The sequence below is a fragment of the Globicephala melas genome, chromosome 16 (assembly GCF_963455315.2).
Source record: "Globicephala melas chromosome 16, mGloMel1.2, whole genome shotgun sequence".
NCBI classification, from domain to species: Eukaryota; Metazoa; Chordata; class Mammalia; order Artiodactyla; family Delphinidae; genus Globicephala; species Globicephala melas.
This window is the reverse complement of record NC_083329.1, coordinates 12,023,490-12,138,295: the sequence shown is the minus strand read 5'-3', so window position 1 is coordinate 12,138,295 and position 114,806 is coordinate 12,023,490. Positions and strand designations below refer to the sequence as shown.

Sequence of the window (114,806 nt, the reverse complement as noted above, 5' to 3'; positions counted from 1 at the left end):
CACTTAAGGGATATCCTGGGCCTTTTTCCCTTAAATCAAACCCACAAAATTAAACATAGTTGGAGAGGTCCCTGCGATATTTCTTATGCAAGTCTCCTCATTACCAAAAAACAGAAAACACACAGGACACAAGGCAATAAGGTGTTTTCCTAGAAACTGTCCTGTCATAAATCAAATGCTCAAGCAGTTGACAATCCTGGGAAAATATTAGGACTTGAGACTTTCTTGCTTTCATTTCTTCGTTTTATTTTTTTCAGTTCTCTTTACTGATCTGTCAGACATGGGCTTAAATATTTTAGAGGCTTTTGCTGCTCAAAGTATGGTCCATGGACCAGCAGTAGCAGCATCACTTGGGATTTGTTAGAATTAGAATCTCAGGCCCCGCCCCAGACCTCCCGAATCAGACCTGCTTTTTTTTTTTTTTTTTTTTTTTTTTTTTTGCGGTACGCAGGCCTCTCACTGTTGTGGCCTCTCCCGTTGCGGAGCACAGGCTCCGGACGCGCAGGCTCAGCGGCCATGGCTGACGGGCCCAGCTGCTCTGTGGCATGTGGGATCTTCCCGGACCGGGGCACGAACCCGTGTCCCCTGCATCGGCAGGCGGACTCAACCACTGCGCCACCAGGGAAGCCCCAGAATTGCATTTTAACAAGATCCCAGGTGATCGGTGTGCACGTTTCAGTTTAAGAAGCACTGTGCTAGTAGCTTCTCCATCTTGCCTTCAGTTGGGTTCTCAGAATCACATCCCTCATTCTGCATCTGCGCAGATACACCAGTACCATTTAGGAAAACCCCTCTATATAGCTCAGGTCAATAATCAGGCCCTGAAGAGACCTGAACTGTTTAGAGTTTCCCCTGGCTTTGTCCTGGTCTTTTGGTCTCACCCCGCTGCAGATCCCACGCAGCATTTTGTGTCTCACTGCTGAGGGCACCATGTCCCTGGGTCACCGGCTCCACTCAACCAAGCTCTGGTACCGCAAAATCCATCCAGGGTACCCAGGTGCTTCCCAAGGAGCCCAGGAAAAATGACAAACATGGAACTCAGGGTAAAAGGGGTTTTTACAGGTGAGGAGACTGAGGCCAAGCTGAAGGACAGGCCAAGGTCACCCAGCCACTCAGTAGCACAGCGAGGCCATGCCCCAGCTCTCTGGAACTCACACTCAGTGCTTTTTCCTCTGGGTGGAGGGTGTTCTCATGACACTAATGACCACCTGAAAGAGGAACCAATTCATCTGGTTTTCCAGAACTTTCTGATCTGTCTCTTCTATTCATTCAAAATTGAAAACCACGCTGGCTGTGCAGACACAATAATAAAAATAGAGAAAACGAGCTGTGCTCAGAGGCCAAGTTTGTTCACTCCCAACGCATTGCCTTTGCCTGGGCTGTGCCCTGCTCCCCCCCTACCCCACCCCATAAGTAAGGGCATCCTCAACCATGTTTATCTTTTAAAATCCTGTTTATTTTATAAAACCAAGAAAAAATGGACCACTTCTCCCCATTTCAAGCCCACCCCGGCCTCTTCCTCTCCCCAACTCCTCCAGCTCTGGCCGCCCCTCCAGTTCTGGCTGCCCCTCCAGTTCTGGCTCCCGATCTCACTTGAACGCTCTGCTTTCTCCTTCCCCTGGGTTTCATTTGTTGGGCTGATTGCCCCTGTGAGACCAGCCAGGGATGATGATTCATCCTTCTGCTCCCCACAGCATTTGGTAGGTTCTGGTTAAGTTACATCCAGATGAAGGAGACTGACAACTTCCCAAATCACTTGAAGCAGGAGCAGACCGTTAAGACACGATGTTAGTTCCAGCCAGTGGGGATGAGACAAGAAAAAAGTTTTCCCTGCAGATAGAGTGAGACAGGATCTTGTCGGCTTTATAAATTTAACCTTTGCCTTTTTCCTTCGATTCCTCGAAGGCAGAGCATTTATCTTACAGGAGAAAGAATTGATTTGTACAATGTCTGTTCACCTTCCTTTTTTTTTTTTTTCACTGAAAATGGCCTTTGAGCTGAAACAGACACTACTGGGGAAGAGTCCGACCTAGAGTAGAGAGCAGGTGGGCTTTGCTTTCCCTGAGACATTTAAAAAGAAACTAGAGAAAGCCTGCCTGCAGCAACGAAGACCCAATGCAGCCAAAAATAAATAAAGTTAATTAATTAATTTTTTACAAAAAGTCCCTCATTTAATTCCTTCATAAATTGAAAGGATAACTGCTCTCATTCTGTACAGTTTGGGGTTAAAAGTGTAGATTATGGAGCCAGACTGCTGAGGTCAAATAGAGGCTCCACTACAGACCAGATATGTGACTATGGGCTGTTACTTAATTTCTAGGTGGCCTCAGTTTTCCTGTCTCTAAAATGGACACAGTAATTTTTGTACCCATCTCAGAAGATTGAATGACTAAAGTGCTTAGAATAGCACCTGGCACAGAGTAAGCACTCAGTAAATATTAGCTCCGACTATCCACAGTTTACAGATGAAGAGTGCGAGAGGGGCAGAAACTCAAAGCTTGGTTTCTAAAATTCTCCCCATCTTCCCTTAAGAGCCCAGCCCATCTGCTCAAGGCCAGATCCACCCAGCTGGAGCATCTCAGTGCCAGTGTCAGCCACCTGCCCAAACAGTCAGCCACCTCCGTCTAATTCAATCCACGCATAACTCCTTCTACTATCATGGGATTCTTTTAAAAATATTAACTAGATGTATTTTTATTTCCTGAAGCCTTGGTGCTTTTTAGCACACAATCAAGAAATAAAGCCTCAGGGGTGAAGAGCAATGTAATTATGACAAAGAGTAAACCGGTATTTAAAGGCTAATTTTGACGTGTACCTTGAGCAACAAAAATCAGAATAATGTAAGCAGGTTGAGAGCGTGGATGAAAGCACACTGATTCTAGACCACAGTGGGAAATACGCTCAAGTTCAGGTGAAAACACTGCCTGGAAACATAATATGCTTTTCTTTTCTGTGGTTAAATAAAAATCTAATTAAGTCATAGAACGTGCCCTGGAGAGCTCCAACGATGCCATGATGTGACTTAATAAAGAGGAAGATGTGTAAGTATGGTGGGCACACACAGATTCAAGCCATCAAGACATGGCGTTGCTGGGATGAACATAAAACTGGTATCGAGCACACTCTACACATTTTAAGACTATTGCCAAACTGTGTAAAAAGACCAATGCTTCTGGGACTTCTCTGGTGGTGTAGTGGTTAGGAATCTGCCTGCCAATGCAGGGGACACTTGTTCAAGCCCTGGTCCGGGAAGATCCCACATGCCGCGGAGCAACTAAGCACGCACACCGCAGCTGGCCACAACTAGAAAAAGCCCGCGCACAGCAACGAAGACCCAATGCAGCCAAGAAACAATTTTAAAAATTAAAAAAAAACCAATGCTTCCTAAACAATTTAAAATACCAGAAGCACAAACACTCATTTTCAAATGAGGTCAGATCTCAGTTTTGTTTCTTCCCACTCAAAGATAAGGGAACACAAATGTGGAGTGGCATATTAGTTTCCAAGGGCCCCAGTTCTAGGGTAGAGAATCTTTTCCTCAGGCTGGTGGCAATTTCAGAGAAAAAGGTGGGAGGGGGGTTTTCTGGCTGCAAGCCCAGCCTGACTCACTGTGAGGGGTAGTTACCAAGAAAATGAACACCTGTTAGACAACATTAATAATAATTATGAGCACGATGATGACGATTAGTGGAAGAATGGGGTGTGAGTTAAAGGAGATGGTTGTCCCATGATCTCACTTATTTACTTAACACTCAGTCTGACCAGGAAGAAACACAGTGGGAAAAGTAGTGTTTATATGATAAAAAGAAGGCACATCTAGGAGGAAAAGTTCATGGCACTGAGGTCCTTTAGGTTAAAGAAACAAAGTAGCAATCAACAAGGCTTCGGGGAGAGGCTGAGGGTGTTCCGGAGTCCGAGCTCACTCTGCTTGCCACACGACAGGCCAATGTGCCAATAAATCGGAGATGAGGTGTTGAGACAAGGAATATGACTTTATCTGGAAAACCGGCAGACCCAGAAGATGGCAGACTAATGTCTCAGAATAACCATCTTCTGGGGTTTGGATGCCAGTTTCTTTTACAGCACAGAGAGGGGGAGGAGATGAGGAAGTAAAGTAAAAAGGCCATAAGTTTTGCAAATATCCCCTGGAATGGCCAGCCTTGGAGAGGGGATGTGTTCATTTCTTTTTTCTTATAGTCATCCCCAGGTGGAACAGGGTCCGGATGTTTCCCTGAACAGAGGCGCTTTGGTTTAACATTCAGGCAGAGGGGCAGGGTTCCCTGAGGCAGCCCATTATGTATAGACAGTATCCTTTTCGTGAACAAAGCAGCAGAAGGCAAAGGTTAAAGTAAAAGAAACAGATCCAACACCTCCGATTTGCCTCTTCCCTGTTACAAGGGGTCCAAGTAAATACATTAATAAGATTATCTTGGATATGAAGTTTCCTACAAATACACTTGTCATTGACATATATTTATTCATAAGAATATAGCAAGCAGAATTCTTTTATTCAAGACTATTCCTTTTGCATATATTTTCCTTGAATATATTTTTGAATGAGTTAATTTTATTCAATGAATAGATCATCTTAAGGCAATAGTCTTAGGAATATGTTCTTATAAATATATTCATGATTCCTCATGTTTTCGTCTTTTCCTCTGGGGTCTCCAGCTTTCTTCCCTCATCATTAGTCTCTGTTCTTCAGGCTCTGGCTTTGCTAACAGGGAGTGAAGCAAAAACAAACTGAATATTCCTTAAAATACTTCCGTGAAGACAGAAAGAAAATCAGTAAATTAAAACTACCATGTTTTATCTTTTTATTTTAATTTTTCAGTCAGTGTGGTGGATTGACAGGGGCCATTCAGCAAATCGGTTGTCTGTGAATTAACCTGATGGCAGGTCATGTGGAAAAGATACAAAGATGCGAGAAGTTTCAGTCAAGTCCCAATGAACTCACTGTGTTAGTTGGTATCAAGGTCATTAGAAATAAGTTAGTGGTCGACTAATTAAAAAGCTACATAGATTTAGATGACATTATGAATAATAATAATAACCCTTCCCACTGACCATGGTTGACTGAGTCGGAGGTGGCCTGCTGACCCAAGCAAGGCCAATTGGAATTCTTTCCTAAGACTTTTCAAATTGAAATTGAGAAAGGGAAGGAGCCCTCTTAAGATTGAGCCCTTAAGAAGTAAGACAGGGGCTTCCCTGGTGGTGCAGTGGTTGAGAGTCCGCCTGCCGATGCGGGGGACACGGGTTCATGCCGCGGAGCGGCTGGGCCCGTGAGCCATGGCCGCTGAGCCTGCGTGTCGGGAGCCTGTGCTCCGCAGCGGGGAGGCCGCGGCGGTGAGGGGCCCAGAAGAAAGACAGGTGTAGGGGAAGAAAAAATTTGCCTCAACCCTCTTAGGGTCCCTGGCTGGGTCTAAAAATTAAACTGACAAAGATCAACAGGACAAAAACGTACACATTTTACTGAATTTTTACACGTACGTGGGAGACTTCACAAGAGAATGAAGACCCAAAGAAGTGTCCAGAGCAAGAAGCTTTTATACCTTTTAGACAAAGAAACAATAAATTTGTGAACAACTGACAAGAAAAAAGGCTTGGGTTAGGGCTGATGAGCCATGACGACATAGCTAGGAAGATAAGGGGTGGTTTAACAAGGTTTGTTTGTACAGATTTCTCAGCCCCAAATTCCTGTGTCTGGCGATAAGAATGTCTCCTTACTCGTGGTGCAGGGAGGGTACCTTCCACTTGGGAGATTTGTTTGTTTCAGGGAAGAAGAATGAAGGTGGAAGGGGTCAGAGTGAGCTTCCTGCTTCTGTCTTTTTTTTTTTTAAATTCCTTCAGCTTAAGATATTCAATATGTCAAAGAGGCATATCTTGGGGTAGTGTGTCCTGAATGAACACCATCACAGGGAATCCTGGGCAAGCCTGTTTCCCACGAAGTGAAATAAGACCCCAACTGAATGGAGCTGAGTGGCAGAGAGTAGCTAAGAACTTGGAGCAAGAGAGAGTCTGACAGTGTCCAAGCACCTGGATCCCACTCTTCCTGAAGCTCAGATGCACCCTGGCCCTGCCCACAGGAGGAAGTGGCTAGTTCCAACCTGAGGGGATGGGTCAGGACATGCTTGGAATGAGACTTGGAAGATGAGAAAGACTGAGAGAGAAAGAAACACAAAGACCTGGAAGATCAGAGTCACCCAACCCAGAAGTGCCAGTGGTGCAGGTGGCTGAGCAGAGTTTGGGCGAAGAGGGTCAGATGTACAGAAAAGGCAGGCTGGGGAGGCAGGGCCAGATCTGGAAGGAACCTGCAAGCCAGGCTAAGGGGTTGGAGCTTTATTCTCTAGGCACTGGGACCCAATGACAGGCCTTAAGTAGGGGCGTGAAGCTCGTTCCAGAGAATGGAGTTCGGAGGGAAAATTGAAGGGGGATAGGTAGGACCTGGGGTGCCCACTGGGAGCCTGCTGCAGAGGTACAGGTGAGAGGGGAGGAGAACCCAAGCAGGGCGGGAGAGCCACTAACTCCCACAACCAGCCCTTCAGTCCTTCCCACAACCTAGCGTGGCTGGGGCTGAGGGGGGAGGCGCATCAAAGGGGCGGGGACTATGTAGCAACCTTCCGGATTGTTCCACATGTTACCCCGGGGCACCTAGAGCACACATGCCCACGCTTTGCCCATCTTGGGTTCCTCAAATGCTAGGTTTCCTCCAAATACACACAAGGTAGCAGGTGGAGCTCCATGACCTGATGTTTATTCCATGGCCTCTATCGGGGTCCACAGGGGAAACAGCAGCGCCCAGGAGGGTGTTCCCTCTCTCTCCTGGACATACGAGGTGCTAAGTTATTAATCGCCTCATGATTCTTTTTTTTTTTTGGCTGTACACGGGCCTCTCACTGTTGTGGCCTCTCCCGTCGCGGAGCACAGGCTCCGGACGCGCAGGCTCAGCAGCCATGGCTCACGGGCCCAGCCACTCCGCAGCATGTGGGATCTTCCCGGACCGGGGCACGAACCCGTGTCCCCTGCATCGGCGGGTGGACTCTCAACCACTGCGCCACCAGGGAAGCCCTGCAATGGTTTTTAAGTGCTGTGTTGCTCATTGTAAAGGTAAGCTTCTTTCAGGACAAAAAGGCAAATTCCCTTTTTGACACAGCAATTCAGGGCCTTCTGTGATGTCAAGAGGTATATCCTTAAAAGCCCCTGTCGCTCAGGACAGGAAGAGACACAGCCGATCGTAGGGACACTGACTCGGTGTCAGCTCCTCTACAAAGAACTCTTCTCCATCCCTGAAGTCTTTCCACTGGGCCCCTTCAGGATCCCCCCAGCCGGAGTGTCGGTGGTTGTGGCGCAAAAGAACCATGGCAAACTGACCTTCGGAACAAGGGGCTTCCGTGCAGCATGGAGGAGACTTGACTGTCTGCCCTCCCAAAGGATTTGAGCTCTCTCTCCAGAGGATGCTGTTTCAGCTCCCCATCGAAAAGCAAGATGGGCTTCCAGTTCTCCAACAGGAACTCGAGACACAGCTCTCCTTACAGCACGCTCAGAGCTGGGCAGGACCCAGCCCCACAGATGCTTCTGGTCCAGCTCCGTAAGAACAGTCCCAGAGGATTAGTGGGGACCCTGCAGCACCGTCAGCCTCAGGGCTGGCCACCAGCTCTGTGCAACAGGCTCACAGCAAGCGCCAGACAGGTTACTCAATGACCCTCCTCCTTTTCATGTGTCCTTCTACATTTGTACCACCCTGTTAAAAATAATCCACCTTCCCCATAAGTACTGTGTTTCTTTGTTTTTGTTTTAATTAATTTATTTATTTTTGGCTGCATGGGGTCTTCATTGCTGCGTGCAGGCTTTCTCTAGTTGCGGTGAGCGGGGGCTACTCTTCATTGCGGTGCACGGGCTTCTCATTGTGGTGTCTTCTCTTGTTGCGGAGCATGGGCTCTAGGCGCTTGGGCTCCAGTAGTTGTGGCTCGTGGGCTCAGCAGTTGTGGCGCACGGGCTTAGTTGCTCTGCGGCATGTGGGATCTTCGCCAACCAGGGCTCGAACCCGTGTCCCCTGCACTGGCAGGAGTCGTCTTAACCACAGCGCCACCAGGGAAGCCCCGCATAAGTACTGTTAATCTCCTCACTAAACAAACAGAATTTGTGCTTAAATAACTGTTTCCTGCAGGGTTTGCAAATTTCTGTTTTGACTCTTGGCTCAGCTTCCTGGAATTGACTGCAAAGTGTGTAGCTGTGGGCCTGCCCTGCCCTAGGGCATCACTTGAGATCCAACTAAGAATCTGAATAGAGAAACTCAAGCCTCTCCCCAGGGAAACACCAAACAGCCGTAAGGTACAGAGCACCCAGTGTCATTTTTTTAAATGTTTTCATACACTTAAAAAAATGATAAAAATGAAAGGGAGAGAACAACAGAAAATATTAGCTCCTGAGGGTTGTTTTTAAATCCTCCTCTAATTTTCTCCACTGGAGTTTCATATATGAATTTGGTTTTGTATAGGAAGAAAATTCTGTTTCTCCTTTACTCTCACATGCTGCTTATGCCATGCTCACACTTCCGTGACCAGACGCACGTGGGTATTTTCCCACTCCATGCAATTCTGTGAAGCCAGCTACGCGTCCTACAATTTAACTCCATTCTGACACTGTCTACCTGAAGTTAGCCTCAGATCCCACAGGTTAAAGGCTCAGCCCCACAAGACCGTCCCCACGCTTCAGACGCCAATCATAAGTCCATGTTATCACCTGTGCTTCGGACTGACTGGCTATAAGTCAGAGGTTCCCACCATCCCCACCTTGGGTTTGATCATTTGCTAGAGCAGCTCACAGAACTCAGGGAAACAGTTTACTTACTAGATTACAGGTCTGTTATGAAAGGAACATTATACAGGTCTATTGTAACTCAGGAACAGCCAGACGGGAGACATGAATATGGCAAGGCATGGGGGGAAAGGCTTCGAGCTTCCATGCCCTCTCCAGGCACACCGCCAGCCCACCCCCAGCACCTCCACATATCCCCCAACCGGGGATTTTTACGGAGACTTCATTATGAACACATGGTAGTTGATTAAATCATTGACTACTGGTGATTAAGTTGATCTCCAGCCCCTTTCCCCTCCCAGGAGGTGGGGCTGAAAGTTTCAGCCCTCTAATCACATAGTTGATTCCCCTGGCAACCAGCCCTCATCTTTAGGGCTTTTCCAAAAGTCATCTCATTAATATGAACTCAAGTGTGATTGAAAGAGAATTGTTATGAATAATAAAAGACACCCATTTTACCTTCATTGCTCTGGAGCTATTTCAGGAAGTGGGAACAAAAGTGAAACACTGTAACAAAAGATGTCCCTATAGCTCTTATCAGTTAGGAAATTACAAGGGTTTTAGGGGTTATGTACCAGGAACCCTGGAGGAAGACCAAAATAAATATACTATGTGCTGGCCAATGGAATGCGGGAAGAATTGTTGAACACCACTTCCAGGTCTGAGCTCTAAAATTCCTCCTTCATGAGGTTTCCTTTCCTTTCTGCCAGCTGAATGTAAAGAGGACAAGACCTGAGAAGATTTAAGACCCACATCATGGAAGAAACCTGGGTCCCTAAATAACAGAACAGACCAGACTAAGCCCAGCCGCCCACTTCCCAATAACCAGTACGAGACCTCATTGGACTGTGACACGAGCAAGAAGTGAAATTTTACTGTATTAAGCCATTGAGATTGAGGGGGTTTGGGTATCAGTCTACCCCATTTGCCTAGTAAAATAATTTTAAAACTTCCACCCAGAAAGTTTACAAAACAGCCTCCATATCTGATGTGCCTTCCACCATATTGACTTATACTGTGCAAATCAAGAATCAACCCCAAAAAGGCAAAGAAACAATTGGATTATTATGTTTCAGTTTCAAGGCCATAGTGACCTTACATTTAGATATTTCCCAGTATCATTACAAATAATGATCATATTTTTTCTCCCATCCCCAGGAGTTTGGGGAGCCATATTAAAAAATAAAATAAAACAAAATTCAACAAGTCACAACCACAGGAAGTTTTGGTGCAAATACCTAAATTTTAGCATGAATTAATACACGTTATGCGCATACTCATAATGTACCTCCATTCAGAGTCCTCCTTATTGGCAGGGGAGGGCTTTCAGCCGGCGCATTCTCTCCATCCAGCTCCCCTGGGTCCTTTTGTTCAAGGCTGCTCAGTGGTAAGACGTCTCCCTCAACCCCCAGTCTGCACTCACCCAGCACCTTTCTGGCTTGTGCTGTCATCACAGTTAGTGAATGAACGTTGATTGGTACTTTCAGTTTGGTTCATTTTCCTAATTGACCATCTTGACACCTGGCAGCTGAGCAGTTTGTTCTTAACTGCAGGACTTTGTCTCAGTTCCCACCCAAACATTCCCAGAAACTCAAATGCATATTGGGGCTGAGGCCCAGCCTGCTTTTTTCTTGCCGACTCCACCCTCCCCACCCCACCGCCCAACACACACCCTTTCTCTTTTCTTTCTCCTCCGAATCCTACTCTCCTCAAGATCTGGCTGGACCACGGAGTTTCTCCTGAATTTATCAATTGAGCTCCTATTTCTACTAGGTAATGTTGATGCCTTTCGATCATGCTATAGAATGGGTATCTTCCTGATCAACAGTTATGTCACAATATCACAATCGTGTACTAGATATGTACCCAATACACATCACATGCATGACATGTACTCAATCCCATTGCGAAAAAAGATGATGGCCGAGGGGAGGGGAAGGACAGCAGGCAGATTCCAGGGGATCTGGCTTGTGTGATGGAAAGAGAAGTGCACTTAGGGGAAGATGATTGTTTCACTTTGGGACATGCTGTGTTTGAGGTGGTGTCACCCAACCAGGTGAAGATTCGCGTGGGTTTATGAACAGGTTTGCTGGGCACTCTCCTGTGCAGATGGAAGATAAAGGCATGGGTGTGGACCCTCTGCCAGCCATGCTGTTATAGGGGCTTCTGTACCCTGGGAGCAACTGGAGCATCTGAGTCGTGGGGATCAGCCAGTTCTGGGCAAAAAAGGAAATGAAGAAGCATTTTGCCATCCAGCAAAGCATGAGGGCGGTCAGCATGTTCTTACCAGGGAAACAAGCTCTGCATCTCACCCTGCTACTCTTTCAGGGAGGAAATACAAGCAGAAAATCGCGGGCCCCAGCTCCCCGTTGGGTCAGAGTGGCCTCACTCAGGCTCTTTTTTCCCCTCCACAGTAAGGATGGAAACATAATTGCCTTCACTCGGCCAGCATGGAAACTCTGTGACAAGCCTCCGATGGGAGGAAACAGGGAGGTCACAACAGAGCCAGCTGCAGGTCAGTGGGGTCTGTGCCTTCTGCCCTCCCTATAGCGAGAAGGAAGCTCTGAGCAATAGGGCCATTGCTCAGAGGGGAGCAGGGGGTTCAGAGCTGGCTTACAAATCAGCCGCACTGAATCAGGGAGCAGAAAAGAATCTCCTGTGGTGACAGCAACTCCCAGGACCAATGCACTCCCTCTCACTCCTGAGCACCCCCAGGCTTTGGCTGGGTGTGGTAGAGATGGCGGCCCAAAGAGACAGTCATCTCTGAACATGCAGCAGGAGATCAGAAAGGGATGGGGCCCACACAAAGGCTTTGGGAACCTGCACAGCCCCCTCAGCCCTCTGCTTTCTGATGCTCCCCAAAGCTAGGAGACCCTCCAAGATAGTGTAGAAAGATTGCCTGCACTAAAGAAACTGGGGAGCTGATACCACGTCTACTTCTGACTTGCTGTGTGACCGTGGGAAATCACTGCCCTTCTCTGGGACCTACTTTCCTCGCAAGACACGTACAAGGCAATTAGCACAGTGAGAGGCTCGTAGCAAATGCTCCATGAATATTAGCTATTTTGATGATGACGATGATAATGATAACGTCAAATAGGGCATTTGGACGAATGACCCATCTCTAAGGCCCCTTCCTGGCTCATAGCCGAACAAGCAAAACATCTGTATTTAGGAAGCTGATATAATAGTAATCATAGACACTGTTTACTAAACTCCTGTGTGCTGGGCGCTGGAGTCACATTATTTCATTTACTTCTCAAAAACACCTTGCAAAGTACGTAATACTAGCCACTATTTGGAAGATGACAAAATTGAGGGCCAGTGAGGTGAAGTAATTTGCCCAAGGTTACACAGTTAATAAATGGGAGAGCTTGGATTGGAAACCAAATCTTTTCATTATACCAGTGAAGCCACCTCTGTAAAAAGAGAGAAGACTTATCAAAACGGTGTGGTACTGGCAAAAGACACATAGACTAATGGAACAGAATAGAAAGCTCAGAAATAAATCCAGGCACCAGTAGTCAACAAATCTTCAACAAGGGCGCCAAGAATACACAATGGGGAAAAGATTATCTCTTCAATAAATGGTGTTGGGAAAACTGGATGTCCACGTGCAAAAGAATGAAATTGGACCCTTATCTCACACCGTATGCAAAAACCAACTCAAAATGGATTAAAGCCTTAAACATAAGACCTGAAATTATAAAATTACTAAAAGGAAGCATAGCGGAAAAGCTTCTTGATACTGGTCTGGGCAATGATTTTTTTGGATATGACACCAAAAGAAGAGGTAACAAAAGCAAAAGTAGACTAATGGGATTGTGTCAAGCCAAAAAGTTTCTGCACAGCAAAGAAAATATTCAATAGAGTACCAGGCATCCTGTGGAATGGGAGGAGATACTTGCAAAGCATATATCTAATAAGAGGTTAATATCCAAAATATATACGGAATCCATACAACTCCACAGCAAAACATTAAAAAAAAAATCCAAATAAAAAATAGGCAAAAAGTATGAATAGTCATTTCTCCAAAGAAGTCATACAAACGGCCAACAGGTATATGAAAAGGTGCTCAGCATAACTAATCATCAAGGAAATGCAAATCAAAATCAGTGAGATATGGACTTCCCTTGTGGTCCAGTGGTAAAGAATCCACCTTACAATGCAGGGCAGGCTGGTTCGATCCCGGGTCAGGGAACTAAGATCCCACATGCAGTGGGTCAGCTAAGCCCACACACCACGACTACTGAGCTTTCGCGCCTCAACTAGCGAGGCTGCATGCGGCAAACTACAGAGCCCACGCACTCTGGAGCCTGCATGCCACAACTAGAGAGAAGCCCGTGCCGCAAGGAAGAGCCTGCGCGCCGCAACAAAAGGTCCCGCACGCCTCAACGAAGATCCTGCGTGCCGCAACTAAGACCCAAAATATAAAATTTATGTTTTATATAAATTTAAGGCCAAGGGGCTTCCCTGGTGGCGCAGTGGTTGGGAGTCCGCCTGCCGATGCAGGGGACACGGGTTCGTGCCCCGGTCCGGGAAGATCCCTCACGCTGCGGAGCGGCTGGGCCCGTGAGCCATGGTTGCTGAGCCTGCGCGTCCGGAGCCTGTTGCTCCACAACGGGAGAGGCCACAACAGTGAGAGGTGCATGTACCGCACAAAAAAAAAAAAAAATTTAAGGCCAAAAATAAAATTTAAAAATAAATACATAATAAATAAATCTTTAAAAAATATCACAGTGAGATATCACTCTATACCTGTCAGAATGCCTGTTCTCAAAAAGGCAAAAAAGTGTTGGTGAGGATGAGGAGGAAAGGGAAGCCTTGTGCACCGTTGGCAGGAATTAAATTGGTGCAGCCATTATGAAAAACAGTAAAGAGGTTCCTCGAAAAATTGAAAATAGAGCTACCTTATGATCTAGCAATCCCACTTCTGGGTAAATAGCCAGAAGAAATGAAATCAGGATCTCAAAGAGGTTCTGCACCACCATATTCACTGCAGCATCATTCATGATAGCCAAGATACGGAAATAATCTCAATATTCACCAGCAGATGAATGGATGAAGAAAATGGGAGAGAGATATATAGATAAGAGAGAGAGGAGTATGGAATATTATATATTATATGGACTATTATTTAGCCTAAAAAAAAGAAGGAAATCTTGCCATTTGTGACAACATGGATAAACCTGGAAGACATTATGCTAATTGAAATAAGCCAGATGCAGAAATGCAAACGCTGCGTGCTTTCACTTATATGTAGAATATAAAAGAGTCAGAGTCGTAGAAGCTGAGAGTAGAATGATGGTTGCCAAGGGTTGGGGGTGGGAGTAGAAGAAACGGGGAGATGTTGGTCAAAGAATACCAGCTTTCAGTTATAAGATGAATAAGTCTGGCTATCTAATGTACAGCAATGTGACTATAGGTAGCAATACTGTACTGTATACCTAAAATTTGCTGAGAGAGAAATCTTGAGTTCTCACCACCCCACCAAAAGAGGTAACTATGTAAGGGGATGGGTATGTTAATTAGCTTGATCGTGGTAATTATTTCACACTGTATACATTTTCAAAGCATCAATTCATACACCTTAAATACATAGAATTTTTATTTGTCAATTATACCTCAATAATGCTGAGAAAAAAAGACAGAAAGAGAAAAGCCCTGTATCTGAGGTGACACATAACCTATAGTCTGAACCCAAACATTTCAGTGGATGACCACCTGTCTTGGTTTGCCTGGGACTAGGAGTTTCTCAGGACACAGGAAAGTTGGTCATTCTACTTTTGAAAATGAAAAGGAATGTGACCATTCATTCAATTTGTGATACTTTCTGGGTTTCCTTATGATTTCTTCTTTGATCAATGGATTTTTAAAAGATGTGTTGCTTCATTTCCCAATATTTGGAGATTTTCTAGATACCTTGTTTTTTTATTTCAAGTGTCCTTTCATTTTGGTTAGGTAGCATTCTTTATATGGTTTTAACCTTTTAAAATGTATTGAGACATGTTTTGTAGTCCAGTATAGGATCTAACTTGGTGAATGTTCCATTTGCAGGAGAAAAGAATGTATGTTCTGCTTGTTGGGTAGGGTGTTCTACAAATTGGTTGATAGGTTTGTTCAGATCTTCTGTATCCTTTGTCTATTTGCTCTATCAGTTACTGAGAAGGGGGTAATAAAATTTCCAACTAGAATAGTAGATTCATTTGTTTCTCCTTTTAGTTCTGTCAGGTTTGCTTCTTATATTTTGAAGCTCTGTTATTGGGTACATTTAGGACTATGTCTTCTCAGAATTGATCTTGGCATCATTATGAAGGGCTCCTCTTTATCTCTGGCAATATTCTTTACCTTGAAGTCTAGGTTAAATAATTCATAAGCTCCCTTCCCACTCAGAAAAGGAAAAAGACAAGAAAGCGTGTATGACTCTGCAGCAGCCCTGACTTATTTAAAGTCAAAGATAGTCTGTGTTTTTTCCACTCCCTCTCTTGGAGCCTGACAGATCTCAACATTTAGAGCATCCATTTATACAAAAAGAAATGGTCTGTTTGATTTAAACCTTCCCAGATGTAATTCCAATTCAGTTGCAGGGGAAGCAGCTGTTTATGTCAGATGGGCTGATAAGGCCCTTTGTCTTGGGGAAAAAGCAGCAATTTATCATCTCTCTCGGACTTAAATCCCTGGGCTTTGTGGGGGGAGGGAGCGGATGCTAATTCTGCTCTTTGAAAACCTCAAGAACATAGGTGACCTTCTCAGCTAACAACCTCCTTCTCGGTGGCTTGTCTATCATTTCATCTGCACAGGGATATGCCTGGATGGGGTAGGGCCTCGGGTCATGTGGAATAAAATCAACAGTTTAAGGAAGGGCACCACAAAGCCAGATCTTACAGAGGGACTACAGGCATATGAGGGGAGTAAAAAGAGAAGTCACAGCTATATGCATAGTTTCTAGTTTAAAAGACAGGGGAATGGGGTTCCCAAAGACTGGAACAGGTGCTGGTCGGTCCTGTACTATTTCAGTTTTGTGTCTTCCATGTTCAGCACCGTGATAAGTACCTAGCAGATGCTTCATACATCTTTTTGGGTGATTCAATAAATAAATGAATGAAACTGAAGTCAGAATGTGCTCTCAGGGAAAGTATAGGATAAGTCAGGGGTCAAAGCCCCGCTTCTCTAGGGTTCTGTTAGTCAGGGTTCAGTTGCAGATAACAGTAAGCATTATAGCTAGCTGAAGCGGCAATGAATTTAATGCCAGGAATCGAGTGCTGACAGAGTCATCGGAACGGATGAAAGAATAATTGATCTCTAGTCTGAGAAGAGATTCCCCAGAATGCACAGAACTGGTCCACCAAGGGAAGGGAACTGCTGCTTCTACTACAGTCAGGAAGCTGCAGCTGCAAGAAGGGGTTGCTGGCTGGAGGTCCACACCACCAGTGGTCGGGGGCCAGAAGCGGCCCCCCGCAGCTGCTGGCTGCAGAGCTACACCGTGCCTGCTGGAATCCGCTGCGGCAAACAGATGCTTAATGCAGTTCTGAATCCAAGCGTCAGCAAGTGCATCTGATAGTCAATCGGAATCGCTTCTGGAGCCACACCCGCAGGGAGTTTGGGAAATTCAGACCTTAGCTTTCCAGTCTCTGCCATGGAGGAAGTTAGCCTAGATGGAGGTTGGAACAGAAGTCTGGGGGTTCAGGTTCTAAACTTTTCAAGAAAATCATGCTGGCCAGACAAGACACATCTCAGCCACACCTGCCTCGCTCTGCAAGCATGAGAGTCCTGGCAGAAACAGAGATTGGAGAGGCTGGGCAGAGCCTGGGACAGGGAGAAGGGGCAAGAGAAGCCAGCAAAGGAAGCAGGAAAGGCAGGAGTGGGCGTGAGGGGGAGAGAAGCCAGGAAGGTGGGCGTGGCCGGGGATCATCAGAGAAGGGGAGGCTGCTCAGTGGCCCTTGGATTTGACCCCAAGAAGCTCCTGTGAGATTGGAGGAGGGAGCAGCAGGGGAGAGCTGGGAGGGAGGGAATAAAACAGGATCTCATAAAGCTGGAGAAGCACACCCTGAACCCTTCTGGGGGAAACTCACACACATGCTCAGAGAGACAAGAACAGGCACAGGGACACAGAATCTGGGGAAATTACAGCATGAGGGCTGCACAAAGCACTCTATCTGTACAGTGAATACCTCGGAAATGAAAAGGAAGCATGTGTGTTACCTGTCACACACACCAGTACAGATTTCAAAAACAAAATGTTGGGTGAGAGAACCAAGAAGACAAACGGCATGGACAGAACAATACCACGCATTTCAATTCTTAAAATGCACACACAAAAAACACTGACCCTGCTTATGGACACACAAGTGTATGCCTACTACAGTGCAGAAGGGTCCACAGCAATCTCGCTCGACATAACCGAGGCGTGGAAGAGTGAAAAATGGGAGAGATGGGACCCAACAAGACGGCGTCATTGCTAACGTTCACTATTTTTTAAAAAAGCATGGAAGAAAATAGGATAAGATGTTGGCAGCTATTAAGGTGGTGACAATATGTTCGTTGGCATATTCTTTTTGTACTTACTTTCCTGTGCAATTTAAATTTCTCACAAGATAGATTTTTTTTTAAGAAAAGGTGGTGGGTGATGCTGAAGTGGTTTTGCACATTTAATGCAACTCAGTGAACATTTGTTTCTCGCTGACAATGTCTGGATCCGGTGATTGCTGTCCAGGGGGACCCAGCAAATCCTGCTTCTCCGAGGTTTAGGCAAATTGATGGGGCTTCAGGCAACTCATCTCCTCATATGAAGATGCAGTTTAAAATCATCACAGCTTCTGCTCCTGGCGGTACCTTTCTCCCCACCCCGCGAAGGCTCAGCAGCCTGGGGGGAGGCGGATGGGAACCCCAGCCCCTGGAGCCCACTGCCCCCTCCAGAGCAGGGGGGAGGGACACCTCAGGATCCGTGGTCCCTCTTCAAACCCTCCCCTGAGCTTTCCCCTCACCCTAAGGAGTCAGAGGGAGTCAGAAAAGGATCTAAGGAAAGCAGCAGAATCAGGCAGGGAAACAGCCTCGCAGCAGACGGAGCCTCACCCGTGGGGTGCTCCTCACGTCTCAGGCTGTCTCCTCCACTTGCAGAAACTCTGCTCTCCTGGGCAGAGACTGAGTGTCCCCTGGCCGAGTACCCACCAACGCCAGTCTCTGAGGCCGGCTCTCTCATCTCCCAGCAAGCCTGCGGGTGACAGCGTTCTCTGGTTACAAGCAAGAGAAATTAACCCTGAAGAATGAAAGCACAAAGGAGTCTATTGGAAGGAGATTGGTTAGCTCATGGAAGTGACAAGAAGGCTGGGCACATGGGATCAAAAGAGGACCTGGAACCCAGGCAGATCCAGGGGTCTAGGAAGCAGCTCTCGCAGTGGTCTCGTCAGGGTTTGGGTCACCCTGAGGGTGTCCCCACCTGGAGTCATTTCGGCCCGGTTTGGTCACGTGTTCACTATGGCCAGGGGAGTGCAGGACACCTTGACTTGTGTCCCTCGGAGATTTCACATGGTGGGGAGGTAATTCCCCAAAAGTAAATCAAGGAGCTGTTACCAAAGAAGGGAAAAGAGATGTTGAGCAGGCAATAAACAGCTCATTTTTAGGACCTGTTACAACAACATGCATTTCACAGGTGAGTAGACCGGGGCCCAGAGAGTTTAAATCATTTTCCCAGGGGCACGCACTTAGTGCGGAACTATGATTCCAGCTCCATTCTGTGGGCTCCAAAGGCCATGGCTCCCCACACTGTTCCCATGACTCCAGAGACCACAGCAAGTCGAAGGGAACAAGCCTCGCCCCCAAAGTCAAGGCCCTGCCTGAGTTTCACCGCCATACACCAGTCATCTGAAAGCTACCGCTTCTCAGAATGTCCGTGCATTCTCAGCCCAGAAGGGAATTAAGGCCATGACCAAGCTCAGGACTTATTGCTGTGATGCAGCACGCTTCTGGAATAATTGTCTTATTATATAGCAGGTCCAGGGATGTAATTTCTCAAACCATCTGGCTGGAGTACGTGACTGGGAAGGACAAATTAAGATGCCCTTGGAGAGACTAATCAAATAATAAATGGCAGACACGCTCCAAGAGCTCAGGTTCATGGAGAAGTAGCCCTGGAAGCTGTTAGGGACTCAGAGCCCAAGACAGCTGAGCCAGCCGGGCCTGTGTGCCTGCGCTTCTGCCCGCCCCTCTCTCAAAGAGGAGGCACCACCTTCCTGGTGGGGAGCGGGGAGGGGGAAGGACATTGGGTTCCGAATGGGAAGCGTTAGGCATAAATGAAATGAGCTTGTTTCTCTCTTGAAGAGCCCAGGTGATCATACCTGGGGTAAAACATTTCAGATACAATCTTGTCAACATGATAATAACCAGTATTTAGGCTGTGCTCTTCCTCCAGAGACACTGGGAAAAAGCAGGGATGGCTACACTTATACAAACATCTTCCATCAGAGAACTGCCTTCTGAACACGGAGCGGGCAGCTTGGAACTGGCCTGAATGTGTTTCAGATGAAGAGGTGGCATCAGGCTAAATGTTAAGGGACAGTCCTCTTCTGCCTGGCTCCCTAACTCGTGCGTGCATGCCTGCGTGCATGCGTGCGTGCGTGCGTGTGTGTGTATGTCCTACAACGCACAGGACAGCCCCGAACAAGAATCATGTAGCACAATACACAACAGGGTTTCTCCACCTTGGCACTATGACATTTGGGACTGGTTAATTCTTTGCTGTGCGTGGCCAGGGGCTGTTCTGTGCGTTGGAGGATGTCTGGCTACATCTTGGGCCTCTACCCACTGGATACAAGTAGCTCCCCACGCCTGCCTCCCTCCAGCTCCCTTATCCTTCCCAAGCCCAGTCCCACCAGCAACTCGGATAACCTAGGTCAGAAATTGCTGAATTGTGGGCCAAACTGGGCCTGTTTTGTTCAGTTTGCTAGTGTTTAATGCTTTTAATCAGCTACCTACTGGCAGAACAAGTCAAATTTCCATCTCATCCTGAGAATTCAAAAAGCGAGAAAAAAGCCGGCTAGAGCAGGTGGGGAGTAGGGGCTCCAGGTGCCTTGTCACCATGGCAACCCTCCCTCCTGCCCACACTCACTTCCACTCCCCTGAGTGACGGCACCAGTTCAACCTACACGCATTTGTGGACGTGCTCCTGGTCGGTGCAGATGCTGCAGCTGAGACCTGGAGCTCTGGGCATCTCTGGGAAACACCTCCTCCCGACCTGAGGTGGGCCTTAGGGGTTCCCTAACACCACTCCCAGCTCTCCTTACCTCCCATTCCAAGGCACCTCACCATTCCCAAGGCTCTCTCACAGTCTCGAGGTCATCTTCTTCATCTTTGTAACAGTCCCAGAAAGTGAGAGGCAAAGGCACAATCTCCCTCAGAGTACAGGAGGGGAAACTGAGGACCTCGAAGAGTTCACGTCACTACACCCAAGTGGCCCCACATGCAAACAGAGGAGCTGGTTGGAGCCCAGGGTTTGCTCCTTGTTATGAGCTAGATGTTTGGGTCCCCCCACCCGCCAAGTTCCCATGCTGCAACCCTAGCCCCCAGTGTGGCTGTGTTTGGAGGTGAAGCCTCTAAAGCCCTAATTAAGGTTAAATGAGGTCATGGAGGGGAGTCTGCTCTGACAGGATTAGTGTCCTTATAGGAAGAGACACCAGAGAGGACCGTCTCTCTCTCTCTCCCTCTCCCCCCAGCCCCAAACGTGCATGACCGTGTGAGGATCATGTGACAAGACAGCCATCTGCAAGCCAGGAAGAGAGTCTTCAAAGCAACCAACTCTGCCAGCACCTTGACCTTGGACTTCTAGCCTCCAGAACTGTGAGAACATAACAATCTGTTGTATAAGCCACCCAGCCTGTGGTTCCTGAGCAGACTAAGATATACCACACACCATTTTATAACTGCTTTTTTCACTTAATGTGTAGTGAAAAAAGTGTAGAGTGGACATCTGGTGGGGTCCTTCCCCGTAAGGGCTACCTTGTCACTTTTAATGCCTACGTTCAGCTTCTACTAAGCGTTTCTGAAATCGAGGCTATTGATGTGTCAAAGCAACGCCTTCTTTCTGTCTTGGGGCGGGGGTTCCCTGAGGTCAGGATCCTGAGCCTGGCTGAAGTGAGACCCAGGAAGGGCCAGGACCAGCCTCGGGCAGAGAAGGGAAGGCACCACCTGGATGAGACCCCCGTCACAGCGCCTCCTTCCGGCGGCCAGGGAGGGGCTCCCTTCTCCCCTCCCTCAACACGCCCATCACTCTGAAGCTGCTGCCTTGGGAACTCGCCAGGCAGAGGCTGGTGCCTTCTCAGCGTGATGGGGATAATGGTGCATTCGAGTCACACGAGAAGTCTGACTCTTTTTCAGCTCAATTTTTCAAATTAGGGCTGGGAGAGCGTTCTCGCCACCACCCAGGCTGCCTGCTTGCAGCACCCACCCCTCCCCTCCTCCTCGAGGCACAAGTCCCCCTTCCAGTTACAGGGCATGAGAGGCCCAGCTCCAACCACTAGCGCTCTTGACGAGAATCTGCCCGATGCTGAGGCAGGTCCGCTGAGCTCCCAGGCCACCTGCTCTCAAAGCCCTGGTGCCTATGCCTGGCCCAGCTGGGAACAGGGACCCTGCGGCCTCCAGAGGGTATGCCCGGGGGTGGGGGGGGGAAAGGTGGAAGAGCAGGCCAGGAAACAGGGGATGCAGGCCTCCCTCCTCTAGCTGAGTCCCTCAGTCCTTGCGATGTAGCTGAGCCGGCAGCCCTCCTCCCTTCCCTCCCCGGGGCTGCCTCGAAGATCTCCGCTTCCTGTAGCGCGAGGACAAAAGAGCCACTCCCAGCTGCTGTGCCTAGGCACCATCTGTGCCTAGGCACCATCCTGAGCCTTCCTCACTTAATGCTCAGCTTATCTCTGTGTGGCAGGTCCTAACGCTGTCCTCCCCCACAATGAGGGAAAGGAGACCTAGAGAGCTTGGGGAGATTGCCCTGCGAGGACGAGGTGGCAGTGGGCTTTCAGCCCAGCGCACCCACTCTAAAGCATGGTGCAGTAGAGCCTGGCCGGGCGGGTGCGGTGGAGGAGGTCCTGAGGGTGGGCGAGGGCATCTCCCTGGGGTGGCAATGAGCAGCCACTGTCGCCACGCCCCGACGCTCCTCTGACACTCTGACACACAGGTCGCGGTGGCCTGACGGGGGTCCCCACGCTCCTCGTCAGCTCTCGGAGGGCACAGGGCATCGGGCAGACTTGCCTGGTGTGGGTCTTCATACACCCCTTTGAGTTCTCGTGCCCAGATGGAGCATCTGCTGGAGAGGCCCCCAGCCTCCCACAGCTGGGCTGGGAACATGCCTGGCCCTGCCGCCTCCCCAGGAGGCCGGGGGCCCTCAGCTGAAGCCCATCCCCGGAGCCTCCCCACCCTATCGGTCTGAGCTCAGCCACGGGAGGTACAGGCCCAGCCCCGCACGCCAGAGGCTGCTCCATCCCCAAAAGCCCGGCAGAAGGTTCCTGATCATTTCCACTCCAGTTTCCTGGCTTCCTTTAGTCCTTGACACCTGCTCATCCAGCCTGTTCCTCACTCTGCTATCCACTGGCAACCAGGGAGGGGGAAGGGATGACAAGATGTGAAAGACACCAGTCCAGCCCCAGCCCTCCACCCCCGAATCAGAGGGCAGGAGACCAGGTTTCGGTCTGTCTCCCTCCAATGCTGATCAGCTCTGGGGTTCAGCTGCCTCATCTATGCGATGGACATGAAAGTTACTGACCCACCCGGAGGCAGAGGCCTGGACCACAGGAACTCCCGAAGGTATGTCCTGCTCCCCAGCTGTCTGATGGGCTGATCCTGGGGCCTGGTACCCTCCCTCCCAGGTCACAAGTAGCACTGGGGATCTTCAGGTGCACAGAGAAGGCTGCAGGATCTAATCCTTCTCCTGATTTCCAGGACGGGGCTTGTCTGGCCAGTTTGTGGCGCTGGCCCTGGGGTGGAGTTTCAGCAGCCCCTCCCCAGCTAAGGAGGCTCCCTCATGATGAGGTGGGGCAGCCCAGCCCCACAGGAGGGAGTTGCCGCCTTCAGTCCAGCACATGGTCCTTCATCACTGCAGGAGGATCTTCTCCTTTAGGGAACAGGCAGCAGAGAAGCAGCAGACGCAGGCCTCTGTTCTCTGACCTCCAAAGGCCATAATGTGTTCAAGTTTAAGAAAAAGCCTTTGATCTCCCTTTCTGGCCACTACTGTGGAGGGAGATGGAGAAGGAAAGCCTCAGAGGCAGACAGTCAATGCCACTAGGGGAGTAGGGGGAGTGAGGGTGCTGTGTCCAAACTCCTCCCAGGCCCCACCCTTGGTCTGGGCAGTCTGCCTGCTTAGCCACGGGCCAGGCTTTGCCCCTGAGTTGATAATGTAGGGCCTGCAGCACCTCTCTGGTCTGATGGCCTGGCTGTGCAACCTTGGGCAAGTTGCTTAACTTCTCTGAGCCTCATGCTTCTCAACTGTCAAATGCAGCATTTAGATTAAAAAGGTTCTGTTTTCAAACACTTTTAGCAGCAGAGCCCTCCAACGTATAAGAAGTGAAGGCAGAGGCTGATAAATCTGGGGGTTTTAGAACAACCGGGGGCTCAGCCGAAGATCTATTTTTGTGGTTCCTCTCCCCAAGGCTGGCTGAGAGACTCTTCCATGGACACCAAAGGCAGCCCATTCACCGAGAATCATTTTGCCAAATACCAAATCATCCGAAGGAACCGAAAATATCTTACATGAAAAATGAGCATGAATGCTAAAAATCTCAAATGCAATGCCGGTGATAGTCTTTCTGCTGATGAAATATCTTAAGCAAAAGCAAACTCTCCTGTAATAAGCTACTAAATATTGCCTTTACCAAATCAAACAGGAAATCTGATGATGTAGACAAATTGGTCATTTGGCAAATTGATTGGTGAATTTTCTTAGAATTCAGATTCTTGGGCCCCACTCCAGACTCACTGAATCAGGGTCTGCATTTTTAAACAAGGTCTCTGGGATAGTCAGACTTGTCTTCAAGTTTGAGGAATGCTCATTTAGAGCAATGATTTTCAGCCTTGGTTACACATTAGAATCATGAAATCATGATCTTGAAGAGATATCTGCACCCCCATGTTCACTGCAGCATTAATCACAATAGCCAAGACATGGAAACAACCTAAGTATCCGTCACTGACGGATGAATGGATAAAGAAAATGTGAGCCATAAAAAAAGCAGGACATTCTGCCATTTGCCATAACATTGACGGGCCTTGAGGGCATTATGCTAAGTGAAGCAAGTCAGATAAGTCAGACAGAGAATGAAAAATACTGTATGATACTTACATGTGGAATCTAAAAAAACTGAGCTCGTAGAAACTGAGTATAGATTGGTGGATGCCAGGGGCCGAGAGATGGGGGAAAGGAGATGTCGGTCAAAGGGTACAAACTTCCAGTTATAAGATGGATACGTTCTGGGAATCTAGTGTACAGCATGGTGACTATAGTTAACAATACTGTAGTGTACACTTGAAAGTTGCTGAGAGAGTACGTCTTAAGTGTTCTTGCCACCACCACAACAAATAGTATGTGAAGTGATGGACTTGTTAACTACCCTTATTGTGGTACTCACTTTGTAATATGTACATGCATCAGACCATCACACTGTACACCTTAAACTTACACAATGTTGTATGTCAATTATATCTAGATAAAGCTAAGGGGGAAAAAAAAAAGAATCATCTGAGGAGCTTTTAAAAACCGTCAGTGCCCAGGTGCCAGCCCCAGAGGGTGTGGTTTCATTGGCTGGGGGTGAGGTCTGGGTTCCCTGTTTTCCAGCTCCACAGCTGTCTGGGGCCTATATTTCTCCATCTTCTCCCTCCCCTCTTCTCCTCCTGGGGACCTGGGAGCTCCAAGCCGTGGTAGATGCTCTCACTGGGACCTGATTTCTATCATCTGAAGCTGACAGTCAGTCACAACAAGCCATCAGCCAGGGAAATGTGCCCCTTTCAAAACAACCCACGAGTTGCATCCCTGTCCACACCGCTTTTCATGAGACTAATTACTGGCAGGATAACAGTCCAAGAAGCAACACCTGCAGATTGCAGATCAATGAGACCCAACCAGGAGCTGCGCCAGCAGCAGTGCGGACAGAGGCAGGGCCAGCACTCACTGACCACTTACTTCCTGGCCTGCTCTCAGGCCCATGAGTAGGTCTGGAAAAGACATAGATCAGGGAGCAGCCAGGGCCAGAGGGAGGCTGCTGGGCTGGGAGAGGGAGTCATGTGGGGTCAGGGGAGAGAGCCAGAGCTGCGCGAGCTCCGGCTGAGTTCGAAGGCAGGATTTTGAAGGCCCCTTGAGCGAATACTTTTTTCAAGCTCTAGTACCCCAGCCTCACCTGGAGGGCTTCTTAAAATGCCAATTGCTGGCCACGCCCCCAGAGTTTCTGATTCTGTTGTTCTAGGGTAAAGCCCAAGAGGCTGATGCTGCTAGTCTGGGGAGCATGCTTTGAGAACCACCGCCCCTGAGAATATACTTTGAAGCAGCCCCTCAATCACAGACTGCTTGGCATAACGGTTAGTGGAGCAGTCTCAGGGGTCAACCAAACCTGGGCTGGAAGCCCAGCTGCACCACTTCCCAGCTGTGTGACCTAGGACAAGTTACTTAACCTCTCTGTGCCTATTTTTCTTTGTGCCTATCTGCCAAGTGGATCCAAAGATAGTAGCTATGCCTTAGGGCTATGGGGAGGAGTAAGAGAAGGAATGCCTGCAAGGTACCTGGAGCACTGAGTGTCCTCTTAGCACTCCTTGCCTGAGCTGTGGCCAGGACGACTCTGGAGAAGTACGTCTATACCTCCTGTGAGCCTGGCCCCTTCCAGTGTTCAAGTGTACTTTTCCAAATTATTTCTTTTAATCTTCAAAACAACACTTAGGAACAGATGCTAGTAATACCCGCCCCCACCCCCATCCTCAATTTACAGATGAGGAAATCTGCTCAGAGAGGCCAAGTAATAAGTCCAAGTTCACACAGGTAAGAAGTAGTGGGGCCTGTGTTTGAACCCTGGCTACCAACTCCCTTGCCCTCCTACCATCTGTTCAAAGGCACTGAACTGATGTGACCTCAGCCTGTGAAGCCTTACTGGGTACAAACAAGTTGTGTCCAACAGGGTCTTAAAATACTGAGCATGGCTCAGAATCTCCTAGAACATGGGGCCCTCCAGTTATCAGTACTCTCCTTGCTTCTAGAGCCGTGCTGCACAATACGGTAGTCACCAGCCACATCTGGTTACTGACATTTGACTTTCAATTCACTAAAATTAAATAAAATTAAAAATTCAGTTCTTCATTTGCAGTAACCACATTTCGAAGGCTCAAAAGCTACACATGACCAGTGGCTACCATATTGGATAGTGCAAATCTAGAATCTTCCCACCTTCACATAAAGTTCTATTGGGCAGCACTGCTCTAGAACCTTGATCTAATTACTCTGTACTTTCCTTTATATTTTTTTCTAAATAAAAAGAAAAAAAGGAGGGGTGGGAGGGAGGAAGGGACAGAGGGAGGGAGGGGCACGAGTTGTGCAGTCTGCTCTGGGGGTCGTCTGTCTCCTGACACAGATCAGGCATTGCTGTGTGTCTTCCTGAGGTAGGCGAGTGGGAGGCTGTTCTGGGGGGGGTTAAGCAAGAGTCAGGCTAAGCCAACGAGAGTCCTTAACAGCCCCACAAGCAAGAGCCCACATACTGCCTGGGGGAGACTTAGAATCTCCACCAGAACAGATGAGAAGCCCATCCACCGGCCTCTGCAGGGACCAGACCTGCCTCTGCTCGTTTTCCACCTGTCTGGCAGCCTGGCTCAGAGGGCAGCTGGGGGTGGCAATGAGGTCTTCCCTAGCAATTTTCCCGTCTGAGCCTGACAGGAGGCCTTTGAAGACCATTCATCTGCCGTGTTCCATAAACCGCGGCAGGGCCATTTACCTCTCTGTGCGCATGAGTGATGCCAGCAGAGGGACACTGCCAACCTCTCTAGGGAATGGGATGAAAAGGGTGGGACTGACGCTAGAGTCCCAGACATACGCTCAGAGGCTCTGGGACTCCCGTGGGTTTCGAGGACAGTACCTGGCAAAAAATAAGACACTCACCAAAGAACTGCTGAATGAACAACTACCTTGATGGGTGCAGATTCTGCAGCCAGACCACCTGAGATTGTACCATGCTTGCTGGCTGTGCCACCTTGGACCAGTGCCCAACCTCTCTGAGCCTCACAGAGCTACGGCCAGGATGAGCCAAAGACACGCAGACAAAGAGACAGCGTATGTAACGTGGTGCTCAAGAAATGGCGGCAGCTGTGATAAGGGTGAAAGTCCACCTGCCCCTGGAAGATTGGTTTCCACCTGATGGGTCTTTGACTTCGGCCTGGTCTTATCATCCATGCTGGGTCAGCAGTGTGTCTACAGAGAGAATTCTAGCAGCTGGTATGGCAGCCTGACACCCACCTGGGCTCTGCTTGCCAAAGGTCCCCTTCCCAGCGCTCCCAGGGTCCTGCCTGGCTTGTCCGGAGATGCCGTCCACACTCCCCAGCTCCTGCTCTACGTGCCTCTCAAGAGCCTCACCACAGGGAGCCCCAAGGGTGGGGCAGCACAGAGGGAGACTCTGCTCAGGCATCCTGACTCCCGGCCAGGGCCCTCCCCTCTGCCAGGTGGCCTCAAATCCTCTCAGGGTCAGTGCTCCAGAGACAATCCCCCTGTTGTCTTCAAATGTCAGAACTGCTGCTGGTATTCAAGGGCCCTAGCCCACTAGCCCAGAACTCGGAGGTCATAGAGTCCACACCAGACCTGTCTTATTTCCCCTCATACCAAGAGGCCAATGGACCCCCTTGAATAACAACCCGCCTCTCGCCATCCCAGAATATATTCACCAAGGCCGCGTGAGTAACATCCAGGGATGAGAGTTTAAACATCTCTTGGTTAACGGCTTTGGGTCTGCCATATCCAAGAGGTTAAGTTCTTTGCCTCCGGCGCGGAAGGAAGCAGTCTCCTTGCTGTCGCAGGCATTGCGTAGAGAACGCATTGACCTTAACAAATTTAGTGGTTGCAAGATTCTGTATTACCTCGTCCAGGCTGGACTGAATGCTCTGCCCACCCCAGACCCACAGATTGCAAAATACAAGGGCAAGAACAGAGATCCTACCAAGCTCACTCCTTCCCCTGGATAATGAATGCAGCCAGGCCTGGTTGCCAGAGCAACCGTTCAAAATCCATTTATTTGAGGAAATCAAGAATCCTGTTTATGCCCACTAATCTACATTAATAAAGCCTTTGACGGCACAGGGCTCTGGAGGCGGGGGTCCAAACCAAAGCTTCCTCCCATCCTGTCCCATCCGTCCCCAGCTAGCTGGGGGAATCACTCCACCCTAACTGGGCCAGCAGACAACGGGCCCCCCGGGGCTAAGCAGCAGCAGAGCTCACAGGGCTTGCTGGAGAGGGGGACCCCAATCCGGGGAGGCTGAGAACGCTCAGGGAGAAAACCATCACGAATTCCAGAAAACGTACCCTGCATGCTGGGCCCTCACTGAAATGCTCAGCTCCTCCCAGCTGCCACCAAGGGCTCTGTGTGTAAACCTACAACACAAGGTGCCCATCAGCCCCCCACCCCAGGTCCTGGCACCAGCGTGGGTGCCCAGGGCACAGTGACAGAACTGAATAAAAAGATCAACTAAATCTGGGATTCTAATTTTAGCCCTAGGTGAGAAAAGTTGAAAGATGACTTAAGAATTAGTCTTCAGTTAGAAGACTTCATAGAAGTCAGAACCTTAGACTTAGTCTAGCCTGTGTCGCCGCGTGCGCTGGGCCCCACGCGCATCCGAGTCACCTGGAGCGTGAGGCTGAAATGCAGGTTTCTGGGCCCTGCTCCAGACCTACAGAATCAGAATCTCCGGGGTGGCGGGTAGCGGGTAACAATCCCCCTGGGCGATAGCTCTGCTCACCGAAGTTCAGGAACGCCCTCTTCTCACCCGTGAGAAGAAGAGGGGCAGCCAGCTGGCCAGGGGCCCCCAGTAAAGTAATGTCAGGAGGAGGCCTGGGGAACAGCTCTGAGAAACGCTGCCACTGCTGAGCGGGGCGAGGGGTGGTGGCCAGGCCTTGATTCTTCGGGAGGCAGTAGATGGAAGGTTCTGGACCTAAGGGGACTCGGGCTCTGGCAGCTCTTTCAGCCTGGCAGGTGGAGTCTCAGCCCGGGGGGTCTTCGGGAAGGGGCACATCCACTGGGCTGGGTTCCGCTGCCATGAGGCAGCCACCGAGCAGCAGAGCTGACAGTGCAGGGAATGGCTCAGGTGGGGCCCTGCCACCCGACAGCTGTGTGCCCCTGGGTACTTCTCTGCGTCTCAGCTCCTCAACCAAAAATTGGGACTAGCCGGGGTTCCTGCTCCCCGGGGAAGCTGAGGGCGGGGGCGGGGAGGGGCGAGAGATGATGCAGCTGTTCAGTTGCGTTTGCTCTCAGGTACTTGCTGGTTCCCCGATGCCCACCCTCATCTCCCTGTTTCTGAGCAGACAAAGGGGAGGAGGGGCAGACGGGAGCTCCAGCTCTGCTCCCAGCCCTAAGCCTCCCAAACCTCCCGCGTGGGGGCCGAGCCCCATCACTTCCTTCCCGGTTCCTGGCCCCCACCAGACTCCTTGCTTGGGAAGAGGCCGCCCACCCTGCAGTTAAGTGCTCACTCCTGCGCTGTTTTATTAATCACGTCTTTAGCTGCCCATCAGGATCAGTTAGACCACAGTGAGACTGCCAAGATGGCCACTGCAGTTAATAGCATCCCAGATGACAAATGAGCCAATCTGGGCAGCATTTTGGGGGTAAATGATTGGTTTCTGGTGAGGGTCCTAAAATGCTGAGGAGGCTCTGAGCCTCCTTCCCAAACTGGGGTCTGCAGTGTGGCCCAGGACTGAGAGCTCAGCCTTTGGGGACAGACCCAGGTTGGACCATAGCTCTGTCCCCTAGCAGCTGAGGGACTTTGAATAAGTTACTGAATTTCTCTGAACCCCATTTACCCCATCTGTAGAATGGGGCTGAAAATGTTCGTAGGTCCCTCCTGGACCGCTTTGGGGATTAAATGCCACAGTGTATGTAACGTGCTTCACCCACGGCCTGACGACAATCAAGCTCAATGAGTGCAAGCTACTGTTTCTACCCAAGGCCTTCCTTCCCGCTCCTGAAGCCCTGGACGCCTAGGTGTGGAGGTACTAAGATGGAGGAGGCGCTTCAGGTTACCATGGAGATCGTCTGATCTAATCTGTAGAGGCTGCTCAGTGGCTGTTTATTGAGTTAAAAGAAAACAGGAATCTAATTTTAGCCCAAAGAAGAGAAAGTTAAATGGCAACTTGAGTAATGGGCTCTGGCCAGACAGCATGATAGTAACTGCGGCCATTTCCAGCACTTACTATGTAATAACTGCTTTCCCTTAAAGAAAAAAAGTCACTTACATTCACTCTCATCGTAGCTACTTTCATTTTCCCCAGGACAATTACTAGCCCCATTTCTAGTACAAGCCCAGTGTACCTACAGGTGGGGGAACGCAGAGCGGAGTCACAGCTCTAAGTGGCAGAGCTGAAATGTATCTGCTTTCCTGGAACCATGCTCCTCCCTAACAAGCACTGTGCGCTGAACGTCGGGAGGAAAACCCAAGGGCAGCCGGCACAGCACCAGTTCTCACACCTCTGTGTTTCCCCTGGGGAAGGGGACAGAGGGATGCAGCCCAAAGCAGCCCTCCAACATCACTTGCTACGTGAGCGGACACCATGATACCGCCACAGCAGGCGCCGGCAGTGTCCAGGTGCGTGGATGGGGCAGCGTCGGAAGGTGATGGCCCTGTGGGGAAGTGGGGGCACTTGGATTTATCGCCAGCTGTCTCCCCAGGGCCACCACATGATGGAAGCCACTGCGGAGCCAGACAGCCCCGGTCGGGACGCAGGTCTGAGCCTCATGTGGACAACAGGGGTAGTAATGGTAGCAGAGTGCGGACACGTGACACAAAGTGTGCAAAGTGCCTGGCACAGTGCTTGGCACAAAGCAAGGGCTCACTAAAGGGGGCTTTATTCCTCAATCGGCCTCATTTCGAGAACAGACACCAAGGCCTTCAATTCAGCGTCCTGCTCAGGACACACAGCAGAAGGGGAATGGAGGCCGAGCAAACCCAAGCGACGGTGGGCCACCATGAGCCAATTTCTTTGTTTTACAGATGAGCCTGGAGGTCAGAGTGGTTCAGTGACTTGCCTGGTGTGAATGAATGGCGGAGCCAAAATTCCCAGCTGGATCCACTGAGGCCCGGGGCCAGTGGGGTCTCCTTCCTGATCTCGCCTGGCAGAGAATGAGAGCACCAATAGAGCCCGCTGTGTATGGGGACAACGGTCAACAAACGGTGCCTGTCACCCGCCCTCTCCATCCCCCGCCGTCCTGGCTCCCACTCTCCCAGAACATCACCTGTACTCTGAAGCCCAGGGGACCCAGCGCCCGGGACCCAGCCCAGGATGTCAGGTTGTCCCTGTGAGCTCAGAAATGCTGTGATAGAAATATACACACTAATATGTATAAAATAGATAACTAATAAGAACCTGCTATATACAAAAAAATAAATTAAATAAAATTCAGAAAAAAAAAGAAAAGAAAAAGAGATACACCTGCCGCTGCCTGGAGATTGAAAATGGGCTTTTCACTCTGTCAGGCACCAGGGCAAAAGCAATTTACAAACGGTCAGCCGGAGGAGAGCGCGGCTGGAAGTGTTTTGCAGTTTATTAAACAGTGCTGACCAGGGCTATGACACATGCAGTGAGTGTCTGGGGTGAGCCTACACCGGGGTTTCTCTGCGGGTGGGTGACCAAGGATGGGGGCTCTTAGGGACTGTGTGCCTGGTTACTCCACCCTGGGAACCTTGGATTTGGAATCAACTGAGACATCTCCCATTTCCCTCCAGAGAGGAAATGCAGAGGAGGAAGAAATCGTCTCCATCTTTTTTTGTTTTTTTTTTTGCGGTACGCGGGCCTCTCACTGTTGTTGCCTCTCCCGTTGCGGAGCACAGGCTCCGGACGCGCAGGCTCCGCGGCCATGGCTCACGGGCCCAGCCGCTCCGCGGCATGTGGGATCCTCCCGGACCGGGGCACGAACCCGCGTCCCCTGCATCGGCAGGCGGACTCTCAACCACTGCGCCACCACGGAAGCCTCGTCTCCATCTTTTAAATGTACTAATTTATTTGTTCGCCACTTTGTTTCAGAAAAGCTCCAAAGTGGGTAACAAAGACCCCATTTACAGTAGGGAAGTGATCACACAGAAAGCAAGAGCGCCGAGAGATCTTCTGGAGGCCTTAGGACACTTGGGCTGCAAGCAGCAAACACTGACCTTCACCCCTTACGGTGAACGAAGGGTGATCACCCAGTGGAAGGCAGGGCCAGCCTTCGGGAGGACAAGAGCCCAGCAGCTCTAGGAACTCGCCAGCCTGGTCCCTGGGGTCTCCACCCTTGGGGAGGGCCAGCTCCTGCCCCTTCAGGCTTCAAATGGTTCTATTCACAATTCCATCTTCAGGGGAGAAAGCTGATTGGCTCAGGCAACATGCCCATCCAAAGGCCGAGGAAGGCGGGACACCTTCACGTGCCCTGTCCAAACACTGCTGAATGGGGAGGAGCAATTCTCCGAATGACAGCAGGAGAATGGAGGCCGAGCAAACCCAAGCGACGGTGGGCCACCATGAGCCAATTTCTTTGTTTTACAGATGAGCCTGGAGGTCAGAGTGGTTCAGTGACTTGCCTGGTGAATGAATGGTGGAGCCAAAATTCCCAGCTGGATCCAGATTCTGGGAAGAGGTTTCCCTACAGCAGGGTTCAGCCTCCCTGAGTACCTTTGACCTTGGCCTACATCTCTCTCCCTCCAAACAGCAATGATTAGCCACTCAATTGTGGCAGGATAGTCGTTTTAGCTTGGGGAGTGTCTCTGGCCCTGCTGAGAGCGCCCACTCTTGACAGACCTGTCGGGCACCTTTCTCTCCGTGTGCCCCAAATGTCCCCTCTTCCCGAATGCTGGGGCACTAGGCCGGAGCTCTGTCCGCAGGCCCAGAGGCCACTGGGAGCTTAGGGGCAGAGAATGCTGCTGACACGGAGACGGCCTGCAGGCTGAGGGCTCAGCACCCATGACGACGACGCTGTCCAGTCTCGAGGTGGCTGGGGTCACACCCCTTGGACACCCCTGCCATCTAGGCAGCTCCCACAGGAGGAAAGGAGCACCTGCTGGGCGCCCACTCTGTACCGGGCCCTGTGTTAGGGTTACGTCTTGAAGCCTTTACATCAACTCCTGCCCGTGTGATCATTAAGGACCAGCTGCTTTGTGACAGCTGGCTGGCCTTGGACAGGTCACTTCACACCTGTGAGGTCCAGCTTTCTCACTGGAAAACAGAGCTGTCACGGGTGTCAATTGACACAGCGGAATAGAGTGCTTCCCACAGTGCCAGGCATGCAGTGAAGACTGGGTCAATGTACCAGTGGAAGCAGTAACAGTAGTGGAAGTTGTTATTCTGAGACCTGAGGATGAGAAACATCGAAGCCATGGAAAAAGGGAAGGTGAGAGCACTTTGGTTTTACAGTAGAGGAAACTGAGGCTCAGAGAGCTGAAGTGACCTGCATGGGGACACACAACATGAAGGACGGGGAGCTACTGACCCTAAACGCACCTGAGTCCAGAGCTTACGTCGTCTCTACTGCACCACACGGCCTCTCAGGAGTCCTGGTCCATGTCTACACTTGCCCTCTAGTCAGTCTGTGTCTCCGGGTCTCCCATGTCTCTTGCCCACGAGAGCTCACCCTGGTCCCGGGCCCGAGATGGCCTAATGCGACTGGCAGTCTTGGGCCCTAAAAATGCTTTTACATCAACCCTCCCCAGAGCACCTGCCTTGCACCTGAATTTTCCCATTTCTCTTTCCAAGGCCCCCTCGTACCTCCGGTAAGATGGCACCCCACAGCGGGAAGCCCTTTCAATGCCTGCTTTCTTCTCTTTGATCTCCTTTCCTATATTAGCAGACGGGTCTGGTGCCTTTAATCTTCTTGCTGTACTTGTAGTTCTGAAGTAATTCCCCACTTCACACTTGATTTAGCATGATTTTCGGTAGACTCGAGAACTCCAGGTCTGCGGGAACTTGGGAGGGTCTGACTCTAACCAGGTTTTCCTTGGAAAGCCTGAGAGCAGACAGTGTGAGGAACTCAGAAGAGAGGGGGCCCCTTCAGTGCCCGGGGACGACCTCCAACTCGGAGACCGGGCGTCCAGGATGTCAACTGCCCCTCCATCAAAACTTCCTCTGATGGGTTGCAATGACATTTTCTCCAAAGTCGAGCCAGTGATACCAATGTCAACCCAATTCTCTAACCCTGACTGGAAGCCAACATGTACCATCAAGGACAGCAAGAGGATGCTATGAACAAAACACAAGTGATTCACACGACAGCTTGTGGAGCTCAGACCTTTCAATTTGAAGATGAACACTTTGACTCATCTCAAAACAGACTTTTGATGACAGAGCTTAGAAATGAGCCACCAGCCCCAATAGCCACGTGCCCATTGGAATTACTGTGGCTCCCTGTACGGCTTCTAAAAGAGGAATTAGAAGCTCAGATTCCTGCAAGAACTATTATTTCATGCCCCCTTATAATTCTCTGAGAAACCCATGGGATTAAAAAAAAAAAACCAACTCTCTTGGGGAAAGTTTTAGATTTACATATGCAAGAGTTGCAAAGACAGTACAGCGTTTCTATAAATCCTTCCCCCAGCTTCCCCTAGGGTTAAAACCTCACATAACCAAGGTACACTTATCAAAACTGAGAAATCATCATCGGTGCAACGCCATTAACCAAGCCACAGATTTTATCTGAATTTCTCCAGTTTCTCCACTCACATCTTTTTTTTTTTCCCAGTACGCGGGCCTCTCACTGTTGTGGCCTCTCCCGCTGCGGAGCACAGGCTCCAGATGCGCAGGCTCAGCAGCCATGGCTCACGGGTCCCAGCCGCTCTGCGGCATGTGGGATCTTCCCGGACCGGGGCACGAACCCGTGTCCCCTGCATCGGCAGGCGGACTGTCAACCACTGCGCCATCAGGGAAGCCCTCACATCCTTTTTTGATCCCAGGATCCCACATGGTGTTTAGTCACTACGACTCTAGTTACCTTCACCTGTGACAGCTTTTTGGTCTCCCCTGGTTTTTCATGACCTTGACACCTTTGAAGAGGAGCAGTCAGGTGTCCTGGAGAAAGTCCCCCATTTGGATTTGTCTGACTTTTCTCATGTGTAGACTGAGGTTACGGATTTGGGAGAAAATACCACAGAGGTGAAGTGTCCTGCTCAGGGCATCGTATCAGGGGGTAGGATACCAACATGACTCACCGCTGGGATGTGAACCGTGACCACTTGGTCATGGGGCTGCCCCCAGGTGTCTCTGTGATGAAGGTAGTATTTCCTCTTTTCCATACTCAGAAGCCAGTCACTGAGTCCAGCCCACACCCAGGGGAAGGGTAATTAAGCTCCATCTCCTGAAGGCAGGAATATCAAAGAATTTGTATACATGTGTTAAAATGTAACTAACAAACATTTGGGGGGTGGGGTAACTTTGAACATATGCTACTATCCTATTTCTCCTTAAACTAACGTCCATCCACTAACTTAGCATCCATCAGCAGATCTTGTCTATAGCAATTATTACTGCCATTTTCTAAAGGATTTTCTATTTCCCCCATTCTATTCTATTCCCCCATTTCCCCATGGTTGGTTTAAAAAAAAAGCAAGGTATCCTGAAAGGAGTGGTGGGACTCCACAATGCGGAGGACTGACAATGACGTCATTCTCTTCCAGAAAATTGTAGCCTGTGTGCTCGCTCCCACAAGGCAACCGGACTTAGATTTTATTATCTCACATAAGAGTGTCTTTACAACATTTTATGAGATGGAGAAATTTAAATCCCAAAAGAGGTTTGTTGGTTATAGCAACATTTAAAAGAGTATTGTCAATATTGTTATATTTTTTTTGATAAAAACACAAACATCTGCAATTTGCCAACCTTTCTTGAGGTGACAAGTCCCTGTCAGTAATATGCAATCAAGAAGGTATTTAAAAAACGAACAAAAGGGCTTCCCTGGTGGCGCAGTGGTTAAGAATCCGCCTGCCAACGCAGGGGACACAGGTTCCATTCCTGGTCTGGGAAGATCCCACATGCCGTGGAGCAACTAAGCCCATGTGCACCACAACTACTGGGCCTGTGCTCTAGAGCCCGCACGCCTAGAGCCCGTGCTCTGCAACGAGAAGCCACCGCTCCGCAACTAGAGAAGGCCTGTGAGCAACAACGAAGACCCAACACGGCCAAAAATAAATAAATAAAATAAACTTACGAAAAATAACACCCAGACTTTAAAAAACAAACAAACAAAAAAACAGACTTTATCTGACCCTTCAAGGTAAAGATGATATACTAACTATGAGTAAGAAAGCTGCTATTTTTCCTAAAGAAATTCATGTTAAGAGCACCTTGAAAATGGCTAGACATGTCTCCAGCTTTATGAAAATGTGTTACCAAAAACTGTCACCTATAAAAACTCTCATAAGTGCACACATGAACTTGGGAACTAAAATTCAAAAGTGAGTTTCAGTAGGTTTTGAACCCATTTGTTAACAATAAAAATACCACACTTGTAATTACTGAGCCAGAACAAGTTAGTGACAGTGAGAAAGACGGAAATTTATTATAAAGATTTCAACAAACACTTTTTTTAAGACTAGTAGATGGAACTGAAAACTGAGTACTGCTTTTCACAAAGCAGAGGCATCTGGACCCACAGATCTTAATGAGGTGGCCTTTTCAGCTACAATAGCCATTAAAAACTAGCATTAAAATAAACTTACCTTAGAATCAGACATTAAGTGGTTTTTATCATTAAGGGTTAAAACTAGGAGTTTCAAAAATAATGAAGCATTTTTAATCATATGGCTCTCACTAAACTTTTCAAAAAAAGTAAAAGGTTGTTTTTTATTACCACAATACACACAAAAAAATATTTTAAAACATTTTCACCTCATCTTTTTTCTTTTCTATTTTTTGTCTTACATGTATTAGTATAGTGCACAGACATTAATTTAAAAATATATATGTATATACAAATACTGGGGGTGGTGCTCTACAGAGTACAGTCAGGTGAGTGGTCTACACAGGGTTCTGTTTTCAGACCATTGCTTACATTCTTAGAACAAACTTCTCCCACCTCAAGAAAATATAAACTGCATCATCGTCTAGTTTTTATAACTTATGTTTCCATTTTTAGTCCACCTGCAATTTCTTTTTGGCAAATGGTGTGAATTTTCTCCAGTTATATCAGCACCTTTTACGGAATAATCCATCATGATCAGAATCATTTCAAAAAGCCACCGTTAACGTACTAAAAATTCTTAAAAGCATCTGAGTCTTTCTATTTTAAACCATCTTCTATTAATTTGTCTATTTTTATACCAGTGTAAAAATTGTAATTTAAAAAATGTTTTCTTGGTACAGCAAGTTCCTCTTCTTCCCCCCCTTTCGATGAACTTTATTTTCTCATCAGCTTATACTTCCAAATGAATTTTTAATTTGTATTTAAAATACTTTTGGCATTTGGATTGGCTTTGTGCTGAATTTAGATATTAACTCAAAAACTGACATGTTTACAATGGTCAAAATGTCCCTATTCTCAAATGCTTATAAGCCCATGTTCCTCTCCATTCTCACTCCCCTCTACCCCACCCCCAAGGAAACCATGATCTTGAATGTTAATAATTCTTTCTTTTCTCTACAGTTTTACTACTTACGAATCCTTAAACAATATAGGCTGACTGGACTCTTCCGACTTGCTTCTTTTTAACTCAACATGATTTCTGAGACTCACCCACTGCTGATGCACAAAGCTCTGCGCTGCACTTAGGGTTCCACAGAATCCCACTGCACACATATACTTCATCTATTCATTTCACTGTAGAGGGACAGCTGGCTCTCTCTTTCCCTCCTTTTTGGTTATTGCAAATAATGCTGTTGTGACCATTCCTGGGCATGTTTCCTGGGTATATACACCTGACATGAGTTTCTCTAAGAGCAGAAATCCTGAGCTATAAGATACACCTGTTCAACTTCACTAGCTAATGCTGTTTTCCAAAGTGGTAGTACTGACTTACACCAAGAGTAGCAGATGAAAGTTCCTGTTGTCATAATCTCTCCATTTTTTGGTATTTTCTGACTTTTCCCCCCGTTTATTTTTTTATTGTACTTGATTTTCAGTGTTGCATTACTTCTGATGTATAGCAAAGTGATTCAGATATATATATATATATATATATATATATATATACACACACTTGTTCATGTTCTTTTCCATTATGGTTTATTATAGGATAATGAATATAGTTCCCTGTGCCACACAGTAGGACCTTGTTGTTTATCTATTTTATATATAGTAGTTTGTATCTGCTAATCCCAAACTCCTAGTTTATCCCTCCCCACTTTTCTGACTTAACTGTTGCCAATTTGGTGACTAGGAAATGGTATTACATTTATGGTTTCAATGTGCGTTTCCTGTTTACTAATAAGGTTGGACATCTTTTCATGTTTATGGGCCATTTCTGTTTCTTCTTCTGTGATATGCCTACTTGTGTTTTTTCTGCCTGCTTCTCTCCTGAGTTCTTGCTCTGTTACTGATTTGCATGCTGGTGCTTTTTAATAGTTATGTATACATTGTGATTATCTGTATCTTATTCCAGTTTGGGCTTATTTTTTCACTATGTGGCATGTTTGGTAAACAAAAGTACTTACTATCAATGCAGCTAAATTATTTATCTTTTAACTCATGGTTTGCACTTTCTATCCTCCCTTCCCCAAAGTCATAAAAATATTCTTCTGTATCATCTTCTAAGTTTTATAGTTTTAACTTTAATCCAGTAAATCTTTAATCCACTTGGGGACTGACTTTTGTGCCTGGTGCAAGGCTGAAGTCCAATTCATTTTTTTCCTTTGTGAAGAATTACTGAAGCCCCATTTATTAAATAATCCATCCTCCTCCCCACTGCTCTGCAATGACTACCTTTAAAAAAATTAGGTTCTTGCACGTGAGTGGGTCAGTTCCCGAGCTCTTTATTCCTGTCCATTCATCTACTTACAACCTCTGTGCCAACTCCACAGTGTTTTAATCACTCACAGTATTTTACAGTAAATTTTATACTCTGGTAGTGCTAGCTCCCCTCACACTTCACCTTTTTTAGGAATATCTTGGATATCCTTGGTCCTTTACTCTTCCATTTATATGTTAGGATCAGTTTGTCAAGTACCATTGGGATTTTTTGCTGGAATTACTTTAATCTATTAAAAAATTTGGAGAAAGAGTTGAGACCTAGATGATCTTCTTACCCATCACAGTCTCCCCATTTATTTAGGTCAACAAAGGTGCTTTTTAAAAATTATCATTTTCTCATTAAAAGGCTTATATACATTTTATTAAGATTTTTAGGTACTTTATGACTTTTTCGTTCCTACTGTAAATTCTATTTAATAACATTTAAAGTATGTAAAGCCATTGCTACTTGTGGCTGCTGCATGAAAATGTAATTAACATTTGGATATTGATTTTGTTCCAGCAACCTTGATAAACTCATAAGTCTTCTAATTTGCCTTGTAGATATTTTGGATTTTCATAGATAATCTGATCATACAACATTAATCTGTTAATAGATGAGTCATATTAATTGATTTCCTAACATTAACAAATCTGCATTCCTGAGATAAATCCAATTTGGTCATCATTGATCATCATCATCACCACACACACACACACACACACACACACAGAGTTTTTTTTATCACTGGTACAGAGGTGAAGATGGACACTCATCCTGAGGGCTAAATGACCGTGGTAGAATACTGAGTGTCATTATCGTTTATGAGGCATCATGAATGTACTGTAAGCAAAACCATATATTCTATATTAAAACAAAGTTCTAATAAACCAGGTAGCAACATAACAAGGCCAAGGACATCTGTACAAGATTTATTTCATTAACCACAATGTTTTAGAGTGATGGTATGCACCCTAATACAGAAGGAGTGATCCAAAATCCATCAAGAGTTAAAGGTCAGAGCCAAAGTCAGTGGCTTTGAATCCCCGGTCAGTAGGAGTTTCATCCACCACTTTGTTTTTCTTGGATTAATAATAGAGTTGACGTACAGAACACCCTGTTCTAAGCTCCACTATGCTTTCCGACAAACAAGGACCACCAGAGACTAGACTTCATTGCTTCATCCTTGCTCTGGCTATGCTGGTGGGTGGCAAAAGCCTCTTGTCTGCATTTGGCCTCCCGTTTATTCTTAAGCATTCCTGTCTCCGGCCACAGCTCCCCACATCACGTCTGAATTGCACAGCTGTAATATTGACAAACAGGACTAATGAGAGCAATTCAATTGCCATCTGTTTAACAAAACATACCCTTCTAAGAAAATATCCAGTCTTACTGCATTTAGTACATGGTCATAACATTGAAATGACATGTGAGAATCAATACAAAATATATATTTTTTTCAAACCACAGAATTCACCCCAGAGCCACACCATAAATTTTCCAGAATTGTAAGCCATTAACATTGCATTTCTAAACAATGCAATCCAACCAGAAATGAAGATAATTTCCAATCAGCAGGGGTACAATATATACTAGGGTCCTAGAAGAATGCACCTCTGACTAGCATTTTCTTTAATTCTCCCACAGCCACTCCACCAACATAAGTAGAAACAGTATATGTACTTGTGCCACTTAGCTCTGGAAAGAGGTTCAAAATAGGGTCTTGGCCAGTGGAGGTGGCAAAGTGTCAATGACTTGGTTAATAAACAGTGGGGACAGAAGAGCAATCCTTTCCTTTGGAAAGAACAAGGGTCCTTTCATATATCCTGGTGGCCAGAAACGGGCAAATTTCAACAAGGTAATGAAAATAACAGGAAAGCCATTTCTCCACAAACTCCTATGACCTCTATTTTAACTTCTGATAAACATGAACTTCAACTTATGCAATCTTATTGAAAACAGCAATCACAACCAAAAAGGTCCTTATAAACCTCTTCTAGGTGTCAGTCAAGGGATTCATACTCCGATCTTAAATTTTCAAGTCTCCTTAAGAGGCCTAAACCTGGGTTAAAGTAAACATAATACTCTGAAGCTCAAAGAGACACCATAAAAAAAAAAAAAAAAAAAGAAAGAAAAACCCAAAACATCGAAACAATGACTGGATAGCTCATGTAGAGGTTCTGTTTTGCTTTTTAATTGTAAAGTTTTTTTAATATCTCAGATTAGTGTATATTCATAAAACAATGTTATCTAATAATAGCTGCTTTATTTAGACAATTGAATTTTCGCTCAAGGGCAATGCCTCTTGCATAATAATCATGGAAATAATAAACTGCAATAAAACAGAAGAAACATAAAAGAAAACAGAGCTAGTCTCAAAGAGAAGATGACAAAATCTGGAAGGGCTACCCTGGGAGATTAAACAGGCTTATTTAAATACTATGATACAAGCGCTCCTGTTCACTTTCTAACCAATCTGGTTCAACCTTCTGGTTCACTCCAGAAACCAATCGTGTTTGTCAGATCACCATTACCTTTGCTAGTTACATGTGCACAGACCACCACTCTGAAGTTCTCCTTTTGTGCTGAAAAACTTTCAAATCCCTTGTTCGGTCAGTACAGAATATTGTGAGGTGATGCATGTGCAAACTCTTCCTGAGGAATTCTTTATGTGTGCAAATTTGCAGCCTGACAGAAAGCATGGCATGTAGCACGGGGAGTGACAGCTTTATGGGGCTGTAGTGCTGGAGATGCACGTGCGGTGTTAACAACCACGGGGCATCCAGTCTTCCGCAATCTCACTTACTCACAAATTGGCTTTCATCCCATGCCCCAAAGAAAGGGAGGGGAACCTCCTCAAACTTGCAAAAGGGACAGGAAAAAAAAGTAACTTTTCCACAAAATTTAATAATGCACAACTCATGCACCCAGGTTTTTGTTTCTTCTCACTAACTCTACCTAAGAACTAGTAGATTAAGAATCACAACACCAGGTTTCGCTCTCTGCCCCACAGAAAACAAAGCAGTTGGGTTAGGGTGCAGCTGTGACAACAGAGGATATGAGATGACACTGTTACTGAAGCTTAACGCCAACCTTTAAAATAAGCACCGTCTCTCAAAACGACGATCATGTACTGATGTTACGTGTCATCATTCCAAGGTGAGTGAATTGGCTTTCTTTGGAGCGTCTGGTTTCAGGCTGCACACACACACACTAGTCAGTATGGCCAAACCAACTGCATGTGTTGACTCATGAGACAATCAACCTGCTTTACAATTTTCTGCCTTCGATGATTTGGACCCCACAAAAAGCCAGTGTTTAACTGGAGTGCAGAAACTATATACTGTACTGGCAAGAAGAATACAAGTAAACACAAGAAGAAAATACTTTTAGGCAAACAGTGCTTAGTCAATACAAAATGGAGGCAAATCTCATTCCCCTCATGTTGCAAACTAAGACTTTCGTTAAGAATCCCAATTACATAAGCAAGGTCAACAATGACTTAAAGGAATAGTTTCTTCATACTGCAATGTACCTCAAGGGGCCAAAATGAGTAAGAAGCAGGTCGAATGCACTGGGAGAATGTGTATATTCTTTCTACAGTGCCTTCCAATCACAGCTTTGTGCCACTAAGCCCTCACCCACAGCAAGCTGCAGCCACTGTGCAAAAATGTACAGAGAAACTAACTTCTGCAAACTTTACTCTGCCCACTTTGTTAACACATATGTAATAATAAAAAGACAATATAAAATATTTCTCCATTAACTTAATAATGCAAAAAGCATCCAAAGATTTTAATGCCTATCCACATCCTAATACAATGCTTTTAGAGGGAAAGTTCCGTTGTTGGCCAAAGAATACTCCCTTCCCGGAAAAAGCATTTGGGTATATTACTAGGATACTGAAAAATTCATCCACATTTAAAGAAACATTCCAATTTCACTCCTTTCAAAAATATTATTAAAACCGCTCAAGAGTTCAGTTGCAGGTGTTATTTATAAGCCTGCAGCAAGCATTCCATTGAGTAAAGTAAAATTTGAACTTCTTGATAAAACTGAATTCTTCCTTGATATCAGAATGTTACTGGTGTAGCAAGTCAAACTGTACAGGGCACAGTGAGAGCCTGTATATATTCTTATAGTAATTCAGTGTTTCTCAATATAACCCAAGATGCTCACAGAGTGAAATGAGCCCAATTCAAAGCCCTCCTCAAAATCCACCAACCCTGGTTGATAAGTACTTAAAAAAATAAATCTGATGACCTTACTTTTACTTCTCTGAATACTCATGTTACAAACAGAGGACTTCTTCTATTAGATGACTGAATTGCTCCTAACACTTCAAACTCGCCCCCCAGCCTGCTCCCCCAAAAAAGGACCAAGTGAATTGGCAGAGACAACTCTACGAACAACCCGAAAATCAGAAGCGTGATGGTCGGTACCCCTGATGTGCCTTTTTTTGCCCCTAGTCCTCTGAAGACGTAAATATTAGTCTAACATAGCTGACACAGCCAAAGAGAGTCAAGCACATGCTCAATTTAGATTTAAGCAAAACTGTTTTTCCCTTGCCGCATCTTTCTATTTTACTTTGCCTTTCAAAAACAACTTGGAATAAGCTTCAGAGTCTTTTACAAGGAACTAAGTAGCACTGTGGGTGTATGGAAACAGAAAATATAGCTTGGCCACAGCCGGAAGGGGGCCTTGAAACAGCAGTGCTACTTTTTCTCTATTATACTCGAATATGATGTTTTAAAAGATGCAGACTGCAAACTTTTTAATGCTTTTTTTTTTTTTTTTTTTTTTTTTGCGGTACGCGGGCCTCTCACTGTTGTGGCCTCTCCCGTTGCGGAGCACACGCTCTGGACGCGCAGGCTCAGTGGCCATGGCTCACGGGCCCAGCCGCTCTGCAGCATGTGGGATCCTCCCAGACCGGGGCCTGAACCCGTGTCCCCTGCATCGGCAGGCGGACTCTCAACCACTGTGCCACCAGGGAAGCCCCTGCAAACTTTTTTTAAGTATTTATCTCACCCATAAAAATGAAATCGATCAGGAATCCCACACCACTGACTGTGTGTGAATTTAATTACTGTATCTGCTTCGTAGAGCATCACAGGAATCAGCTTTTACCACTGGGTAATTCTCAACAATATTAAAAAGGGAGCTTTAGTGCTAAAGTACCAGCCAGCCCTAAACTAGCGTAATGCCAACACTCCAGCAGTCGGTGAGAGCATGTTAAGTGACGGAGGGAATGGAAATGGTCTACGAGAGTTGGTCCCCAACATTAACATGAACAAGCCACGGTGAGGCAGGAGGAAATCTGACCAACGTGCAACATGTTTCTATTTTCCCACTTATTTAGCATCCTGCTATGAAGTCACACCTGACATCTCGGCAAGTTAGTCTGTGATACCATCAACTTTTTCAGGAAGCATTTGTGAGTTTGACAACATGGTCACAGAGCTGCAAAGTGCACAAAGCTGAAGGCACAGAGTAGAAAAGTTGTGAACTGATGGTGCGGGCGGGGGTGGGGGGGAGAAGTTATATTGGAAGCAGAGTTAGCATCTTCCTGTAAGAAGACTTTCTAATGCTAAACAAAGGCCAACTCTTTTAAAGGGGTTTGTTTTGGTTAGGGGTGAAAAATACTGTATTGTAATGATCTGCTTGATTTTAAAGCAAAAGGTATCTTTCTGTATGAAACCAATATGCCGAAGTGCCAAGTCCGCAAATGAACAGAACAAGTGCTTTAAAAAAAAATAAAAAAGATTCTTCTGCTCTTATATTTTTGGAGGAAGCTGCTGACTTTGGCTGCTGGATCTCACTTAGCAATGGTCACTCTTCATGACGCTTGTTCCTCACGGAATCTGTAGATAAAGTCATTAGAAGATTGTCCCATTTCAAAATCATCCCCAAGTCTAGCAGCAACTGTTTTGTTTTTTGTTAGTTTTTTGTTTTTTAAAATTACAAACCAAAGTAAGAACTCCAACATCCTTTTCCAAGAACAGCTTGGTGACAGAGCTCCTGAGTGTCTGCAGGACCCCGCTGCGCTCTGAATACAGTCTCTGCAGCTCCAGTGTGTCCTCTTTTCAGGAAGGAAAGTACATTCAATACATTCACTATCTGTACCCTCTGGAACTTGCACATGCTGATGAGCTGTCTGAAAAAAACATCAGAAGAGTTAAAGTATCAACAGCCGACAGCATGTGATAATGGTAGGAATCTGTTCATTTGCCACGTATTTCTCACCCCTCTCCCAATCCCCCAAAAGGAGACCAGAGAAAACCTCAAAACCATGTGGTTTTGAATGAAGTGAAAGGGGACCAAATCATCAGGAGCTGAGTCTGGGCCCTTTATCTCATTCTAGTGGAGACTAAAGAACTGGCAGCCTCCTGACAACTGCCTGAAAACTGCCACCAGCGACTGGGCTTCAGAGCTGCCACAGCTTACAGAACAGTCTGACCCTGACTGCACACAGTGCCCTTGGAGACCACCATCAAGAACACTGGATATCATTATAACCAGTGGCTGCCTTACATCACAAAACCATCAAGGATGGTAAGGAACATCATTACTTACTATAAGCCAACTCATCCCCAGCTCTCTTCCGGGACTGGTCACCTCTGGGGATTAAAAAAAAGAAGAGGGAGTCAACAGAACTGACTGATAGCTTCACACAACAAAGCAGGAGAAATGAATTGGCATAATTGACAATGGAAGTAGAGCAGGTATTTCAATGCTAACAACCTATTTTAAAACAGACATTAAACTTACAACAGTAGCTGAGTCATTTATAACCTGAATATTCTTAGCTAAAAGGTGCTATCTTTTAAATATAGAAAGCTATTAAATAAAGGAAGGACTATCTATAAAGATGGTTTACCCTGGGTCCTAGAAATCAATTGACTAAAACATCTTTGAAGACAAACCTGGGCTCTACGATCGACATCCCTGGTGACCTGCATATAACAGGGCAAATTTCAAATATGGAATAGAAAAATTCAAAATCTTCCGCTAAAAGCCGTATTACGGACCAGAAACTGCTTAAAGCTTCTGAAAAATCTCAGAATCTTAATGGACATGAATATCCTTCTTGCAGACAGAAGAACGTGAACCTTTACAGAGAATAACCAGCTCATCTTAAACACCCACAGAATTTCTAGTTCCACTTTAGAGATAATAAAATAGAGGTCTGATTAAGTCCTATGCTATCTGTAAATCCTATTTTTGTTTCTCAGACAAATGACTAAAATGCTTAAGTAATGAGTAATAATAACCAATCCACTAGCTTTTTCTTTCCCGGTCTCTTAGCAACATCTACACAGTTGACCTCTTCCTTCCTGAAACACTCCGAGCTCTGCCCGACACTCCGTCCTTGGCCACTTTTTCTTCACCATGTAAAATTCTCCTTCGTCTAGGACAGCAGTCACACCAGTCCTGTGACTTGAAATACGATCCATATGCCAATGGCTCCCAGATTTCTATCACCAGTTCTGATTTCCTCCTGACACTTTGGCTTGTAGGTCCAACTGTCTCACAGCCACTGTCACTTGGACGACTTCCATCTACTGCAAATTTACCACGGCCAGAATGCACTCCATCCCCACTCTTTCCTCAGACTTCTTCAATAAATCACACCACCACCCGTCCAATTACTCAGGCCAAAATCCTAGCTCATCCTTGATTCCTCTCTTTCCCTCACTCTGGAGCATTCTGTCCCAGCACATAATCCAAAACCAACCACTCCTCAGCCCCATGGCTACAATCCCAATCCAAACCACTATCATCTCTCCCCTACACCACTGCAAGAGTCTTAGTATTAGTCCAGACAAGAGCCAGAGCAATCTTATGTAAAAGCATACATAAGATTATTTCATGCCCCTGATTAAAGCCCTTCAGTGGCTTTCCATCACAGTTAAAGAAAATCAATTCAAATGCATTTTCCCAGGGCTTCCCTGGTGGCGCAGTGGTTAAGAATCCGCCTGCCAATGCAAGGGACACGGGTTCGAGCCCTGGTCCGGGAAGATCCCCCATGCCGCGGAGCAGCTAAGCCCGTGCGCCACAACTACTGAGCCTGCGCTCTAGAGCCTGTGAGACACAACTACTGAAGCCCGCGTACCTAGAGCCCGTGTTCCGCAACAAGAGAAGCCACTGCAAGGAGAAGCCCACGCACCTCAACGAAGAGTAGCCCCCGCTCGCCGCAACTAGAGAAAGCCCACACGCAGTAACGAAGACCCAATGCAGGCAGAAATAAATAAATAAATAAAATAAATTTATATATATAAAAAATCATTTTCCCAGTCCTGTGAGATATGGCTCCTGCCTACCTCTTCAAGCTCATTTTCTACCCCTGTTCATTATACTTCAGCCACTCTGGCTCTCTTTCTGTCCCTTGGACATGTTAGCACTTCTGCACTTACTACTTTCTCTGCCTGCAACACTCTTCCCCTGAGTTAGCCACATGGCTATCTCCTTACGTTTAGCTGGAATTCTCCTCCTTAGGGGCATTACATCACCAAGTTAGCTGGAACAGCCCCTCATGCATGCCTTGGTCACTCACTCTCTATCCCATAATCTGTTTCATTTTCTGCCTAGCACTTATTATTACTTGAAATAATCTGTTTACACGTTTGTTACTTAACTCCCAACAGCAGAGCATAAGCTCCATAAAAACAGGAACTCTGCCTGTCTTGCTCACCCAGTACCTAGAGCAGCATCTAGCACATAATAGAAAATACAAAATATCTGCTGAATTAATAAGTGAATAATTCATAAACAGCCTCTACAGATGGATTAAAATGCAGCCCAGGTAATTATTTCATGCTTTTGTGTAATCCTCCAGATTACCAAAGTTTCCCACTTTCTTTCTCTGGTTACACTCAAGACCAGGACAGAAACCTCTTGCTGAGCTGGGTGAGGAGTCTTAAGGACCGGCAGGAAGAGAACACACCAAAGGGTCTCTGCAGGGTTCTTCTCTAGGCTGAGCATTTGGAGGAAAACTTAGCACAAACTAGCTTTAGACAGCCTAAAGAGCCCTAAACAGATCCGCCTTAATACTGCTTTTAAACACCTCTATTGTTAACACAGTATCTGGCCAAAGCCTGCTGAGAGTCTTACACTAGCATCATCACAGTAGCATTCACCAAATATTCTGAAACAAGTAAGTTAATGCTGAGCAAAAAGGAAGATACAGGATGGACCTTGTATCTGGAACCTCAACTTCTACAGACAGCCTTCATTCCCACCCCCCAAAATTTTTTTAAAAATGGAACATGCAAAAATAACAGGAGAAAAATGCAGATGTGAAAACAACAGAAGGCACAAAGAATGTAAGTGTGGTGTATGCATGCGAGAGGCTGCCAGAGACATTACCTAATAATGTTACAAGTCTAGAAAGCTATAAGCTGCCCTCAAAACCAGACCCCTGCTACTAAATGAAAAAGCCCCAATCCTCTCAGCTAGGAGTGACCCTCTCAGCTAAAAGACCAATAATACTCCTAACAAGGTTCTATTTTGTTCCAGAAATCCAGGTAACAATCACTCAGCAAGAACATTTTACTTGCCTTTAAAAGCTATCTGGTAGACCCTCTGAAGAGGCCCATAGGCTGGTCTGAATGAGGATGCTCCATCTGAGAGACTGCATGCTAGACGTTCCCAAACGAGCTTATCTTCCATAATGTAATCTTTGACAACAAACACCAACCTGCCCTTCCCCCAATAAGCAATTCAATTATGCAGGTAATACATAAAAAGAAAATATTGCTCTTAGCTTGTACGTTACTTCTAGCTTTGAAATAACTCCACACTATATTTCCATGAACCTAAAGATGTTTCACATAAACTCCAGCCCAAACGAGAATCTGTCCATTAACTGCAAAAGAGGATATATTTGATAATATTCACATATTATTTCAAAACATTTCAAAGACTTTCTCTGTGCCATCCACATTAAAGCTGTGCGCTGCTTACTCCCTGTATCACATAAATGGAACACAGCCTTAAATAAAAAAATAGTTTGCAAAGCTGAACAGGAACCATGTGATTGGCTAGATACAAACCATAAAATGACTGCTCATATCAGGATAGCCAGTAACAGAATTTTTGTTAGATAGCTTAGACTATATTTTTGCATCAGTGGACATCATTTCTTCCAAAACAATCCTAGCCAAATAATGGTCAAAGGCAGCATCAAGTTTGGCAGGGCAGAATATGGAAGGTCCATACACAAGTGCTGGAAGCACAGGCAAACTGTCTTCAGTTGCTAAGTATATGGTGCAGGCACACCCTTTCTGACCAGTCTGAGCCAGTCCAGCATGAGTCCAGAATGTCAGGTAAAGCAGGGCCTACTCTGTGCAAAGCACCCATCAGAATAAGTCACGAGGCAGCCTTTAATCCTCATAGTAAATGTATAATAATTTGTTAGCTTAATTCTAGAAATGGCTCAATTCAGTTTGTAAAATAAAACATTTTAATTTTATCAAGTTTTGGAATACTAGCATTTAAATTTCATATGAAAGAATTCCACTAAGAGAAACAAAAGTTCATATTTACACCAAAAGTCCAAGGCGTTTCCCTGAATATGACCAACTTGGCCTTGTCAGAACAGTGCTAGGCTAGTCCTTCAAAGGCAATGTTAAATGAGACTATTTATGGAGTCAGTCATCCCAAGCAGCTACACACCAAACAGTCCTGCACCCTGTTCTCTTATTCCAGTTCCAAAATTAGGATTACAAAAATATCTCTGGGGCTTCCCTGGTGGTGCAGTGGTTGAGAGTCCGCCTGCCGATGCAGGGGACACGAGTTCGTGCCCCAGTCTGGGAAGATCCCACATGCCACGGAGCGGCTGGGCCCGTGAGCCATGGCCACTGAGCCTGCGCATCCGGAAGCCTGTGCTCTGCAACGGGAGAGGCCACAACAAGTGATAGGCCCACGTATCGCAAAAAAAAAAAAAAAAAAAAAAAAACTCTCTGGATATGTTTAAATAGTTCCACACATTCTTCTGGAAGGTGAATTCAAGATGTTCAGAGAAATCTACAAGAGCTATCTTCCTACACTGCTTCACAGAAATACAAGTTTTCAGAAGGCTGTTTATTTGTTAAAGGCATCAGTAAGCTCATCTCTAAAATTAAAAGCAAACATTCAAATAAAACATGAGAAAAAGCATAAAAGACTTCAAAATTATGGTGAGCCTAGGAGAAAACATAAGAGGTATACTCAATGTATTCTGCATTTATTTAAAAACATCTAAGGAAAAACTTCTAACTATAATTCCAAATACATAAGCCACACAGAAAAAAACCTGATAAAGTTAGCTACATAAAGTAAAAAAAGTCTGCATGACTTCAAATAAAACAAAAAACCGCCATAAGCGAAGTCAAAAGAAACTGAGAAAAATAACTCTTATCTTGGGCAAACAATCAATCTCCTCACTATAGAAAGAGCTCCTAGAAACCAGGAAAAGAAGACGAACCATCAAATAGAAAAATGAGAAAACCAGAAACAGTTTACAGGAAAAGAAATAAAACATATGAAAATATGCTCAGCCTCACTCATATAATTAGAGAAATGCAAACGAAACCAACTCTGACTAATTATTTTTCACCTGCCAGATTGGCAAAAATTCAAAGTGTAACAACATACTCTAGGCAAGGCCATGAAGAACAGGCACTTTTAAACTTTGCTAGTGGATATGCAAAATGGCACAATCCCCTATGGGGGGCAATTTGCCAATTTAATCAAAATTACCGCTGCATTTACTCTTGACCTTGCAATCTAACTTAAGGGAGTTATTCTCCAAACGTACTGACAACAGGTACAAAGTTACACACGCAGCACTCTCTGTAACAGCAGAAGACTGGAAATAATTCAGGTTGCCATCTACGGGGGACAGGTTAAATAAGTTATAGTACATCTACACAATGAAATGTGTAAGAAAGGAATAAAAATAAGAATATATACTGTATTCGATTATATCTATATAAAATAAGCACTGGAGGGAATCATAAGACACTAATAAAAACAGCTGCCTAAAAGCTGGGAGAGACAAGGAGACAGGTGGGAATAAAACTTCTCAGTATGTACTTTTTATACCTTTTTTAAAAAAAACCCTATAAATAAATATATCAGCTCTTCAAAAATGAACGAGTAAAATTACTATAGCATTAAGTGGCCTCATTCAGTGTATGAAAATAATTGTTAGAAATATTACAATTGATGTCAGGAGACCCCTGACCACCGGACATCAGGGAGAGAAGTCAGCTGTTTACATGCAGAATCTCCCACTGGCCTTTCCTTGAAATAGGAAAGGCAGGGTTAGCAGGCCTGTCTACACAGCTTCCCTGTGATGGCTGACTGAACCTTTCCAGTGTGAGCTGCCAGTGAGGGGAGTAATGACCCATGGATTACTCAGTGCTCCCTCTACCACATGAATAAAGATGCCACCAGGACAAAAAGGGAATAAATGCCAATCCATGGGTCAACAGAGAACAAATTATCTGCTTTCTTTCCTAACCTGTGCTGAAATTAGAAACTTAGGAACAGTGATCTTGATCAAGGCTGGTATTCTGAGAATGAGCATGGCCTCAGAGTCTATGAAAGACAGTGTCCACCCTCTGCCCCAGCCAGATAAGTGAGTCAATACCCAACCTACTCCTTGTGGTCACAACTATGCCTCAGTGAGGAACCCAGGTGTCTTCCTTTCTACAACTTTCTTCCTTTAATGGCGAGGGATTCAAATAAGAGAAGATACGTAAAAGTGCTAAGGAGAGGGCCAGGATTATGAAACTATAAAGTACTACTTATTCCAATAAAGATATTAAAAAAACAAAAATAAACAAACAAAAAAAAGTACTACTGTACCCTTTAATGATTTGGTGACACAACAGGGTGCTTTCCCATAGGGAATCACAAAATTTTTACATAATTTTGGTTGAAAAGATGCACTTTGATAAAGCCGTGATACTGAATTGCAAATTTTAGAAAAATTAGCAAAGTGTTTATAGCAAAATCAAGGGAGGCTGGACTTCCCTGGTGGCACAGTGGTTAAGAATCCGCCTGCCAATGCAGGGGACATGGGTTCGATCCCTGATCCAGGAAGATCTCACATACCGTAGAGCAACTAAGCCCGTGCGCCACAAATACTGAGCCCACATGCTACAACTACTGAAGCCTGCGCGCCTAGAGCCCATGCTCCGCAACAAGAGAAGCCACTGCAATGAGAAGCCTGCACTCCGCAACAAAGAGTAGCCCCCGCTTGCTACAACTAGAGAAAGCCTGCACGCAGCAACAAAGACCCAACGCAGCCAAAAATAAAAAATAAACAGGAGAAAATTTTTTTAAAAATAAAAAATCGAGGGAGGCAAATTTTGTGGACACATTTAAGTGATAACCTACTTTTTAAGAAGAAACAACTAGAATTTAGGGGGAAAATGGAAATATGAAAAACAGAATCTGAAGGCTCTTTACCAGTTTAGTTACAATATCATTTGTTAGTTTAGTCATAAAATCATTTGCTAGTTTAGTCATAAATGTACATTATAACTGATCATAAAATTTCTACAAGGTTTTTCCAAATATTCAAAACTAGTATAAGCAGATCAAAGTTGGAAGAGCTCTTTGGAGGCTGTCCAGCCTAACTGCCCACCCAATGAGAAATCCCTTCTTCAAACTCCACTTAAGTGAAGCAGCTCCCATAAAATCAAAACCCAGCTTCAGCACTTCCACAGAGGGAGCTCACCACCTCTCCCAGCAACACCACCTTGACTCTCGCACAGCCATCTCCCATTCTAAGAACGCTGGCATCCCTCCCCTGCCAAGCCAAAGGAAATGGACATACTTTGTCACAAAAGGAAAAGAAAACTTGCCTTGTAAAACCATTCTGTATAAGTTCTCTTTGAAGTTTCTGATCTTGAGCAGCATATTCAGAAAGTTCAGACTCCACTGCACGAGGGAGAATGTTTGGAATAAATTTAGAAAACAGAGTCGGAGCCATCTGAACCCACTCTGCGAGGGAAGGAAAAGATTCATTAAGGAGATCGTATAGACAAATTACATTAAGTAGAAAAGGGAAAGTTTTCTTCCCAAAGAACAAGATTATGTATTAAACCAAACTTAAAATGGGGAAAAAAACTAGTGCAACCCCTTCTGATAAAGAGGTTAAGTTTCCTTTCTAAATAGAATTTACAGAAAGTGGATATTTTTATATTTTTTATGATTTAACAACATTAACAAAAAGCCCTAGAGAATTTTTGAAGGAAACTTATCAAAAATTCTAAATATGGAAGAAAACATGAATGAAATAACCAAAGAATTCTGAGCAGGAGGGGACTTGGAGGGAAGGGATTTGGTGGAAATACTTAGCCCTATAAAGCGTTAATTAAAACAATACACTGGCCTAAAAATAGAATAGTACATGTGGTAGTAAGCAGACATATAAAAAAAGTACCTCAAAAATGCGGAGGGAGATGGGAGAGATAACTGGTAAGTACTTTTAAAATATAAACCTACTTTGACTCACATTAAATTACAGCAAATTAAACATATATAACAGTGAAAGAAAACAGAATTAAATGGTTATCAAATTATTAAGGAAAAGATAAAAGATCAACAGAATAACCTACAGAAAAATAAACATTTATTCATCAAAATAAAAAGACAAAGAGAAGTCTAAGGAAAATATGTGCATCAGACATGACAAAGATAAATTCGTATCTTTATTATAAAGCGTTTTAACAGATCAGATACTCTTCCCCTACTCAGTGAGCAGTAAATATAAATACTGCCCATCTCTATGCCCTTTTGGATTCTTTTAATCGAGCCCTTTCAAATTTTATCTTTTGGAAACATCTTGGCTGTATATATATAAAACCCATAAATAAAACCCATAAAATGTCAATGCTCTATTTAATCCAGCATGCTCATTTTAAAAACTGTAATCTAAGTAAATAATTCTAAATCTGAAAAAAACACATTTAATGCTATGCAATGCTGGGTCATTGGCAAGTTAAAAAAAAAATGCCCAAAAGAATAGCTAAATTAGAGATGGGGGAAAAAAAACAACCCAACACCACAAACACCACCAAGGCCAATCCACTCACGTTTTGTACAAATTCATGTCAAAATGTTCTCAATAGTGTCCCTCCTTCAAGCTCAGTTCAAATATGGCTTTAGAAAGAGTCTCAACTCAGTGCCCTGGGGAACCACTAACCCATCAGTCAGAGTTGGCAAGGAGTCAAACCAGTTTGACATTTTATGGAACACCAGGCATAAAATAAAGATAAAGAAACAATGAAAAGTGCATGTATTAAATGAAGAAGTGCAGCATGGGATGATGGGAACTATTCCTAGACTGAGCTTCTAAACACTAGGTAGAAACACATGTAAATAATAGATGTTATCAGAATCTCCAAGGATTAGGGCCCAGGAATCTACAGTTTAACAAACTTTTTTGGGTGTTTCAGATGCATTCATTATATAAAAATCAGCACTTAAGAACTACTGCAATGAAAGAAACTTTTACATTTAAAATTCAACTTTTAAAATAGTTTAACCATAATCTGTCAGGTGAATAAATCTGCTTTGGGCCCGGGCAAGACAAGTAAACGTCAAAGTATGTTTAATAGTATCTCAGAAAACAGCTAGGACAGCAAAAGGTTAGTCTGTGATAAAATTCACCTTTTCAAAAGGACAGTTCTCAAATACAGAATTCTCCTCACAAGTAGTATGAAACCTATTACAAGAGCTCAAACCTGGATAAAAACAGCATTTAGATAAAGAAGCATCTATAAGTTTTTCTACCCTTAATGACTAGTTTTATTCTGTAATTTTGTTACTTATGATAAAAGCCAGAGCTGATAAAGCTGCCCACTTGGGAGGGAGAATTTAGAAATCTGTCATACTGTATTTGGATGTCTTCCAAAAGAAAAAAATCATTCATAAGCCAGCACTAAAAGAAAAACTCATGAGCTATTTTCATCACATTTAGTAAAATGAAATTCAAAATTCTAAGAAACTAGAAAAAGAAATATATCAGTTTATTGGACACATGCAACACTTTTGCTATTTTATATAAATAATTATAGGAATAATTTGTCTAAAAATTATGAAGAACAGAGCAAGAACTGATCCAAATTTAAGTAACATTACATTTGACTACTCTAGAAGTCACTAACTGCTGAAAGTAGCCTGAGAAAGACGGTACTTCTGGGTATCACAGTCTACCCCTAGTATCAGTTTTAAACTGGTTTCCATTTTAGCAAGTTAAATTCTGATATATCTTTTAAATTAAGTAAGTAAACTATTCAGACATCAATTAACTAAAATAAAATAACCACTGGACCCAACTGAATAGTAGTAACAACAGTTAATATTAGCATGCTCATTACATTATCAGGTACTATGTTAAGCTCTTTAGATCACGTTTTATTTCATTCAATCCTCAAATGACAAAAGAATTTCATAAAAAGATAATTGCTGTCAAAAAAGCAAACCTTAAGTTTCTACACTGAAAAATGATTTTCTACCCTGAACTTCTGCAATCTCTCTCCTACGGACATTTTTTAATTGGCTAGACAACTATGCTAAGTTTGAGGCTCTGGGTTAAAAACAGAAAGATACATACAAAAGCATCTTGAGAGTCCTTTAAATTCACAATGGGTTTTTTTTTTTTTTTAATTTATTTATTTTTGGCTGCGTTGGGTCTTCACTGCTGTGTGCGGGCTTTTCTCTAGTTGCGTCGAGCAGGGGCTACTCTTCATTGCAGTGAGCGGGCTTCTCATTGCGGTGGCCTCTCTTGTTGCGGAGCACAGGCTCTAGGTGCATGGGTTTCAGTAATTGTGGCATGAGGGCTCAGTAGTTGTGGCTCGCAGGCTCTAGAACGCAGGCTCAGTAGTTGTGGCACAAGGGCCCAGTTGCTCTGCAGCATGTGGAATCTTCCCGGACCAGGGCTCAAACCCGTGTCCCCTGCACTGGCAGGCGGATTCCCAACCATTGCACCACCAGGGAAGTCCCACAATGTTTTTATTATAAGACAGATACATTAAGATAATTTACAAACCATGCCTTTGAATACAGTGATCTTTGATTTTTGGTTCTGCTATTCTGACTATCTTTCTCCTCAAACTATCCTTATGAAATGACTGTAACTTTACCAACACTTCTAGATTCCTTGTAAGTTATATAATAGGCCTAACAAGATGGAGTTGTGAATGTGTACGCCCGTGCATATTTGCAACGTGGGGTAGAAGTGAAGAAGAACCTCACAACAAAAAAAGAGATTAATGCCAGACATAAGATTCGACTTTATCTAAAGTGTCTCCTACAAACTATTTTTGTATTCCCCAAACTAGTTGGTTTTCACTAGCATAGAAAGATTTCCAAGTGAGGTCCTGAGTTTACATTTCACAATGATGAGTATATACTCAATTTTTTTGCTATAACAAATCCAAATACCATTAGACCTCAGAAAACACATAGAAACACTATCCTCTCACAGATAGGGCTGGAAGTGCCATAAACAAACAAACAAGTCCAACCCCTAAAGAAATGATGAATGTTTACCTGGTCTGAGAGTGTACAGGCCTTTCACAATATTTGCCATAGTTGAAGGTGTGACCTGAAATGGTGTTGACTGGGCTTCTAAAAGTAAAGCTGAAATAGAGAGGAAATGGGTTATAAAAATGATACAACACTTTATTGATTGTCAAGGTTTCACTTTCTATCACTATTTCTCCCAAAGACTGAAGGGTAATAAACAAGGGCAAGAAAAGAACAGCCCAAGAGGGCAAACCAAGTAGTTGTACACTAAAGATTTTTTTTTTTAATCCAGTGCAGTAGAGCTCAATCTAACAAGTAGATATGTGCGTATCTGTTGAAACATGAATGGAAATGATTCAACTGATGGAGGTTCTGAAAATAAGTAAAGCTTTCTAAAAGCAACAGTATTCATGGTACTTAGTGAGTGAGCTATAAATACTTCCCATTAACGTCACGATTCAAAAGATTTACATTTGGGGAATGAAATATTCTCTAACTCCCTCAATCATTTCCCTTTCCCCCAAATCACCCATATATGAGGCTCTTGGAATTTTTCTGAGACATGTTATTAGTAATTCTAGTAACTGAGATCAGAGTCAGAAACTCACTTTCCCAAATGCTACAACTGCAGGTACTTTTTCTTACTAAAGGTAAAGGCAAGAGATCACACTGTCTAACCATGTGATCCTGACTAAACATGACAACAGAGTCAGTTTTCTTTTAGGTTATCTATGGTCACACAAAAATATTATTAAAATATGTTAAATGGATACAGATACTTCCTCTAGACAAAACATATATAAACGAACTCCATCATTTAATGAATATGACAGATACTACTGACTCAGAACGGCTCATTTTTAATTCATCTCTCAAAGACCTGTAATTTACTAACCAAATACCCATGAAACTTGGCATAATTTTCATCTAAGCCAGCTTGTAAAATTATATGTTGTTTTCTTCTATCCCCACCTTTTAAAAAATGGAAACACCATCTCACTTGGCCAACAATGATTTCTGTAGTTTCAAACATGCAACGTGAATTACATTTGCAATGCTAGGCATTGCAGAAAAATCATATTTTAAAATGTCATGTTTAAAAATTGAAATTCTAAATTTTAGGTTTTTAGAGGCTATTCTACTCAAGGTTCTCTCTAATTTCAACATGTACCCCAAACCCTATCTATCTCTATTAATCCATCTTCCTCCTCCTTTTTGACCGATCGTTTGGTTTTCAGTAAGTGTTGTTTCCACTAACTCTTTATGTTCAATCACACATTCATTATGTGGTCAAATATATACATTTGCAAACAACTTCTACATAACTATAACCACCTATGTCAAATTTGATAGCTATAAGGAAATGATAAATTCACAGGTTAAGTTATACGTAAAATGTACATAAATTAATTTGGGATGAATTAACTGAAAAATAATCACATTCAGTAACAAAAGGTAAGGTTAAGAAGGTATAACATTTCACTAAAATCCTCTCCACTTAAAATTCATTGTAGGAAAAGTCTTTAAAAGTAAAATTTTCCAGTTGAACTCCCCTTTTAAGGAAAAGAAAATGGGAATTTGAGGGAGAAGTAGCTTGAGAGAGGGAAGAAAATACTTATTGAGCATGTAACAGGTGCTAGGTACTTTACATATGTTTAATTCTCATATGCTTTATTTAACTTAGGATTTACTTTCTCACAAGCTTAATTGTCATCTACCTTTTTTTTTAGTACAAATAAGTAAACTGAGAGGATACTGTGCTACCATTTCAAAGATATTAACATTACACTCCTTCTAGAATTACCAGTAACAAAGTTACGGGTGAGCTCCTTAATATTTCCCCCAATGTCAGAGCAAAAAAAAAGGCAGCAAGTATCACGCCAGATATGAAGGCACTGTCCAATGGCCTGGCTGCTCCCAGCTCACTGGGTGACCTTCATGTCACATTTTCAATTCCTCAGTGTCTCTCTGTATAGAAGTGGGCTTTATGATCACTACAAGATTCAGAAGACATCAACATTGGGGTTTAGATGCCAATGCTCTTTGATTCAAAAAAAAAAACCCCAAAACACTGCTACTGTTATGTCATCCCCGTAAGATTAATTACTTACGCATTAGGCTGTAAATGTGCTTTTCTGCAACATGTTCCGTAAACAGCTTTATAAGGTCATCTTTTAAGTCTCTGTTAAGCTTGGTTTCGATGTAAAACTTATTCTGAAAAAGAAAATAAGTTATTTTTCAGTGCATCAATTAGAGAGAAATGATTAGTCTAATGAACTGAAGCACTAAAAAATAAATTATTTTAGGAAACAATTCATAAAGGCATCAATTAAAACATAAAAACCCAACATCAGAAAACAAAAGCCCTGCCACTATTAGTTATAGTCTTCCTAGCATGGGGTTAAAAGCACATAAAGATAAAATGCTATAAATCATACAAAAGAACATGGGAAGATACTCAACATTAACTAGACAGGGATTCAATGGACCATATTGTATGACAGGCACGTAATATGCCCTTTTAAATGACTACATCATCAGCTAAAGGCAACAGCAGGAAACACTAGTGAAAGGTACCCTATTTATCAATGATCTAGGCTGAAAGCATGCAGTGGGCATGCACTGGTTGACTCCCCTACATTTCACTTTAATGATTAGTCTAAGTCATTCAGCTTATGGCATTCCTTAGGGATGGATGGTCTTTGGTTCAAAGGTAGACAAGTGATCCAAGGTAACCCAATCAGACTAAGGGAAACCTAGGCTTGAGTAAAAATCATCTTACAACCATGAGGAGAACAAGATGAAACAGATGTGTAAAGCAAAGAGACAAAAAACAAGCTGAGACTTTGGTAACACTGTTGAACCACAGATTCAACCAACCCAGAAACTGCCGTATTTCTGGAGTTTTATTACAAGAGATAATACCTTTCTCATTTACAAATCACTTTGAATCAGGTTTTCTGTTTCTTGCAGCCAAAAGTATCCTAATTAGAATGATTGGCAAGTAAAAAAGATTGAATTTGTTCATGTTTAAATATTAACTCAATGCACAGGAGTGGAAAATACAAAGAGGAATGAATGTCAATAAGTTGGCTCACTGATTCTCTCAATTCTTAACATGTTTTTTTCTCTCTAAAAAAATCATAAGGGACTTACTTCCCTGGTGGTGCAGTGGTTAAGAATCTGCCTGCCAATGCAGGGGACACAGGTTCATTTCGTGGTCTGGGAAGATCCCACATGCCGTAGAGCAACTAAGCCCATGAATCACAACTACTGAGCCCGTGCCCTAGAGCCCATGTGCTGCAACTACTGAGCCCACGTGCTGCAAATACTGAAGCCCACGTGCCTACAGCACGTGCTCCACAACAAGAGAAGCCACTGCAATGAGAAGCCCACGCACCACAATGAAGAGTAGCCCCCTCTCGCCGCAACTAGAGAAAGCCCACGTGCAGCAATGAAGACCCAATGCAGCCAAATATATATATATATAAAACATGCACATAATTACAAAATAAAACCACGCAAAAGGGTATGCAATAAAAAGGAGTCTCCCAAGCAGACCTTCTGTCGCATTCCCAAAGGCCCCATCCTGCACTGCGAAAACTTTTGTATATTCTTTCTAAAATATTCTTACATTTTTTTGGATATGCTTTTTTCTCCTCTAAAATGAAGAAGAAAACACTTGCTAATGAACTATAACACACAGTTTTACATCTTGCTTTTTCACCTAACATTGTATGTTGAAAAGATTCTCTCTAAAATAACATACAGACATGTCATTATTATTTTTTTGCAGCATGAGTGGATTTATTTATTTATTTATTTAATGGTGTGTTAGTTTCTGCTTTATAACAAAGTGAATCAGTTATACATATACATATGTTCCCATATCTCTTCCCTCTTGCGTCTCCCTCCCTCCCACCCTCCCTATCCCACCCCTCTAGGTGGTCACAAAGCACCGAGCTGATCTCCCTGTGCTATGTGGCTGCTTCCCACTAGCTATCTATTTTACATTTGGTAGTGTATATATGTCCATGCCACTCTCTCACTTTGTCACAGCTCACCCTTGCCCCTCCCCATATCCTCAAGTCCATTCTCCAGTAGGTCTGTGTCTTTATTCCTGTCTTACCCCTAGGTTCTTCATGACATTTTTTTTTCTCTCTTAGATTCTATATATATGTGTGTTAGCATACGGTATTTGTCTTTCTCTTTCTTACTTCACTCTGTATGACAGACTCTAGGTCTATCCATCTCATTACAAATAGCTCAATTTCGTTTCTTTTTATGGCTGAATAATACTCCATTGTATATATGTGCCACATCTTCTTTATCCATTCATCCGATGATGGACACTTAGGTTGTTTCCATCTCCGGGCTACTGTAAATAGAGCTGCAATGAACATTTTGGTACATGACTCTTTTTGAATTATGGTTTTCCCAGGGTATATGCCCAGTAGTGGGATTGCTGGGTCATATGGTAGTTCTATTTGTAGTTTTTTAAGGAACCTCCATAGTGGCTGTACCAATTCACATTCCCACCAGCAGTGCAAGAGTGTTCCCTTTTCTCCACACCCTCTCCAGCATTTATTGTTTCTAGATTTTTTGAGGATGGCCATTCTGACTGGTGTGAGATGATATCTCATTGTAGTTTTGATTTGCATTTCTCTAATGATTAATGATGTTGAGCATTCTTTCATGTGTTTGTTGGCAGTCTGTATATTTTCTTTGGAGAAATGTCTATTTAGGTCTTCTGCCCATTTTTGGATTGGGTTGTTTGTTTTTCTGTTATTGAGCTGCATGAGCTGCTTATAAATTTTGGAGATTAATCCTTTGTCAGTTGCTTCATTTGCAAATATTTTCTCCCATTCTGAAGGTTGTCTTTTGGTCTTGTTTGTGGTTTCCTTTGCTGTGCAAAAGCTTTGAAGTTTCATTAGGTCCCATTTGTTTATTTTTGTTTTTATTTCCATTTCTCTAGGAGGTGGGTCAAAAAGGATCTTGCTGTGATTTATGTCACAGAGTGTTCTGCCTATGTTTTCCTCCAAGAGTTTGATAGTTTCTGGCCTCACATTTAGTTCTTTAATCCATTTTGAGCCTATTTTTGTGTATGGTGTTAGGGAGTGATCTAATCTCATAGTTTTACATGTACCTGTCCAGTTTTCCCAACAGCACTTATTGAAGAGGCTGTCCTTTCTCCACTGTACATTCCTGCCTCCTTTATCAAAGATAAGGTGATCATATGTGCATGGGTTTATCTCTGGGCTTTCTATCCTGTTCCACTGATCTTTCTCTTTCTGTGCCAGTACCATACTGTCTTGATTACTGTAGCTTTGTAGTATAGTCTGAAGTCAGGGAGCCTGATTCCTCCAGCTCCGTTTTTCATTCTCAAGATTGCTTTGGCTATTCGGGGTCTTTTGTGTTTCCATACAAATTGTGAATTTTTTTGTTCTAGTTCTGTGAAAAACGCCAGTGGTAGTTTGATAGGGATTGCATTGAATCTGTAGATTGCTTTGGGTAGTACAGTCATTTTCACAATGTTGATTCTTCCAATCCAAGAACATGGTATATCTCTCCATCTATTTGTATCATCTTTAATTTCTTTCATCAGTGTCTTATAATTTTCTGCATACAGGTCTTTTGTCTCCTTAGGTAGGTTTATTCCTAGATATTTTATTGTTTTTGTTGCAATGGTAAATGGGAGTGTTTTCTTGATTTCACTTTCAGATTTTTCATCATTAGTGTATAGGAATGCCAGAGATTTCTGTGCATTAATTTTGTATCCTGCTACTTTACCAGATTCATTGATTAGCTCTAGTAGTTTTCTGGTAGCATCTTTAGGATTCTCTATGTATAGTATCATGTCATCTGCAAACAGTGACAGCTTTACTTCTTCTTTTCCGATTTGGATTCCTTTTATTTCCTTTTCTTCTCTGATTGCTGTGGCTAAAACTTCCAAAACTATGTTGAATAAGAGTGGTGAGAGTGGGCAACCTTGTCTTGTTCCTGATCTTAGTGGAAATGCTTTCAGTTTTTCACCATTGAGGACGATGTTGGCTGTGGGTTTGTCATATATGGCCTTTATTATGTTGAGGAAAGTTCCCTCTATGCCTACTTTCTGCAGGGTTTTTGACATGTCATTATTTTTAACTGCATATTTTTCTACGGTAAATATCCTCCATAAATTATTTAAATAGTAGTCTCCCACTGATGACACAAATTCCTCCCAATGTTCTGTTTTTTTCAGTAAAGCATATCTTATGGAGAATAAATCATTTTGAAGATTGGTATTACACACATAGTTTATCTCTAGGCTACAACCCATTCTCTAGGTTTAGGTTGTAGGATCAACCTAAACAACCATTCCCTAATCTAATCAACAAAGAGAAAGTGGGACAATGGTTTCTAAGGGCTCTTCCTGTTCAACAGGAACACTAACATTAAGATCCTATAGCTTATATATTTAAAAGGCGGGGGTGGGGGGGTGGGGGACAGGGCGGGGACACTTCAACAAAGTCAACAGACTACAAGACGTACTCATGGCATAATTTTCCAAGTGAAAGAGATTAACAGAATGAAAGCAAACTTTACTGTTCTACTTTTTATGGAGTTACTTCCTTGGCATTTATTATACATCATGTTTGTAGATACATGTCTTAACTCTCTATTTTCTGAAGGTAAGAAATCTTTCTGATATATCTTTATTTTCCAAGCACAGTATCTTCCATATGGCAGAAACAAAATGTTAATTGGGTGACTGCTGATTATTAATGCCTAACTGTCTGTTTCAGCAATGGTATTTATGGAATTTTTAAACAGTGAAAGGCTAAATAAGTCTTCTATGCCAACACTATGAACATTGCTGAAATAGATTAATTTCCGTTTCTAACATAATACATAGTAAAAGAAAAATAGAATATGCTTAACTTTCTGCATCTATCTGCACTTAGACCAATAAACAGAGGTATTTGGAAAGGGGAAACAGCTCTAACTTACCATATATATGAAAAGAGGCACAATGCTCTGCAATGCTCCCATATACTGTCCAAGAGCTATATTAAATCTTTCAATATAGAGATCTGGAGGGCTGGCCTGTGAAAAAGAACATAAATGGGATCATTCCAGGAAACCAGGTGTAAAGATCTTCCGGCACAATCTAAAATGCAAACAGACTTAGAATTCAATCAAAGTTCACACTGAAATTCACAATAAAGAAAAAGAGGAGGCTTGTATCCTGAAGTTTAGTTAAGATTTCTATCTCTATTCCAATATCTGCTATGCAAAACTGAGGTTTGATTTAGCTGCCTTTAAAATGTGTGTAACCTTCCCATGTCAGTTAAAAGGCTTTACTCTGTTAACAAGTAAAAGGGTGAATTTACACTTAAGATAAATGATATGATTTTTTAAATCACCACTAAACTATAGACATTTACTATGGGAATCAAACTATATTTGGGCTTGCAATAGGGGGGGAAATTCAAGGAAGTGATATAGGCTTAATATACTATGAGAATGGCTGTTGACATGTTAGAATTACCTTAGGCACAGTAATATTCTAAGTTGATACTAACTTGGTTGTACCACTCCTGTAGCTAGCCAATTATAAACCTATTGGCTAGAAAGCAGGACTCAAATGGTCCATATACATCTGCAGCTCTGGAGAGTAGTTAAAATAAATATAATACATGACTGGCATTTAACTCATTGTTACCAAATACCATGTCATAAAGCCATCAAAAGAGAACACTTCCAATTTAACTGCACGTTGTGGAATGAATGTGAGTGTGTGTGTCCCCACACACAAATCCCTATGTTAAAACCCTAACCAGTGCAGCTCTATTTAGAGTAAGGAAGTAATTAAGGCTAAATGAGGTCATAAGAGTATAGCCTTTATCCTACAGGATTAGTGTCCTTATGAGAAAAGACACCAAGGGGCTCATTCTTTTCCCCTTCCTCTCCCTCCCCTCCCCCAAAGCACACTCAGAGGAAAGGCCATGTGAGCACACTGCAAGAGGATGGCTGTCTACAAGCCAGGAAGAGAGCTCTCATCAGGAACCAAATCAGCTGACACCTTAATCTTGGACTTCCCAGCCTCCAGAATGGTGAGAAATAAATATCCGTTGTTTAAACCACTCAGTCTGTAGTATTTTGTTATGGCAGCCCAAGCAGACTAAGATACTGTGTTTTACAAAAACGTATCCATGTACTATTTCATTTTATTCCCTAAAGCTAAATTAATTAAGTACCATTTTAACGTTGAAGAAACACACAAATGGGCAAGGATTTGCCTAAAATTAGAATGACAGATCCAGGTCTTCCAGCTATGAATTCATTCCTGGGCCAGGGAGTTGGGGGAATGGGCATGGCACAAAACATCACACAAACAAAACTGATTCTACACAAGGGCTATCTCATGACAGTCTCATCATCTGACAACCACATCATATACACAAAGTCTGGCTTTCAAACAAGTATATAAAGAAACATCACGTTGAAAGACTCCTAAATATTAAATTTAAACATTGAAATTATAAAACCATTTCAGCTAAGCTGTTTTAGAAATGTCCAAATAGTCCAATAATATTTTAAAATAAAATTTAATTCATTTTTTTCAGTTCTACTTAGAAGCTTAGATATGTGCAGTGAGCTGTCCTTACTTTTAATTCATCTTTCATCACTGAGTTCTTACATACAGGTTTGGTGCACACTTGGTGCTTTTTTTTTTAAAAACATTTATTTTTCTTAGTCCTCCTACTGCAATAAATTGAACATTATTTCCATTTAACATCTGAGGCAACTGGGGCTCAGAAATATTTGGTCAACTGATTACAGTCCTACAGCTAATAAGCCCAAGAATTAAGACTCTAACCTTGTTCAAACTCAGTCCTTCCAACTATTTATAATCAATTTTTAGCACCCTGAAACTTTTAGAAGAAAGTTCAGACTTCCAGTTTAGGCCACTATCTACCTCTCTGCTTTCACATCCTGCTCATTCTCCCGTGTAGCCCAGCACAGTCATCACATGGAACTACTAACAGTTCCCAAACAATGTCTGTATGCTGCTTAGGCCTCCTTCACTGTATCTTCTACCTGACACCTTTTATCACCACCCTCAACCATACTCACCCTGGCTAATTTCTCCTACTCATCCTTCAAGATCTGTTTCACTTCCTCAAAACTGAGATATACGGCCCTTCAACAGGGCACCACCACACTTACTCACTTCTCCACTGGGTAGTCTCTGTCACTAAACTTTCAGCCCCTAGAGGGCAAGATCTGTGTCTTATCTTTACATCTCTAGTGCAGACCACAGAACCCGAGCATAGTAGGTATAGATAAGTGCTTTTTTTTGTACTTAGGACAGTCTTGCTTAAATCTAAAGTTGTTTAAATCTAAATCTAATCTAGCCTTGCTTAAATCTAAATTGCTATTTTATCATTTAACAAGGTTATATGACAATTCATTTAGCCCTCTGAATTTCAATTTCCATACATATAAAAAATAAGAAAAACACTAACTGTGCTATTTCCAAGATGTGCTGAGAATCAAAGAAAATAATGTGTGCTTAGAAAAATGTCAACTATTACACATGCACATGCAAGTAGCAAGAGTAAACTCCTTTATGAATTAACTACCTATTTGTTTAATACTTCAGAAAAACCTATTAACATTATTAAAGGCATTCTTTGTTAACTAAAAAAATTGGGGAAAACAGTTCCACATTATGGGCAAACTTTTCACTATAACGAACAGAATTACATGTAATATCTTTCTCTAAACTGCTTCGAAGAACTCTGGAAATGATATTTCAATATTCAAAGAAATAAATTTTAGAAGTATGATATGAAAAAAGAAAATCTGAAGAGTTTTTGCATTAAAATAATTTTCCTTTTTCATAAAAGGATACTTTATCTATCTAAAAGTTAAAAGTATGAACATTGATCAAAAGCCACACTTCATAGCAGACAGAATAAATAAAATTGAATTCCTTAGTTATTCTTTTCAAGACTTCCCAAAGTCACAAAGGTTATGAGTATTAAAAAGTACTTTTTGTACTGAATCAAATGTCAGAACGTTTACTTAGCTTTTTTACTTCCACATTACATGCAGCACTTATTCAAAACCTCTTAAATGACAGACTACAAATTATAATAGTCTTCTAAAATAAATCCATGCTGTTTACTAGAAACCTAGAAATACCTGTTAGTAACAAAACTAATCGAATTGTTCCTCCTTAAAACTTAAGTTCAGTATACTTTGGGTCCCATTGTGGAAATTGCTACCTATTTGATTTACATAATTTCACCATGAATGTATTTGGATTGGACATTAAATGAAATTTTTTACCCCTAAAATAAGCAAGCTTCATTTTCTTCTCAAATAAAATAAGAAAAAGCAATTGGCCAGAAAAATAACCATTACTCCAAACATGCTCCTACTTCTCATAACAGACTTAGATTCCCTGAAATTTGTAATATAGCTGGTAGGAATGTTTTAATTTCTTCTTCTTCTTTTTTAAATCAGTAATTCATTCATCTGGTTTAAAATTCAAATTAGTTCAAAAGGGTTTAGAGTAAAGAATTTACCTTTCATTCCTTCCACATTGAACAAACCAACACTTAATTCCTTTATAACCTTCCAGAAGAATTTTACATATATACAAAAAAATAAGAATCCCATTTATATCCTTTTTCACACAAATGCTAACTTACAATCATACTGATCTGCACTTTTCCTAACAATGTAGCTTGGAGACTGTTTTATTCTACTGTTTCTCAAACATTTTGATATCAGGAACCCTTTATACTCTTAAAAATAACTGGAAATTCCAAAAAGCTTTTATTTATAATGTAGGTTGTATCTATTAGTATTTACCATATTAGAAACTAAAACTGGGTTTTAAAACTATGTATTAATGTATTCTAAAATGACAATAAGCTCATCACATTTTAACAATTTTAATGTTAAAATACAGTTAAATATTTTATATTATAAACTAAGTTGTATGTAAATAACTATATTTTCCCCCCAAAAAATTAGTAAGAAGAGTGGTATTGTTTTTACAGTTTTGTAAGTCTCTTGAGAGTGGCTTAATAGAAGACAGCTGGATTCTCATATCTGCTTCTGTACTGAATCAGTTGTGATGTGATGTTTTGGCTAAAGTAAATGAAGAAAATCTACCTTCACACAGATATGTGGTCAGAAAAGGAAGGCATATTTTAATAGCCTTTTCAAATAATTGTAGATATTTTTCTCTGAAACCTGACAAGTGGTAGTTTCATAAAGGTTAGTTGGGATATGAAATCTGAAACTATCAATGAATTCTTGATACTCTATTACATTAAAACCCATTGTTCTATCTTCTACTTTGAATGGGTCTTTTACAGATACATTTTATAGCATTACAAACCTGTCATTTGAAAAATACTGACTCACTGAGTTATGTAGATCTAAATGTTGACACATTTCACTATACAACATCAAAAAAAGTTATCATCATCTATCTCATCAGAAAAGTCTTTTTAAGTACTGGGATGTTATCAAGATCATCATTGTAGATGCAGGTTTTCCAAAATTCTAATTTTCACTTCAAAGCTCAAATTTTCTCATTGGCAACAAACACCGTCAGTTGTTTTCCTTGAAGTGACACACTTCTTTCATTTTTCAGAAAATGTCTATTAAACACCAGTCTAAATAACCATAGTTTGTCAGTCATTCTTTCAAATAAAAGGAGTGTTTTATAGGGGAAAACACTAGCTTAATAGCTAGCTTAGCTCAAAACTCATATAACCACAGAAGTGCTATTTTTCAAAACAATCACTGTTACTTTAGTATACAGCTTCCCATTTCTTCACAAAGAATATTTTTCTAAGTACACGCAAAGTCACAATTCAATAAAATTCATATTTTTCATTGCTTCATCTAGCACATTCTTAAGTGCAATGCTTTTGTTTTCTGCTGTGCGTCTGTAGAGGTGAAGATGCTAAGGCACCAAGCAGTTCTACCCATCAGACCCAAGAGCCACACAGTGAAAAGGGAAAACAAGATCTTAGTAGTATTAGAAATACTGTAGTATCTGTAGTATTACAGACCCCCTGAAAAGATTTCAGGGACCCTTAGAGGTCCTCAAACCACTTTTGAAAGAAATCTATTCTTTTAAGTACAATGTTTGAATGTACTATTTATTTAACCAGTCCCCCATTTGATAGCTTGTTGCTAATCTTTTATTACCACAAGATGTTGCAATGAATTACTTCATACAGATGCTATTTTGTAGAGAGTAATTTTAAAGAAAAATTAAGTTTAAAAGAAGTAGAATTAGATGATAATCATGTATCATCATATAAAAACAAAATAATTTTGGTACTTAAGAGTTTTATAGAACCAATCTGCTAAATATCCCTTAAAAAAATATATATACATACACACACATATATATATTTGCTTACTAAGTATATTCCTTAATTATTTTTAATTTTGAAAGCTAGATAAGGAAGCTTGGTCAGTTACTCTAATTAGACATATATTAATTTTTAGAACAGCATGACTTGTTTAAATAATTTTACTAGCCAACAGACAAATATACTATGGTCTAGGTCAGTACTGCCCAACAGAACTTCCTGTGATGATGGAAATGTCCTATACCTGCACTGTCCAATATGGCAGCCGCTAGTCATGTGTGACTACTGAGCACCTGAAATGTATTTAATAAAACAAACTAAGAAAGTGAACTTTTATGTCACTTTAATTTTAAAGTTACATGTGACTAAATGGTAACCAAACTGGACACTGCAGATGTAAAATAGAAATAAGTTCCACAGTTTCATAATTATATCCCTCCTCTTCTATCTACGCCCTATCCCCACCCCACCAAAATGAAACATGAAAAAAATTTAAGAATATTTGCTTTTATGTTCACAAAAACGTTGTAGTTGTCTTTAAATAAAGAAATGACTTTCATATGTTATAATGAAATAAGGAGGAAGAAAAGATGGGAAGGAGGGATCTAATAAACATAACAAGGCCACTAACATATATCTTTGTGGAAGTAACACATGTTCACTGAAATTTTTAAAATTAAAAATGCAATTATAGGAAAACAACCACTACCAAGAATGGTAGATAACTACCAACAACATTTTCTTCTGTTCTTCTGTGTGTATGTTTTATAACAAATATGGAATTATTTTGTAATCTGCTATTGTCACTCAGCTATATATATCATTGACACCTCACAGACCAAATGTATTTCAACAACGTGATTGTAATGACTGTCTGGCCCCACCATTGTCTACTTCATCAGTCCCTCTTCATTAGGTACTTCAAACCAAGCTCTGCTGTCTGCATTATCCAGGTTTGCATGGTGCTTCTACTCCAGATCAGCACTTCAGTGGTGCAAATGTGTTGCGTGTCGTCAGCAACAATACAATCTTACATTTAAACAAAAAATGACACCACTAGTTGCTTGAGAGAGACCAGTTTCGGGAACTATGGTACATTTGCCTAGGCCAGTGAATTTCAAAGCATGCTGCTCTCCAAGTCACCTGAAGGGCTTGTTAATGATGCAGATTCCTTTGCCACAAGTCCAGACTCAGAAACTTTCCAGAAGTGTATATTTTTAAAGAGAACTTCAGGGGATTCTTTAAACAGCTGGCCCAGCAGCTGTTAAGCATTTAGAAGCCTGTACCTTAGACCACTTCAAAGGAAAGAGAGGTGCTCTATGGGAAGGAAGTCTAGAGGATCCAAGAAAGAGCAGAGCAGTAATTACCCACCCTACACAAGGCATTTATTGCATGACAACAGTGACACTGCAGCTGCAAACTATACTGAAATCAATGAAAATATGATACACTAACATTTTAATATTAGTGTTAAGACTACAGGTGAATTGTTCTTTTTAACTTAACAGCTTCTTGATTATTATCAACTTCAGTGATTATGAAGTTATTAAAGTGCAATGGTGAAGTTCTAACTCCACTTAGAATGCAGAAAGCCACCAGAGAACATCAGTCCTGCCCTGATGGTAAGAAAAAGCTAGTTAACCTACATCATCAATTTTCTGAGCTCATCAGAGACCTGAGGTCATTACATTTTACAACTGCCATGTCCAACCAGGTGAACTGAATTCCAAAGCGTTACAAGCTCTTCTAAGGAAAGAAGGAACACGTGAACTGTTTCTCTCTGGTGATGGCAGCCACAAAAGCTGGTACAAGAACAACCGAAGCTGAAATCAACCATTAAAGGCCAAGTGTGAACTAGCAGTATAGAATCCCTGGGAGCCTCAACACAAGGGCGGTCCATACCTACACCCCAGCTCTTTTCCATGGGTTTCCACTGGGCCTTTGAGATGAATAATTGAGGGCAGTGAAAGAGATCAGAGAGCCACCTTCTATGGCACAGATGTGCTAGGCCTGTCAATGTTTGAGGGTGGGGCAGGAGTCCCTAAGGAAACCCACGCACACTGCGGGCCCATCACCGGTAAACAGCTGCTGATTAGCTGCCTATGGAAGACATGAATGAAAACTGCCTATGTGCCGGACCCTACTCACCTACAAAGCAAAAGCCATTTGTTGAAGGGAAGGGGTAGGAGATCCACCTGAACCCTGGTGACCCTTCTTTTACCTGAGGCAAAAACTGTCTACTGTGGGGGGATGGACAGGGAATCCTCTAGCCCTCCTGTCACAGGCAAAGGTCACCAATCACTGAGGAGGGGGCAGAAAATCCACTCATGCCCAGGTTTCTGCATTACTACAAAACAGAAGCATCTTGCTGCTGAGGGAAGTGCAGGAAACTTGCTCACTCCTAAAGCCCCCCGTGGATGCAAGGCGAAATTTGGTTGCCACAGGGTATAGGGGACAAGAGGTGCAAGGGGCAGGGAGAAAGCAAGAAACCCTCCGGAGCTCTAGACCAGGGGTCAACAAACCAGAGCCTGCAGGCCAAATCTGGCCCACCACCTGTTTTTATAAATAAAATCTGACTGGAACACAGTCACGTCCATTCATGTATGAATTGTCCACCACTGCTTTCATGCTGCAACAGCAGAGTTAAAGATGCTGCAATAGAGACCACAAGGCCCGTGAGGATAACTACTATCTGGCCCTTGGCAGCAAAAGTTTACCAACCCCAGTTCTAGACCTTGAACTGAGAAGGAAAAGGCTATCTGCAAATGGGGTGAGGAAGAGGGAGATGAGAACACTGAGAAAGCCCCACTTCCGAGGGTTCAGGTGCATGGGGACTACCTATGACTGAGGCAGGAGTAAGAGAACCAGGGAAAAAACCCAAACCAAAAACCCTGCTCCCCACCCCCGAAGCCTTGCACCAAGTAATAAGCAACAGCCATCCACTCACTGCTGGGAGAGGGCAACAGTGCAAAGAAAGGCCCCCGCCATAAGGGCTGAGGATAGAGCAGGAGCACTGAAAACCCCCTCCTGATTCACACTAGGACCAGAGCAGTCACTGTCCACTGCTAGAGAATCTGAGGCCTTACTGGTTATTGAAATGATAAAATGCAAACCCAAGTCAACTACTAATACAACTGATTCAACTCCTCACACCAACAGCCCAACAGAAGAGTGGCAGGCCCATTACTAAGCATAAATATTATTTATGTCAGTCTCTACTGATGCTTTTATACAATGTCTAGCATTCAATTAGAAACACCAAAAAAGTAAGAAAACACACCCACTGTCAAGAGTTAAACAGTCAACAGGCCCAGACACAGAGATGCCCACAAGTTGGAACTATCATACAGAGACTTTAAAATAACTATGATTAATGTATGTTAGGACCCAGTAGAAGAGGTGGGAAACGTGCATAAAAAGATAGGGAATTACAGCAGACAAATGAAAAGGTTTTTTTTAAGTCAAACAGAAATGCTAAAAGTTTTCAAATAGTTCCTTCATAATCTTTTAACATTTTAACATTTATTCCTATATTACCAAGTATGACTTCGGCATTATGGATACGATACAAATGGATCTGAATGCTCCCTTAATATTATTTTCTGAATGAAACTGGAAACTACTTTTTTAAAAAAATTTGCCTCTACATGACTAACTTTAGCAAAAATGAATAGCGTGTAATATACTTTTAGTCTAACCAACTTATTCCATGACTTTCCAGAGCAATACCACTCTGCCAACAGGCAGATTTATCAAGGCTCCAGAAGCAACACTAATTACACCTAAGGCTGACAGAGATGCTACATAAAACTGGAATTTCTTTCCAAATAGACAAATACATACATCTGGCGTTATATTCTCATCCATTCCCATTCCTGCTGTGTAGATATTGTTTCCATAGTAAAGTATCCAAGAAACGTAGGTTACGTAGAAGGTAAATGAATCTCGGGAGCTAGTAGGAACTATAATGCACATCTCTGATGCTCCTAATATAAGTTGTATGGATGATTTTCTAATTAAAAGCAACAATAAAAAAGGTCAAGGTGAGTCTAAAAGACAGTAGAAGACATTTCTCTCTTAGGTCTCTTAACTTTCAAAGTTAACTGTTACTATCATTACTATTACAATTATACGGAAATTTCTTCCCCGCTTATTTCTAAGGTAAGACTTTCCTCCTTTTCCAAATACTATTTGGACTTGAACACTAAACAAAATTAAAGCCAAGCTTCTGTGATCCTGGATTCCTTTAGCTTACCCACATAACAATGAGATAAACCTAGGTTCTAATCTCAGCTTTTTAACTGACTAGCTAGGTAACAAAGAACAGTTACAAAAGGTTCAAGATTACTTCATAAGAGAAAATATCCAAAGTCAGATGAAATAGGAGGACCTCTCAATCTCCTATATGCCTCATCTCTTTTACCACTGAGCAAAACTTCTAATTCAAGTACATAACTCTGTCTCAAAACAAAAAGTTTGTTTTAAAAAGAATACAACTCCTAAATGTACTCTACACTCTGATAATAAACAACTGCAAATAATTATTCATTATTTAAGTGATTTGACTCTCCTGCTCATCATAAATTCCATTTCCTGAGTTAAGGATGCTGTTTTAACTGGAATAAGTAGGTGGTTTTAATAATCTCAGCTGTAAGGCAAGCATATGGTTTTCATTTTTGTCAACTAGTAAGTACTTTTACTGGATCTCTTTGGGGCCTGGCATTATGTTGAGTTCTATAAGGACACATGAAAAGAAAACACAGACCCTGCCTTCAAAGGATGGTAGTAAACTTATTAGAATTATGATCTGAATGGAAGCCTGTAGACTGATAGAGGGTTAAGGCGTCTCACTGGCAAATTCTCTAAGAACAACTTCGCTTAAGTTCTAGTTTGGACTTAAAAATAGATCTCCAAATACTTATTCAGAAGGACTTTCTGGGGACTTCCCTGGTGGCACAGTGGTTAAGAATCCGCCTGCCAATGCAGGGGACACTGGTTCGTGCCCTGGTCTGCGAAGATCCCACATGCCGCGGAGTGACTAAGCCCATGCGCCACAACTACTGAGCCTGTGCTCTAGAGCGCGCGAGCCACAACTACTGAGCCCGCGTGACACAACTACTGAAGCCCACACACCTAGAGCCCGTGCTCTGCAACAAGAGAAGCCACCGCAATGAGAAGCCCACGCACCATAATGAAGATTAGACCCCGCTCGCCACAACTAGAGAAAGCCCACGGACAGCAACAAAAACCCAACGCAGCCAAAAATAAATAAATAAAATAAATAAATTTATTTTTTAAAAAAAGAAAGACTTTCTGTGAAGAGATAGTTACCAGTTGGCAGTGATATTTACCTTACTTGAAATCTATGTAGAAAGGATAACAATGTTCTATCTAAAAATCTTCCTCACTATAGCAAAGAGTAAACAGCATTATTTTGGGAGAATGAAACATTTTTTTAAACACACTTTGTAGCTCAACAGATATAGAAATTATAGCCTTTAAAAGGTATACAAGCTTTCAAATGACTGCATACAACTAGTTGAATTATGCTGCCACCCACTGGACAAAACACAAATAGCAAAGCAATCCTTGGCCCATTTTAAACAGGAAGATAAACTTGGTTTCATTTGTTGGCAGTATGGCAATAAAGCTTTTACAGGTAATCTGGCGTCTATGAAGACTGAAGCAAAGTTAAGTCATGTTGACTGATTATGATTTAGTTTCTATTAATTTCCATTATTAATTGGTTTGAGAGTTAAATTATATTTAACTCAACCAAGATATATTTGATATATTTAGCTTAAAAGACATTAAAATTACTCTAAATTCATTTAAATGAATGGTTTAAACGCAATTAGTTAACTTCCTTTAAAATAGCTGACAAATACTCATTTAAACTATTCTAAATTCTGCCTTATTTGAGAATAAAAACTGCACCATTTTCCTTTTCTGCTTCTGTCTTTGTGGTCTCTCCTCCTCAGGACCCTGCACTCAGGTTAGTATTATCAGTGCTGTTCCTAACAATTCAATGTTATTGTCCTGGCCTGGGAGTCAAAATCTCTGTTTAAACACTGTTTCTTGGTGGTAATGTACAGTCTAAGTTCCAAACCACTGACAAAGAAACTGTTGGAAGAAACACACTTGCTAGTGGGTTCCTGACTATAAAGCTACTAGATCAAAATACCAGAATATTTTTATTTGGCCAAAGTGAAAATATACTCTCAATTTGATGAAGTATATTAACATATACAATAAATTTATCAACATTACGTGGGGAGAAAATGCCTCCCAACTGCTCTAGTGGATTCCGGATTCAAATGTACACAAAAATAATCAAATTGTCTAAGTGTCATTTAAAACAGTTTTAAGAGTAAAGGATGTTATATCCATGAAGTTCAATTATCCAAATGGTAGTGAGATAAAACAGAATCTTCTAAGTATTATCAATTCAAATACTGATTTTACCAGTCAACGCCCCCCCCCAAATCTCAGTGACTTAACAAAACAGAGCTTAGATAAACAAAATGTGGTATAACCAAACAATGGAATGTTTTTCAGCCAAAAAGAAGAATGAAGTATCATGCTATAAGCATGAATGACCCTTGAAAACATGCTAATAAGTAAATTAAGCCAGATACAAAAGGTCACATATTGACGAATTCCATTTCTATCAAGTGTCCAGAATAGGCAAATCCACAAAGTAGATTAGTTACTGCCAGCGGCTGACAGGAGGGGAGATTAGTGAGTGGCTGCTAATAAGTGCTGGCTTCTTCCTGGGGTGACTAAAATGTTCTGAAATTAGTGATGATGGCTGCACAACTTCATGACCATACTAAAAGTGAGTTGTACACTTTAAAAAGGTGAATGTTAGGGTATGTGAACTGTATCTCAATAAAAAAATAACAAAAATTTTTAATGTGTTTAAAAAGAAAAAATAATATAGCAAAGTTTTCTTCCTCCCATGTTACATGCCCATCTTGAGGGTCTGCTTCATGTTATAATCACCCAGGGACGCAGGTTAAGGGAGCCTCTACCACCTAGAACACTTGGCAGAGAAAGGGAGACATGGAAAATTGCACTGCCGATCTTAAAGGCTCAGATCTCTGGGTAAACGCCTCACCAAGCACACTTCTCTTTCTCTTACGATCCACAGGCCAAAGCACTTGACCAAGTCTAACTTCAGTGGGATAGAGAAGTACACTCCTGACTGGAAACATCTGATTAATAGCATTAAGACCAGCATATTTACCTAATGAGCACTTAGTTCAATACCACACAGGCCAAGAGAAACAAGTAAGTCAGGATTCATGCCCTTAAGAAGCTCCTATGGGCTTCCCTGGTGGCGCAGTGGTTAAGAATCCGCCTGCCAATGCACGGGACACGGGTTCAAGCCCTGGCAAGGAAGATCCCACAGGCCGCGGAGCAACTAAGCCTCTGAGCCGCAACTACTGAGCCTGCGCTCTAGAGCCCACAAGCCACAACTACCGAGCCTGCATGCTACAACTACTGAAGCCCGCGTGCCTAGAGCCCCCGCTCCACAACAAGAGAAGCCACCGCAGTGAGACCTGTGCACCGCAACGATGAGTAGGCCCTGCTCACTGCAACTAGAGAAAGCCCGTGCGCAGCAACAAAGACCCAACGCAGCCAAAAATAAATAAATAAATAAAATACATAAATTTATTTAAAAAAAAAAAAAGAAGAAGCAGCTCCCTGTGTTGCAAAGGTGACATCCTGCTGGTAACTAAATATATCCCAAGTGCTAAACTAAGTACTCTAGCAGCAACACAAATAAAGTGCTACAGCAGCAAAGAAGAGAAAGTGATTAGTTAAGCCTACCGGGAATAGAGAAGTTAAAAACTGGGAAAACCCTAACAGACAACTAGAATGCCCCCTCTGCAGAAAGGGAAGGGAGGAAAGAAATAGTGGCACAAGAAACTAAGAAAATACACAAAGATAAAAAGACATCCTCTCCCACATTTAAATTTTAAAAGCAAATACTGTTACACTATCTTGCTGAGTTCAGGTGTAAAGAGCCTTGAAATTCTTGTGAAGGAGTATGGTCTTTGCTCTTTAGGTAAAAGGAGAGGCAGAAGGTTGGGAAAATGAATGACATGACACGTCTAAAAAATAAACAAAATGGATTGAGGGAAGGTGCAGGGTCAAGATACAAACTAGAAATCTTTTTCTATTGTTCAAGAAAGTACGACTAAGGACCTAAACTAGGGAAGTAGCAGGGGATAAATTTGAGACATTTTACAAGGGAGAAAATCAGCAAGACTTGTGACTCATTTCATATCTCTATCCTACTACTCATCACATTTCAGTGTATTAAAATGACCATCGCACATTTCCCCTAAACAGTACAAAGAACAAATCCATCTTATTTATCACTGTACCCTTTGCATCTAGCACAATGCCTGGCACGTGGACACTAAATGTTAGCTGAACTAATAAACATTCTAAAACCACTATCATTCTCCTTCACTCTCTCAAGTCCCCACTACCAACTTCTAACAATTACACTGAAACCAAAATGATCTTTAAATCCTCTCATCCCACCTCTCTTCCAACTTATTGTCTTATCTATCCTGTTTCTTTGATCTCTGCAATGTGCCCCAGACATCTCTTTCTCCCTTTTCATTGCCAACAGGTTCACAATTTCTTATCCAAGATTCCTAGGGCCAGATGTGCCATAATTCAGAGGATTTCAGATTTAGAAGGTATTATGGTACACATACCAAATACTATGTAAAATACCCAGTAGAGATTGGGAATATCAATCCATTGATATTTCTGGGAGAAAATACATGAATGTTCCCAACTAAGTTCCTTCCTCACATGAGTTTAAATCAAATTTTACTCCAAATGAGTTTTGGCACCAAACTTAGAGGGAAACAAATCCATTTTCAAAGCTTTTTTTCTATTTTTGAATTACAGATAAGGGACTGTGGACCTGTAGTTCATCTAGTCTACTGTAATCACATCTCATTCTTTCCTACTCCAATCCGTCTTGTATCGATCTTCCTAAAATGTAACTCCTGGCCTTTAAGGCCTTCTACAATTTGGCCCCAGCCTGCCTTTTTCATCCTTATCACCTCCCAATCTCCCTCAAATACCTCACATTCTATCCGCATAGGATCACTCCTTGTTACCCAAACCTCTCTTACCCATAAGCCTTTACTTATGGAAGTTCTCTCAGCTCAAAACACCCTCTCCCCAAATATCATTTTTCATGACGTATTTTTAACGCCATCTTCCTCTTCATCCCTCCATCTGTCTGTGATCATTTCACCTTTAGTCTGATACAGCACTTTCTTTATTCTGCTTTGTACCACAGTTCCCTGAATATTTCTTATTGTTCCAAAGGTACACTAGCAGAGATTGTGACTTAATTCTTTTTTGGGGGTTTCATTTGTTGTTCTTTTTCTAATTTCTTGAGATAAACGCTAAAGCCACTGATGTGTTAATTTCTCACTATGATTGTGGAGTTGTCTGTTTCTCCTTTTGGATCTGTTGATTTTTCTGGGTATTTTGGGTCAATACAAATTTAGAATTATTATCTTCCTAGTAACTGAACGTTGTCATAATAAAAGGTTCTCTTTATATCCAATAATACTTCTTGCTGTGAGTCTACTTTTTATGATGTCAATGTAGCTATACTGTTTTTCTTTTTGGCTAATGTTTGTATGGTGTATCTTTTTTCATCACTTGCTTGCAATCTTTCTGTCTCCTTATATTTTAGATGTGTCTCATGTTAGCAGCATTTAGTAAGGCTGCAGAATGTCATTCAGTCCAATAATTATTTACTTTTTTAATGCAGCATTTTGTCTTTAACATTTCATGTAATTGATACACCTTACTATTCTTCTATTTGTCCCATCTGTTCTCTGTACCTTTCTCTACCCTTTCTTGACTCCTTTATTTTCAAATTATTCCATTTTCTCTATTATCTTGTTAATTACACGTTTTACTATTTTTTTCAGTTATTACCCTAAGGTTATAGACTGCATCCTTGTCTTCCCATAGACTGAAATAAATGAGTACTTTTACTTCTTCCTCAACAATGCAAGGGCCTTAGAACATTTTAAATCCTTTTACCTTCTTCCATCTTCCATGCAACTGTCATGTGTTTGGGTTATTTATATTATACCCTATAAGACATTATCACTATTATTATTCTACACTTGCATATTTATCCTTGTTTTCCTTCATTCCTACTGGTTCTTCAAATTTTCATCTAGGGACATTTTCTTTCTATCTGAGGAACATTCCAGTATTTCTTTAAAGTTAGAGATTACTGGTGATGAATTCTCCCAATTCTTTTTTTTTTTCCTTTTTTTTTTTTTTTTTGGCCGTACGCGGGCCTCTCACTGTTGTGGCCTCTCCCATTGCGGAGCACAGGCTCTGGACGCGCAGGCTCAGCGGCCATGGCTCACGGGCCCAGCCGCTCTGCGGCATGTGGGATCTTCCCGGACCGGGGCACGAACCCGTGTCCCCTGCATCGGCAGGCGGACTCTCAACCGCTGCGCCACCAGGGAAGCACTCTCCCAATTCTTGTCTAAAAAATGTATTTCTCTTGGTTTTATGATCACCTCACCTCCTAATATAACTACATATTTCTGACTGAACGTCAGACACTGTTTATGAAAAATTATGGAAACAATTTGATGTCTAGGATAATGTTCTTTCTCCAGGAAGGATTTACTTTCGCTTCTGGTAAGCAACTAGAGGAGCCAGCAAATCCAGACCATCTGAATCCAGTCAGGAATCAAGTGTCAGCTACAACAAGCTAGTCTGTAACTTATTATTCTTACTATACCTGGGATGTGATCCTTTAGGTTTGGTGGGACCTGACCTCCAATTTTTATTACTCTATCCCCATAAACCCATCAAAGCTCTATTAAATTCCTCAGCCTAGCAGCCTCTTCTTCCAGAATAAATAGGTGCCTCTAGAAGAGAAATGGCACAAGTGCTAGTCTCCTGTCTCTGGATTTCCTTCTCTTCCCAGGTCTTGGTCCTACAATTCTTCATTTTTTTATTAGCTCCCTGGCCCATTTTAAAAATTGTTCTCAGCAGGAGGGTTGGTCTAAAATTATCTACCTTATCAATCATATGTCTACGGCTGTACCTAACAGAGTACCTTGCATAGTTATATAGGAAAGAGCTAGCTATATTAAGTTCCCCACTAGGTAGCCCTGTAACCAGTCAACCAGCTCAGTTGTTTTTATACTATCCAAGAAATCAACTGTGATTGAGAAAAGCAACAAGGAGTCTTTAAGGTTTGGGAACAAGAAAGTATGCCCATCAAAAATTAGCATTTTTAGAGGATTAGTCAGTCAAAAGAACAGACTGCAGAAAGGCAGACCAGTTAGGAGAGTACTGCTCTAGTGCAGGCACGAACCAATAATAAGGAAAAAGATGACAGCAATGGGAATGAAAGGGGACAGAAGCAAATGAAATTGCCGTATTCTATCAACCTTGACTATCACCTGGAAATAACAGGTAAGGGAGAAAAAAGGAGTCAAAGGTGAATATAAAATCTCAAGTCTGAGAGTAAAACTGATTTGAGAGAAGAGGAATTTAGATTCAGACATGAATATGAAGTATCTGTCAGAAGAAATCCAAGTTGAACTGTCGAATAGGCATTTGGAAAAGCTGGTTTGAGCCCTCACCAAAAGTACAGTGATTGCTAAAAGTTTCAACAGAATTTGCCAAAACTAACCAGAATATTGTTTACTGAACTAATAAACCAATTTTGGTATATCAAAAAATCAGAACTGGAAATTCACATTTTGAGGTTCAGGAGGCATGGAAAAAGGAAAATAAAATAGAGATGTTCATTACCACATTTAAAGAACAGAGGAGTGAAGCACAAGCGGAGATAACGGTTTAAAAAAAAACTAACGCAAAATATATGTCACAGTTCAAACAATCTAGTAGTAAGTAAAAAGTAAAGATATACATGTAATAAAATACAAGAGTAAGCAGAATACTAAGTAGGTTTAGCTATATAAGTAGTTTAATAAATTTAACAAGAAAAATTTTTAAGTTGCCGGTCAAAAAGTCATTGTTTCCAAAATGAAAACAATATTTATTTTTTTAAAAGAGGAAGCAAGTTAGATTATGTTGTTATATTAAAGCATTTAGGTTCAACAAATTAAAATAATCTTTTACAATCTCTAAAAACCAGTATTCTCTAGCTTTTAAATCAGTAACTGGGGAATAGGAAACATTATTTCATACACTCTTCAGTCCCTCCAACACTGATATATGGCTTTTGATAGAGATAAGTAAGTCACTCTGGGCCATGTAAACTATACACACACCAGTAGTTATTTTAAGATGCCCTTGAGAGATAAGAGGCTGATGCCCTAAAGGTTCAACTCATTGATTTTATCAACCCCAACACTAAATTTCTGATTATCTGTCAAATTCAACTCATCCCACACTCCTGTTCTAGCTCATAGTAACAATGTATCATTACTAAAATCAGAGCTGCAACTGCAAACAAAACACTCCACCCAAATAAAACTTTTCTGGCTCATGGGCCCTGGCATACACTCTTGTTCTGTCCCCAATGAAAACTGCCCTTAAGGTCTCTATAAAGTAGAGATTACACCAGGATTATGCCACATACTTGCAACACTGAATAAATTAATGTACTGGATTAACTGAACAATGAATAAATTCATTGCCTAAGCACCTAGAGACACAAAGATTAGTGGTCATACAAGGCTAATTATGCTACTCTTCCCACTGGTCAAATTTGATGCTGAGCATTCACTCAACATTTGCTGAGCTGTAACTGCCAGGCACTAAGGATAAAAACACAAGCCCTCAAAGGAGGACAGGGCTGTGAGGTGGCCAGACATGGTCGCAAAAACAATACAGAGTTATTGCCAAGACGCTACGAATGCACAGAAGAAAAAGTTCCAATGGCCTGTTTGTTTGCTTGTTTGTTTGAGGGGAGTGTGAGGGTTCTAGGAAGATTTTACACAGGTGGACACAAATGAGTTTAAGCCTGAGAAGAGAATGAAGAAGCATTTGCCAAGCAGGAAGCAAAGAAAAAATATCTTAGAACTGAGCTTAAAGCAACCAGGTGTTTCAGTAAAGCCACTTCATTTTAACGTTGAGAAAATTCACAAGATGATATTAGCATGTTTAATCAAGAGGCACACAGTTGCTGAGTGGCAGAGTTGAGACCAGAGCCCAGGTCCCCATGTTTTTATCCACTTTACCCTGCTATTTAACAATCGTTCGAGTTTACATTCTTTTACAAAAAAGATCATTTCAAAGTAAGATTTTTTTATAGTCCCATATTGCTGAACTCAAAGTAGGACACGTATAGATTCTAAAGACAAGCTAAATTCCCTGGTTTTACATCGTATATTACCTTCACATTTATCAATATGGTTTTTTAAATACTAGCATCAAAAGAGCTATCACCCTTGTCTATGTTATTTTTTATTTATTTATTTATTTTTGTGGTACGCGGGCCTCTCACTGTTGTGGCCTCTCCCGTTGCGGAGTAACAGGCTCCGGACGCGCAGGCTCAGCGGCCATGGCTCACGGGCCCAGCCGCTCCTTGGCATGTGGGATCTTCCCGGACCGGGGCACAAACCCGTGTCCCCTGCATCGGCACGCAGACTCTCAACCACTGCGCCACCAGGGAAGTCTGTCTATGTTATTTTTATAAGAATTATTCCTATTATTAGTATAAAGCAAAAATTCTTTAGTTACCTAATACGCCATATTAGTAATGGTAGGGAAAACAGGCACTCTGAAACGTATAGAACCAGTGGAAGCATATAACTTGGTACAACTTTTGTGAACCACAAAATATGGACATAGTAAATGACATGCCAGGCAGACCTCAGAGATACTGCAGGTTCAACTGCAGACCGCCACAATAAAGCAAATATCAATAAATCGAGTCACATGAATTTTTTGTTTCCCAGTGCATATAGACGTTATATTTACACTATACCATAGTCTATTAAGTGTGCAATAGCATTATATCTAAAAAAAACAATGTACATACCTTAATTTTGAAATAATTTATTGCTAAAAATAATAATAAAAAAATAATAAAAAATACTTTATTGCTAAAAAATGCTAACCGTCATCTGAACCTTCAACAAGTCACAGCAGTAATTCAAAGATCACTGATCACAAATCACAGTAACAAATATAGAGATAATGAAAAAGTTTGAAATATTGTGAGAATTACCAAAATGTGACACAGAGACAAGAAGCAAGCAAATGCCTTTGGAAAAATGATGCCGAAAGACTTGCTCAGCACATGGCTGCCACAAACCTTCTTCAGTCTGTAAAAAATGCAATATCTGTGAAGTACAGTGAAGTGAAGCATAATAAAACTTACAAGATTGATTATTCCCTGTAGCACTGTTAGTAACAGCAAAAGACTGGAAGCAACCTAAATATTCATGGATTAAAAAGTGGTTAAATAAATTGAGGTTCATCAGTAAAGCAAGGTACGATGAACTATTATGCATTCCTGATAAAGAATAAAGGAGCTCTACACACACTGACAGGGATCTCACTCTCCAAAACCTCAGAAACTTACTCTCTGAACCTCAGTGACTCTCAAGTATTAGTACCCTGTGCAGCCCATCCTGGGCAAGTAACAGGTTACCTTTGTACTACTGATAATTGATCAAGCAAATTTATGCCAGAGAATGTAGCCAAGTGGCCTTCCAAAACTGCCAATTAGACTGAGCTTGATAACGCAGTACTATAGTGCCCTCTAACTTTAAAAAACATTTTACAGTAATATTCTAATTGTAAGAATGAAATGTAGTCGTATAGTGCTTACAAAATTAAGTACAAGAAAAAATTCTACACAAGCAGAAACTGCAATATGACAAATAACTAGCAAATCACAATTCTATCAGTCAAATTAGTGACTCACGGGATGGCAAAGCATACGTGTAAAACATATTATAAAATTTCCAATTCACATTTCATAGATAACTTTTATAAGCAAGACAAGTAATTATTTTATCCTTATAATTTGAATTGAAATGGTTCGCTTTCTGCTTTAGAATATTTAATATTATTTTAATAATAGCAAAACAGTATTCATAAAACAATCTTTTTTGAGATGAGTTCTTTGTCGATCTAATGAAATCTCTGGTACACCCTGCACCCCAAAGACCACCAAGACTTCATGTTAAAAAACGAGACCAAACTCGGATTTCTACTAGAAAAGCTTTCACTATCCAACAGAGAGTAAATATTTATAAACATTCATCTGCTATACATTTCATTCAGCAAGTGATGCTTAGTACGTATGAGATACTGGGCAAGGTACTAACAGCACAATAATGAAAACAGACATGCTCCTCTGCCCTCTCAGGTGGGCATGTGGGGTGGGGAATGTGGGGAAGGGGAACAGCTAAACCAGAAATTACACAATGAACTACCATGAAGTACTGGGTGTTACAGTAGCACAGATGAGGGGCTCCCAAACCTGACTTGGGGAACAAGGTATCAGAGAATGTTTCCCAAAACAAATGATGTCTAAGTGGCAGCCTAAATGTTAAGTTCACACTGACCGAAAAAATAAGAGCGCAGAAGAAAAGGAAGAATGTTTCAGACAGTTAAGTAAACATGGCAAAAGCCAAGATGTGAGATAGTACCTAAAATGTTCAAGGAACTGAAATAAGTTCAGTAGGCAGGAGCAGAAAGGTAAGACATCAGGCTGCAGAAATAAGCAGGAGTCAGAAAGTGAAAGGCTTCCTAAATCATATTAAGAAATTTAGACTTTATTCTAATAGGAATATGATAATCAGAGCTGTACTTTAGAAGCAGTCACTCTGACTGAAACGCAAGATTCTAGTTAGATGTGTTAAGACTAGAGGCAGAGCACCAACTAAGATGAGCATTTTAGTAAAACACTTGAGATGATGTGGCCTGGACTGGGTGGTGGCCAAGTGGACAGGAGCCAAGAGAGAAATAGAACATAACTAGGATTCAGCAGTAAATCGAACGTGGGGATTCAGAGAGAGGGTAGAGTCAAGAATTAGTAAGCAAATCATTCAAAGCTACAATGCGCAGATCTCAGGTTTCATCTATGGTTTACATACAATGCCTAGCACGAAATATATTTACTAAATGAATAAAGGTTCTGTATTTAATGGCAAAAAGATGACGAAAACAATTTACACTAACAACAGGAAAAAGATATATTTGGCTATGATAAACACAGCTCTGGCTATACTTAAAAAAAAAACAAAAAAAAAACACAGGTAAGTGAGGAGAATATCCAAATAGCAACCCAGCACTTGCTAGAAACTGTAGATATTTCAGAATTGCTGGAGCACTTCCTAACTGTGGTGTGGACCCTGGTGATCTACTGCTGAGTGACTTTTCTGCACATCTTGTAACTTCTACACCACAACTAAAATGTGATCTGGTCCTGGAATAAAGATAGTACCTGACCTTCAAGCACTGGAAACTTTACTGAGGCAGGGAGGGGCAGAGTAGGATCAAGAAGCCAAGTGCTTCCTTAAATAAAATATTTCCTGCAACTTGCCCCAGATTTTACAGCTGGGATGATGTTCATCTGTAGAGGGTTTATCAACAAAATGCTGACTTCAGTTGTTTATATTAGCAAATATTAGAAACTGGTAGGCAAATACCACTTCAAAGATAATAATTTTCAAAAAAATTCCAGAAAAAAATTAGAATATACACGTTTATAATATAAAAGTCACCAAATACTGAGGTTAACAGAATAAGGTTTTACATAAAAGAAATACTGCATGGTAATAAACAGAATTAAAGTCGGAAATACATTTAATTCAAAAATGTCCACAGTTTATGTCAAATTTTCAAATTAATCTATTCCAAAGATAAGACATTTGATCAATATTCATCTCTAAAATATTTATATATTTATATCATAATCAAATGAACAAGCCTCCAAAGGTATAATATACAAGCTAATTCCAACCAGTCAGAAAACCCCAAAGAAGCTAAAACCAATACTGTAAGTTCTTTACCTGCAGCTCCTTTGAGACTCTTTCTAAGTGATTAGTTATCTTTTTAATCAGATCACTATACATCTGTTCCGAGTGCTGCTGGCATACACATTTATACACACAACTGTGGGGAGGAGGGGAGACAGAAAAACCAAGTTAACGATTTTAAGGTTGAAGCACTTAGTTCAACCTAAGGTTAAGGCATACCCTCAATATGTAACCACTGGTCAAATAATTAATTCAGGCCTCAAAAAGTGACTCATTGCAACTCTTAAAACAAAAAGTTATCCTGCCCCAATCAGTGTTCATATGGAAGGGACATTATTACCAGCTACAAATAATCTTTTTGAGTATTCTATTAAATGTTTTATCAGTATTAGATAATCTAATATTGGGTGATTATCTGAGAGTCTGACTATGATAACTACTTATAAGCCAGTTTCTCTCTCGTTTTAATGAATGTCAAAATAAGGAAGAGAGTGACAATCAGCAGGTTTCTAACTAACAAAAACGTTTGCTGTGTAACCTCTTTGTGCATCACTTGTGCAGAACAGCACAGTTGTCACTTCCTCCTCTTGTGACTGGGCTGATCTCACAACCCACCCCAGTCCTCACTGATTTGCTACTTCCATTTACCAGGAGCTGGGAAACAAAATAACCAAAGATAGTTAAACTTGTGTGCCACAAACATCAACAGATTAAGCTAACATCTCCCTGTGATACTAAAACTACATATTTTTTGTCTTTTTCCACTGACCTCTATAATTTCTGCATTATGTATGGTGGGCGTGGCAGGCTGAGGTAGGATTAACACTATCTTCATTTGAAAACCAATTCTGAAGCAAAAAGTATAAATCAAACCCCCAATCCACAAGTACGGAACATATAAATAACTTACAGAGCCTTAATGTAGGTATCATATATTATATGCATACAAACTGTCATAATTCAAGTTGCTGTAAACTTCACTATACCCTCTAAAACCCAAGCAAATTAAATCTTGACTTACCTGTATATCTGTTCATAGGATATGGGGATATAGTCACCAGGACTCTGAGTTAAAAGCTGATCTATGGCACCATCCAATTTTGGCCAGTATGTGCTCTTATAATCTTCAATAGTTATAACATTCATTACTAAAAGTAAAAAGTGAAATTAGTATTACCATGTGCCACATGTAAGATCAACACAAATCAGTTCTGCATTCTCAAACTCCTCCCACTGACTCTCCGATTTTACACTGACACTGTGTCACCTAAATACAACTCAATTATTATCCCATTTCCAATTTCAAAAATCCCAACCTGGCCAGGGATTTTAAGCAGCCATTAATTATGATTTAAAAAAGAATTACTATGAATCTGTTCATCTTCAAAAATAAAAACAAAACAGCAATTATCTCTGGTTCCCTTTCCCGGTTTCTGTTATCAGTGGAGAGTTCTTAACATGCACTGACCCTCAAATACACATTGCCAACGATGTGACAAGATGGCCTATGCACGAACCACGATAAAGTTCTGGGAAACTATGACCTCCAATCCATCTTTACAGACAGCTCTGGGAAATCTACCTAGGGAAAGGACTATGGAAATTAAATTCCAAATGCTAGAGTGCTAAAAACTCACAGAGATTTATCGCACCACCAGTACCTCCTGGACATGACTACAGCTCTGACTCAGGCTCTCCCTAGCCTATCCTTTAGAAAAGCCCAACAGAAAAAAAAATGTGGATGAACTGGAGCCTTACATTGAAGGCGTACCTCATTCTTAACGGCTGGCTCTTATTCCTCCATGATAGATTTAATAAAGCATTTGTAACAGGTTGTCCTAACAACTGTGAAATCCAGGGGTGATGGGTGCTTCACAACAATGAAATGCTAATGTTAAAAAGAGCTACCCAGGCTTCCCTGGTGGCGCAGTGGTTGGGAGTCCGCCTGCCGATGCAGGGGACACGGGTTCTGTGCCCCGGTCTGGGAGGATCCCACATGCCGCGGGGCAGCTGGGCCCGTGAGCCATGGCCGCTGGGCCTGCGCGTCTGTGAGCCTGTGCTCTGCAACAGGAGAGGCCACAACAGTGAGAGGCCCGCGTGCCGCAAAAAAAAAAAAAAAAAAAAGAGCTACCCAAAGCACCTAAGATACCCTGTGTCTTATGAACCATGGTAGGAGCTAACAACTACTGGATCAGCCATTTTACTCTTTATTTTTATCAGAAACTCAAGAGCAGAAGGTTGACTTCCCCAAGTGTACACAGCTAATCACTGGCAGAGGTACCAGGTAAAGCAAAGCCTTGACCTAGCATCTTTCTATCACACTACTGATTTCCAAATTTTAGTCATTCAGGTTCAAGACGTTTCTCACGTCTATGTGCCACCCATATCATGTTTGTTCAATATTTTCTTTAAATCAGTTCACTTTTTTTTTTGCTTAAATATACTTAAAGGACACTTGAGGAGTGAACTATTGATTTACACAACACAGAATCATCTTAAATGTATTCTGAAATCAAAGAATCAGACCAAAAAGGCTACATATGGTAAGACTCTCATTTATTTATAAAGGCATAACTATAGGGAGGAAAACAGATCAGTGGTTGCCAGTGGGACTGGAAGGTGGAAAGAAGGACTGTCTGCAAAGGGGAAGCAGGAAGGAATTTTTAAGACAATGGACTCTTTTGTATGGAACCGCGGTAGCGGATACACCACTCCATGCATTTGTCAAAACCAACAGAACTATACACTATAAAAAGTACATTCACTGTATGAAAAAAACACAAAATTTCACCCAGGATGTAGTGGTAAAGATGGAATGGCAAACTGTGGCAAATGAATCTAATTCACAAATGAATCACATAACCCACACTAAAAAAAAAATAGGGAAGAAAATGGAGAGGAATGTTTTGACTACATATAAGACTAAAAACAGAAAGAACTGTACATGCGTGTGCACACACAGGTACACACACAAAAGGGAGAAGGAGGCCAGATGCTGGAGGGCTTTATGGGCAATGGAAAGACTTTGCCTTTCACTCTAAGATGAGGACATGTGGAAGGTTTTGAGCAGTGATGTAATCTGACTTTCATTTTCTATGGATCATTCCAGCTTCTGTACTAGCAATAAACTAAGTTAGAAGGCTGTGAGATGATGGGGGATTGGAGTAGGTGGTAGCAGTGAGGGCAAGAGGAGAGGTCAGATTTTGAATATATTTTAAGGCAGAGCCAACAAGATTTGCTGATGGTTTGGATGTGAGATGTGAGAGAAGGGTCAAGGATGATTCTAAAGTTTTTAGCCTTCAGCACCGAAGGATGGGGTTGCCGTTGACTAAGATGACGAGGATGTAGGAGAAGCTTAGCACGTCTGGGAGTGAAGCTGAAACTGTTGGTACCCCACCCATTTACAGTGATCCACAAAGGCCACTGTCAACACCTACCATTATATGCCAGTGTTCTCTCTGGCTGCCGGGGTTGCTCTGCCTGAAGGAGAGGCCAGTTGGAAGTTCTAGAGAATTAACACCCCCAGGAGTCACCATCAAGTAATGACTAATGAGAACTCAATGTAAGTACCCCGCGTCTCCCTTTACTCTGGGTGAGTATGCACTGACTCCCAAGTCCCCACTGGGATTCCACTCCAGTCGCCGCAGTGTTGCCTTCTTTATGGCTTCCTTACCATCCCTGTCTCTGTCTCCACACTCCTGCAGGTGCTTCCTAGAATCACCCCCTTGTGCATAAAACTACTCGCACTTAAAACAAAATAAGAATTGATCAAAAACAGAAAAGTAGTGTCATGTGCAATATAGAAATAAACACAGTGTTATTAAATTCTAGCTAGGTCCTACTGCCTTTAAAGGTTCTGAGTGAAGCTTGCTTTCCCTGTGAATAAAGGAGATCGGCAGATGCTGAGAAGTGTTACATGCTAGCTCCAAAATACCACCTTTCTGCTTTCAGAAGGATTTAAAAAAAAAAAAATTTTTTTTTAAGTAACTGAAAAACAAAGAACTTTCTCACTATGTGATTCTAGGTTATTGAACCTCCTATCAAGTGTCTATCACCTAAACCACATCATACACCTGCTCTACGCCAAACGCTGGGAATTAAGGAAGGTAAGTGACAAGCTCAGAAAGAAATCTTCAAGTACTGAAAGCCAAGAATGAACACACCAACCCCATGGGTTCCTGGACCACTCGGTTCAATTAACTCCACCCTGCACTGCGGCTGGGGAGACACCTGCTTCCCAAGCACACGTTTCACTTTGGCAAATCTCCAAGTCAAAGATGTGACAGAGGAAAAAGAACCTAAGATGTGAAGTCCCGCAGCTGTAAGGACAGAATGAAGTTGCACAGAAGCAATGATTTCTGATGCCTCTCAGGTCTTTCATGTGGCATTAAAAAAAAAACAAAAACTGCTCTGGTTTTAAATATCTTTGAAAACAGACTTTCAAACCAAAACGAAAAAGGCACAAGTCACAGTAGAAAATCTTAAATCCTATTTCCACATCTAAAAAGAAGCTATATTTCCACATATATTTTGCTTGAAAAACAACAGAAAACCAATTCACTTACATCCTACCTATTACGGAGTGAATGTTTGTGTCCCCCCAAGACTCATGTGTTGAAACCCTAACTCCCAATGTGATGGCATTAGGAGGTGGAGCCTTTGGGAGGTTTTTAGGTCATGGGGGCGGAGCCCTCACAGGAATGGATTTAGAGTCTCTGGAGAACTCCCTCACCGCTTCTGCCATGTGAGGACCCAGTGAGAAGATGGCCTTCTATGAACCAGGAAGCAGGCTCTCTCACCAGACTCTGAATCTGCCAGCGCCTTGATCTTAGACTTCTCATCCTCCCAAAGCATGAGATAAATAAGCCACCCAGTCTATGATAGTCTGGTACAGCAGCATGAACAGACTAAGACACTGGCTAACATGACTTTCTTCTCAGGAGCCACCCAATCTTCACCACAGTAGCAAAGGAAAGCAGAACACAGAGAAGCATCTGCAGAGCTACAGGGAGTTCGAAGAACGAGCACTAGTTGGTATTCATACACTTAGCCAAAGGTTAGGAAGGTTTTTCATACCAATCTGTGGTCAACACTTAAAATGACAATCCAGAAAATGTTAAGATATTGAATTTCTTGCTAATCTCAACCCAATCTCTGACTTAAAACAAACAAAATATATTAGCTGTTTGGTTTATCCAACATTTGACATGCACAGCCTCACAGTGTGTGTATGTGTGTGTGTGTGTGTGCGTGCGTCCAGTCCTGAATTCTAAAACTAGATCCTCTAGCTAGAGAAATGTAATCAATCGCTTTCAACTTTGCCCACAAAAAAGTTCAGACTAACCAAAAAAAATATGAAACATGGAACCTAAACAAAAATGAAATTACCATTAAATAACTACATTTTACCTAGGTTAGATTTTCCAGCTTGAAAAAAGTGCACTATTTTTAAAACTGTTTAAAGAAGGTATTCTAAACTCAAATGCCTACAAGGCCCAGGCCATTAACATAAGTGAGTAAAACAGGCCTGGTATAAGAATAAAAAAGAGCAGTGAGCATTTCAATGAGCTGGAGAATGCATATGCCCTCTAGAGACATTCAAGTTCACAAAATGTAAAAACCCTCAGGTTGCCCTCATAACATCACGCCACAAGGCTTAAACCTTGAAACGCATAAGATAACAAGCTCACACAGCCTCAGTTCTATTGAGAAAGTACTACAACTGACCTTTACTAAAATAAAGTGAAATAAAATCTAAAACACATGGAATAGCTGGAATCTAAGGTTCAGGAAATACTATCAGATTGCTAATAAATGAGAAACTATTAGGGATATGTAATTCATACCAGGCAGGAATAAATATGTTCAACTCTCATACTTTGTTATCCAAGTAACTTATCAACCCTTGACACATTATGTGTTTATTATCAATCTTCCTCAAACTACACATAAGCCCCTTGGAGAAGGAATTCAGCGCTAGAGCCCCAGCTCCAAACTATCATATGATAGGTATTCAATAATGTATGTGAAGTAAATTAATTTAATGGAAGTCAAAATAAATGTTTAATATAAAAAGTCCAAGGCATACTACTTATTAGTAGCTCTGGAATTAAAAATTGAAGTGCATTTGGTTTCACACAGGCTAAAGCAAACCAGGTAAGCCCTACCAGATATTCCTTTTGAGTTTTTTTTCTTGTTATTTGTTTGTAAGGGGAGGATATATTCAGAAACTATAGCAGGTATTATTAATTCATTCTTGGTCTACTGCAAAGACTGGCCACTACCTACTATCAGTGGCTCTCAAAATCTGATACCAGAGCAGCATCAGCATCACCTGGAAACTTGTTAACTTAATGTAAATGCAACCTGCCAGGCCCCAACCCAGACTTAGGGAGTCAGAAAAGTGGGGAGCGTGTAACACATGATACAGAAATCCATTTGAGCCTTCCAGGTGATTCTTTTTTTTTTTTTTTGCTGTACGCAGGCCTCTCCCGTTGCGGAGCACAGGCTCCGGACGCGCAGGCTCAGCGGCCATAGCTCACAGGCCCAGCCGCTCCGTGGCATGTGGGATCTTCCCGGACCGGGGCACGAACCCATGTCCCACTTCATCAGCAGGCGGACTCTCAACCACTGCGCTACCAGGGAAGCCCCCTCCAGGTGATTCTTATGCCGGCTACTTTGAGAACCACTGCCTAATGCTCCTATTCAAGCTCAGGACAGCCAAGGGTCACAGGTGCTCCTCTGTTCTCCATTGCTAGCACGTGGTTGTTGGTTCCGAAAAACTCGAACTGGAGAGTCAAAGGTGTAAATGTAGCACAGAAAAAAATTTAAAGGGCAGCTAGGAACTGTTTTATGTCCAAAAAGCATTAAAGTTCTACTCTTCCATGTCCCTTCTCCCCACCAAAAAGGCCACTTTCATTAAGAACTGGCTCCTTAAGAAGAATACAGTATTGGCAATTATGAAATAAATGATTAAGCCCAATTAAACAGGCTAAATTGTGTCTCAAACATAGTGACCTTTCAGATTAATTGCAACTAATTACAGTTAGATAATCTGACAGATGGACTAGTAGAAAAAAGCTCTAGGCCTTCCTTTTAACTCTGGCTAGGGAGAAAAATTACGACTTCTTGTTGTCACAGCAAGCCCATAACAATCTTGTAAATCTGTGTGGTCCAAAACATTACCACCTGGTAGAATATTATTCTTCCTCCAGCACAAGGGGATGTCTGAAATCTTTCAAGTAATGGACAGAGAGAAGCTGAAGGCCAAGAACAAAGCCTGCAGAATGGGGAGAAGCCTTTGGGAATAAAGAAAAAGATCAGTCAGAGTGGAAGAGAATCAGAATCAGAACAAGGCTGTGTAGTCTAACAAATAAATGGAGTTTTACTCTTTATTTAAAAAAAACAAAATCCCTGTTACTTATTTCTCTCAAAAGGAAAATAATTTGATCCTGGCAAAGGAAAAAGTAACACTTAGCTGCTCCTAAGAGAACTGCCAAGTTGGGAAAAAAATAGTAATAGAGGTGACCAAATCCTTTAAAGATCCTTTTCCATATTAGGGGGAAAAAAACAAAAGCTGTGCCAGCTACTCGGGTATATTTTGACTCGCCAGTAAAAGATGATATAGCTAATGTCAAGTCCTAATGAAGCAACTGTTTCTGAAGTAAGCTAAAAACTTTTAAAAGTTATATGCTCTATGGGGAGTTTCTAAGTTTTAAGTTCTAAATTGCACGTGTTTGGGAAGTTTCTAAGTTATAGGGTTTGGGGTTTAGGGTAAGTTACATTTATATAAACAAATAACTAGATAACATTTTGGTCCAGATAAGGCTTATAACATACTAACTATATGAAACCATATAACCTGCTTTGCCTTGTTTCAAATGACATGTTTCTTTCCCCCAAACACTGTAAAACTTGTATAGAAAACACATTCCACTGTTGTTTTACTGCTTAGAAATGACACATTTCTCAAATTGAGGAAAAAACAGAACAGTAGAAACTTCCTTCATCACTACTATCTTAGAAAGTAGCTGCAGTGACCTACCAGCAAGATTGAAATCTATCAATACATTACTTTAGAATAGTTACTGCACAACATTATTCTACAATTACAACATCACATTTGAGCCTGTGACACAGTTCTCACTATGAACATGTTATGAAAGTACATATATGAAAAGGTCAAGTGCTATTAAAACATCCATTATGGCTCCAACTCCAACTAATCCAGAATCTCACAATATTCAAATAGAAAGTATCTGCTCAATTGTGATTACATTATGTGCAAACCATGCTAACTGCACATCTGCCGTAGTTTTAAAATTCTGTTTTTCCTGCAAGATTTAAACAAGTCAAACTCTCCATGGCATTAAGACCAGGAAAGTAACTCTGAAGTAGCAGTATAAGGCAGTGTGTGCTGAGGTGGAAACACCAATAGTGAGCTAATCCTGCCCTGCAGGACCCTGAGAAATTCAGGACCTAAGGACAGGATACAATGAGCGAGATTTAGAGGCAGAGAGCTGGTGGCTGGAGTGGGAAGGGTGAAGATTGGTTGCAAGTCTGTAGACTAAACTGTAAAAAAGAGAAGAGTTATCCTGCACAGAAACTGAAAGGTAAAAGCTTGGGACTCCAGGACAGATACATGGCGGGTGGGTGTGTGGGTGTGTGGGAAGCACAGGGCTGGCAGATTTAAGTAAAGTCAAAAGTCAAAATAAGAAATGTTCAAACATCTAACCCTGCTCCTTTTCTTTAATTCTAGAATGCCATCGGCCAGGAGAAGTGTCTTTACTTCCTGCCCCACCTACCCAACCCTACCATTCTCCCAGAAAGGAAGAAGATCCTTCCCTAGAGAAACGGAACAGCCCCAGAGAAAAGACATTCACATACTATTTGGCAGTTCCCCAAGAATAGCAGCTTTGCATCCAATTAACCCGAAGTGAAGCCCAACACTTACACTTGGCAAGGTCCCTTGTAAACACTGAACTACCAATTAGCCTTTTTCACTTTTAAATACGAATAGACAGCTAAGGATCACGAATATTTGCAAAGTCTCAGACATCAGAGATCAAAACAAACAAAAACTGCAAAGATAAAAGCAAAGAACTAAAAGAACAAAAGAAAACTTTTTTAAAAACCCTATAATTACTATGTTGAGAAGATAAAAATTAGTAATAGTAATGAAAAAGGAGAATTCCAAATGCTCTTAAAATTAAAAATATAGCCATTGTTAAAAATCCAAAAGAAGGGCTTCCCTGGTGGCGCAGTGGTTGGGAATCCGTCTACCAATGCAGGAGACACGGGTTCGAGCCCTGGTCCAGGAAGATCCTACATGCCACAGAGCAGCCAAACCCATGTGCTACAACTACTGAAGTCCGCGCATCACAGAGCCCATGCTCTGAAGCGGGAGAAGCCAGCGCAATGAGAAGCCTGCACACCACAACAAAGAGTAGCCCCTGCTCGCTGCAACTAGAGAAACCCCGCATGCAGCAATGAAGACCCAACACAGCCATAAATAAATGAATAAATAAATAAATAAAAGCATTTATCTCATCATAAATGCCTTTATCATAAAAAAATCGAAAAGAAAAAAGTAAACACCTAGAAACTCTCCTAGAACATTAAGAGAAATAGAATATACTAAAAAATAGTTAACAGACTTAGAAGATCAAAACAGGAAATTCAACATTTGACTACCAATAATTCCAGAGAAAAGGGAGAAGAGAGAAAATGTAAAGGGAGAAAAACACTGACTCATTTACCTAAGAAAACATCCCAATAATTTTCCAAAGGGAAAAAAAGACCACACGCAAAATAACAAGAATAAAAATGGCACCTGAATTCTCCACTGTAACACTGCAAGCTTAAAGTCAATGAAGCAACACTTTAAAAATTACTTAGGGGGCTCCCCGGGTAGCGCAGCAACTGAGAATCCGCCTGCCAATGCAGGGGACACGGGTCCGAGTCCTGGTCCAGGAGGATTCCACATGCTGCAGAGCAACTAAGCCCATACACTGCAACTAGTGAGCCTGCGCTCTGGAGCCCGGGAGCTACAACTACTGAGCCCATGTCCCACAACTACTGAAGCCTGCGTGCCTAGAGCCAGTGCTCCACAACAAGAGAAGCCAACGCAGTGAGAGGCCTGCGCACCGCAGTGAAGAGTGGTCCCCACTCGCTGCAATGCACAGCAACGAAGACTCAATGCAGCCAAAAATAAATAAAATTTTAAAAAAAATCATTTAGGTAAGAATTCTATACCCAAACAGTCAATCAAGTGAGCATTTTTATATATTCAAGACCTGATATTATTATCCATACACATTTTCCCAACAGACTGCCAGCAGATATGTTCTGTACATACACACACATACATGGGAACACACCAGTAAAAAGAAAGACATGAAGTGAGGTGGCCAAGACGGCAGAGTAGGAAAACCCTGAACTCACTCCTCCTCCCATGGATACACCAAAATTACAGCTACTTACAGAGCAACTATCTATGACAACGGCCTAAAAACTAGCAGAAAAGATATTCCACAACTGCATACCTAAACAAGGAACCACAATGAGCTGAGTAAGAGGGGGTGAGACGCGGTATTGTCAGGACTCACAACTCCAGGTCAGCGATCCACGAATGGGAGGAATATCACAATCAGAGGTTCTCCCCAAGGAGTGAGGATTCTTTCTGAGCCCCACATCAGGCTCCCCTGCCCAGGGTTCCTGCATCAGAAAGATGAGCCCCCAGAACATCTGACTTTGAAAACCAGCAGGGCTTATGTCCAGGAGAGCCAGAGAGCTGTAGGAAACAGACTCTGCTCTTAAAGGGCATACGTTAAATCTCACACACTTCAAATCTCAGCACAGAGGCAGTAAATTGAAAGCAGCCTGGGTGAGACCCATGTGCTGATCCTGGAGAGCCTCCTCAGGAGGCAACTGGAACTGCCCCTGGGGATGGAGATGCTGGCAGTAGCCATTTGGGGCAGTTCGTTCTACCAAGATAACACAGCACTGGCAAGTGACGTTTTGGAATCCTCCCCCTAGCTTATTAGCACTGGGGGCTTACCCGCCCACCAACAGGCCAGCCCCAGCCCCAGGGCCAGGCAGACAGCTGGGAAGCCTACCTTGCCCTCCAGCAGCCCGGCAGCCACTGCATGAGGCAGGGCCTCACAGTCAGGCTGGGGGCCAGCCCCGCCTACCAGCACACCCACCATAGCAGTCCTGCCATAAAAGAAGGGCACAGGCAGCCCTACGGGGGCACCCCGTGAGCATATAGCTCTGGTGACCAGAAGGGAGTGTGCTACTGGGACCCACTGGATGTCTCCTACATAAGGCCACTTCTCTAAAATTGCGAAATGTAACCAACCTAACACAGAAAACTGGGCAAAATGAGCAGACAGAGGAACATGTCCCAAACAAAGAAACAAGACAAAACCTCAGAAAAAGAACTAAACGAAGTGGAGACAGGCAATCTACTCAACAAAGAGATCAAGGTAATGATCATGAAGATGCTCCCTAGCCCAGAAGAATGGATGAACATGGTGAGAATTTCAACAAAGAGCTGGAAAATACTGAGAACCAAACAGAGCTGAAGAATACAACTAACTAAAATTAAAATTACACTAGAAGGAATCAACAGATTAGATGACACAGAGTAACAGACTGTGATCTGGAAGACAGTAGTAGAAATCACCCAAGTTGAACAGAAAAAGAGAAAAAATAATTTTTAAAAATGAGGATAGTTTAAGAGACCTCTGGTACAACATCAAGCATACTAACTTTACAGGGTCTCAGAAGGAGAAGAAAGGCGCAAAGAACTTGTTTGAAGAAACAGTAGCTAAAAACTTCCCTATCCTGGGGAAGGAAACAGACATCCAATTCCAAGAAGCACAGAGACTCCCAAACAAGTTGAACTGAAAGAAGTCCACGCTAAGACACATAATAATTAAAATTGCAAAATTAAAGAAAGAATCTTAAAAGCAGAAGAGAAAAGCAACTAGTTACATACAAGGGAACTCCCATAAAGACTCACAGCTGACTTCTCAGCAGAAACTTTGCAAGCCAGAAGTGAATGGCATGATATTTGCAAAGTGATGAAAGAAAAAACTTAAAACCAAAAATACTCTACCTGACAAGGTTATCATTCAGATTCGAAGGCAAGATAAAGAGTTTTACAGACAAGCAAAAGCTAAGAGGTCAGCGCCACTAAACCAGCTTTACAAGAAATGATAAAGGGGTTCTCTAAGCAGAAAAGGCCACAACTCAAAATATGAAAATTATGAAAGGAAAAATTTCACTAGTAAAGACGAACATATAGTAAAGGTAGTAGATCAGCCACTTATAAAGTTAGTAGGAAGGTTAAAAGACAAAAGTAGTAAAATCATCTAAAACCACAATAAATAGTTAAGGGATATACAAAACAAAAAGATGGAAAATACAACATCAGAAACATTCAACATGACGGGGGGAATAAAAATGTATCGTTGTTAGAAGGCATTCAAACCTAAGAGATCATCAACTGAAAACAATCACATATGTATATATGCTGTACCATATATACAGCTTAAGATACGTGGTCAATAATATTGTAATAACTTTGTATGGGGAGAGACGGTTACTAGATTTATTGTGATGAACATTTCATGATGTATGCAAATCTCAAATCACTATGCAGTACACCTGAAGCTAACATAATACTGTACATCAACTATATTTCAACTTTTAACAAAACTTTTAATAAATAAATAAATAAAAAGGAAGACATCAAGTAACAATCATTCCACCTGTTGGGAAGTCCATGAGTGGCAACTGTGGGCCCTAAGAAATAAACAGGAACAAGAAGATTAACAGCTCCACAAGCAGACAAAAAGGAAATACTGATTAACTGAGCATTTCAAAAACACCAGTGACAGGTATATGGTGGATGTGATAAAGATGTTGAAAAACTTTAAGAATCAGTTTTTCAAAAACTATGCAAGTATAAACAAGGCAACTTAATAGCAGAGTTTGATGTGAAAGAAAATGTAATCTGAGTACACTCCTGGCCCTTCAGTGATTATTTAGTTGTAATGTAAATAGGGTTTATTTTGAACCAAAAATTGTGTTATTTAAAGAATTAAAGAGGTAAGGTGTGTAGAGGTATAAGAGAACTAAAACGTTGTGGAAATAACAGGTCAACAGGTAATATAAAACTAACTAATTAATTAATAACAATATTAACACATTGAAATGTGTGGATAAATACAAGACAACTAAATGAATTAAAAATAATTGACTCTGGGTCACAGGTCCAGGAATGGGAAGGAACAAAGGAAGGAATCACTGATTTTCATTATATATCTTTTCATACAGTTTAAGTTTTTAAAGTATAAGCCTATATAAAAGCAAAGTTCTGTGCTGTTTTGTTCTAAGACCAAAGAGTTTGGTGAAACTCAAATCCTCAGAAAGGTAAAAACAAATCTGGTGAAACTAAATTTTTGTTTCAGCACTTCCAATATTCTAAAGTGCATGAAATGAGAAAGCTCAGCTTACCCACTGCCTACTGGACCTCTCCACCCAAATGTTCCACAGACAACTTAAAAAAGACACACACACACCCCTACCTATACGCCTACCATATCCTTATCCTCCCTTCTTCCCACCCAAATTTTACAGACTGTAGTCCCCAAATGTTTCCAAAGTCGGAAACCACCTCTCTTCCAATGCTTTATTTGTTCAGGCTGTCATCTCTTGCCTAGACTACAATAATTAAAACCCCTAACCAGTCTCTGCCTCCATTCTCTCTCCTTTCTAATCTATATTAACATGCTAAGACAAATTTTACCAAGTTGACTCCCTTAATATACTTCAGCAGCCCCTATTCCTGCAGAAGAAAATCCCATCTCTAACCTAGCATGCCCTTCGCATCTAGACCTTTCTATCGATCTAGGTTTAATTTGTGCCACTCCCTCCTCACACCCTATGTTCCTACAATAATTTCAACTCTGGATCTTCCACACAGGCTTCTCCCTCTGCAAAGGAAGTCTCTTCAAGCCCAACCCTGCCACCTCAGTCCTCCTAACAAACTTTTATTCATTTTCAAAGATTCTTTTTCCCTCTATGCTACCATGTACATACAAAATTACCACAGAACTTAATTATAATGTATCACAATCATCTGTCCATCAACCACCACACTAAACTCTGTCTCATTCATCACCAGAGGCTAAAATATTACCTTGGCATACAGAAGACGATAAATAAATATCTGTTTGGATAAAATGCCATTCTAGTCAGCACACCTGCAACTACAAATTACTTATCTATACTCTCTTTTTTTTTTTTTTTTTCCGGTACACGGGCCTCTCACTACTGTGGCCTCTCCCATTGCAGAGCACAGGCTCCGGATGCGCAGGCTCAGCGGCCATGGCTCACGGGCCCAGCTGCTCCGCGGCACGTGGGATCTTCCCGGACCGGGGCACGAACCCGTGTCCCCTGAATCGGCAGGCGGACTCTCAACCACTGCGCCACCAGGGAAGCCCTACTTATCTATACTCTTAACTACAGAGGTTAATAGGCAAACAACTACAAAAGTAGGAAGAAAAATGGAAGGCCAGTTTTCCCTGCCAAGGCATATTATAAAAGAATATCCACAATCATTTTTTATATAGCATTTAACAGTTCACAACGTGATTATATATGGTCTGCGGCTTACAGAGTTACAGTTTAAAGAGAAAATGAACAGCATTCATTTTCTTTAGGGATTTGGGACTGGGCCTTATATAAACATTACAATGGCTTTCTCTTACAGTTTCATCACTGTCACTTTGTGCAATTCATGTCAAAAAACGGCAAGACAAGATCCCCAATGAGATCCTGAAATTTGGACAATCGATCGATACCACAGTGATGCTTGCTGCAGCACAACTCCACTAAGCTGGAAGGCAAGAAGATCCCAAATAACCACCACGGATGCTGCGAACAGTGCATATTTTAAGGCCTGAATACATTAACTGATTCACTTGTAAAAGAATCAACCAATCTGGAAACGCAGGCAGGACCTGATCCAGTAGAGCAACTTTATTTAGGATTTACTAAAGTCAGTTAACACTTTCACTAAATTCAAGTCAATTTTAACATACTTCTGAGTCATTAATTTAAAGAAAAGAATAATTTCATTGAGTTCAATTAAAAAATACTGTGAAGCTTTTATTCATCTGGAGAAGCTTTTGGTGCAGTGGATTCATAATTATCCTGAGATCATGGCACAGTACCATCAGTCAAGGCAAGATCCCACCCCACCCCCCTTCCATCTAGCCATTCAGTGCCTTTTATCCTCATGCTCCAGTCCCACCTGCCCCAACACATTCAGACAGGGAACCATTCTAGCCTGTTTAATATATCTGGAATATAAACAGATGTGACATATGCTACATCTGAGCAGAGGCTTTAAAAGCCACTGTGTGTTGCTGTCCACTCTCTTCTCTTTGTCTCTGCCAAGAGTGACAGGACCCAGAAAAGAGCTGCGCTTCAGAATGAGATGACATGTGAAAAGCCACAACCGTCAGCCACTAACACAACATGAGCAAGAAATAAGCCTTTGTTGGTCCATAAGCTCCTGAAATTTGAGGGTAATTATCAAGCTGACTAATGTGCAATGAAAAACTGAACTAAGTGATTACACTTCCCAAAGTACATTCCATCAATGAGATACATTTGAATGAGATTTGGAAGGCCAAAGGGAGGCAAAGGACAGATTATTGCTGCTGGTGGTTCTGGCAAGTAAGGTTAGAGACGTCAGAATTTGTGGCAGCCGAACTCCAAGTTCCAGTGTCTGGTCACCAACTTCAAGGATGAGGGAGGCAAGTGTGATGATGTAAGAATGGCGGTGGTGGCAGCAGAAGCAGCAGCCTGTCCTCTGGAATGCAGCTTTAGGCGAGCAGCCTCACTGACTTCATACCTCTGACCTTTCCGACAATTTACAATGGACCCAATTTCTGCTATTAGATCTCCTGTTGCTTTAGATACCTAGAGTATTTTCTTGCACTGAACTGACTGATTAAAGTATTTGGTACCAGAGTAGTTACAGGACACAGACTCTTAAAAGCTAGGAACCTGGCTTTGGTTTTCCAATCTAGTTGGATTTAAAGGCAATGATGACATTGCCACCATTAGATAACATAATACTAATAGTACATGGCATGTAGCAGCAAAGAATTACTTACCACCTGTAGATACCTGGAATAAAGTTCTTCTTGAAGAAAACAGCATGGCAGACTGCTAAGTGCATTATGATGGAAATAAGAAAGACAAGGACTGTGGAGTGGGCTGATTCTGAGGACAGGTGAAAGCTTTAAGAAAATGATTAACTCAATAAACAGAGGACCAAAGAGCATCCATGAATGCATAAAAGAACCTCTTAATTCTTATAGGTATAGGGTTGATACAGCCAAAAATCAAACAGTGATTCTGCAAGTTACAGAATTACCATATAAAAATAATCTCTTAAGTAAAAGTTAGGGCACTGATTGTGAAATGATAAGACCCTGAGGCCTGAAATGGGGTGGAGTTTGATCAATCTGAGAACCCTGACCTCACAAAACTCACTGAGCCTTCCCTACCTGAGAAGCACCCCTCCCACCCAATATGAGGCTAATCTTTACTTGACTGAAGCCCCTGCTCCCTTGCTGTAATACTGACTGGAGCCTTGCAAGGGAATGCAGATTCTCCTCATGCCTTACTCCAAGCAGCTCTCACCGCCTCTAAACCTCCATCTATTATAAATCAAATTTCCCAGGGGAAGAAGCACCAAATCTAAACAAACAGGAGCCAGCCTTCATTCCTAAAGAACTACAGGCATACCTCATTTTATTGTACTCTGCAGATACTGCGCTTTTTACAAAGTGAAGTTTTGTGGCAACTCTGAGTCTAGCAAGTCTATCGGCGCCATTTTTCCAACAGCATTTGCTCACTTTGCATCTGTCACATTTTGGTAATTCTCGCAATATTTCAAACCCTCTACCAGCGAAAAGATTATGATTTGCTAAAGGCTCAGATGATATTTAGCATTTTTTGGCAATAAAGTATTTTTCAATTAAGATATGTTCAATTTTTTTTTTAGGCATAATGCTATTGCACACTTAACAGACTATACTATACTGTAAACATAGCTTTTATACGCACTGGGAAATGAAAAAATTCGTGTGATTCACTTTTTTGTGATATTCACTTTACTGCAGTGGTCTAGAACAGAACCCATAATATCTCTGAGGTACACCACTGTGGACTCTCAGAAGACATTAAGAATTCTAAAGACTGAAACATAACTTTAGGTTAAGACTTAAGTTATCAAAAGGAATACACTTACTGAAGATTCTTCATTCACTGCAGTATCTCAAGAAACCAGATATGGTTATAACAATTTGCTCAGTTAACTGACTGAAACCTGGACTCAATGACAGTCTATGTTAAAAACAGTTGGAACTCTTGCTGAATTAACAACAGATTAGACACCAGAGACAACACAGCAATAGAAACTATCTAAACTGAAGCAGAGGGGGGTGAAAAAGCTGAAAAAGATAATGAACAGAGCCTCAGTGATTTAGTGTACAATAACAAGTGGCGTAACATATATGCAACTGAGGGGCATGGGGCAGTAATTCTGAAAAAATATAAAATGAATGATAATGTTCCAGATTTGACAAATTCTAGAACCCCACAAATCCAAGAAGCTCAAAGGACACTAACAAGAATAAGCCTACAGAAAACTCTACCACAAGGAATATCACAATCAAATTAAATTTGATTTAGTGAAAGATAAAGTGAAAATCTTAAAAGCAGCCAGAAAAAAAGGACACATTACTAGAGAGGAACAAAGATTCGAATATTCAGACATTTATTAAAAGAAATAATGCAGGCCAGAAGACAACAGAAAGACATCTTTAAAGTATTGAAAGGAAAAACAAAACAAGATTATCAATCTAGAATTCTATATCCAGCAAAAATATCCTTAGAAAATGAAGGTAAAATGCTTTTGGGGACAAACAAAAGCTGAATAAATTCAAGGCTAAATCCCTTGGCAATTTTGGGCACTGCAAATATCTTCCCTAATTCTTTCATCTGTCTGTCACTGAATGAAAACCTTTAATTTTTATATAATCAAAGTCATTACTTTTTCACCTTTGTAAGTTTTAGGAGATAAAACTTTCCCTAGGGAAAGAGCTTCTTCAACATTGTCTTCCATTAATTTTATAACTTTTCCTTTCACATTTAGATCTTTAATTATCCATAGTTCATCCCATCTGTGGTGGTAGGTTTTTCTCCATAAAGTAACCCACTCTTCCTAGCAACATGACTCCTTTCTCTGATGATTTATGATACCACCTTTATCTTAAGTTCCTGAACATATAGGTAAGTCTCTGCTCTCCAATTTGTTCCCCCAGTGTATTTTTTAGGTTCTTGCACTTATACTAGTTTTTATTACTATAGTTTTGAAACAGTATCTTAACCTCTGGTAAGGCAAGCCCCCACGAAAGCAAAACTTTAAGACTGATTTAGCTATTCACAGACTTTATCCCACCTGCCATATAAATTTTAGATCAGGTTATTGAGTTTGTCAGACAAACCAACTGGAATTTTGACGGCAGTTTAATCAAATTTATAGATTATAATGGAGAAAACTGACTTCCTTACAACAATAAGTAATCCAATCCCAAAAACATGGAAAGTTTTCCCATTTATTTAGGTCCTCTTCTAGCTCCTTATTAAAGTTCTCTCCTTAAAGATCTTATGTACTTAGGGTAATTCCTAGAGACTATAGTTTTCTTGCTATTATTGTATACAATATTTACTTTTTAAAAAAAATTATTTATTTTATTTATTTTTGGCTGTGTTGGGTCTTTGTTGCAGCACGCGGGCTTTCTCTAGTTGCGTTGAGTGGGGGCTACTCTTCCTTGCGGTGCGCGGGCTTCTCATTGCGGTGGCTTCTCTTGTTGTGGAGCACAGGCTCTAGGCATGCGGGCTTCAGTAGCTGCAGCGCGTGGGCTCAGTAGTTGTGGCTTGCGGGCTCTAGAGTGCAGGCTCAGTAGTTGTGGTGCACGGGCTTAGCTGCTCCACAGCATGTGGGATCTTCCCAGACCAGGGCTTGAACCCGTGTCCCCTGCATTGGCAGGCGGATTCTTAACAATTGTGCCATCAGGGAAGCCCTACAATATTTACTTTTGATTACCTTTACTAATTGGTTATTGCTAGTGTAGTAAATGCTACTAACTTTTGTAGGGTGATCTTAAGTCCAGTAACCTTGCTAAACTCTTACTAGTTCTAATAGCTTCTCTTGATTCTAATGGTTCTTCTAGATAAGTGATATTACCTGCAAATAATGAGTTTTATTGCATCCCTTCTTATACTTATAATTTTTCCCCCTGTAGTGTTCGTCAGAACCTTTCTTATGTTAAACAGTAACAATGACAGAGGGCATCCTTATCTTGTTACTGATCTTTTTATTTATTTTTTTTGCCGTGCCACATGCAGGATTAGCTCCCCAACCAGGGTTTGAACCCGTGCCCACTGCAGTGGAAGCGCTTAGTCTTAACCACTGGACCACCAGGGAAGTCCCTTGTTACTGACCTTAAAGTAAATGTATCTGAAATTTCTCTGTTAAGTATTATTATTTGCTGTAGGTTTTTGGTAATGACCATCATTCAGTTATCCTGCGTTCCAAGCTTGCCAAGAGTTTTTATCATATATGGGTGCTGCATCTTATCAAATAATTTTATGGTATCGAAATAATGATGAATTCTCTCCCTTTAGTCTATTTTTTTTAAACTTTTTAATGGGAATTTTCAAGTACATATACAAAAGTAGAGAGAATGATGAACCCATATACTCTCCTTTAGTCTACTAAGATAAATTACATTAACAGATAAATGGATGTTGAACCACACTTACATTCCTAAAACAAACTCTATGGATCAAGATTCTTTTAACACATTGTTGGGTTTGAAGAGCTAGTATTTTGTGTAGGATTTTTACATTTATGCTAATAACTGAAAACAGATGTATAACTTTCTCATACAAACTTTACCTAGTTTTGGAATCAAGATTTCACTAACTTCATAAAATGAGCTTGGCATCTCTCTCTCTCTCTTTTTCCTATTTCCCAGAACAACTTTTAAAAAGGAATTGTTTTTTAAAAAGGAATTGTTATTTAAAAGCTCATTGCACCTCAATTATAAGATTATCTTCATCCAGAGTTTTTGAAAGGGGACGTTTTACTATTTCAGTTTTTAGATATTTATTAGTCAGCTCGGGCTTCCCTGGTGGCGCAGTGTCTAAGAATCCGCCTGCCAATGCAGGGGACACGGGTTCGAACGCTGGTCCGGGAAGATCCCACATGCCGTGGAGCAACTAAGCCCATGCGCCACAACAACTGAGCCTGAGCTCTAGAGCCCGCAAGCCACAACTACTGAGCCCGTGTGCCACAAGTACTGAAGCCTGCGCGCCTAGAGCCTGTGCTCCGCAACAAGAGAACCCACTGCAAGGAGAAGCCCGCGCACCGCAACGAAGAGTAGCCCCCGCTCGCCGCAAAGAGAAAAGCCCACACGCAGCAACAAAGACCCAACGCAGCCAAAAATAAAAATAAAATAAATTTTAAAAATATTTATTAGCTCAAGCTATCTACTTCTTCTGTTACCAACTTTCATAGTTTGTAGTTTTCTAAGAATTTACACATTTCCTCTAGGCTTTCAAATTTATAAACCCATAGCAATTCATAAAACTCTTCTTTTAAACACCTCATGTTTGTACCTATTTCCCAGTTATCACTTATTGTATTTGCATTTAAAAAATCGGAGGTCCGTTTAGCTTAATTTCAAAAAACAATCTTTTGGTTTGGCAAATCTTTCTTTTGTTCCTAATTTCACTAATTCTTGCTCTTAGCTATATGCTGTTTTTTGAACTCTTAAAATGAACTTGGTTGAAACACTAAAGCAAGCTTCCTTCAGCATTTAAATAAGTCACCCTGCCACTGTGTCCCAGGTCTGGTTTCACTACATAGACTTCAACACACAAATTATACAATATAAACATTATTTTCATGTACCCATAATACGGAAAAAATCGTAGACAAATCTTACCAACCATACCTACATATGAATGTCTCTGACTAAAGCAGTATCTTGAAGGCAAATAAATAAGATTATGTGCTTGTTCCAAAAAAAAAAAAAAATGTGTAAGACTATGACTATACATCTGAACCAAGGCAGATATTTTCTCTGCACAGCTAACTGGACAATTACTGGTACAGCTTGATAAAATTAGCAACTAGAAATGAAATCTCCAGTTCTTTACCAGATGCCATTCAAAACTTGCAGTTATTAATAGGAGAGAAAAATCTCGCTATGACAGTCAATTTCCACCATCACCAGCCCCCAAAAATACCACTTAAAGCAAATGCACTTTTCTTCCTAGCTGTGGAAGCATACATCCTTGGTTGGAGATAGTTTCGGTTACAAAACAGATTTTGGTCTCAAATCTTTCTGCCTGCAGTTGAGCGTTAGGGCAGATCACTAACATAAAAGTTCAACATTGAACACAATCTTAGATTTGGACACATGCCGAATGGCTTATTCTTATGAGTGTAGACTTTGAAAAAGTAATTTTATACATTATTAGCTTCAAAACGGATGTCGCAGCTCCCACTGCGCTGCTGTTACTCAAGAAGCAACTCATACATTTCCCTATCGGGATGCAGAAGGCGTGCACTGGAGAAGGGAAAGAACGAAGCGTAGATATAGGTCAACTTTCTAATTCCTGACTTGTTTAACGCAGACTGGCTAAAAGCACAGAAACACAAGTGGCCAGATTTCTTTTTCCCCTGGTTGCAAAAAACAAACTGAAGGCCTCTCCCTAACGAAACTCGGACAGCCTTATTTTCCCTTCACGTTTGAGGGTGAAACTTAAGGGGGAACGGAGAAGAAAAGAGCTTCCTGATGCTGAGAGATAGCCAGTCATGATACGGCTCGCGTTTGTAGGAGAACTTGGGGCTGTGTGCGTAACCAGGCTGCTCTTTTAGGCCAAGTAATACAAGAAGCCAGGGCCGCTCCGGCGCCGGCCGCGGACACCAAACGAGGCGGGGGAGGGAGGCGGGGAGGGGAGGAGAGACCCAGGCCTGAAACAAAGGAAGCGGGATGGCCGAGAGAGAAGGATTCGGCGTCCGGGTGGGAAGGAGAAAAGCCAAGGCTGCAGACGAAAGGTTGTACTCACAGAACTTGGAGGTGGAGGTGTTGATGTTGATGGTGGAGGTGGGGGTGGCGGCGGGGGCCGCCTTGGCCACGGCGGCAGCCGCGTCGCAGCTCTTCAACATCATGATCACCCCATTCGGCTCCGGCGGTGGCCCCATCGGGAGCCCCTCCTTGGGGCCTTTCCTGTCCACGGAGACCGCAGGCATCGCCAGCAGCTGACCCCCCGGAGGCTCTCGGGCAGGGGCTGGGATCGAAGAGGGGGGCGGAGGGGGTGGGGGGGGCTGCCGGAAGCCGTCCACGGCGGCCTCCCAGTTGTTGTGGTTCTGGTCGTCCATCATCGCCTCGTAGCTGCCCCCCTCCTCCTCTTCCATGCTTTCCTCCATCCTGCAGGCCCCCAGCACCCGCCCGCCTCACAGGCACCTGCCGCCCGTCTCAACCCCAGGCCGGGGGGGCACCGCAGCCTCCTCGAGCTCACATCGCCGAGGGCCGGAACGGGCGCGGCGGGGAGGGCAGCGGCGCACCGGGTCTCTCAATCTTGCCCGGCCGACTCGTAGAGACAGGGCTGACGGCGGTGGGCGCTCCAGGGCTCCACTTAGGGAGAGGCAGCCGTAAAGCAGCAGCGCCCGTCACGACATTTTACAGCAGCTTCCAACAGGCAGCTGGAAAGGGCAGCTGGGGGAGCGGCCAGGAGGGCACGTGGTGCGAGGAACCAGCCGCGAGAAAGCTAAACGAAAAGGGGCGGGAGCTGTGAGCCACCCCAACGCAGTACAGCAGAGGTTCGCCCCGCCTCGGCTGGTCCCCTGCGGAGAGGAACTGGGCAACCAGTCAGGAGGAGCATTCGTCGGCTCCGCCCCCGGCCCGGCCTCACGTGATAAGAGAGTTTGGCTGCGCACGCGCGTTCAGAGTTTGGTTACCAGGACTACGGGGAGATGAGCGGGTGACTGAAGCCGCGCGTAGAGCCTGCTCCTCGGTCGGTGTGCCCCAGGCTTCCCGTCTCACTGGTGTTTTTCTCCCGCTCACCCAATTTACAGGGTTTCGCACTGCAGAGGGCCTTGCAGCCCCAGCTTTTGCTTGACCATGGAGCTAGGGGGCCAGTAGAAGCTCCGCTTCGCCATAATAAACGGGTGGGAGTGCCCAGGGCGGCCCTTGGCAGGATTGCTCTTGAGCCTCAGCCCACACGACCCAAACCCTCAAAATCGAGGAAAACAACCGGGACAGCAGAGTGGCTTAAAAAATAAATGTGTTTGAGCTACTAAAGAACTTTTAAAAAGTTCCTTAACTCTTCCGTACACTGAGGCCAGAAATTTTAAACTTAAAAATGCCACTCTCCGTATGCTGTTTCACAAATCTAACTACAAATTTGAGACTATGTATGAGAGTCTTGAGGGACAAGGAAGAAAGATTATGTAACTCTATTATAATTTATTTGATTCCTCTGCAATAGCAGTATATATATATATATATATATATAATTTTATGCGGTACGCGGGCCTCTCATTGTTGTGGCCTCTCCCGTTGCGGAGCACAGGCTCCGGACGCGCAGGCTCAGCGGCCATGGCTCACGGGCCCAGCCACTCCGCGGCATGTGGGAACTTCCCGGATGGGGGCACGAACCCGTGTGCCCTGCATCGGCAGGCAGACTCTCAACCACTACGCCACCAGGGAAGCCCTGCAATAGCAGTATATTATACGAGAATAATGAATCTTTATTTCTACAGATGTGCAATTAGTGTGAAGTGAAGAATCACTTCAGTCACTGAGAAATTGTCTCTGATATACTTCAGTGTCCACATTTGTTTCATCTTCCCTACACATATTTTCCCAATATATTCTGCACTAAATGAAATGTTTTGACCAATCACTTAGAATGATTTAATTTCAGACAATGCTCCCTCATATTAATTAATGGCATATATTTTTTGAATCAGCACACGGTTTTGATTCTCTGGGCCTGGAACCGTACTAATTTTCTGGCCCTGGGACATTTTGGGAATATGAAAATAAATTTTTTTCAAGTAAAAGACACCTGAGTGAAATGCTGAGGAGGCAAAAAAGGCAACCTTAGAAGTCTATGCCCTGCAAGTAGAGAATGTAAGAGGAAAGACAAATTATAGTCTTTTTCAGACAAGCGCTGATAGTTTGTCATCAATAGACTTCTGAGGTGGGTGGGTGGGTGTGCCTAGATAACACTCAATACACAAGATATGAGAGTCATAAATGTGTCTCTAAAAATATGGTCACAAAATATATGAAGCAAAAGTTGACGGAAGTAGATGAAGAAAGAGAAATCTATCATCAGAGTAGGTGATTTTTACATATCTCTGTATCACATTGCAGCGGGTTGAATAGTAGCTCCCAAAAAAGATATCTCCAGTGTCTTAATCCCTGGAACCTATGTGTTACTTTATTTGAAAATAAGGTCTTTGTGGATGTAATTGAAGATCTTGCAATGAGGAGAGCTTCCTGGATTATCCAGGCGGAACATAAAACCAATGGCAAGTGTCCTCTTTAGAGAAAGGAGGAGGAGATCTGAGACAGAAACAGAAGAGGAGAAGGCAGTGTGACCACGGAGGCAGAGGTTGGAGTGATGCAGCCACACTCCGACACCACATGCGTACAGCCACCCAAAGCCAGAGGAGGCAAAGAATGAATTCTCCCCTAGAGCCTTCAGAGGGAAGGCAGCCCCGCCAGTGCCTTGATTTCAGACTTCTAGTTTCTGGAACGGGGAGAGAATACCTTTCTGTTGTTTAAAGCCACCTATTTGTGCTAATTTGTTAACAGCAGCCACAGGAAACTAACACACAGATCAAAGGGATCAGAAAATCTTTAAGGGACTAGAGGATTTGAACAACACAATTACCAAGCTTGATTTAATGAATACATATAGAATATCGCACTCAGCAACTGCAGAATATACTTTCCTTTCAAGAATATGTGAAACATTACAAAAATTGAACATACTGGGTCATAAAGCAAGTTTCTCAACATGTCTAAGGACTGGTATCATAGCAACCGCATTCTCTGCCCACTGTGTAGTTAAGTTAGGAATCAATAACCAACAGACAGCTAGTAAACCCCCATATTTCTAGTCTTCCAGTCAACATATGGGTCAGAAAATCATGATGGAAACTAGAAGACATTTAGAACTGAAGGGATTGGTGCTATCACAGCAATATAACTTCCATCTAGTAAGGCCCTACTCCAGGGGGTTTTACCCAGCATACTGGTGAACACTGAACCCTTTACATGTATACTGCCAAAACAATCAATATAAGACATTTATTTAAACTGTAACTGGTTAAACACACCATTATAAAAAAATCTATATTTAGCAGAATACATATATATGTAAAATATATATGTAAGTTTGTTTATGTAAAGAGAAGACTGATTCAAAACATCAATAGCAATTATCTAGGGCTAATAGGCTTATAGATGGTTTTTATCCTCTTCGTATCTTTCGATCTTTTCTATATTCTCTACAGTGAGTCCGTATTATTTTTATAATCAGAAAAACAACCTTAAAGTTTAAAAAATAAAAACAATATTAAGAATGTATAAATTGGGATTCTGTACATTAAAATATTTATTTTGGCTTCCAGAAACAGAAATCTCAAGTAAAACACTGCTTAAAAGTCAAGGCTATTCCTTGGCTAACATACTGATAAGGTCTAGGAAGGGCAAAGGTGAGGCGTGGTTCAGTCAGATCTCCAGCTCTGTTTTCTGCCTTGTTATTTGACCTGATCTCCTCTTCTGCAAGCTTCATCCTTAGGCTGCCAACATATTTGGACAACAATGTCCAGAAGAAGAGGACCCATGACTTCTGGTAGACATCTATTGTGAGCAAGCAAATTCTTTCACAGAAGTCCTCAGCATACTTCTTTTCCAATGTCTCATTGACTCATTCCTGAACCAATCTAATGGCATTTACGCCTGAATTCCAGAGCCATTTACTGGAAAGGGTATGGATTTATTCCTGAAAAATGAGGCCCACCCCTGGTACTCAGAGTGGGACGCAAGAATAAAATCTGGGGTCAAGTAGGGAGGTTGAAATGGGTGCAATGCCCATTATAGGCCCAAGTACCTAAGCCCCAAAGCCTATCCATTACATTACCTCATCACAACCACTCGACTCCCTCCCCCTCATAAATAGCTCCCTAATAAATATATGTATCAAAATTGTGTATGTTCTGATTAGAATCAAGAAAGACAATTACAAAATAAATATGTAGCTAATTATCTAAAATAGTTAAAATGGGGGTGGAGGTCATGGCACAGAGGTTTTGTCATTAAGAATTAGTCTTTGTTTATTATGGCTTTAAATACCTTTATGTCACCTTTCCCACAGAATATTTCATTAGAGTTGTTCAACACTTTTGAATGAATAAATGCATGACTACCTTAAATCTACTTGAAATCTTATTTTATATCAATAGTCCTTTTTTCTTTAGTCAACTCTTAAAACATCATCTGTATGATGAGAGATACATTTTTCCTAAGAGAAAGCAAACTTATTATTGCCATTTTTACATCTTTTCATCCTAATTCTTGCATTGTTAGAAAGAAATGAAATTGCTCAGACGTGAGGAAAAGGAAAGAAGAGATGAGAAATTATATGAAAAAATCCACAGACCGTACATGCTTCCCCTAAGTGGTCAAGTCTGAACTCATTGAATCAGACAAGCTGTGGTAGACAACATACAGACCTATAGATGATGTTTTAATTTTAATTATTTTAATTTCTATTTCATTTTAAATTTACTATTAATTTCATGAAGGCATTAGCACAGAAAAATTTAAAACACAACTTCGATGGAGACAGATAAACTATATTAGGATAAAGAAGAATGAATACTTTTTTTATAATCTCCCTAGGAGATTACAATACAGCATTTGACAAAGCAATGACTTGTGAATGCATAAGGCAATTGGAAGTCTAAAGGCAAAGCTATTGGAATGATCTCAGTTAGAAGGTAAGAGGATTAGAGATATGTAAATAACTCAAGCCTCCATAGCTGCACACTGAGAGTACTGCTTACAGTGAAGATGTGTAGCCACTCGGGGGAGTATTCTCTATTCGATATTTCTTTCCATGTTGGATTTTGTTCCTTCCTTTTATATCTTAGCATCTGAATCCAAATTCCATCCTAGCAGGGGAACAAAGATAATGATGCAGATTCTTTCTGTAAACCTGATGAATCTAGGAGCTGAAGGAAAGGACATCAGGCTGAAGGAGGCTGTAGGATAAAAGCTTTCCCTACCAGCACCCTGTTGCTAGCCTATTCCTTTCACTCAGTCATTCACATATATTTATGTGTTCAGGCACTGTGCTGGGGCTACAAGAGTAAACAGACAAGAAGGGTTTCTGCCCCTCATGGAGTTTCCAGTCCTCTGAAGTGTCCAGATTTAACAGTTAACCACAGGAACCAAAGCCTGACAAGCACAATAAAGGAAAATATTGATACCAGGTGCTATGAGAGGGCATAACAGAGAAAGTTATTTTACTTTGGGTGATCAAGGAGAATCGTCCTGAAAAAAGTGTACTTCTGCCAAGATAAAAGGATGGGTAGAAGTTAGTCAACAAGTTAGGGAGAGAACTTTCCAGGCAGAAAGCATTTGACATCATCTAGGAACTGAAAGAAAGGTAATGAGACTCTAGTGGCGTGAAGGAGAGAGAAAGGGATATGGCATATGGAGGAAAGGTAGGAAATAGCCACGTTATGGGTACTCTTGTAAGTCCTGTTGAGGATTCTGTGTTTCTGTTTGAATGGAAAAGAGGTAAGGAAGTGCTGTAAGATGTAACTTACATTTTATAGGAGCATCTCACTGCCCTGAGGGGAGTGGCCTATAGGGAAGGAAAGAGTGGAGAGACCAATTAGGGAGTTAAAGCAATACTTCAGGAAAGAGACGATGGTGGCTTGGACTATGGGGGCAGTAATGGTCATAGAAAGATGTGGTAGACTGCAGGTTTCTTTGGGCATTTTAAAAAAATATTTATTTGTTTTTGGCTGCGTTGGGTCTTAGTTGAGGCATGTGGGACCTTTCGTTGAGGCAGGACCTTTCGTTGCGGCAGGACCTTTCGTTGCAGTGGGACCTTTCGTTGTAGTGCTCAGGCTTCTCTCTTGTTGTGGTGAGCGGGCTTACCTGCCCCGTGACATGTGGGATCTTAGTTCCCCGATAAGGGATCAAACCCATGTCCCCTGCATTGGAAGGCAGATTCTTAACCACTGGACCACCAGGGAAGTCCTTCTTTTGGCATTTGAATGGACAGGACTTGATGGGTTAAAGTTTGAAGGTGAGGGAAAGAAAGGTTTCAAGGATGACGCAGCTGCTCTGATATAGATGATCATGTTTCTCTAAAGCTGGGGTTTTGTCAGATGTGTGCAATGGAAGGGGAGTTGGATTAGTTATGAAAAAGATGAATCAGCCATGGGCTTCAAGCTGGATAAGAAAATAAAGACAGATGGGGCAGATGGCTAGAGAGAAGGGAGAGTTGTTTATGGATGAGAGGTCTCCATGATGTTGAAGAGCTACTGTAAGGATGTCTGTCCTTAAGAAACCAGCAGGATAGATGATAACCAAAAGGTAGAATGTTTGAATTAGCAAGTCAGTATTGCTTCTCCCCACCCCACATCCTCAAAACAACAAGCAACAGCTTCTGGATGCCATGAAGGTTTCTGGGTGGTGTCTACCACCTACACACAAGACAGTGACATATCAGAGTGCAACAGAAGCACTTAACTGAAAGAGAAGACAAA

At 42.2% G+C, this 114,806-nt stretch overlaps 1 protein-coding gene across 2 annotated transcripts; it reads right to left on the bottom strand.

Annotated features, from left to right (window-relative positions):
• Window positions 1-36,511: 36,511 nt before the first annotated feature.
• Window positions 36,512-108,728, bottom strand: CACUL1 (CDK2 associated cullin domain 1). 2 transcript variants are annotated; one of them, XM_030839401.3, is made up of 9 exons: window positions 108,071-108,725; window positions 86,859-86,985; window positions 85,871-85,973; window positions 63,439-63,534; window positions 58,560-58,662; window positions 56,473-56,562; window positions 52,779-52,917; window positions 45,496-45,539; window positions 44,899-45,076 (listed from the first exon to the last, which is right to left on the bottom strand). In XM_030839401.3, exons 1-9 carry the CDS (start codon window positions 108,429-108,431, stop codon window positions 45,036-45,038), a joined length of 1,104 nt encoding a protein of 367 aa, XP_030695261.1. In that variant the 5' UTR covers window positions 108,432-108,725; the 3' UTR covers window positions 44,899-45,035. The 2 variants fall into 2 exon arrangements, with proteins under 2 accessions (XP_030695260.1, XP_030695261.1); XM_030839400.3 differs by lacking the exon at window positions 52,779-52,917 and having other exon boundaries at window positions 36,512-45,076; window positions 108,071-108,728.
• Between the last annotated feature and the right edge of the window lie 6,078 nt (window positions 108,729-114,806).

Bases quoted from the DNA above. Each gene is read 5' to 3' on its own strand.
- CACUL1 (XM_030839400.3), bottom strand. From the start codon at position 108,431: ATGGAGGAAAGCATGGAAGAGGAGGAGGGGGGCAGCTACGAGGCGATG. The intron at 45,540-56,472 runs GTAAACATTCAT...TTTAATCCCCAG, and splicing joins CCTGTACACTCTCAGACCAG to AGGTGACCAGTCCCGGAAGA. The intron at 45,077-45,495 runs GTAAGTAATGAT...TGTTTTTTTCAG, and splicing joins TGGGGATGAGTTGGCTTATA to ACAGCTCATCAGCATGTGCA.